Genomic DNA, 144,179 nt, shown 5'->3' on the forward strand with positions numbered 1-144,179 from the left:
TTATAAATACTACAGAAGGCCAATGAGGTAAATAAAAAAGAAAAGGTATTTTTAATGCTGTCAATGAGACACCAGTTGTCCCTACTAGCCTGAGGTTTTTAAACGGTGTAAAGGGCCATTTAATGCATTCTAAGCCTTGCTACCACATCTTAGCCCTAGACCTTCTGCTTCAGCTCTCCTGCACTGATCTAAAAGTCACCAAGGCCCATGACTTCTAGGAGGACGGTGGAAGGCCATCTATGGGAGGTACTGATGTCTGTATTTGTCACAAAAAAAAAAATCAAGATTTTGTCTGGCTTTGGGTATGCCCAACTATCAAGGGGTTATCCTAACTAACCAATTGCAAATTCAATGGTGTTTCCCCTTTACCTATCCTAAACCACATAACTCAGCTGCTCTTTAAGTCTTTCAACCACTGGTCAGGTAAAGTTCACAAAGGCAAGTTTATATCCATCACTGTATCCCCAGCACACGGCATAATTCTGTACTTGGAACCTAGTGGGTACTGACATGCAGCATGATTGAATAAATGAAATGGTCTTTTAATGCAATGTTTTTAAATGGCCTCGATACAATGTATTTAAAGTTTATTAAATTTACACATAATTTCTGTAAAATGAGCATTCCTATTAGAGGTAACTTCAGTGTTGGCATAATTTAAAACTTCGACATAACATTTATTACGACATAAACACAATATATCTTAAAATTCTACTTTTTTTAAAAATAATTTCATTTATTACATGAAGCTGTTAGGAATATATAATCTTATTTCTTGAGGTTTTCTTTTCTAATTTATGCTTCTGCCTAACTTAAAAATAAAAGTTATAGAGGGGAAAGATTATTGGAACATTAATGGAAATATGTTATACTTAATAGTATTTAGAGAACATTTTACAAGTGATAAATAAGTAACATAGTTAGGAATATATTCTACTATACTGGATGATTAAAACGCTGGAACAAGTTCAAGTAGCACATTAGGAAAAAAACAAACTCTCCATATGTCACTTACTAATAATGTCAATAAATTGCCAGAAATAGATATGTGTCTAACTGATATAAATGAAATAATAAGATATAATGAAAAGTCTATTTGTAGATTATCTAAATTCCTTCATTTTCATTGTCTTTTTTTGTCATTTCATGATTTTCAAAAGCAAAACAATGGGATACAAACGTAATTCAAATTAGTAAGATTTGCTTTTATTAACATTTCTAAAACCTGGTACAGGAAAAGGTTAAAACTATAGATGAAAATTAAGTTTTTAAAAATCCACTTAATTACTATTCCAAATTTAGTATGTATAATAGAGTATAAGACTCACTGTTAACATAGTCATTATACTCCCATGTAAATTAAAAATATGCCTTATTTCTGTAATATTCGATTCCATTTTAGTTAAAACATTACAAGTAAGGAATAACAAAGTAAAAAAATTTTTTAGAGAAGGTCATGAAAAATGATAAACAGAAAAAGACTTCTAAAATTTATGAATATGAACTTTGAGGATCAAATAGGTCATAAAAACTCAAAATATAATCTGATATTAAAGAGAAATAAAAACAAAGACATAAATCAATGTGAGTTGTAGAAACAGCCTTACAAAACAGGTGTATATTGTTAAATACATTAAATAATATAAGCAGTAATATTTTCCTTATTAAGAATAGAGAGTTTGGTGAAATTACAGGCATATTTATACAGAGGCACAATAAAGATTATAGAATAATTATAAACTTCTGAGATAATTAAGACTCAAGATGATGTCAATCAAATAAGTACATTAACTATATAAACATATTAAATGAAAACACTGAGATAAAGTGGCAGTATAGACACAAACATAAGTAAGCATTTAAGTGACATATTTCTGATAATCTTCCCTTTAAAATTTGAAAAACTGTTATTGTTTAAGCAATAAATGTAGAAATGTGTAAACCAATTAACTCATTTTATCAGAGAACTGTTAATGTCCCAAAACATGACTGGATGTATGTACGTATGTGTGTGTATATATATGTTTAAAAGTTTAAATATTAAGTTATGTATAAAAGTTTAAAATATGAAGCTTCCTAAAACTACAGTTTCCATGTGTAGTTTTCAAATTATAAAAGCTTATAATACCCAAAAGAGAGTTTTATACCTGTTATGCAAAAGCCACTGTTCTTTATGGTTTGAGGGGAGAAAACTTTTTAATAAATAGCACAGTATAAAACAGTTTTACTGTGGAGGTTTTTTGGACATACCGCATATTATGATTTAATCATTTGTCATCACAGTGCACATTTTAAACAGTGACCCCCATGAATGAATACACTGCATATCCATGTCCCACTGGTGATATTTTTTATTACACTATCAACTAGAAATAGGCAGTATGTGGTAGAAGCTGGGCTCAAATATATTCGCCTAGTAAATTATCAAAATAACAAATGAGTTTGGCTAAAAAGGTTTTTTCCCTGTTTCTCTGCTAACTTCAAAGGAATTTCACAGGTAATCAATAATTTTGTTTGTATAATGACTCTTCTACCAATAGGAAAGCACATTGTAAAGCTTTGTTTGAAAGGTCCCTCAGTTAACAAAAGAGTTTTCAATTTGTTTAAATTACCCTAAATGATTCAGAAGAAGAATATAGCTGCCATTTTTATCTTTTGCCAGGGGTTAAATTTTGAATTTGTAGTCAGATAATAGTTTTGAAGAGTTCCAGGCAAGTAGTTATGTAAAGCACAAATTTAGCCAAAAAAACAGTTTCCAATCCTATAAGAACCCAGTTGCTCTTATTGGTATATTAAAATTCACAGTTTGATTTCCTTGCAAAAGACTATGGGAGAGCATACCCTTTCCTGTATAACCCAAGATCAAAGTGAAACTAGACCATTAATGAATAAAAACAACAAAAAGTTTTAATTTTTTTAAGTAATCTGAATCCCTAATTAGGTATGAACTCCTTTCCTTACGTTTATCTTTTTTATTTTGAATATGTTAGAAAAATAATTTAAAATGTCTTTATACAATCATGCCATTAATAAGTTTACTTAATTATTGACTTTAGGTTTTTAGCTCAATTAATATTCAATAAGTGTAAACAGTAACAATTTATAAAAAAGCAAGAGTTCCATTTCTCCTGAAACTGCTAACTTTATATAAAATTGAAAATCCCAATGAAATGTAATCAAATGAAATAAGAAAAATGTATCTCTCAGAAGCTAATTATGCAATTTAATTTTAAAGCTTTGAAAGTTTATGAGGTGATGTCACAAATTTCATCCCATTTATTCTTCCCTAATCTTTACTTTTTAGAAACTACAGAGGGAGGGAAGGAGGAGGGGAAGACAATAAAAAGTGGCTTAAATCAAATACAGCAGAAGAATTCCTTATAGCCTCACTTTTCTTTTTTAAGAATGCAAAACAAAGACACCATTCACTGCTCCCGTAGTGGGGATGCTTACTATGCATATCTCTATCACAGCTAAGCAAGAGCCCAACAGACAGGAGGCGCCATCATTTTCCACAACAAAATAAAATAAAGCTTACCTTTGTATGTGGTTCCTGTCTCTTACCAGGCAAAAACTGGAAATCTGGGGAATCATCTCCATAACTTTCTTGGTTGGCTCAGAAATATTGCTTTTAAAATCTGATTGGGTCTCTTTTTGCTGCAATAGCTCCTGTTTGGCATACTCTTTGAGCCTTTTGTAAAGGGTGCGTAGGCCCTGCGCTGTTCGAGGAGGGCGGTCTCCTCCCATTGCATTATAGCTAACTGCTATGATATCCCAACATCTGTTCTTTTCCACTATTACTGAATGTTTATTAGTGTGTTCTTCGAGAATTTTAACATATGGTTTCACAAGCTTTAGCAAATCAAGCTTTTCAGATAAGGTAAAATTGGAAGATCTAGCCTTTCCTACCATTGTTCTTTTCAAATTAAGTAGGCAGTTTCTGAAACCACCATGCAGCCTTCAGCTCTGCTCAGCTCCTTTCACAAACAGAAAAAGATCAGGCTTAACTAGGCTAGCCTCATTTAGGCCCACGCCTACAGGGGAGGGTTTATTAAAATTCCTCCAGCTTAAGCTGACGCAGGTTCAGGAAATCTGCTTAAGCCAAGCCTGACCTACATAAAGCTTCTCACTGAAGAAGACAGGAAGGCACAGGCAAACACACTTGTGTATAAAGAGAACAGCTCGAGAGAGGATTTAATACACAAAAGTCTAGAGATAAGCACGGAACACAGCTAAAAATTAGCTAATTTAGTGAGAATGCCTAATTTCCACAAATGTATGCCTAGCTGACAGACTGAAACTGCACTGCAGTATCACTTTAATAAAAACAAAAGAGGAACTGTTTTGTGCTATTTGTTTACAAATCCAGAAGACAGAAAAATGAAAAACTAAAAATATGAATGGTGAATGCAGATTTCTAACAGAGTCCCTAATCACTGTTTCTGAGCTGCTGTTCTCTCTTACAAAATCTGCATAATGCTGGTCCTGCTGTCAATCAGGAATTGCATATCCTCTAGCTAGTTAGGTTACACCCAGACTCAGACTCCACAGTAAAGCTAAGCTTCTCCTTCATTTTGCAGTCTACAGGAGCCACTGCATATTTTTTCACTTACTTAAGAAGAAATTTTTGTTGAACACTAAATCAAGGAAGCAGATAAAAATTATGTTTTTAAAGCAATGGATTATTCTAGCTGTAACATATGTGAATATGCTAGTCTGCTTTATCCTGTGTAAAAAAACACCATTCACAGTGAGAACAGCATAATCACGCCTTAACACTGCACACAACAAAACCGCATTTGCTATCACAGAGAAAAATTTTTATTTACCTATATTCACACAACTTGGACTATGCAAGGAAACAGTAGTCTAGCCATTTGCAAGGCCACCAATTTGCATGCTCAGAATATATTTTCTAATCCCTATCTAAAAACATGATAAATAACAATGTAAGCAAAATAAGCGTATTTTCTCCTAACATACAAGTTTCTCCAGATAGGAGGATGAATTAGAACATACTTGAACACAGTTCCATTCAATCAGGCAATTACTGTACACCCTTTAAAAATGCTCCCAAGCACCATGCTAGGCCCAAGGAAAACAAAAGTGAATCTAGATACAGCCTCTATCCAGGGAACTGTAGTTCCACAGAAATGCCATGAATTTTCAATTACTTTATTTTTCATTCTTTCAAGAGAAGAGAAGCAAATTAAATTTATAGTTCTCACTATGAGCCAGATAATGTGGTAGAAGATTTAAATGTGTTACCTGTCAGGAAAAAATGTGAAAGATGGTGGGTGTTCTAGGGCATGCTCGATGTTGTCTGGCATACCCTCCTGGGTAATCTGATTCTTTAGTAGTCCTAGCCTTTCATTGTCTTTGAGCAGTTTTATTGTTCAGTTAACTGTAGAAAATAGTAATGCAAACAATTCTTGTCCACAGAGATGCAAACTGAATAGTGACCCACTCCAACAACCTGACCACAGGTACTCAAAGGAAAGCAAGAACATAGTGTATATACTGTTTTTAGATAATATTTTGTTATTTGGGGAAGAAATAGAGGTATTGTGTTAAGAAATGAAATACTAATAAAAATATGAAAAACCATTCAATCTCACTATCAAGGAAATGTACACTAAAAATAATTTTCATCCATTAAGATTGGCAAAGTTCTTACAGATTGAAAATGTCAGGAGTAGATGAGGGTGCAGGTCAAAGAGTCCTCTTCTGTTCTGTTGATGGGAGAGTAAAATGGCATTCTGGATGGTGAGCTGAGAGTATCTATTAATATTTTAAATGTGTAAAACCTAAAATTTCAGTAACTTTACTTCTCAGAATGTACCTTAGAAAAATACTCAAATACACACAAGGAGCAACAGAACATCCTTTGTAGTTGCATAGTATTGGAAGCAATCTAAGAGCACATCAATCAGCAACAAGTTAAAATCACTAGAGTACATCCACATTATGGTCCACCCTGGGCAATATTAAAATGAGAGGCAGATTTCTATGTACTGACATGGAACAAGCTCCAAAATATATGGTAAGTAATAAGAGCAAATAAAACAAAAATACATACAATATAATTCCATTATGCTTACCAAAAACACCCAAAGCTAAATATTTCTGTAGGAAAAAATATGTGTAGATACAGAATGTAGGTACACACATATGTAGCAAAAGCCACTCCAAAAACGTCTAGAATTCCACTGTACAATACAGTAGCCATGAGCCACATGTGGTTATCGAGCATTTTAAATATGGTTAATGGGACTGAGGAACTGAATTTTAAATTTCATTGAATTTTAATTTAAATTTAAGATTTTTAAACTGAAGCAGCATATTTTTCCATTAAACACAACTTTAGTGTTTTGGTAGGGTTACATTTTACTTAATCCTTTCATCACATATGATACTATTGTTTCTAACATTACTGACAAGAACTCTCTCCTTGACCAAACTTTAGTGAAGTTCCTCCAAGCCCTCTTCTCAACCAGGTCTTGGCCTTGGAGGCCTACCAGGCCCAAATATGGCAAGAATCCTGCTTGACTAGTCTGTGGAGAATCCCCTACCCTTGATACCTAACCGAGTTCCTTTCAGTAATTTTTCACCCACTGACTCCCTTACCCTGCCCCTTGGCCATAAATCTCTGTTGTACTGGGAGCTGAATTCAACCTCTCTCCCCTAGTCCTGAGTAAAGTCTTCCTGCCTGTTCAAATTGTCCAGTGCTAGTTTTCTTTGACCTTACACAGAATCACATCCCAGTGCAGTCGATCCTAACAAACTGATTCCATTTGAATGATTTTTTTTCTATGTACCTATGTAACATTTAATGATTTGTTTGAATATTCTATGCAGACACACAAACCACAGTGTTATCCTGTGTAAACTGCAATTGATTATTAATCTGAAATACTTATTACTGTTTTCATTGTTACAATTAAATTATTTTTCTAGCTAAAACAATAAGAATGGACAAATTTTTTAATATAAAAAAGTATACTTATGCAGAATCAAGTGGAGATGCAGAAGTTAGTATTACTCTTATTGGAACAGTAAAGAAAAAAAAAGAGACTTGAATAAGGCATATTGAAAATTTCACGATGAACACCAAATGCAATTTGCTACAGCAGAACAATAGCAATAAGCTGTTTACTGCATAAAAAAATTTTTAAGATAATAAACTAGATAATATTAAGAGACATTGTCCACAAACACATAGTAAATATAACAAGAAGTTTCCTCTCAACAAACAAGAATTGATGAAGTTTAGTCACCCCAAATCAGAATTAAATATCCAGAAATATTTTTAAATAATATGTAACAGGTCTGAACTGGTAACTTCGGCCAGCTATAAAATGGCTTGGTTTCTTGCACAAAAAAAGAAAATCATATTTAGATAAAGAGATAGTAAAAAAAAGTATATTATTTCAGTTACGGAAATTTTGTTAGAAAATAATAGAAAACAGATTCTACAAGATATATTTTAAAAATGAAAGATCTTCAACTAAGCAACCAATAATTGCCTATAGAATACAGGGCCTAACATATCAAACATCAACTGATTCAATATTTTAAAAACCACAAGTACTTTTCTTTAGATGTAAATAAGTTGTACAGTTTAAGAGAAACTGCCCTATTAATACTTAGATCACATTTTATCTCAAAGAATTTCCAAATTTATAAAAAAAATGCTGTCAATTCATGACCAAATATATATACGAACTCATGGCATAGATATTTTTGAATCTTCTGTATTTGCCAAAGAAGAATTTCAGCTAGACACAGGAAAAAAGTAGTTCTACCACAATAGATGGTGCTCTGCTAGGTTAGGTAAAAAATCTGGATTTACTGAAATTTTAAAACAAGAAATGAATGTTTCATTTATTACTTTGTTCCACATACATTATGAAAATATTGTGCTCAACTTTGTGAAGCAGACTCTATGAAGTGTCATGAATATAGTTATTAAAACAACTTGGAATATGTATGCAAAAGCCATGAATCACTGCCAGTTTATGGAACTGATAAAAGAAATAGAACACAATTCATTTAATGATTTTTTGTTTTTGTTCTTTGCCAGTGCTCATTGGTTGAGTCATGGAGAGTTTTTTAAAGTATTATATTGTTAACTCCAATTCAAGATTTTTTTTCCCCTCTTTTTTTTCCCCCTCCCCAAAGCCCCAGTACATAGTTGCATATTCTAGTTGTAGGTCCTTCCAGTTCTTCTATGTGAGCCACCACCACAGCATGACCTCTACAGATGAATGGTGTGGCTCCAAGCCCAGGAACCAAACTAGGAGCCCCAAAAGAGAGCACGCCAAACTTTAACCCCTAGGCCATCAGGGCTAGCTCAAGATTTTTTTTTTAATCAAAAGGAATGCTTAACAAGCATTCAATAATCAAAGATTAAAAAAAGGGCAATGTGATTTATGTTTTCTCATCAATATCACACTATACATGAAACAGATAAATTTGAAGCTCCAAGGAAAAGCTAAGCATATTTGTGACCTGGTTAGATAGGTAAGGCAATATATGTTTAAATTATATGTAATTATATGTAAAAATTTTCATAATAATACAAATCAATGTGACATTATACATTTGTCTAACATGAATCAATAGACAGAGAATTTTAATTATAATTAAGAATGTTGGGGCTGGCCCTGTGCTCGAGTGGTCAGTGGCCCAGGGTTTCACCAGTTCGGTTCCTGGGTGCGGACACGGCACCACTTGACAGGCCACATTGAGGCGGTGTCCCACATGCCACAACTAGAAGGACCTACAACTGGAATATACAACTGTGTATCAGAGGGACTGGGGAGAAAACGCAGGAAAAAAAAAAGGAAGATTGGCAACAGTTGTTAGTTCAGGTGCCAATCTTTAAGAAAAAACAAAAAGAACGTAATATAAATTGCATACAAAAAATACAAGAAAAATTTGATAAATACTGTTGATACTGATATATTTAAAGCTGCTTTTTAATTTATACAATACTCTTTTCAATTCAATGTTAATGCCAAAGTGACACAGAGTTAGTAAATTTACTTAACTTGGACAGACATATTTCTGAAACTCATATGCTTTTTCTTCCAAGTCAAATCAGTTCTTCTAAAAAAAATGAATTCGTTTTGTTGATGTAGATACCAATATAAACAGAAATTTTTTAAAACTCAATTCAGCTAGTGAAGAACTTTTAAGTATGGTTAGGATTTGGGTACGCAAATCTATTTTTTCAACTATGAAATCTAAATACTGACCAAGAAATTACAATAAACATTCAGCATCTAAATTGAGATGTGCTGTAAATGTAAAACATACCAGCTTTCAAAGACTTAGTATGAACAATAATAATTAATAACTTTTATATTAATTACATATTGAGATGATACACATATTAAGTAAACTGTAGTATAAAAAATAATTTCACCTGCTTCTTTTTACTTTTTAAATGTGGCTACTAGAAAATGTTTAAATCTATATATGTTATTATATATATATGTTATATTTCTATTGGACAGCTCTGGTTTAGGAGGCTAGGCACCAAATGAATGACAGTAGCTATTACTGGAAGGAAACTAAGATTAAGGGGAACAGTTAGGAACTTTTAATTTAACTATATTATTAGAAAGTTTATAAAAATATATTCATGTATTACGTATACAATCAAAATTAAATTATAAATAATTCTTACAAACTAAGAAAATGCAATACAAAAATGGATGTAGAACACAAATAGAATTTAAAGAATAAAATATAAACATCCAGTATAAATAGAGCTCAACTCACAGGAAATCAGGGAGACGGAAATTAAAAGATCATAGGAGTTTTTACCCATTCAATTGGCAAAAGTCAAGAAGTTTAATAGCATGTGTTAATGAAAGTGGAGAAATAAATCCTCTCATACACTAACGATGGCAGAGTCATTTAGGAAGGCAATCTGGCAGACTATATTAAAACGTAATGTAAACACAATATGATCTGACAACTGAGAAATATTTGCATATGTTCATAAGACCACACACACAAGGATGTGCACTGCAGGATTGTTTTCAACAAAAACCCTAAATAAACCATGACATATTCATACCATGGTATACTCTGCAGCAATTAAAAGAATGAGAATATCTGCATATTCTAAAATGAAAACAAAAATCTCCAAAACATACTAGTGAGAACTGCAAAGAACTCTCAACACAGAACAACTCCATCCAATTCCCTGCACTGAGAGACCTGACCAACCCTAGCATGGCTTCCAGCACCCTAAAGGCCCCATCCCTGGGACAATGTGGCCTCCTTTTGAGTTCTATTCTCAAAAAGCTTAGGGCTGTCAAAATAATTTACTGTTTTTTTCTAGCCAACACCTGACCATAGGCCCCTGACCTCCCTTTGTTAGAGCACTTACTAAAAAGGCTTTCAATTGTGAGTCCTTTCTCTGTCTCTTTGAGATGTTTGTGTATCTCCTACACTCAGGAGTGTCTTTCTCAAGGACCTGAAAGTCATTCCTTTAAAATGTAATCAAGAAGGAGAGGACCTCTGTCTCACAGTCTCAGGGGAAAGGTAGGATCCTAACTTTGGTAACTACTAGCTAGCAGACACTGCTGCCCTAATGCAGACCAACGTACTGTAATTTTTCATTTCCCTAACTACTTGAACCTCTACTCCCTGTCCCTCCCAACTCCATCATTATCCCTTTAAAAGGCCCAGTCACCTCTGCACAAATCAGAAGAGAGCTCAGCTCTTTCCCTACCATTAATAGTTACTGAATAAAATCTGTTTTCACTGTTTTAACTAATGTGTGGCTTTATGAAAAAATCAAGTTGTAGGTGGATATATACTATATGGTACCATTTATTTGAAGCACAACACTCATATCAATAATACCTATTTCCTACAGGTACAATTTATAAGAGTTTAGCTTTATCTGTAGTATTTTTAATATTTTTATGGGGAGAATATAATTAGGTACATTAATCTTAATGCATGCATCAAGTATTTTGAAAAAAATGTACTGATGTCTACAACTTTAAAACTCATTTTGAAAAAGAAAGATAGACTGCTAGATGAATAGATATATAATAAAGCACATATAGTAAAATTGTAATGGCAGAATCTAGGTGGTGGGTATATATTTGGGTGTTCAATGTAAAATTCTTTCAACTTTTATGTTTAAAAATTATAACTATACCAAAAATTATCCTTAAAAATAAATATAGCAGTTAACATAATTTAACTCTTTAGCCATTAAAAATATGAGAAGTTTGAACAAAGCTAAATTTCTAAAATAGAATTTAGATAATTAGACCTATTAAATTGAATAGTAAGGAACAAGTGTGGAGTAGGGGTGATTTTTTTCCATAAACATTTTTTAGGCAAAAAGAGCACTGTGACTACTGAAATTATTTCTCTATTTTAAGAGATAGTCTAAAAAAAGAACAGGATAAAGATTATACACCTTATGAATCTTTGTCTTCGCCCAGGTTCTCTGGCCAACAGAGCCTGAAGCAACGATCAGAATGTTGGTACTTTACTTGGGAGTTGGATACACAGGGCATCGGGGCAAAAAAAAAAAGTAAACTGACGCAAGGAACTATGTACAGCAAAGTGCTGATTACACTTTCCAGTAAGCTATGAAAAGATACAGTAGGTCACTGAGCAAATGCATCCACTTGGTACTCTCCTTATATCTCCTGGAAGACGACAAAAAGAAACCATACCTCAGAGTAGTCCACGGAAGAAAAAGAGGAACTTATCTGGCGGGTTCCCTCCAGTCCCCCGTTTCCCACTTGTCAAAGTTCACCCCACTAGCAGTAAACTCCACTGCTCTTCCAGACTGTGTCATCCAGCCTCCACAGATGCACAGGGTGCTCCCCACAAGCCCTGTGGTGCAGTGTTTCATCCAAGACTGGAAGTGGCAGGAGGAGCCAGACCCTCCCAGAGTATGGTCTGTCAGCCTGGCTGGATAGTGGCCACCAAGGAATAGGGCCCTACTGCTCAGGTTAAGCAACAGGTTGGCCTCCGACAGCAGCAGGGCAGTCTAGGAGGCAGACAGTATCAAGAGAATCTGAGCAGGCACATAAGATTATGTTCAATATAAAATAAGGCAACATGTAAGGAAAACTTAAAAAAAAAAAATCTGCCACATAAAAAGGTAAGGGTGAAAACTAGGGTGAATCCAAATCCTAAGAATCATTCTCAGTCATAGCATTTATAGCTCATACTTCATCACTGTGCTTTGGTGATGATATCCTGTGATATTAAGCACTCAAGACAATCAAAATCTATGTTTCAGGAATCTTGAAAACCCTTACAGAACTGAAGGAGTCTGAATACGAAAAATTCAGTACTCCACCTATGTTTCTCCTCTACTTTCACGCTACTGTCACATTCACAACACTTGTGATACCAGATGTTTGGGTTCTCCCCACACCAAGCAATTCTCCTACACCAGCTGGGTGTCCTACGATTTAACTCAATTCTAACACTATCTACCTGAAGATAGCATCAGATCCCACAGGTTAAGGACTCAGTCCCACAAGACTGCCCCTCCAACTTCAAATGCCAAAGGCAAGTCCAAGCTGTCACCTGTGCTTCTGATCAGTCGACTATAAATCAGAGGTTCCCACAACCCTCCTGGAGTTCAATTAACTTGCTACAGCAACTTACCGAACTCAGGAAGACAGTTTACTTCCTGTTTACCAGTTTATTATAGAAGGATATGATAAAGAGACAGATGAACATTCAGATGGAAGAGATGCATGGGACAAGGTACATGTGAAGGGGTGCATGGCTTCCATGCCCTCTCTGGGTGCTATCACTCTCCCAGCATCTCCACATGTTCACCAACCTGGAAGTTCTCCCAACCCCCGTACTTGGGGGATTTTTATGGAGGCTTCATCACATGGGCATATTCAATCATTAGCTCCATTTCCAGCCCCTCTTCTCTCTCTGGAGAATGGGGATGAGGCTGAAAATTCCAAGCTTCTAATCATGGCTTGATCCTTCGGGTCACTAGCCCCCTTCCAGGAACCCACCAAGAGTCACCTCATTAGAACAAAAAACACCCTATCATCCAGGAACTTCCAAAGGATTTAGGAACTCTGGGTCAGGGTCTGGAGTCAAAAACCAAATATTAAAACAAAACATGCTCCTAGTACCCTTATCACTGAGGAAATTACAAGGGTTTTAGAAGCTCTGTGCCAGGAACTTGGGGCAAAGAACAATATAGATATTTTTTATTATCTCACAGAGTCATATTATAAAATTTACTGCAGCCATGCTACATAAATCACAGACCTAATCTATAAAATCTAAATTTACGTACATCTTCATAGAATAGCTCCCAGCCATCTATTAAGAACTCAGTTTGGCCAAGTCTTATCCTTGGGGTAAAAATATTTTGAGCTAAAGGAGCCTCTGCTCCAGAAGCTGGTTGGCAGGAACCTAGCCTTCAGTTAAATTTTGTACACTAACAATGTTGCTAAGCTACTCATATTTATTTTAGCCATTTTTTCACTTAATCATTTTTCAGTAGAGTTAAATTATGGATAGTGAGGATGTCTCACAAACATCCATTTCACCCCTCTCCCATTGTGTAGTAGCCAGGAAATTTGGGTGAGATAGCTCCCACTTTCAAGAAAGAAGATGTACCTTATTTGTATGCTCATGATTCTCAGAAACCAATAAGAAACAAATAAGCCTTCTTCTTCACCGTGGTCCTCTAGGTCTAAGGTTAGGAATCCCCCTGGTCACAGGAAAGTGACCCAATTTCAGCATGAAGTTAAGAAATCTTATTTAATGATTATGAGTAGGGACCATCTGCGTGTCATAAGACAGATGAGAAAAAAGAAGAATGTGGCCCCAGTAGTTGCTGGGATCTATCATTTAACATGAGGGGAGCCAGTCTAAGAATGAAATCAATCCTGTGGATGACAAATGGGAAACAGAGAAAGAAACTGGGCTCACAATGACATCCTTTAAATCATGAGACCAGTCAATCCCGAAGCCAGGAATTTCCAGTTACACACGCCAGTAAAATTCAATTGTATAAGCCAGTATTTTTACCAATACTTAAGCCAAAAGCATACTAACTGAAATTTTAAAGAGTTATTGTTTTTCTTTCTTACCAATGTGCTTATCCTATTTGCCTATTTTATCTTAAATCACCACTTCTCCACATTTATTTTTAAGTGAGGATTCAAATAAGAGGCAAGATATGAGCACAGTTCATTCCCCAAAAAGTAGAAGCTGAACACCATTATTATTTCAATTAGTCTACACTGGCCACCCCAAAAGCATAAAGCAGATTCCCAGATGAAAGCTCTGCTCAATCAGGAATATTCCATCTGCACCCACTCCAGGTAACTGAGGAAGTCTTGGACCAAGTTACATGCTAGAGAATGAAGAAATTTCCCCCAAAGGACAGCTTAGGGAATACATCTCACAAAGTTTATACAGCAGTAGTTTTTTAGCCTTGGGGGAGGGATGGCAGGAGTTACAGGACTTTTGGAGAAACTCAATAAAGCTCCTCCTATTTTAATTGTCTCCTATTCACTCAGTTGTGAGGACAAGATTCCTGCTTTAGGGTTATGGGGATGGCCAAACACACGACACCTGACACTACATAGGTACGATCAACAGCAGTCACATATACTCACAGCCCAGGCAACAAGGACACCACATTATGCAAGGCCACAAGCAGGTTGCCCTCTGGAATGAACTGAACCACCAGGGGCTGTGGGGGGCAGGCTCCATAGCATCAAGAGAGTAGAATGCACCCTGGCTCCTGCGGGAGGAGGTGACTGGCTTGTTTAAATAATTCTGAGGCTGGCATGGAACTGAAACCTGCTACTCAGGAATAAGCAGAAACTGCACCTGATCCATTTAATAAGGATTGTTTAGCTAGGGGATCTTATCCTCAGGAGCAGAGTGGGGAGGGGAATTTGCAATTAGGACATTCAAGGCCCTCTTGATTTTACCGGATGTCGAGGCAGCACATAATACTGACCCTTAACTTTAGGTCTTACGCCACACCCTCACCTAGACACACACACACACAAACACATACACACACACACACAGAACACTTTAGAATCCATACTAATTAAGAACCACTGCTCAAAATGTATCATCCGATTGTTGCCTTTTCCCATGAGTGCCCCATCTTAGAAAAGAAGCTAGCAATGCTCTATTGTCAGGAGAAGACTTTGGCGACTCAGTCTCCTAGAGACGGTCCTGGTACCACCTAAGTCGTTTCAAACATGCTTTAAGATGATTTGGAGGGGTACACATGGGAGGGTCCATTTTCAAACGACCAGGATTTTTTACAGCCTGATTCCAGGATAAAGTTGAGCAAATTTATTCACTTTTGTCCAAGGCAAGAATTCAAAAGAATAGTCCCAGTGTGTAGGTTGCCTCAAAAATCCTTCTTTATCCTGAAAACTAAATTCAAATTATTTAGGAGAGAATTATCTTCACTTGTGTTTTTTAAAAAGGTAGGGATACACCTACCATGTTTTCCCTCTTTAGCAGACTTGGCTCTGACATTGCCCAATAATCTGGACTGAGAAACAACTCTACACAGAGCCAAAATTAAGACACGTACTTATCTCTCACCCAAATCTTCATAAAGAGCCTTAAAGGACAAAGGATGGCCTCCTGAATTCTTAATATACTTTTCTCTGGGAAAAAAGGATATAATGGATCTGAGTATTCAGTGTCTGATTCCTCACAGTTATATATGAAATTAAGAGTCAGTATAAGAGAAAAAATGTTCACCAACCAACTGATCACAAATTTTTTAAAAAAGTTCCCATTCAAATATCCTTTAAGGCTTAACTATAATATCAAAATCTCTTTGAAGACCACATGACAATATAATGAAAATCAACTGCAAAATGAAATTGCAAATTCTGCAGAAAGCTAACATGATAGACGCTTAGAAAGACATTGGTTCAAATATCAAAGGATTTTAGGTCCTAGGGAAAAGTTGAAAAAAATCAAAAATATTTTGCAAAAATAATCCTTTTTATGATGGTGCTAAGAAAGTCAATAAAGTCATACACAAACAAAAGAAGTTCTATCCAGCATCATACCTTTTGTGAGAAAAATCTATATTTTGTTCAAGTAACTATTTTTAATGAGGATATAAAATCTCAAACGCCTTTTTTCACAACAACATTTACTATTAATTTGGTTCCTTTTTGGTAGACCAGTTACAAATGAAATTAATAAATAAGTAAATATATTTAGGATAATGGTAACCAATATTTTCACAATCAAAGAAGGGGCTGCAACCATGGAAAGAGTAAAGACTGGAGTGAATCCTGTGGCAATGAGTCAGAACTGGAATATTAGTAAGAAATCATGGTTTTTAATATATAGAGATTAGATGTAAGTGTATATATAAATACTTCCTAGCATCTATCACTGAAAGGGCTAAAAGCAATAACACTGCAATATCAACTAGCATACCTAGTGCCTAGGTCTTGGTTTTTAAATAGCCTTCTCCATTAAAAAGGAATCGGGGGGCTGGCCCAGTGGGTAGTGGTTAAGTTCATGTGCTCCAATTCAGTGGCCCAGGGTTCACAGATTCAGATCCTGGGTGCGGACCTCCACAGAGTTCATCAAGCCATGCTGAGACAGCATCCCACACACAAAAATAGAGCAAGATTGGCATAGATGTGCTAAAGTAAGTAGCAACTGTCTGATACACCCCACAAAAGGCAGATCCAGGAGGAAGTCAGAGGGAGGGCATCTATTTGGCCCAAAATAAATATACTAATAAAGGTGTACAACCTCACTGTGTGACCCTAGGACCATGTGTGTGTCCACCCACGAGTTTTGCTCTCTTTGCTCAGTCCTTTTGCAACTTGGAATCAGTCCCCACAGTCAGTGCAAGCGTCTTTGGGCAGAGGGACGATGAGAGCTCTCCTGTCTCCCAGGCACTGCCTTTTCCTTTCATCAAGACGTAGTGTGTGGGCTTGGGTCCAAAGGTGACCCGAGACTTTCTAGCTGCGTGATCTTGGGCAAGCTCCTGTCACCTCTGAGCCTCGGCCTCCTCCCACATAGGGAAGAAGGAGTTACTGTACCCACCTCAGAGGGACATTGTCCAGATAAAATGAGTTAGTAATGAAAAGCATTAAAGCCACACCTAGGCTATAACAAGCTACAATAAACATCAACTATTTAATACAATTCTGTTAAAAATGTTATTTTTGACAATGAACAAAGTTTTAAAGGAGCATTATCCTCTCAGAGGAGACTTCTCTGCCCCTACTTGAATCCCCCTGTTACCACACACAGCTTCATAGCTTCCTCTATTCCATGGCGGAGACTATCTAATTAACAAGTGGCAAGATAGCATAGTGGCTAAAAGCACAGATCTTTGGCGGCTGGCCTGGTGGCACAATGGTTAAGTTCATGCACTCTGCTTCTGCAGCCTGGGGTTTGTAGGTTTGGGTCCCAGGTGCAGATCTATACACTGCTCCTCAAGCCATGCTGTGGTAGTGTCCCACACACAAAACAGAGGAAGATTGGCACAGATATTAGCTTAGTGACAATCTTCCTCACCAAAACAAAAAACAAAAAAAAAAGGGATCAGGGCCCTTGGCTAATTTCAAGAGCTGGGGTAAGGAAGATCTTTTTGTGCCAGAAAGTACAAAAGTGCTCAAAAATTGATGGGGCTTGTCAAAAGGACACAGGAGCCTTCCATGGTCTAATCTGAGGCAATCTGAGCATAACAATAAATGACAATAACAGATTATTACCCATTAAATAAAATAGAAACTTATGGATCTGTAAAAATTAATTAACAAATAAATATGGAGAAGGAAAAGCTCTGGCTTACGGCAGAGTGCCAACAAATAAATACAGATGGAATTAGAAAACCACCATTTGGCAACTATCACAGAAATCACATTTAGGCAAGAATCAATGAAAGCTAAAACTACTGAGTGAAAGTTTGATTAAATACAAGATATTCACATAGTTTCAAAGTATCTCCCCATAGATACTTATTAAGTACAAAGGCAAAAATAAAAATTTTATAGTGAAGAAACCCAGCAGACACAAATTTATTCAAATAATCAAACTTACTATCACCAATAACAGGATACATTAACATCATATGCCTCCTGATGATACACTAGGAATTATTTCTGTGATATTCCTGCCAAAAATGTATAGCCTGAATCTACTCATGAGGAAACATGAGACAAACTCAAATTGAGGAACATTTTATAAATGATTGGCCAGAACTCTTTAGTTTAAAAATTCTTAATATTAAAATTCTGCACAAAACAGAAACAAAGACTAAGAAATTATTGCAGATTAAAGGGGACTTAAGGAACATGAAAACTAAATACAAGAGGTAATCCTAGACTAGCAGGAAAAAAATGTTAATTTATTCATTTTTGAAATTTATTTTTGCCATAAAGGACATCATTGGGACAAGTGGAGAAAGTTGAATGGGATCTGTGGATCAGAAGGTAGTACTGTAACAATGAACTTCCTGATTTTGATGGTTGTACTTTTGTACTTTATTACACAGAAGTCTGCCCCTATTTAAGAAATACATACTGAAGAACTCAGAGTGATGGGAAATCGTGTCAGCACCTTATTCTCAACTGGTTCAGAAAAATCACACACATACACAAATGTGGTAAAATTTATGAAAGTTCTTTGTATTACTCTAAAACTCTTCTGTAAATTTGAAATAATCTCAAAATATAACATTAAAAAGTTTAACTTAGGGGCTGGCCCAGTGGCGCAGCAGTTAAGTGACCGTGTTCCACTTTGGTGGCCCAGGATTTCCTGGTTCAGATCCCGGGTGCAGAAATGGCACTACTTGACAAGCCATGTTGTGGTAGGCATCCCACATATAAAGTAGAGGAAGATGAGCGGGGATGTTAGTTCAGGGCCAGTCTTCCTCAGCAAAAAGAGGAGGACTGGCAGCAGATGTTGGCTCAGGGCTAATCTTCCTCAAAAAAAAAAAAAATTTAACTTAAAAAGCAGAACAAAATACCATTTTTAATATCAAAAAGTATAAGTATACACTTATATACAGATTGAGCATCACAATAAATGATACATACATTGTTCATATATTGCTGGTGGGAGTATAAACTTTTACTAACCTCTGCAGAGGGCAATTCATCATCATCCATTAAACTGATAAATGCACATACCTTAAGACCAGCACCCTACTCCAACGTATTTATCCTATGGATATATTCTCACATGTGTTTATAACATATAGATATTCACTGTAGCTTTGTTTGTAATAACAAAAAATGTCAAGTCACCTAAATATCCATTAATAAGGCACTAGATAAGTACATCTGGCATAGTAATACAATGGAATATTACGTAACTTTAAAAAAGAATGAGACAGTTTTAAATGTACTGACAAAAAGATTTCAAAGATATATTGTTACAGTAAAAATACAATGCCTGTATAGAACAGTGCAGGTAGTGAACAATCATTTGCAGGGGAAAAATATATACACACTAATATGGTTCCAAATGTATAGCTATCTCAAAAATATCCAAAAAACTGGAAGGAAATTAGATGGCTAGGGATCAAGGAAGGGACATCTTTTACTATATTTTTCATGCCTTTTGAATTTTTTACCATGTGCGTGATATATATTTTTCTTTTTTTAAGTCACAAGGGACTAAGTATTGTCAGATTCTATTCATATGAAATATCCAAAATAGGTAAATCTATAGAAACAGAAAGCAGATTAGTGGTTACCAGAGGCTGGGAAGAGAGTGGGGAGTGGGGAGTTGACTGCTTAATTGGTCCAGGGTTTCCTTTCAGTGTGATGAAAACGTTCTAGAACTAGATTGTGGTGATGGTTGCACAACATTGCAAATGTGTTAAATGACACTGAATTGCATACTTTAAAATGGTGAATTTTATGTTATGTATATTTTATCGCAACAAACAAATCAAGCATATTTAAAAATCAAATATAAATTAAAACCAATAAAATTTAAAAATCACATTAATTTAATATGATAGCGATATTTTACTGAAACTAAACTGCTAATCACAATACAAATATGGTACCAACAGATGTGGTACCATATTCAGCAAGTCTTTTCTCCAATAGAGCATAGGACGGCTCAATTCTTTCACTATCTTATTTGAATAGACGAAACTTTCATTTGGTAGGAGCAAACCACTTACACATTCTGTCCACCTGTTCTCATCTGCAGACATGAAATCTTGCAATAACACTCAACTATAAGGCCATCCAAAAGATCCAGCATATGCTTACATACTTTTATTCCTATCATTTAAAAGAAAACACAAAATTCTAAGCTTCTCTGGAAATTTATAAACCCCTGACAATATGTCAAATCATCCCAGGGACCTCAGACCCATTAGAAAACACTTATCTCTCCACCAGAGAGAGATTTTATCACTCCCTTTTTTATATCCTTTATCTTCCTCTTTTTACTACCTCTTTCCGCTCAGCCTACAACATACTACCTTAAAAACAACAGTAACAATAAAAACCTCTCTGGTCCCCTGCTGTCCCTCAAGATATTACTCCTTCCATACACAACCAAACTTCCTTATTTAAATAATTTATTTACTTACATTCACTGCCTCCATTTGCCTGTTTCCACTCATCACACACCCATTACAATTTGACTTTTGTTCCAAACACTTTCAGAAACTGTTCTCTCAAATATTACCATATCTACAAACTGTAATGTTCCAGGAGCTTCTTGACTATGTGACTTTTCTAAAGCATTTCAAAGCCAAAGGACTTAGCCAAGGGAACAACTACAAGTTTCTCAAGATCCCTGCATTCAGTCATAACATGTTTTTTAATTCACACTATTTGATCTAAAACCTGAACAAAGGGAAGTTCCTGCCTTTTACGTCACAGTTTTGTGAAGGAAAGTCAAGTGAATAGACAAAATATAACACAAGATAATGTGGTTGAACAGCTTGAGGTAGAATTAATGGTTTCATCTTATACTTCATCAGAATGAGAAGGAATCACAAACAATGAATGAATTTCTTTCTCTTTTCCTAAGGAATGTAAGTATAGCTCCAAATATCAGAAGGTCTGGGGCTGCCTATATTAATTTCCAAAGACTGCTGTAACAAAGTACCACAAACTAGGTGGATTAAGATAACAATTGATTCTCTTACCACCTGGAGACCAGAAGTTCAAACTCAAGGAGTCGGCAGGGCCATTCTCTCTCTGAAGGCTCTAAGGAGAATCCTTCCTTGCCTCTTTCTAGCTTCTGGTGGTTACTAGCAATCTTTGGTGCTCCTTGGCTTGCAAGTGTATTACTCCAATCTCTGCCTCCATTATCACAAGGCCTTTTTCTCCTCATAATGACGCCAGCCATTGGATTTAGGATCACCCTAATCCAGTATGAGCTCAACAGACTTGAAGAGACTTGAAGTGCCAGTGAAGTTCAGCAGAGTGAAAACATCAGGGCTCTTTCAGTTGAGAAAGAAATCAAACTTAAACTAGCTTAAGCAAAAATGGTATTACTGATGAATTGGATATTAAATATTATGAACTACTGTTAATCTTGTTTGGTGTAATAATAATGTTGTGGTTATACAGGAGAAAACATTTATTTTATGAAATACATGTTGAAGCATTTAAAGGTGAAGTGGCATGATATCAGCCACTTATTTTCAAATGGTCCAGAAAAAAAAGTGCACACACAAGCATACACACACACACACACACACACACACTGAGAGAAAGAGCGAACAAATGAGGAAAAATGTTAACAACTATTGAATTTAGGATGATAATCAGATTATTCTTTCAATTTCCCTAAATGTAGGAAATTTTTCAAAATAAAAGGGTGATGGAGGAAAATGAGGACATGCAGGCTTGGACCTCACTTCAAGGTAGATTAGATCTAGGATTGAAAGGATGTCAAAAGGTGAGTGTATACTACATAGGTCTTTCATCTTCATACTTTTCTATATACAACATCACTCTCCAGCAATCACCACAGAAAACAAAATGATTTTCATCATGCTCTTTTCCCCAGTTAACCTCTTTCTCTGAATGAGAGAAAGGAGGGTATCAGGAGGTTGGCACAGGTTCCCCAGTCCAGTGAACATACTAAATCAGAGAAAGGACTAAGGGATTAACGGTTGAGTAAATTAACTCTCTCTTCAATTTATCTTAACTCTTAACTCCTTCTCATATTTAGCATGGAAAATAATGAGAAACTACAGTAGAACACAAATAAAGCCGTGAGTCAGCAACACGTAGGGTATTGTATTCTAGAGTCCAAATATTCTCTGAAGAGATTAGCTACTATGATAGAAAAGAAATAGGCATATGTGGATCATTATCTGCTTGACAGGCTTGACAGTAGAGAAGAAAGCCTGGGAAAATAGGACATTCACCTAACAATGATGGAAGGAAGAAAAGGGTAAGGGAGGGAAGTAAGGAGGAAGAAAATAAGGAGAGAGCAAATCATTGAAACAGGACAGCAGCTAACCTCCACACCCAGAGCTGTCTCTAGGGACTGCCTAAACTGACACCAGCTCCAAAAGTCCTCCTCAACTTGGTCCTGACACTCATTATGGCTTTGGAAAAGTTATGAGTAGCATATAGGTGGCACTGAGGATCCTGGCCAGTTGGGAAAACACAGAATTCCTTTCTGCTCCAACAAGAAATAAACCCACTCATAGGTAAAATTTACTAACCATCATAAAGCTCAAGAATGTCCTTCCAAAATCTCAAGCACTCCAGGCCCTCTGTTGACTTGCACTGGTATCTCAAGGATGGTAGCTACTGTTCAACAGACCAGCAGATGGGGCCCTTTCCCTGAGTCTGTTTACCCAACCAAAAATGAACGAAATGTAATATGGAAAAACGTACTCTTAATGTCGCCTTTCACAAGGCCAAAGAAACATCTGTGAACAATCCTAATTATTTTTTAATTACCTGAAAAATACTGATCTCTTACAGATATAAAAAGAACCACAATCACTATTTTAACTCAATTCAGTAACGGGGGAGGGAGTATTTGTTAAATGCTTGGTTTTCCTGCAATTATATACCTTCATAATAATTCAAATCTGACTGATTTAAAGTTATTCCATGGACTATAATGAATTAGAAATTTTACTCATTTCAAGTTCACTTCTCCAATTTTAGTACTGTCAACGTCGTTTTTTTTCAGTGAGGAAGATTTACCCTGAGCTAACATCTGTGCCAATCTTCCTCTGTTTTGCCTGTGGGACGCCTCCACAGCACAGCTGACGAGTGGGGTAGGTCTGCGCCTGGGATCCAAACCTGCAAACCCAGGCCACCAAAGAGGAGCATGTGGAATTTTAACCATTCAGCTATGGGGCTGGTACCAGAATTTTTTTTTTTTTTTAAATCAAATCTTTAAACACAATTTATTTTGGTACTTGAGGAAAAGATCATATTTGACCAGTAGGTTACAATGAACAGTCTTAGACATAAACCTATAACAAAGCACAAGATTTGAATTACATGGTTATTAATCCAATCATTAAAGATAAATTATAACAACAAAAAATCTGAATTGTCAACAGTCTAGTGGTATTATATCAACAATTTTCAAATATAACAAATTCATTCTTGTAAATAATCAATTTAAATGATACTATAATAAGACTGGTCAAGTGTAAACCTGATGAATAAAAAATACAGTTTTACCTGTATGATGTGGGTCTAATGTTGCCATTGCACATGCCTCAAAACAATATTTTCCCCTGTAATTATCCCCGTGGTTAATTTCTCTAGCACTTTCTTCAGTAGGCAGAAGATTTAAACTGCATTTTCTGGGATCATTTTGTGACTGCAGAAAAGTCTTACTTGTAGCAACCTAAAAGAACAAAATATCAATTTTATGCAGAAATCTAATGTCCCATATTTTTATATGATAGATTCCTAATTTAAAATTTGAGCTACCAGTTTCTTTAAATCTAAATAGGGAATAGATATTTTAAAATAAATTAAAATCCAATTTTTATTGTTTTTTAAACTAGTTTTAATAATGTTATAAAAGCTGAAAGACATAACAGAATGAAAATTATGCTTATAATTATAGTGTATTTTAAACAACATAGAAGAGTTTTTAAACAAATCACAACATGCCATTCTCATAGTTAATTGTTATTTTTCTTGCTAAATTTCTCAGTATTAAAACCACTACTTAAATATTGTTAATTTTTTAGGTGTGATACTGGTACTATCACTGAGTTGTTTTTTTAAAGAGCCCCTATATTTCAGAGACAAACACTAAAATATGTACAAATGAAAAGATATTTCTGGGATTTGTACCAAAATCATGAGTAGGGAGGACCTGGGGAGAGAGTTGGAGAATATAAGGAAGTCCCATATACCTTTTACCCAGATTCACCATTTGCTCACATTTTGCTCCATTTACTTCCTCTTTCTTCCTCCATCCCTCTCTCTCAGTGTGTGCGGGTGTCTGTGTACACATTTGAGAGTAAACTGGAGACACTGTGCTCCTTTTCCTCTGAATACTTCAAAGTATGTTTCCAAAGAGCAAAGACATTCTCTTCCACAATCACAGAAAGATTACCACCGTCAAGAATTTAACATTGGTATAATACTATCAACTAATCCACAGTCCATATTCAGATGTGGTTACTTATCCCAATAATGTTATTTGTATTGTTTTTTCCCTGAGCCAGGATTTAATCCCAGAGCAAACATTACATTTAGTCAGCATGTTTCTTTAGTCTCCCTTAATCTAGAACAGTCCCTGAACCTTTATTCATCCTCTGTGACTTTGATACTTTTGAAGAATACAGACCAATTCTTTTGTAGAATGTCCCTCAATTTGGATTGTCTGATGCTTCCACATAATTAGTTTCAGGCTATGCATTTTGGACAGGAATATCATTATAGTTCATGAGGTCAGGAAGCACATAACATGGATCTGTCCCAGTATTGAAGGTATTCACTTGAGGTAATGTCTGCTAGCTCTCCTTGCAAAGTTAGTATTTACCCCTTTGTAAATTTTTAAATTACGTTGTGAGGAGATACTTGTCTATTCAGATATCCTATTTCCTGATCAAACATTCACCTGCTAGTCTTAGCATCCATCTAACACCATCATTACTTTTGTTTTTATGATTTAGTATTCCACTTTAAGGAAAAGCTTACTCTTCTTCCCAGGTATCTATTTACTTATATCAGTATGGATTCAGATTTGTGTATTAGTCAATGGGTTATTATCCAATACTATATTTGTTTTGATGCTTAATTTGTTTCAGATTTTGTATTTATCAGACCAATCAAATACAAAACCCTTGAAGTCATCAAAAATTATTTTCTTTTCTTTTTTTTTTTTTGAGGAAGATTAGCCCTAAGCTAACATCCGTGCCCATCTTCCTCTATTTTATATGTGGGATACCTGCCGCAGCATGGCTTGACAAGTGGTGCATAGGTCCATGCCCAGAATCCAAACCAGTGAACCCCAGGCCACTGAAGCAGAACGCAAGAACTTAACCACTGCACCACAAGGCCAGCCCCACCAAAGAATATTTTCTTTTTCTTTTTCCTTCCTCTTCTCCCCAAAGACCCCCAGCATGTACTTGTATATTTTAGTTGTAGGTTCTTCTAGTTCTGCCATGTGGGACATCACCTCAACATGGCTTGATTAGCAGTACTAAGTCTGTGCCCAGGATCCAAACCAGTGAAACCCTGGGCCGCCAAAGCAGAGCATTTGAACTTGGTTAAGTAACCAAGGTTAAACAGCTGGGATTTGACCTCAGGCAGTCTGGTTCCAGAAGCCTTGCTCTTAATCACTTCACTGTACTACCTCTGTTCAGGTAATGCTTTCAGGAGGAAGCAGGGTTCCTCACTCCCACCCCACATTCCTCAGCCATGGGGGTGGTCCACCAAACAACATTTTCTTAGTATGGATTAATTCAATCTAAATGAGAAATAATTTAAGAATAAAAGTTTAAGAATAGAATGAACAAAGGAAGGGGAAGGTAGAGTTGACTGCTAGGTTTAACACTTTTAGGCTTTCTCATGCTGCCTTGTTTGAAAATAGCTATATAATTTGAAAAATGCCTACCTCACTAGTTTTAAAAAATAAAGTAACTGTTTAGTTTCCTGATATAATTGTAAAAAGAAAAGAATAAATCAGTGTTTGGGGTTTGGAAGTAGTCCTCAGAAACTACATCAGAAAATAAACCTTAAGACAAGGGTGTCAAGACAATTCACCTGGGGAAAGAACAGTCTTTTCAACAAATGGTCTTGGAACAACTAGATATCCACATGCAAAAGGATGAAATTGGACTCCTACTTCACACCATAAATGAATAGTAACTGTAAATGGGTCATAGGCTGAAATGTAAGAACTAAAACTATAAAACTCTTAGAATAAAATACAGGAGTAATCTTCACGACCTCCTTAGATATAAAACCAAAATCACATAGTAGCAACACCAAAAAAAATTAGATAAATTGGACTTCATCAAAATTAAAAACTTTTGTGCTACAAATGATACTATCAAGAAAGTGAAGGCCAGATACTTTTGGAGTGACGTCAAGATCATGGAAGAGTGAGCGTCCCCAGTAATCTCTCCCCTCCAAAATACAACAAAAAGGTAATTCATACTCCAACAGAGGACACTAAACACAACACCAAAAACATCTGACACACAGCCATATGACAGAGGGTGGAGAGGCTGGAGCCCCCCTTGGAGGAGGTGGAACGGGGTAAGAGCAAACTTCGCTCCCTCTCCTAAAGACTGTGATCTGGGACTGCAGAACACCTCTGAGAGGGGAGGAATGGGGGAGGGGAAGTTAATTTGTAAGAACATCACGGATCACCAGTTGGCCCTTGCAGCCTAGAGGGAAGCCCTCTACTGGGGCGAAGGGTCTCACGGAGGGTGACCTTATCAAGCCAACACCCCAGGAGAGCAGACAGCGAGAGCAGAGAGAGAAAACCCTGAGAGCATGCAGGAGAAAGCATTTTTTCTCCAATTTTTTCTCCAAGAAACCAATTTTACTGATTGGTTTAGTCAAAGGAAATAAGAGGCCAACAGAAAAGGGACTATCTTATCCAAACGATTTTGAATACAAACCTCATGGCAACCACTAAACAAAACAGCAGAACAGAGACACAAATAATGAGAAAACGGAGAGTGATATCAGCATCATGGTGGAGTGAACTTACCCAGGACTCTCCCCTCCAACATACAATAAAAAGGGACATCCATACTCAAACAGAAGACATCCTAACAACACAAAAACCTCAGAGAGACATGCAGCCACATGACAGAGGGCGGAGAGGCTGGAGACGCCCTCGGAGGAGCTGGAACGGGGTAAGAGAGAACTTCGCTCCCTCTCCTAAAGACTACAATCACTGCAGTGGGAGGATCTGTGAGGGAAGGGCAGGGGAGGGGTCGCTCATTCACAGGATCACCCCGGACTCCCACAGGCCCTTGCAAGCTAGACAAAAGCCCTCTAATGGGGTAAAAGCTTTCCTGGGGGTGACCTCATGGAGACCAGACAGCAAGAGCTGATCAAGAAATCCCGGAGTGCACACAGGAGAAAGCACCCCTCCCCACCACCTGCTCAGATCAACTCCAGCCCCTAGGATCTCAGCTGAAGGTGGAGGGCTCAGGATATGCAGTTCTCGAGCCCCACCCAATCGTGATAGGCTGTAACTGCAACCAAATAATATCAGAATGAGAAAGAGACGACCTTCCAACATCCCACACTACATCAAATCTCCAGACCAAAGGGAAAATGACAAGCACCCAGAACTCAGTCCTGAGGACACAGAAATATCTAAGTTAAATGACAATGAATTCAAAATAGCCATCATCAAAAAACTCAACAAGGTAAAAGAGAATGTAGAGAAACAATTCAACAAGTTCAGGAGTTACTTCAAGAAAGAGATTGAAACTATAAAGAAGAATCAATCGGAAATATCAGAGATGAAAGATACACTGGAAAAGATAAAACAAAATACGGATCTTCTCAATGCTCGAGTGGACATCATAGAGGAGCAAATCAGCATAATCGAAGATACACATGATGAAATGCTCCAGACAGAGGAGGAGAGAGAATTAAGACTAAAAAGAAATGAACAAAGTCTCCAAGAACTATCTGACTCAATGAAGAAATGCAACACAAGAATTATAGGTATTCAAGAAGGTGAAGAGAAGGAGAATGGAGCAGAAAGCAGGTTCAAAGAAATAATAGCTGAGAACGTCCCAAATCTAGAGAAAGAGAAGGAAATATGTGTGGAAGAAGCTTGCAGATCTCCTAGATCTGTCAATGTAAAAAGACCTACTGCAAGACATATAGTAGTAAAACTGGCAAAAATGAATGACAAAAAAAGGAGACTCAGGACAGAAAGGCAGAAGAAAATAACCTACAAAGGAACCCCACTCAGGCTTTCAGCGGATTTCTCTGCAGAAACCTTACAAGCTAGGAGAATGGAACAACATAGCCAAAACTTTAAGACAAGAATCTTCAGCCAAGAATACTCTATCGAGCAAAAATATCCTTCAGATATGAGGGAGAAATTAAATCTATTCCAGACACACAAAAGCTAAGGGACTTCATAACCACGAAACCCCCACAACTACAAGAAATACTCAAGAAGGCCCTCATACCTGAAAAAAAAAAAGGAGAAACGGGTGACAAAACACACAGTAAGGAGATAAATAGGTAGACAGAATCAGACTAGGATAGCAAATATTCAACTATAGCATTAGGCTAAAGGGAAGTAAAACAACAAAATCAAAGACAATCTTGTCACTTTATCCACAAAGTCACAACACAAGTTGGAATAAGATATGAGAAAAATAATTTAGGAGGGGAGGAGGAAAGGGACTGAATCTGTTTAGACGAAGGAAATAAGAGGCCATGAAAAAAACGGACTATCTTATACACAAGATTCTGAATACAAACTTCAGGATAACCACTAAACAAAAAACCAGAACAGAGACACAAAAAACGAATAAAGAAAAAACAAAGAAACACATCATAAAAAACTATATAATTCAATGGGTAGACCAAAATACACAGGACGAGAAACAAAGGAGATGCAGGAAAACCAGAAAGCGAGTGACAGAATGACAGCATTAAGCCCTCATACATCAGTAATCACCCTAAACGTAAATGGACTGAATTCTCCAATAAAAAGACACAAAGTGGCGAGATGGATTAAAGAACAAGACCCAACAATTTGCTGCCTCCAGGAAACACATCTCAGCTCCAAAGACAAACAAATGCTCAGAATGAAGGAGTGGAAGACGATAATCCAAGCTAATGGCAAACAAAAGAAAGCAGGCATCACAATACTTATATCAGACAAAGCAGACTTCAAGATAAGACAGGTAAAGAGAGACAAAGAGGGGCAGTATATAATGATCAAAGGGACACTCCATCAAGAAGAAATAATGCTTATAAATATCTATGCACCCAACACAGGAGCACCAAAGTTCATAAAGCAACTATTAACAAACCCAAAAGAAGATATTAAAAATAAAACAATAATACTGGTGGACCTCAACATCCCACTCACATCAATGGATAGATTATCCAGACAGAAAATCAATACGGAAACAGTGGAATTAAATGAAAAGCTAAACCAGTTGGACTTAATAGACATATATAGAACACTCCATCCAAAAACAGCAGAATACACGTTCTTCTCAAATGCACATAGAACATTCTCAGGATAGATCATATGTCAGGAAACAAGGCAAGCCTCAATAAATTTAAAAAATTGAAATAATACCAAGCATCTTTTCCAATCATAATGCTATTAAGCTAGAAACTACAAGAAAAAAGCTGAGAAAGGGACAAAGATGTGGAGATTAAACAACATGCTATTGAACAAGCAATAGATCATTGAAGAAATTAAAGGAGAAATCAAAAAATATCTGGAGACAAATGACATTCTTCACGGAAATAGAACAAAGAATCCTAAATACCATGCCTTCTCAGACAAGGGAAACAAAAGAAAAAGTAAACAAGTGGGAATTCATCAGACTAGAGCACTTCTGCAAGGCAAAGGAAACAAGGATCAAAACAAAAAGACAACCCACCAATTGGGAGAAAATATTTGCAAATCATATATCCGATAAGGGGTTAATCTCCATAACGTATAAAGAGCTCACACAGCTGAACAACAAAAAAACAAACAGCCCAATCAAAAAGTGGGCAGAGGAGATGAACAGACATTTTTCCAAAGAAGATATACAGATGGCCAATAAACACATGAAAAGATGTTCAACATCACTAATCATCAGGGAAATGCAAATCAAAGCTACAGTAAGATACCACCTTAAGACTGTTAAAATGGTCTAAGACTAAAAATGCCTTAAGACTAAAATGGCATAACACTAAGAATAAACATAACAAATGTTGAAGAGGGTGTGGAGGGATGGGAACCCTCACACACTGCTGGTGGGAGTGCAAACTGGTGCAGCCACTTTGGAAAACAGTATGGAATTTCCACAAAAATTTAAAAATAGAAACACCATATGATTCAGCTATCCCACTACTGGGTATCTAACCAAACAACTTGAAATCAACAATCCAAAGTAATATATTATACCCCTATGTTCATTGCAGAACTACTCACAATAGCCAAGACATGGAAACAATCCAAGTGCCCATTAACTGATGATTAGATAAAGAAGATGTGATAATATACATATAATGGAATACTACTCAGCCAGAAAAAAAGACAAAATCACCCCATTTGCAATAACATGGATGGACCTGGAGGGAATTATGCTAAGGAAAATAAGCCAGACTGAGAAAGACAAACACCAGATGATTTTACTCATATGTGGAATATAAACAAGCACATGGACAAAGAAAACAGTTCACTGGTTACCAGGGGATGCAGGTAGGGAGGTGGGCAGAGGGGGTGAAGGGGAGCACCTATGTGGTGACAGACAAGAAATAATATACAAATGAAATTTCACAATGACGTAAAGTATTATGACCTCAAATTAAAAAAACAAAAAAAAGGAAGTGAAGACAAGCCAACAGAATGGGAGAAAATATATCCAAATCACACATCTGATATGAGACCTATATCTAGAATATATAAAGAACTCTTACAATTCTACAATAAAAAGCAAATAACCCAATTTAAAAAAGGACAAAGGATCTGAATAGACACTCCTCCAAAGAAGATATACAAATGGGCAATAAGCATGTATAAAGATGCTCAACAACATTAGCCACCGTGGAAATGCAAATCAAAATCCCAAATGAAATACTACTTCACCCACTAGTATGGTTATACTCAAAAAGATAGTAATAAGTGTTGGCAAGGATGTGGAGGATTGAAACCGTTATACATTGATGGTGGGAATGAAAATGGTGCAGCCACTTTGGAAAAGCACTGGCTTTTTAAAAACCATTAAAAAGTTAAAAATGAAGTTATCATATGATCCAGCAATTCCACTCCTAGGAATGCACCCAAGAGAAATGAAAATATATGTCCACACAAAATTTTGTACACAAATGTTCCTGAGCATTATTCATAATACCTGATAAATTAAAAAGTGGAAACAACCCAAACACCAATCAACTGATGAACAGATAAATAAAATATGGTCTATTAATAGAACGGAACATTATTTGGTGTGGTAGGCAGAACAATGCCTCCCAAAGATGTCCAGGCTCTAATCCCCAGAACTTGTGAATATGTTATCTTATATAGCAAAAGGGACTCTGCAGATGTGATTAAGGTTAAGGACCTTGAGATGGAGAGAGTGTCCTGGATTATCCAGGCAGGCCCAAGTAATCAAGTGAGTTCCGGTTTCAGAGAACCAGAGAGATGGCAACATGAGGACTCAAGTTGCCATTGCTGGTTCTGAAAATGGAAGGGGGCCATAAGCAAAGGAATCAGGTGGTGTGCAGAACCTAGAAAAGGCAAAGGAAACAGATTATTTCCTAAAACTCCAGAAATGAATGCAACCCTGCCAATACCTTGATCTTAGCCCAGTGAGACCTGTGTTAGACTTGTGACCTACAGAATTATAAGATAATACATTTTGTCTTGTTTTAAGCCACTAAATTTGTGGTAATCTGTCACAGCAGCAACAGAAAACTAATAAATTTGGCAATAAAAAGGAAAGAATTACTGATACATGCTACAACATAGATGAGCCTTGAAAACACTATGATAACTGAAAAAAGGCCAGTCACAAAAGGACACATGTTATATGATTCTATTTATATGAAATGTGCATTACAGGCAAATCTATGGAAACAGAAAGTAGATCAGTAGTTGCCAAGCACTGGGAGATATGAAGAAAAATGGGGAATGAGTACTGATGTGTATAAGGTTTCTTTTTAGAGTGATGAAAATGTTCTAAAAGTGATTTTCGTGATCATTGCACCATTTATACAGTCATGCATCACTTAAGGATAGGGATACAGTCTAAGAAATGCCGCATTAGGCGATTTTGTTGTTAGGAGAACATCACAGAGTGTAGTTACACAAACCTAGATGGTACAGCCTAGTACACACCTAGGCTACATGGTACTAACCTTCCTGGAGCATCTTGTCTATGCAGTGCATTGTTCACTGAAACATCGACACACAACACATGACTGTACTAAAGACCACTGAATTGTAGCAGGTAGATTGCATGGTGCGTAAACTGTGTTTAAATAAGCCACTTTTAAAAAAAAGAAACTTTACTTAAAATGAGAAACTGTTTTCTCCTTACACTGCAGCCAGAATTCCAAAGAAATGTAGGGTAAAACAAACACACACAGAGCAAAAAAAGGAGAGTCAAAAATTAATAGATACTTTTGGGGCTGTCCCCATGGCCAAGTGGTTAAGTTTATGCACTCCGCTTCAGTGCCCGGGGTTCGCTGGCTCAGATCCTGGGTGTGGACCTATGCAACACTCATCAAGCCACGCCATAGCAGCATCCCACACAGAAGAACTAGAATGACTTATAACTAGGACATACAACTATGTACTGGGGCTTTGGGGAGGAAAAATCAAAACATGAGGAAGATTGGCAACAGATGTTAGCTCAGGGCCAATAGTCCTCAGGAAAAAAAATTAGTAGACATTTTCAACAACAAAAAGATAAACAACCAATTAAAAACTTGAAAGGACTTGAATAGATATTTCTCCAAAGATATACAAATGGCCAATAAGCACACGAAAAGATGCTCAGCATCACTAGTAATTAGGGAAATGCAAATTAAAACCACATTGAAATACCACTTCACACCAACTAGGATGGCTACAATCAAAATCAACAAGAAGAAAAAAAACAGCACAAAACAAGTGTTGCTGAGGATGTGGAGAAATTAGAACCCTCAGATGTTGCTGGTGCGAATGCAAAATGGTGCAGCAGCTGTAGAAAGCAGTTTGGTAGTTCCTCAGAAAACTAAACAGAGAATTACCACATGACTTAGCAATTCCCCTCCTAGGTATATACCCAAGAAAACTGAAAACAGGGACTCAAAAAGAAACCTGTATGCCCAATGTTCAGAGCAGCATTATTCACAATAGCCAAAAAGTGAAAATAACCCAAGTATCCATCAATAAACAAATGGATAAACAAAATAAGGAATATACATACAATTGAATGTTACTCAATCATACAAAGCAATGAAGTTCTTATACATGCTGCAACATGGATGACCCTTAGAAACATGACACCAAATGAACTAAGTCAGATACAAAAGGGCAAATATTGGATCCGGCCCAGTGGCACAGCAGTTAAGTTTGCACGTTCCGCTTCAGCGCTCCAGGGTTTGCCAGCTCAAATCCCAGGCGTCAACCTACGCAGTGCTTATCAAGCCATGCTGTGGCAGGCATCCCACATATAAAGTAGAGGAAGATGGGCACAGATGTTAAGCTCAGGGCCAGTCTTCCTCAGCAAAAAGAGGAGGATTGGCAGCGGATGTTAGATCAGGGCTAATCCTCCTCAAAAAAACAAAGGGCAAACATTTTATAATTCCACTTATATGAGGTACCTAGAGTAGTCAAATTCATGGAGGTAGAAAGTAGAATAAAGATTAACAGGAGGTGGGTGGAGGGGTGATAGGAAGTTATTACTTTATGGTTACAGAGTTTCTGTTTGGGGTAGTGACACAGGTTTGAAAACAGATAGTGGGGACTGTTGCAAAACAGTATAAACATAATTAATACTACTTACTTGCACAGTTAAAAATGGCAAAATGGCAAATTTTATACTATATATATTTTACCACAATAAAAAAAGAGAAAAAAGATTAGTAGACTTTAATCTCTGTAACATAAATGGATCAGAGAATTGTAGAGTAGCAGAAATGTCGATTGTCCATTTCATATACTTTCTATATACCTTTCTATACCTTCTATACATCTACGACAAAATAGTCTTTTCTCTTAATGGTAAAAGGACATATATTAAGACTGCCTCAAGCATTTACTTTTTGTAAGTAAAAATGAAAGGAAACGTCCAGAAGAGTGATATAAATAATTATTTATATGTTTTCTCTTTAAATTGCCTTACCTAAAGTTTTCACTTATTTATGTGGCCATCTTTAACAAAAACACTGATCAGAATTTTTTTTCTACTGTTACCAAAAGTTTATTTTATAGACGCAACTGTATGTGATTCCTTAAAAAAAACAATTAGTCATTATTTCCAAGGTTTTTGGAAAACTTTGTCAGAGACACTGAAAATTCCCATAGGCAGTAAGTATTGTTAACTCTTTAAATGGTAACTCTTTAAATGGTTTCTCTATATTATACTTCCTTTACTTTTTTACCTCCAATAATTTTATATCTGGATTCAGCTTTGTAATCTCTTCATTCAGACTTGGATTACTTCTTGCCGGTGGTATAAATTTTGGTTTTTTGAAGGGATTCCCTTGCAACTGGCTTGGTGCTGCAGATCGTCTCATATTCAGCAGTACTAACCTGAAAAAAAAACCCAGAACAAAAAGCATCCATAAGTCTGATTAGAATTAACTCCAAATATGAAAATAGCTCATCACAACCACCATGATAGCTTTGAAAACAAGAGAATAAGCCTATAAAAAGCCTTAGAAAACAAATTCAATAGCCAGTAAAATTTTATTTTCCATCACAGAGGGCTTTTGAAAAGAATTTAAGATTTAAATTGGATAGTGCAAACTTGACATATATTACATCAATTTTGATAACACTATAGATTACATAATGATGATATAGTCTGTAACACAATTTAGATAGTAGTTTCAAAATCAAAGGAAACATAATTATTCATACACATATATCAAGTATGTTGCTTTTTTCCTATTCCACTAATCCATAAACTGCATGAGGGTAGCAATCACACTTGTTTTCTTCACCACTCTATAAGCAGCATCAACCACAATGCCAGATACATTACAATCACTAACAAGTATTTTTGAATGAAATCCTGGCAATTCAAGGACACATTTACAATTCAATTTGTTTTTACTATCCTATTTCCTTTTAAAACAGTGGAATTTTTAAATATGCAAATCAAGAGACTAGAATGAGGTTTCCTAACTTTTGCTCAATATTATTTCCACCAGGGCTGTACTGGGGAGACAGATGGAAGACAAGAACATTACATACATACATCATGCTTCTGTAATGGACAGCAGCAAGCAATTCAATTCAAAGCATTTTCGGGCCAGCCCAGTAGCACAGCAGTTAAGTGCGCTCATTCAGCTTCAGTGGCCCGGGGTTCGCCAGTTTGGATCCCGGGTGCGGACATGGCACCGCTTGGCAAGCCATGCTGTGGTAGGTGTCCCACATATAAAGCAGAGGAAGACGGGCACGGATGTTAGCTCAGGGCCAGTCTTCCTCAGAAAAAAGAGGAGGATTGGCAGCAGTTAGCTCAAGGCTAATCTTCCTCAAAAAAAAAAAAAAGCACACATTTTCACAAAACAGTATACAACATAAGCTATCACCAAGGATGTGCATAGCTACCAAAATGATTTATTTAACCCAGAAATTCTACTTCTGGGAATTTACACTAAGGAATTATCAAAAATATACTCAAAGAATTATGTACAAGGATAATCACGCCAGTATTAATTATAGCAGGGAAAAAAAGGAAATTTAAATTTCCATAACAAGGTACTAGATAAATAAATTGTTATACCCACAGAATAGAATACACTTTCTTCACATAACACTAAAACTGAGTTACTGCTGCAGTTTCCCAAGCAAGCTGTGTTCTCTTTTCCTCTAGGCCTTTGAACAAACTTTCCCCTATACAGTGTTGGAAATGTCTTTTCCCATTTTTCTCTGCCTGATTAATTCTAATTTATTCTTGAGGACTCTTAACTATGAGCCCTTTTCATCTTCTCCCCACAGACTGGATTAGAGGCCCTTCCTATGTGTGCACTTTTCACACTGTAATGAAATTGCCTGTTATTTCCCCCAAGTATAAACTGCTGGATCAGGTATGAAGTCTTATATTCCACTCAAAACCATATTGCCAATAACAAACACAAAGAAGGCATTCAGTATTTGTTATATGTATGATTCTACAGCCATTAATGAAAAAAAAATCACATTTTAAAAGAATGTTTAACCACATGATTAATGTTTTTGATATATCAAATGAAAAATGGCTATAAAAAGCAATTAAGGTTGCAGGATACAATGTTAATATACAAAAGTCAATCACTTTCCTATATACCCAACAATGAACAAGCGGAATTTGAAGTTAAAAACACAATACCATTTACATTAGCACCCAAAAATACTGAAATACTTAGGCATAAATCTAATAAAATACGTACAAGTTCTATATGAAGAAAACTACAAAACTCTGCTGAACGAAATAGAAGAACTAAATAAATGGACAGCTATTCCATGTTCATGGATACAAAGACTCAACATTCTCAAGATGTTAGTTCTTCTCACTTCACCTATAGATTCAATGCAATCCCAACCAAAATCCCCACAAGTTATTTTGTGATTACTGACAAATTAATGCTGAAGTTTAAAGAGAGACAAATGACCCAGAATAGCCAACAAAATATGGAAAGGAAAGAACAAGTTTAGAAGACTGACACTACCTGACTTCAACACTTACTATAAAGCTACAATAATCAAGACAGTGGGGTATTGGTGAAATAATAGACAAATAGATCAACAGAACAGAATAAAGAGCCCAGAAATAGACCCACATCGATATAGTCAACTGATCTTTCACCAAGGAGCAAAGGCAATACAATGGAGCAAAGACAGTTTTTTCAACAAATAGTGATGGGACAACTCAACATCCACACGCAAAAAAATGAATCTAGGCACAGACCTCACACTCTTCACAAATATTAACTCAAAATGGGTCACAGAACTAAAGATGAAACACAAAACTATAAAACTGCTAAAAGATAACATAGGAGAAAACCTAGATGACCTTGGGTATGGTGATGACTTTTTAGCTGCAACACCAAAGGCATAATCTATGAAAGAAATAACTGATAAGCTGAACTTCATTAAAATTAAAAACTGCTGCTGTGTAAAAAGGCAACGTCAAGCGAATGAAAAGAGAAGCCACAGACTGGGAGAAAATATTTGCAAAAGACACATTTGATAAAGGACTGTTATGCAAAATATACAAAGAACTCTTAAAACTCAACACGAAAATAACCCAATTAAAAAGTTGGCCAAAGATCTTAATAAACATCTCACCAAAGAAGATATTCAAATAGCAAATAAGCATATGAAAAGATACTCCAAAAGATAATATGTTATCAAGAAAATGCAAATTAAAACAACAGTGAGATACCACTACACACCTAATAAGAATGGCCAAAATGTGGAAGACTGACACCACCAAATGCTGGTGAAGATGTGGAGCAACAGGAACTCTCAATCACTGCTGGTGGGAATGCAAAATGGTACAGGCACTTTGGAAGACAGTTTGATGTTTTCCTACAAAACTAAACACACTCTTAAAATACAATAACTCCTTTCAACACGAAGTTGAAAACTAACGTCCACACAAAAAACTGCATACGGATGTTTATAGCAACTTCATTCGTAATTGCCAAAACTTAGAAGCAACCAAGATGTCCTTCAGTAGGTGAATGGATAAATAAACTGTGGTGCATCCAGACAATGGAATATTATTCAGCACTAAAAAGAAACAAGTTGTCAAGGCATGAAAAGACATGGAAGAACCTTAAATGTGTATTACTAAGTGAAGGAAGCCAATCCAAAAAGGGTACATTCTTTATAATTAAAACTATATGACATCCTGGAAAAGGCAAAACCATGGAGACAGTAAAAAGATCAGTGGTTGCCAGGGATTTGGGAGGTGGGGGGATGAAAATGAGAGCACAGAGGATTTTTCAGGCAGTGAAAATATTCTATGATACCATAAGGAGGGATACATGTCATTATACTTTTATCCAAACTTATAGAGTGTACAACTCCAAGAATGAACCCTAATGTAAACCAGGGACTTTGGGTGATTATGTGTGTCAATGCAGGTTCATTAACTGTAACAAATGTACCCCTCTGGTGAAGAATGTTATAATGAAGGAGCATATGCATGTGTGAGGGCAGGGAATACATGGGAAATCTCTACCTTCCCTTCAATTTTGCTGTGAACCTAAACTGCTCTAAAAAAAATAAAGTTTTAATTTAAAAAATGGCTACAAACCATGTTTAGCATCATTTCAATTTTATAAAAGAAAAAAAATACAGAAAATAGTATGTGTGTATGATAAAAGACTAGAAAACAAAGGGGCATGACAAACTTTTGGGAGTGAGAGAAAAATCTGTATCAGATTATAACGTGGTTACAAATTTGTCAAAATTCATCAAAGTATACACACTGAACTATACACCATAAATTATAAGTCTATAAAGATTTTGAAAAGACTACAAAACACAGGCTACAACTTTAACACTGATTATGTCTAGATATTAGAATTACCAGTAATTTTTACTTTCTTCTGAGTTCTTTTCTATATACTTCCAATTTTCTACAAGGAAAATGTTACCTCTGTAACAGGGAAAGTGCCACTAACTAGATTTTTTAATTACTATAGTTCATCAAATCTAGGATGCCATCAATTGTAAGATGTGCTATTATTTTATGCACCAAGAAAGAAAAGAGTGCATCAACCAAATTGTGACACGCCATCATTGATGGCTAGACATTTTCCAATTTCAGCAGTTAAAATGATGAAATACATGAGTAACTGATAAACAGCAAACCTGTATAAAGTTTGAGGGATTAGCAGTGGAGGACATTCTCTACTGTTTCTTATTCAAGGGCAAAACAGATCTCTATTAGCACAATCTTAGAGCAAATTATTAAACAGATGTTTTGTGACTATCTGTTTACTTTAGAGGCATATTTATCACTACCAGTAGTCAATACGGATTCTGTTCAAACAAGTCATGCCAAAGTAACCTCATTAACCTCATTTCCATTTTACAATAGGTTAGTAGAATATTACATGTCTCTAGATATGTAATTGTCACAAATTTGAAATTGACACAAGCTAACTGCAACAAGATGATTTGAAAGCAAGTGTTAGGCCCTGCCTTTAGACTCAGTTACTTATTCATCAAATAAAACAGAACAATGGGAAGTTCAGATGAAAATCTCAAGGCTTTTAGATGACCATAGCTCAACTGAAATAACAATGAGCCTACTTAAAGTAATAAATTCTAGATATGACCTCCACATCATGAAATGTAATAGGATCTATTCTCTGCATTTAGTCAGATCCCACTATAATACTGTGAAAAGTCTGACTGACACATTTTTAAAAGGAACACTAGAAAAACATAGTTGCTAGAAATTTGGAGCAAGTTATTTAAACTCTCTAGATACTAATTTCCTCATTTGTAATATAAAAAGATAGACTAGATGATAAAATTTCTTTCAACACTAAATTCTAAGACTCACCAGTTTAAACCCTTCTACACTTAATATATGATTTCTAATTTTCCAACCCTCCTATTTATCTTGTAAACGAATAAAGAAAATAATAACGAATTTGAGAATGTAGACATGTGAGAAGCAGTAGAGTGGTAGTTAAAAAAACAAACACTGGGGGCTGGCCCCGTGGCCGAGTGGTTAAGTTCGCGCGCTCCGCTGCAGGCGGCCCAGTGTTTCATTGGTTCGAATCCTGGGCGCGGACATGGCACTGCTCATCAGACCACGCTGAGGCAGCGTCCCACATGCCACAACTAGAAGGACCCACAACGAAATATACAACTATGTACCGGGGGGCTTTGGGGAGAAAAAGGAGAAAAATAAAATCTTAAAAAAAAAATAAAAATAAATAAAAAATAAAAATAAAATAAAAAAAAAAAAAACACTGGAGGGGCCCAGGGTAGCAAAGTGGTTAAGTTTGGCACAATCCACTTAGGAGAGCCGGTTCACAGTGCAGATCCCAGGATGGGACCTATGTCACTCATCAGCCATGCTGTGGCAGCGACCCACATACAAAATACAGGAAGACTGGCAACACATGCTACCTCAGGGTGAATCTGCCTCAGGAAAAAAAAAAAAAAATTCACCATAAAAAAAGAGACTGGAGCCAGTCCAAGTCAACTAGTTCCACCACTGACATAGGAAGGCATCCATCAAGCCAATAATTTGTTCATGCATTTCAAAGTAAACTGCAGACATCAGTACATTTCCCCCTAAATACTTCAGCATCCTTTTTACTTCTTAAATTAGTGCTATTTGACCCCTTTTCCTAGGCCCCAGAAATAATGTCCATTTGGCAGCCCTGCCATGTTGCCACAACTTCTGCAATGAGACTAACACCTTCCTGCTTCTGTCCTCCCAAGTAAAATGGCAAGTCCAGGCTGACAGCTGCAACACATCAGAAGGCCTAAATTATCTGGCAATATAGTGTAAAAATTAAGAACACACCTTTGGAGGCAAATGCCTGAATATAAATCTGGACTGACGCTTCCTAGCATGTGATCTTGCACAGTTTAATTAACCTCTTTGTGTGTCCGTTTCCTCATCTATACAAGGGGGTACAATAATCATAATTACTCATAGGATTCTTGGGAGAATTAAACGAAATACTTAAAGCACTTGGAACAAAGCTTGACACATAGTAAGCACTCATTATTATCTATACTACTACTATCTACAATTATTATTGGATGTTTAATACATGAGGTCCTACGAGAGTAGAGAAGGTCCCGTGAGGGATGAGTGAAGGATGTAGCTCGACAAAGGGAATGAGGGCCCAAATCTATGGATTCATTTGGGCTTTTAAGGAGGGATGGGGTGCAACCATCAAACCTCTAGGAGGCAAGAATGTAAATAAAACAATCTAAAACCTGTAAGATCTTCCTGCTGTTAGCCTTCTAACTACGTTAGGCAGTAGTTATTTCACTTCGTGGTTTAAGCTGCTCCTTTAACTTTGTGGCCCCGCTAAACTAGCCTACAAAAATCCTCCATTAATTAATTAGTACCGTGCAGGAGAACGTAGATTGATCCTGGAGGAAACAAACCCAAGGGCCACAAGAGCAGAGCGGGAAGACCCCAGAGATAGCGCAGAGGCACCACTGCCCGGAGTCGCCTCTGCCGGGGCCTCCCCAGCACACAAACGCACCCCCACACCCCGCCCTCGACCACCAGCCACCACAGGGCCAGCAGCGAGGGCGTCCCTCACACTTCAGATCGCACTCCGGGACCCGCAGGAGGTGACCACGGCGGCTCCGCCGCCTTCCTTCCCTCCTCCCTCGGAGGCCTGCTCCGGCGCCCCTCCCCGCTTTGTCTTGCACGAGCCTGCAGGCTGTCGCAGCTTCACAAGCCTTCCCCTCTAGTGACGCACCAGCGAGGACCCGACAGAAGCCGTGGGTCCAGCCAAGAAGAACCGGGTTAGACTGCCCTCCGCTCACCGCCGGAGGAACTCAAGGCTCCCGCCGCCTTGGCGCAGCCAATCGCGGACAAGACCCCCGCTCGTGCGCACTACTTCTCCGACGCAGTGCCCGGTCCAGCCCGACTCTGATTGGACAACCTTACCGCATCATTGCGCATGACCCTTTGCGTTTCTCTTTTAGAGCTTCTAAATTTGGCTCCGGTTTATGGTTCAATTCCAAAGATATGCATTTGATTCCTATAGTCAGATATGGCGTAGACGCTGAGGCTACAGACCTCATTTTAAGACAGATGACCCATACTTCTTAAAACTGAGAACATCTACATGAATATGGTCATGCAATTTGATGGTTTGCGTAGCAGTATTTGCTTTGAAAAATAGTATGCAAATATAATGGATTTTACCACAAAGCTCTTAAATTATGCTTCATTTTAGGAATGAAGTGACTTCAGCAACTTTGTTAAAATAATATATCCCTTTAAAGTTCCTGGCCCAAATAGGCAAACTGACGTTTTAAAAGTGGTCCAACACTTTAATATGGTGACAAGATAGAAATACATAGGTCCTGGGCCTTTTAATATAAAAGTATCTCCAAATCAGGCCACCATCTGTAGTAACTAGAAAAATATTCCACTTTGAACAAAGCGCTTAAAAATGTGTGAAAATAATTATTTTCATCATCTAGCCTACTTTTCAAAAGCAGGTAACTCTAAAAGTATGTAAAGAATTAGGAAGTATTAAATTTTACCAAATTGTGACTATAATTTTTTTATATAGCAAATTGTTATAATTTTTTGGACTTTATTTTGGCAAAATTAGTGTTTCAAATGAACATGTTATTAGTTACATACCATATAAGTTTATGTGTTCATGTTTTTAAAGTTAGGGCTAATTTTCTACAATAAGGATAAAGACAAACAGCAAAATTATGACTGATAAGTATAATCAAAAAGAAATACAGTCCTAGATAGAACACAGCAAATAAAATACTTTTCTTTGAAACAGTAAATTTAAAAAGAGTTTTATTTTACAGGAATTGTCTGTGAGGGGGGAGAAATCAACCTTACTTTTTATTCTTTCTAATAAAAATTATCATCATGAAATATTTATTTTACTGCACTTGATTACTTTATGATATCAAATAAAGATGGCCTAGAAAGATACATCATTTTAGCCAGAAAGAATACAACTATTTCTCAATAGTAACATAGCTTATTACATAAATAAATGATTTGTAATTTTCTGCTTTTCAATTACAAAGTCTACCAGTGAGGTGAAATATCTTCATTCGATCTGCAACTACTGAGAGCTGATTATGCGCCAGTCACAGTAGTTGCTGGGGATATAGTAGTGGATAAAACAGACAAAAATCCCTTCTTTATGGAACTTACATTCTAATGGGGAAACAACCAATAAAGAAGTAAATAACTAAACTATATAGTGTTAGCGAGTAAAAAGTGCTAAAGAGAAGAGTAAAGCAGAGACTGAGGGTATTGAAATTTTAGATAGGGTAGCCAGGGAAGGCCTCCCTAAGCAAAAGTCCTGAGGCAATAATGTACTTAGGGCCAGTTGCAAAAGTGAGGAGGTGGTGGCTCAAGCAGAGTGAGTTCAGAAAGTAGTAGATGAGGTCAAAGAGATAACAAGGACAGGGGAAATCATGTAGAAGTTTGTGAACCATTGTAAGAACTACAGCTTTTGTTCTGAAATGAGAGGCCATTGAAGGTTTTTGAGCTGAGTTAGGAGGCCATTACCACAATTCAGGCAAGAGACAATGGTGGCTTGGCCCAGGGTGGCTACAGCAGGGGTGATAACACTTGGAGTCTAGATGTGCTTTGAAGATAGAAGCCAGATCATAGGTAAAGTGTGAGCAAAACAGAGTAGGTAAGAATGACTCTAAGGCTTTTGGCCTGAGAACCTGGAAGCACAGGAGTTGCCATTTATTGAGAAAAGAAGATAGCAGAGGAGTAATTATCACGGAGGGAATATCAAGAGCTCAATTTGGGTATGTCAAATTTGAGGTGCTTACTAGACATCTGGTGGAGAGGTTAAGATGTAAATCCGGGGCAACACAGAAGAGGTCTAGTTTGGAAATTTAGAGGAATCAGTGTGTAGAGATGCTGCTTAAAACCATGACACTGAATGAGAACAAGAGAGTGAATGGAGTTTTAAAAAAATCTTCATCCAATTTTGTGGATGCATATATCTTTGGAAACAAATATTTTGGTAAACTTTTGATCATTTCCTTTCCTTTTTTAATCATTAAGTAAATACTAAAGTGTTATTACCACTAAATACTTTTTGTAAGGATATTATACTGTGTCCTCAGGTTCAGTTAACATTAGAACTATTGGAGGCAAAAGTTTCCACAACTCTTAATTATGAATTAACAACATTAACTGGTTATTGGTTATTGGTAATGTTAATTTATTAACCAACACCAACATCAGAGCTGAACATTTCTCCTGGGGGGAGTGGAGAGGAGAAAAAGAATTTGGATACCTCCTTTTAGTGTGATTACCCTAATTCTTTTCTCAGTTGTGTTTATTCCACTTGTCTCTTAGCTGCTACACTTCATCAATTCTGGACTAATTTTTGGTCAGAAAGATTGGCTCTGAGTTAACATCTGTGCCAATCTTCCTCTACTTTATGTGGGATGCCGCCACAGCATGGCTCGATGAGCGGTGCTAGGTCTGCGCCCAAGATCCAAACCTGCAAACCCCAGGCTGGCCAAGCAGAGAACATGAACTTAACCAGTCTGTCACTGGGCCAGCCCCCTGGACTTTTTACCTGAACTCTACAATAAATATCTGTAATGATATGTCTTTTCTGATCCATACCCTCCTCCAAACTACACACATTCTGAATTCTATTAATATTTCAGAATATATGAGAAAACAGAGACCCACTGATGATTTAATTTGTTCATATCATACAGCAAGTAGAATGGGAAAGCCAGGATTAGTACTTAGCTTTTTTCATTTATAATTTTTCTGGCTTTACATTGAAATGAATTTTGGAGATGAAATTATTGAACAACTTTTTAAAGCTTCACATGCTTATGGAGCAGCTTTGGATGATATTTGTTTCACATGTCTTTGGCTTACAGATGAATTCTGATTCCTTATTTAACTTAAAGGAAACAATGATTCCAGAGGACCCTAAGTTGTTCTAGCAGGACCAGGTGAAATGTTGGGTCAGAGTAGGTAGCAATGTTACTGTTCCAGGATTACCAGAATATCAAAAAGCATGATTCCTAGAGTAAACAGTTTAAAGCAGCTGCAGCCCTAAGGGGGTCCATTAGGCCTGCTTTAGTTCAAAGCTTTACCAAAATACTCCCAAAGCCTGTCTTTAGCAAATGAAGAGACCTTCACTGGTGTATAATATACAGTTTGTCAACTCAAATCACTTGTTATGATTTACTAATTTGAAAAAATTTTCAGTAAGAATTTTCATTTGGCTGTTTTAGTTTTGCCCTTTGTTTTAAAATCAAAGCCATGCAACTCAGCATTATTCTTTTTCCAAATTAATACCACAAAACTTTATTCTATTTAAAACCCAAGAATATATAATATGCTAAATATACTAACCAGAATAGGGTCATTAAAAAATTACACTTCAAGGGGCTGGCCCCATGGCCGAGTGGTTAAGTTCGCACGCTCCGCTACAGGCGGCCCAGTGTTTTGTTGGTTCGAATCCTGGCGCGGACATGGCACTGCTCATCAAACCACGCTGAGGCAGCGTCCCACATGCCACAACTAGAAGGACCCACAACGAGGAGTATACAACTATGTACCAGGGGGCTTTGGGGAGAAAAAAGAAAAATTAAAACCTTTAAAAAAAAAATTACTCTTCAAGGATACTTAGGCTGCATGAAACAATGCAGCATACTTAAGAAGTTCTTAGATTTGAAAGAGGGAGACGGAAGAACTTAGAACACAAAAATCAGAAACAGAATTTCCAAAGCAGTCTGTAATTGAAAGTATGGAAGCACAAAAAAACCTAACTAGATCTGCAGATACAGTCTAGGGCCACAAACGCAAAGGCAATCTTTACATGTAAACTGTTGGGAAGGGGATGGCTTTGGTACACATAGCTTTTAGCAATCTCTCCTCTGTTCTCCACCAAACTGAAAAAATACTCATCACATATACTTTCTCACTTCTCAATCATGCAATAAGTAGCATTATGGATTCTACTTACCTTCCCCCAAATTTGCACTCCAATAAAATTGCCATCACAAAAGTTATAAAGTTTTCCTAATTACCAAAGGTAGTCATCTTTTCATCTTCACCTTTTGCAATCCATTTGGAGCATATGGCTCTACTTACCACCCCAAAGTCTCTTGAGCTGCTTCAATTCCCTGAGAAATATCTTTTCTATTTGATCCCGCCGTTTCCATTACCACTGTGTTAGCTAAAGATATTACTTTTCATTTGGGCCACCGGATCAAACCCTGGCTGATTATCAGAATCTCCTGAGAAGATTTGTAGAAATAGATTTGTAGGCCCCGGGACCTGCATTTTTAATGACCTCTCCAGATGATTCCTAAATTTGAAAACCATTGATATACATCAGTGGTTCTCAAACTTTCGGGTGCATCAAACGTTAGCAGAATAATTTCCAGGGCTTCTTAAGACACACATTGCTGGGCTCCCACCTCCTGATTCTTAGGTCTGGGGTGGTGCTTGAGAATATGCATTTCTAACAAATTCCCAGGTGATGCTGAGCTGCTGGTCTGAAGACCACTCTTTGAGAACCACTGATTTAGATATTTGCTTCACTGCTCTTCCTGCCTCAGGTTCTTCCCTCTCTAATCCATCCTCCCGGCTGCACAAGAGGAGTTCTCTTTCTAAAGCATAGGTGTGATTGTGAGTTAATTTATGGAAAACATCTTTCACAGTGACTGGCCAAAAGTAGATGCTCTTAAAAGTGTACTGAATTTGAAAATACCATTCATATTAACAACAAAAAAACTTAGTTTCTCCCTATGGCTTAGCTCAGCAAATAAGACCTTCATAATTTTCATAATTTAGCCCCAATGTCCAAGTACAGTTTCCCTTCATTTCTTCTCCCCTCGCTCCTGCATCCTACACTGGCCAAAGTAGACTATTCACCATTCTCTGCATATTCACACCATCTACCATTTTATATTTTAAAATATAAATATTGTATTTTAAAATTATTACCACATGCCCCAAGTATCCTGGGAATTCTTAGGAACTGGACTGTCTTCACTTACAATCTATGTTCACAAGACATTATATAATACTGTCCTCAAACTAAAAATCTCCTTAAAAACATATCAAAATTGTCTGGTAGACTACATTGGTATAATTCTATTTTCATAACTTCCACATTATTTCTTAAGCAGGCACTAATTTCTACATCAGAAATAATTTAGCAAGTATGTCATATTTAGTATACTTTATTCCAGGCAGTAGAGGCTCTTATTTAAAACAATATTGCTCTACACATAAAAAAAATTCAAATACATACTTTATTTAATCTCCAAAACCTAGTGAGGTAGGCAGAACAGATAGATTTAAGATCAGAGATTAAAGTTGATTAAAGTTGCACAGCTAATGAGTGATAGAGATCGTTCTCAAACCCAGGCCTTTCAGCTCCACAGAACTTCTCTATAGCCTTCAGGTCCTATGACAAATTTACTTGGTAAATTTTACTGTCTCAGATGGACACAAGTTTTTATAGAAACCCAGTTCCAATATCTAAAATAGATATCTTCAGACTGGAACTCTCTGGCTGCATTTCGCCCTGTATATGTGTTTTGTTTGGCTTATATGTTTTTAATTAATCATCACATTTAAAATTGGTTTAATTTCCAGATTTTTGGCTTCTCTTTAAAGGAATCAAAAGCACATCCATTTGGATGGCTAAGCTTTAAAAAACAAACAGGAAATAACAAGTGTTGGTGAGGATGTGGAGAATTGTGAACCCTCGTTGGCAAAAATGTAAAATGGTACAGGCATCATGGAAAATAGTATGGTAATTCCCAGAAAAATTAAAAAGAGAATTATGATATGATCCAGCAATCCTACTTCTGTGTACATGCCTGAAAGAACTGAAAATAGGGTCTTGAGCAGACATCTGTTCACCCATGTTCACAGCAGCATTCTTCATAACAGCCAAAAAGTGGAAGCAACTCAAGTGTGCATCAACAGATGAATGAACAAAATGTGGTAGAGACATACAATGGAATATTATTCAGCCTTATAAGCAAGGAAATTTTGAGACATGCTACAAGATGGATGAACCTTGAGGACACGATGTTAAATGAAATAAGCCAGTGACAAAAAGACAACACTTAAATGAGTTATGCAGTCAAATTCAGAGACAGAAAGCAGAGCCTCTGGTGGTGGCCGGGGGCTGGAGGAAGAGAGACTCGGGGAGTAGTTTAATGGGTACAGAGTTTCAGATTTGCAAGATGAAAAACTTCTGGAGATGGAAGTACAATCTAAATATTATTAACACTACTGAACTGTATACTAAAAACTGGTTAAGATGACAAATTTTGTTTTTTACCACAAATAAAAATTATAAAATTAAAAACATTAAAGAAAATTCTTTGTAAGAAGTCAGTAGATGAATCAGCATTGGACCCATCAGTCATCCAAGGTATCAATCAGCTGAAGTTGAAGAGTAGTTTCCTTTAACACTGCAGGCACTCTCCAGGGCCACCAATTCCAAACTCTCCCATGTTTCTCCCAGGTACTAAGGTCAAAGCGTCAACTGCAGACTCTTCTCCAGTTTTCAGTGTCTATTCTTCATCTGCCTCTCTTCTCTCATTTCTGTTACTTTCCAGGCCACTGCTAGTACTTGAGTTTGCATCCTTTTCTCTAGCTCATGGATTTACAGGACCCTTGTATTATCTTGCTCATTACTTCCTAATCTGTTCTACGAATTTAAAAATAAAATCACATAAATAATTTTTTCAGCCAGCTCTGGTGGTCTAGTGGTTAAGATTTGGCACCCTCACCACAGCAGCCCAGATTCGTTTCCAGTACAACCACAATACTGTCTGTCAGTTGTTATACTGTGGCAGCTGTGTGCTGCTGTCACGCTGAAAGCTATGCCACCGGTTATTTCAAATACCGGCAGGGTCACCCATGGTGGACGGGTCTCAGTGGAGCTTCCAGACTAAGACAGACTCAGAAGAAGGACCTGGTCATCCACTTCTGAAAAAATTAGCCATGAAAACCCTATGAATAGCAGCAGAGCATTGTTTGATACAGCGCCAGAAGGTGAGAGGATGGCACAAAAAGAGCAGGCAGGGTTCTGCTCTGCTGTACACAGGGTCACTAGGAGTCAGAATCAACTCACGGCACTAACAACAAAAATAATTTTTTCACCTTGTCTATATATAAAAACAATTCCAAAGATGTTATTTATGGACACACAATTGTAATGTCAATGTCAAGTGTTTTTTTATTTAGCTATTTTAAAAACATAGTTACTTAAAAAACTCCACAGTAAGATCACTTTGAAATGTACTGGTTGGATTATTCAAGGACGCTGAGGTGTTCTATTTATTCACTTACCCATTAACTTTACCTTTTAAAAAACTTGTTTACATGATTGTTTCCTCTATTAGACTGTGAGTTTCTTAAGGAAAGAAAATATATCTTACTCATCCTTATATTCCCCAGGCTGTACTACGGTATATGGAACACAGCAGATGCTCACGTGACATACTCTCATTCCTACATTCTCAATCTGCAGGTTTTTGCAATTACTTTTACACAAAGCAATACAACTAACCTGCTAGTGCTTGACACACACTGATTACTACCAGAAGCGTTGTTTTTAAATGAAGCATAACAGTACTTCAGAGCATTTTTTTCTTATTCTTACCAAAAAAACACAAATCATTCTTCAACTCCTTGTGTTATAAAGTTTTGTCTCAAAAGTATTCTGCATTTTTCATTAATTTCTAAATACCACTGAAAACCTTCCCTGGAATGTCTTATGTAAGACAAAGTAGTTTTGTAAATAATACATATACCTATTCTACCAAAGTACACACAAAATTCACACTTATTTTTGAAGGTATGTGGTCTTACATACAGATCTAAATATATATAATAGCAACCATCCCCCCGTATCTATCTGGCTCACTTCTGAAATGACTAAAACAGTGTTAGCTCTTTGGAACTCCACTTCCATATAATAAATTCACTCAAATGACAAATTAATTCTGATCTTTAATACCATTCAACCTTAAAAGTAGCTTCTTACCTCTCCAAGATGGGAAGAAGAGGTAAAGAATTAGAAGCTAGCCAACCTGGTTTTAAATCTTGTTTCCATCACTTTTGAGTCAAGCCCCTCAGCTTTCTCCATCTGTAAAATCAAGATACCACCTTTGCTGGATAGTTAGAAAGACTGAGTGATATATGGATAAAAGGGATAACCAACATGTTGGATTCCTTCTCTGCTCATTTATCCAAGCCTCTTAGTTACTCAGGACATTTTTAATTGGGCTGATATTAATCTGTATCTACATTAATAATTTATTACCTTGGCTGGCCTGAATTACTGGGTATTAACCTAAACCTAAAAGACAAACAGCAGAAACAGTTCTCTGATATTTCTCAGGGATCACATTTAACTTAGAGCTAAAAAACAAATTAAGAAATTACGTATCTATATACAGCCATACGTTCTTAGTATTTAAAAAATGTAGTTACTTAAGCAACAACTATTTTTACAAGTATGATATGAGAATTGTGTTAGACATTTGAATTCTATCTAATGTAAAAAATGCATCTTTAGAGAGGGTGAGCTCATTAGGTTTCAGGATTGACAGGTTTAGGTTATCTTGGGTTTTTTGAGGCCATTACTTATTAAAAGATTTCCATTACCTTTCACTTAAACATCAGAATCTTTAGAGCTGAGCTTTTCCCTAAGGTGTTTTCCTAACAAACTTCTTATTCTCACAAACAGTTCAGCAAAACAGAGTGATAAAGGGATGGAATGAGACTCATACACTCTTTTGTTGTTTAATTGAACTCTATATTTTAGGGCTCAGTGTGTTAAGACACCTCTTGGGAAAAATATGGCTATTTTCTCAAAGTTATATGCTTTATTTCTGTATAGAGTCTAGATTTTATTAGATGTTTCTGATTCTTAAAATAACAGTATTGGAATAGGCCTCATTTTAGACTTTTAAATAATTGCATAATATAATAGCCTAAGTTGATATAAAGCTAAAACGCAAAGTATATACATATTTCTAACGTGAAGCAGAAGAGTGTCGTGTTTCTTTTGGTGCAAGCAAAGGTTCCCCAAACTGTGCATCAGGGTACCCAAGGAAATGAACATGGGCACCACAGGATATTTTAAATTTTTGAGGGAAACACATCTGTTGGACACAACACAAACTACTAGCTCGAGGTAGTTTACGTTTTCAATATTAGATAGTACGATGCTTCTTTCCATGACAGTGTATCTTGCAAAACTGGATTTCCAGTGGTTGTAATAAAAAGTACTATGCAAAAAGCATAGTGGAACAGGAAATGATACTGGCAGTGTTCAAGCTGATTCCAAGGTTTTGAAACCATGCAGTGTCCACAGTTACTAGTGCTTATGACATAAATTCTTATTTGTTTGGACCTAACTGCTTAACAAATGGAAGTATTAGGCATTTCTTTTGGTCTAGGTGTGCTGTGAAAAATTACTGAAACACTATAGGACACCATGAGCTGAGAAAGTATTGGGAACATCTGTGGTACAGGCAAGAAATACACTAAAACCTAAAACATTTTATTGTTCATTTTCTACCTAAGAAATTTTGTAAATAGTCATATAAGAAGGGGAAAAAATATATACAAACATACATACAAAGTTTGGATTTTTATTGAAATCTTGAGTCAGGTATCAAACAAAATCTGCTTTCTTCAGATAAAAATATTCTCTCAGATGTCTCCAGATAACTGCTAAGTCTAAATTGGTCCTTCAATGTCTTATTTTATTTTTATTGTCCTCAAGAAATATTCATATACACTTAGGATGTTCCCAAAAGAATGTTTATCGTGTAAAGGACCGTACATGACGACCTCTACCACTGCCTCCACTAACAAACTTTCCTCTTGAGCCTCCACTGCCACTATTTGCACTTGCCCAGGAAGGCCCAAGTCCCCCACGACCTCTGGAAGCACGGTCACGAGGACTTGGTCGGTAGCCTATAAAAGAAAGAATATAGTTTTTAGTTGCAACATCCTTTCCTTTCTCATTATATAAATACTAATCTATAACAGAGCTCACATCAAGACAGGAATTACAGTAGTCCCCCCTTATCTTCAAGGGATACATTCCAAGACCTCCAGTGGATGCTTGAAACTGTAGACAGTACCAAACCCTATATATATAATGCTTTTTTCCTATACATACGTATCTATGATAAAGTTTAATTTATAAATTAGACACAATAGGAGATTAACAATAATAACTTCTCTCTGGCATCTCTGAATTGCCAACATCACTACTCTTACACTTTGGGGTCATTATTAAGTAAAATAATGGTTACTTGAACACAAGCACTGCAATACTATGACAGTCGATCTGATAATTAACCAAGACATCTAGTAAGTGACTAATGGGCAGTAGCATATAGAGCGTGGATACACTGGACAAAGGGATGATTCACATCCCAAGTGAGATGGAATGGGACGACAAGATTGCATCATGCTACTGAGAACAGCACAGCAATTTAAAACCTATGCATTGTTTATTTCTGAATTTTCCATTTAATATTTCTGGACTGTGGTTGACTGCAGGTAACTGAAATCACAGACAGCAAAACCACGAGTAAGGGGGAGCTATTGTATTCTTTGCTCCTTTAAAATCCATGCAAAAATTCTGTGAATGTGCTGACAACCACTAAATTATCCACTTTAAACAGGCAAATTGTATGATATGTGAAAATTATATTTCAAATAAAGTGGTTACAAGAAAATGTGCATTTGAAACCAAAAGCTACTTTCAACCAGAATTCTGGCCTGGACATAATAATGTTTTAGGAAAAAAAAGATTATATGCTTACATATACAAGACAATACTGTAAACAAAAATAGAATATACTCCGTGAGGATATGTTATTAAAATACTTTGGTCAAAAAGGTACCTTAAGGATTGGCTTTCATTATTGAAATATGAAAAAAACATATGACCATGAAACTGCTCAGATTATACACATAGTTTAGGATCTAAAATTTTGACCAGTTCTGGGGCCAGCCTGTGGCCAAGTGGTTAAGTTCGCACACTCCACTTCCACAGCCCAGGGTTTCGCCAGTTCGAATCCTGGGCGTAGACATGGCATCACTCATCAGGCCATGCTGAGGCGGCATCCCACACGCCACAACTAGAAGGACCCACAACTAATAATACACAACTATGTACCGGGGCCTTTGGGGAGAAAAAGGAAAAATAAAATCTTAAAAAAAAAATTAAAATAAATAAATAAATAAATAAAATAAAATTTTGACCATTTCTATAGAAGATGTACATTGGGCACTCATTCACAGATATAACATTAAATTGCCTCTAGAATTATAAGTCTACATTCTAAAATATTCTCTCCCAGAATGAGACTATACCATATTCAATAATTTGAAAAGGAGGATTTGCCTCCCTCTCTCAGCAGTGTCAAGTAGAAGGATGTATACCTGTAGAACTAAGCGGTCGTAATGGTGGAAGAGGGCCCCTATTAAAATTGCTCTGGCCTCCGCGACTTTCATTGTAAGTTCCTCGAGGAGTATTCTGAGCACTCCAACTGGAGCCTCTTGTTCCCTCCCGACGACTGTAGTTTCCTAAACACAGGCAATACAATCAAAAATCTAGTTTCATCACAACTTCAACTAGATTAAGGAAGATTTGGCAGGTTTTCCTTAATCTTCAAAAGTAACGGAAGAGAAAGTATGAAATCCTATAAACGAAATATACTATGGAGTGGCAGAAGCATACGTGGTTAGGACTAGATTTTCTGGAACCAGACTGCCAGGGTTCAAATACTGGTTCTGCCACTTACATTATGTGTTCTGGTCAGCTGATGGAGTTTTCTCTTCTGTAAAGTGGGGGTACTAACAGAACCTACCTGATGGGGTTGATGTGAGAGTACTATATGTGAAGTGCTTATAATAGTTCCTAATACAGTTACATAAGTGTTTGTTACTAATGTAAACTCTTATTCTCTTTCATTCCCACCCTTCTAACTCAGTAGCAGGAAAACATGTCATCAATCCCCTAGTGAAGTATAATTTCTATATGTACACTCAGAGTTTCTAAAACTTTGAGACAATTTAAAACAGATTAAATATAACATTAGGAAGCAAGTAGATAAAAGAATCAATGGTGAACTACACAGAACAATCCTAAGGAAAGTGTTGATAAGCCCAGTTGTGAAAATAATGTATGGATATTATTCAGAAAAGATAAACACAATTTGCAACGTAAAAAGGAAAAAAATAAGGCAAGACTTCTAAACTCATCACGAAATGTGCAATTAATCAAAGATTAACGTGAAACAAGATGTTTTCTATCCAATAAAGTACTCCACAAATAGTACTTTTGGTCTAGAGGCAGCTTAACTGCAGTAACAGAAAAATACTTATCTGAATCATTTCCATCTAAATCACTTCTATTCAATATTCTAATATTCTAACCCATTAGAAAACATACATTAAGTAGTCACCTTTTGAAGCAGGTGGTGTGAAAAATCTGTTCTGACTGTGAAAGGCACCCCGTCCTCCTCTATTGCCTGAAAATCCACCACGAGAAGAAATCTTCTGGGATACTTTGAGTGGCCGTTTTGGTGGGGGTATTCCATCTTGAGGGACCACTTCTTTACTTTCAGCTGCAACAAAGTCATCCACATGCATAGATGGTGGTCTGCTTGTGTTCTGTTTTCTCTGACGAAAAATATCATGGGGTCGTATACCTTGTCCAAATCCTCCCCTGCCCCTTCCTCTTGGTGGTGGCACAACATGAGCTCGTTTGGCAGGTTCAATGTATTCAGATTTTCCACTATTAAAACAAAGATATTCCATGAAAACTTTTTATTTTTTTCATATTTCCAATGAAAACCTAAGTCAATCCTTGCAATAATGAAAACTACATTTAAATTATTTCTTATTCCAATTGTGTTAACTTTGCAAATACCTCTATTACTTTCCAGGGAACTACAACAAAAGCAGCTAAGAATGGTTCTCACATTTACTGGTATGACTAACAATTATTTAAAATAATCTAGTTCACCTCTTGTTTAAGTCTTCCAAACTCTCATAAAGTAGAACAAAATAACAAATGTACGGGGTATGTCTTGGCCAAATTACTATCTTTTAAACAAATTCCAAACAATATTCATGATTGAATTATGTCAATTTCCTTTTAATAGTCATGTCTCTATCTTAAATTACATTAAAATAAATAAGCTTACATGACCACAATCAAGATCTTCAGTAGAATAAATTTTACCTTGAAGTTATAAAGGTCTCATGCTTGTGTTTCCCAAGTTTGAATCCTTTAGTAGTCTTGGTTCTCCCTGGAGATGATGGTTCTGACAAAAAGGAGCGCTCTAATTCTGAATGCAAGTCAAAGTCACTACAGCATTTTTCAGACAGCTCAATTAAGTCAACCTTTACCTGCAGTCATGAAAATGAAACAAAATGAAAAATACACCTTAAATATAACTATTAATGTAACATTTAATTACAGAAATTCTTATTTCGTATAAATTATATCTGTCATATAAATTATAGATCTGCCTCTTTCTCTCATCTTTTAAAAAAACAACATCATTAGTAGTCAAAAAAAAGTCTTAGGAATTCAGCTGCTTGTGGGATGAAGGATGGTATTCCTCCTCAAAGAAGAGGTGTTAATCTGGGAGACCTCTGCTGCCTGACAAGGGATTTCTGAATATAAATTAACAACGTAGTATCTCCAGAACTTTTCCAAAAGAATCTGAAAATAACATACTCTGCAAGCCCTTGTATAGTCAACATGACTATTATAAAAGGATTTTGTGCCACAGATCTCAAAGTTCTATGCATTTAATGAAGTTCTGACCTAAGGTTACTTTCAAAGAAATGAAAATTACATTTACTTATTAGCTTTTATTCAAATTTATCAAACCTAAAAGACCTAAAATTTCCCTAAACCACGTAAGGTCAAGATCCTCACTGCAATTCAAGATAAAGTTATTAAAAAAGAACAACTTCTAACACAAATATTTTAGACCTGTGATGCCAAATATGGTAGGCCACTAACCACACATGCCTATTTAAAATTAAGTCAAAATAAAATTCAGCTCATTAGTGACACTAGCAACATTTCATTGCTCAAAAGTCACATGAGGTTAGCAGGGCAAAGAATATTTCCATCACTGCATAATGTTCTATTGGATAGCGCGGCTCTGAAGAGACTGAACAATTTACACTAAAAAAGAAATGAATTCTCTTGTTTTTTATTTTCTTCTTCTTCTTCTTCTCCCCAAAGTCCCCTAGTACATAGTTGCATATTCTAGTTGTAGGTCCTTCTGTTTGTGCTATGTGGGATGCCACATGAGCATGGTCTGACGAGTGGTGCCATGTCCATGCCCAGGATCAGAGCCAGTGAAACCCTGGGCCGCAGAAGCAGAGCATGCACATTTAACCACTAGGCCACAGGGCCAGCAGAAATGAATTCTTTAATGCAATTTTAATTGAATGTTATGTGATACTTTAAAGAAAGACAAGGAGCCCTCAATACGCTAAATACACCTTAAAGGTGAAGTAAATCATTCTTTTCCTTTTATTGCACATGGTGAAAACTAGCATTTTTTGGTCCAGCGAATATCCAAATACATATTTATTTCTTTGATCAAGGAAAAAAACCAATATATGGTACAATAAGATGTGGCTAAAATCATCCTCCCTAATACATCTCTGAGAAGCATAAAACAGACTGCGCTGAATTTTAAATCTTTAACTGCACTCTTACCTACTCAGCATTATGTTTAAGAATGTCAATTCCCATTCACACTACATTATTTTAATAAATATATTCCTTACAGTTCCCCAAATTAAGAGCAGATACCATAACACCATTCCTCTCCTTAAACCCAAATACAAGAATGAATTGTAATTTTATGCAATACTTTATTCTATACGCTATAAACATAAGAAAACAGAGTGCTTCAGAGTACTTATACAAAAAATGTAATTTTCCCCTGAAGTCTCATTCTCAAATATACAGCTCACTAACTAGAAAGAAGCAAAACAGGTACCATAAAGAACTGAGAGACCTGGACACCATTAAGTGGGTGACTGAAATAAAAATAATGAAGTACTGATCCCCAAGAGAATTTTAACAGTCATATAACATGTAACCTATTTTAGTGCTGACAACACACAAAGAAACAAAAAAATCAACAATGTTTCTCTAAATATTTAGTAATAAAATTACTTATACCAAATCCAGATCTGTATCAATCTCTTCAGCCTGAAATGGAGTGAACCACATAGATTTCAACTGATCATCCATGACATCAGCTAGCACATATGCAGTCCTAGAACAGGAAAAGTATTTGGTAAAAAGCAGAATTCCAAAATCAAATGTTTTAGCCTATCTTCTAATTAAAATCCGTGGAAGGTACAATTAAAAATGTTACCCTCTAAAGTATTAGTAAAATCAGCACTTAAAAAGACTCCTTCAAAAAAGCTATTTAAGAATTAAGTATCCCTAAAAACCAATAACAGAAACTTTTAATAAAATAAAACAGAGCCCCGGTTTTATTTCCAAAAAGTCAAGTTTACTACATTGTGCCAATGTGTACAGAAACTGTCCATATTTAATTTTTCTAAATTTAGAGAATAATTCCATCACATTGAAGAGTCAGTATGCTCCAAAAGTATACTGCTCCAAAGATCAAGAGGCATATATCCTTTAGACCAGGGATCAGTAAACTATGGCCCCCACTCTACTGGCCTGTTTTCATTCAGCCTATTAGATAGGAATGGTTTGTATATTTTAAAAGTTTTTTTAAAAACCAAAGAAACAACAAAAAGTTACAGAAGAATATGCAACAGAGGTTGAATGTGGCCTGCAAAGCCTAGAATTTTTACTATCTGGCCTTTTACAGAAAAATAGTTTGTTGGCTCTCTAGACCCCAGCCATTAAATATACAATATCTACTCAACCACAAAAGATTGCTTATTTTACCTATTATTAAACAGATTCTGGAGAGATTCTGGAGCTGACAGTACTGGTTCTACATCCTGGTCACCAAGAGGTAAAGGATCACCTGATGACTCCAGCATTTGCTTAAGTCCAACTACATTGTCCAACAAAGAATCTAGATTGTCATCATCTTTCGAATGTTCCTAGACACAAACAAAAGCAGAACAAGAAGCTGCAGGTAAAATCTGAACATTTATGCCCATAATCTACTGACCATTTAGTAGAAAAGGCTGTATTATTTCATTTATTAAGAAATTTGGAGCACCATCAAGAAATTACCAACTTAACGTTAAACATATTAAAATAAAACAACACCAAAAATACTTGTCATTTTATTTCTAAAGAATGGTAGCAGGGGGCCCCCTGCATCCAAACAATAGACACTTGAAAAATTACTGCCTTCATTTACTCCTTAAGATTCATAACAGTATGGAGGACTTCATCCAAATTATTAATTCAAAGAGTTATTTCAAACAGTATAAATACCCAAATGAGGGTTCACTATTTAAAAAGGTCACCACAAAAAATGTGTACTAGCCAAAATTGAGAAGAAAATATGTCTTGGAAATGAGCTGTTTCTGTTTTTGTTTTTCTTTTTTTACCAAAACAAGCTTCTCTAGTTCAAGGAACAAATTTTCTGGACTTTCTTCTTTGCTTTGTAGAAGCTGTTTTAACTCTGCAGCATTAATACTCATCGTCCGTGATGGATGAGCTCCCTCTACTTCCATGAGACCACTATCATCTCCACAACAGCCCTGTAAATGTCACACACAAGTTAAATTTAAGAGCAGAGACATTTGCAAAGATGCTTCCAAACTTATTCAGATATTTAAGCCATTTGCTGCAATCTTCCTCTCAATGTTTTGGTTTTATATCAGTACAAATGGCTAGTTTTAAGTCAGCTCAAAGATGAAATAAGTTTTCTTTGCGTAATACTCACAAATTAAATAGATAAATACAAGTATTCAATTCACTGGCACCAAGATTTCTCAACAAAAATATGTAATGGCAAATACACTGGCACTTGCAGAACACGCAATATACTGATTGATACTCAAGAGTTAATAAAATGCCTGCTATAACAAAGAACTGCTAGAATCTGAATTTACCTTTCTGGAGAAAAGGCAAACAACTAAAGAAAACAGTAACTATCATATTTAAGACTATATTCTGTCATGTAGAAAAATTAATATTTTCTGCTTTAAAAAGTATGCCACATAATAAAATGAATTTTGGAGAGATAATTATTCAACACTAGAAAATTCATCCAGTAAAACAAATGTTGGCTCATGACAATAAATCCATCCATGTTGTCACATATGAAAAAACACTGAAGTAGTTTCAGATCTACAGAACACAGCCCTGTTTTAGATGGCTCAAAATGAAAAAGGTTCCTCAGGAGACTATACTCACCAATCCAGATGTAGGACTTAGTATCTTTAAGTAGACATTAACAATTAAAATTTTGTTTGGAGTTCCTATTATTTGCCCCATAACTAGACACATTTCAATGAAAATTATAGATTCTTAATAGATTCCTGCTCAGACTGATACTGTGCCTGAAGCATGCTTGTTCCTTTCAAAAACCACTAGACTGAGGAAGTCACTTATATTACGTTAAGGAAGAGGGCATACAGTTTTAATGAGAAATTCAATAAACCATTATGTCTACAAGGGGTTTATTTGCTCTGAGATGAGGGTGAAGGGTAGGTTGATGATGAAACATCTAGCGTATGTTTCATCAAAGAAAAAAATTAAGGTAAATGAGTTAAAAATAATCAGAATGCACTGACAGAAACAGCCTGTGAAGAATTCTCTTTAAAGGAACTCTCCTCTAAATGATGATAAAATAAACAAATCAATGGACTAAACATATTTTATAGAAATAAGTATATTAACCAGATTACAAATTATCAAGGCATCTATCTGGCTTCTTTCCTCACTCCTACTTCCTCATACCACTTTCACTGAGAGAAGGGAAGTTTAGTATAGCTGAATCAGAAAGTATTACAATGACTATTATTTTTAAAGGTCAGAGAAAACACACCAAAGTAATCAGTTAAAAAACAAGAGATGAGGATAACTTATGTCCACGCAAAAACCTGCACATGATGTTTATAGCAGCTTTGTTCATAACTGCCAAAACTTAGAAGGAACCAGGATGCTCTTCACTAAATGAATGGATAAATAAAATGTAGTACTGTCCAGACACTGGAATATTATTCAGCACTAAAAAGAAATGAGCTATCAAGCCATGAAAAGATATGGAAGACTTACTCTATACTATATGATTCCAATTACATAACAGTCTAGAAAAGGCAAAACTATGGAGACAGTGAAAAGATCAGTTGTTGCAGAGGTTGGGGGAAAGGATAATAGGTGAAACACAGCAGTTTTCAGGGTACTAAAACTATTCTGTGGAACACTATAATGGTGGATACATTCGTCAAAATGCACAGAATGTTCAATACCAAGAGTGAATCGTATTGTAAACCATGGACTTTGATATGAATTATGATAATAATGTGTCAATGTAAATTCATCAATTGTAACCAACATACCAATCTGGTGCAGGTTGGTAGGTCAATAGTGGGAGAGATTGTGTGATAGTAGGGGAGGCTGCGCATGGTGTGGGAGGCAAGGGATATCTGGGAACTTTCTGTACCTTCCACACAATTCTGCAGTCAACTTAAAACTGCTCTAAAAAAATAAAATCTATTTAAAAAAGAAGATTGTTGGGGAGAATGATAAAAAACTATATAAACTAATTAAAATATATGGAATGATACAAAATTTTCATCTCTCTATATTATCTTTCTTTTCATTATTATAAACAGAAATAGTTTTGAACAAAATTAAATGCCTTTTAAATCCTAATCCAGTTACTTGTTACTAAAAGCAGTCTTAGAAAATCTAGGGTCAAATTTAGCAAATTTGAAGGTTTTCTACATACATACGACTGTGAACAGTAAGAACAAATTTTTAGGGGCCAGCCCCGTGGCCGAGTGGATAAGTTCACGTGCTCCGCTCCGGCAGCCCAGGGTTTCGCCAGTTCGGATCCTGGGCGCAGACATGGCCCCTCTCACAAGGCCATGTTGAGGCGGCATCCCACATGCCACAACTAGAAGGACACACAACTAAAATATAGAACTATGTACTGGGGGGATTTGGGGAGAAAAAGCAGAAAAAAAAGAAAAGAAAAAGAATTCTTAAGAAGATTCTTTAAACTATAATCTACAAAGTTATTTCAAGAAAATAAAAATTCTACCAAATTTATGATAACATTTTAAATCTCCTTCTTCATTTGTAAAACACTTCAGCTATTAAATTATACAAGACACTGTACAAATACTCTAAGAAAATCTAGTAAGACATGGTCTCTGACCTGAGTGACCTAATATTCAGAAAGTGGGGTGGGAATAGCCATATATAATAAATGATCTACAAAAAGAAATCCAACAACATGCTGCAATGTGTACAGAAAGAAAAGTAATCTCAAAAGGCTTCACAATTTAGGATGCATTAAAACAGACACTATGAACAAATTATAGTTTGATCAAAAAAAAGTGAGAGACACAGACACCAACAAACTAAGAGAAGCATGGCCAAGGAGAGATGGATAAGTAGATGAGATTTATGAATGATGGCATAGTATAAAATGCTTTCTAAGAGAGAAGCGGTTGCAAAGATAGCCTTTTGGCCATACAGTGAATGATCTTGAACACCATGCTAAAAAGTTTGGAACTTATTTTACAGTTACCAAAAGTTATTTTAGGGTGCAGGCACACGATCTGATGTCCACTTCCAGAAGGTATGAACTCACATAGAACTATTCAGAAGGTATCACAGAAGTAAATGTTTGGAAGGACACTGGAAAGAAAGCTGATCTAAATCTAATACTATGTAAGAAAATATCAATAAAAACATAAGAATTATAAAAAAAGAAACTAAATATAAATTCTAGAGTGGAAAAGTACAACTGAAATGAAAACTTCACTAGAGGGACTCAACAACAGATTTGAGCTGGCAAAAGAAAGAATCAGTGACCTTGAAGACAGGTCAACTGACAATATTCATTTTAAGGAACAGAAAGAAAAAAGAATGAAGAACCATGTACACAGCCTCAGATACCTGTGAGGTACTATGAGGAGCACCAACATATGCATAATAAGAGACCCAGAAAGAGACAAAGAGTAAGAAAGGATATCTGAAGAAATAATGGCTGAAAACTTTCCAAATCTAATGAAAAACATTAATCTAGACTTCTAAGAGAATCAACAAACTCCAAGTAGAATAAACTCAGAGACAGCCACACTTAGACACACCATGATCAAACTGTTAAGTGTCAAAGACAAAGAAAGAATCTTGAAAGCAGCAAGAGAGAAGTGACTCAACTAATAAAAACGGTCCTCAATAAGATTAAAAACTGATTTGTCATTAGAAACCATAAAAGCCAGAATGTAGTAGAAAGATATATTCAAAGGGCTGAAAGACAAACACTATCAACCAAGAATTCTACAACTGACAAAAGTAATCTTCAAAAATGAGGAAGAAATAAAGACAAGACCAGATTTTTTAAAGAAAAGGAGAAAGAGAAAATTTGTCACTAGCAGATCTTCTCTACAAAAAATACTGAAGGAAGTCTTTCAGGCTGACCTGAAAGGACAATAGACAATAACTTGAACCTTCATGAAAAAATAGTGTCAGTAAAGGTTATCTACCTAGGCAAAAGGCAGTATAAACATATTTTGCTTATAATTCTTTTCTTCTCTTATCTGAATTAAAAGACAATGGAGTAAAGCAATAATGATAAAACTGTGTGGATGGGCTCATAATGTATAAAAATGTAAGTCATGGGGCCGACCCTTTGGTGTAGTGGTTAAATTCGCACACTCCCCTTCAGTGACCCAAGTTTGCGGGTTCAGATCCCAGGTGCAGACCTACAGACTGCTCATGAAGCGACACTGAGGTGACATCCCACATACAAAATGGAAGAAGATTGGCATAGATGTTAGCCCAGGGACAATCTTCCTCAAGCAAAAAAAGGAAGATTGGCAACAGATGTTAGCTCAGGGCCAATCTTCCTCACACACACACACACAAAGTAAATGATATGACAACAGCACAAATGAAGGGGAAGGGAACAAAGCCATACTGTAGCAGTTTTTTGTATACTATTGAAATTCTGTTGGTATTAACCTGAACTAGATTTTTTTGAGATAATATTGATTTATAACATGATATGAATGCAAGTGTACATCATTATATTTTGACTTCTGTATAGATTACATTGTGTTAACCACCAAAAGTCTAGTCGCCATCTGTCCACCATACAAATGTGCCCCTTTACCCCTTTCGCCCTCCCCCCATCTCCTTTCCCCTCTGGCAACCACCAATCTGTTCTCTTGAACTAGACTGTATTAAATTAAGGTGTTAATTGCAGTACTCGGGGCAACCACTAAGAAAATAACTTTAAAAAAAGGTAAAAGAAACAAGGAAATCAAAATGGCACAATAGAAATGACCTGCTTAACACAAAAGACATAATGGAGATAAAGAGAAACAAAAAAGATATATAGAAAGTAAAGAGCAAAACAGCAGACACAAATCCTACCTATCAATAATAATTAAACACAGGTGGACTGAATATACCAATTAAAAGGGAGAAATTGGCAGAATGTAAAAAATAAAACAAAACGGGATCTAATCATACGCTATCTGCAAGAGAGACAGTTTAGACTAAAAGACACAAATAGGTTGAAAGTTAAAAGGTAGAAAAAATACACCATACAAACAGTAACCAAAACAGAGCTGGAGTGGCTATACAGGCATACTTCATTTTATTGTGCTTTGCTTTATTGTGCTATATAGATAATGCGTTTTTCACAAACTGAAGGTTTGTGACAACCTTGCCTCGAGCAAGTCTACCGGCACTGTCTTTCCAACAGCATTGGCTCACTTTGAGTCTCTGTGTCACATTTTGGTAATTCTCACAATACTAAATTTTTAACTATTATTAATATTTATTATGGTGATCTGTGATCACTGATTTTTGATGTTACTACTGTAATTATTTGAGCTGCCACAAACCGTGCCCATATAAGACAGTGAACTTGATAAATGTTGTATGGCTTCTGACTGCTCCACCGACTGACCATCCCTCCAGCTCTGTCCCTCTCCTTGGGCCCCCCTATTCCCTGAGACACAACAACATTGAAATTAGGCCAGTTAATAACCCTACAATGGCCTCTAAGTGTTCAATTAAAAGGAAGAGTCGTACTTCTCTCACTTTAAATCAAAAGGTGGAAATGATTAAGCTTAGCGAGGAAGGCACGTCAAAAGTTGAGACAGACCAAAAGCTAGGCCTCTTGTGCCAAGCAATTAGTCAAACGGTAAATGCAATGGAAAAGTATTTAAAGGATATTAAAAGTACTACTCCAGCGAACACACAAATGATAAGGAAGCAAAACAACTTTATTGCCAATGTAGAGAAAGTTTTAGTGGTCTGGATAGAGAATCAAACCAGCCAGAACATTCCCTTGGGCCAGAGGCTAATTCAGAGCAAGCAAGGCCCTAGCTCTCTTCAACTCCATGAAGGCTGAAAGAGGTGAGAAAGTTGCAGAAAAAAAGTTTGAAGCTAGCAGAGGTTGCTTCATGAGGTTTAAGGAAAAAAGGAATCTCCACAACACAAAAAAGTGCAAGGTGAAGCAGCAAGTGCTGATGTAGAAGCTGCAGCAAGTTATCCAGAAGAGGGTATTTATCCAAAGAACATGAAAACACTAATTCAAAAAGATATATGCACCCCTTTGTTCACTGCAGCATTATTCACAATAGCCAAGACTTGGAAGCAACCTAAGGCCCACCAACAGACAAATGGATAAAGAAATACTACTCAGCCATTAAAAAAGGAGCAATCTCGTCATTTGAGAGAACATGGATGGACCTTGAGGGTATTATGCTACGCAAAAAAAGTCAGAGAAAGAAAATTACTGTATGACTTCACTCATATGTGGAAGATAAACAAACACATAGATAAGGAGAACAGATTGGTGTTATCATAGGGGAAAGGCAGGGAGGTTTGGGGTAAAGGGTTACATGTGTATAGTGATGGATGGCAACTAGACTCTTGGTAGTGAACACCACGCAGTCTATACAGAAGTCAAAACACAATGATGCACACCTGAAATTTACATAATGTTATAAAACAATGTGACCTTAATTAAGAAATAAGTTATCTAGAAGATCTAGTTAAGGTAATTAATGAAGGTGGCTACACTAAACAACAAATTTTCAATGTAGACAAAACAGCCTTATATTGGAAGAAGATGCCCTCTAGGACTTTCATAGCTAGAGAGGAGAAGTCAATGCCTGGCTTCAAAGGACAGGCTGACTCTCTTATTAGGGGCTGGAGACATTAAGTTGAATCCAATGCTCATTACAAAAATCCTTAAGGTCCTTAAGGATTAGTCTAAATCTATTCTGCCTGTGCTCTATAAATTGAATAATAAAGCCTGGATGACAGCACATCTGTTTACAACACAGTTTACAGAATATTTTAAGCCCATTGTTGAGACCTACTGCTCAGGAAAAATGATTCCTTTCAAAATAGTACTGCTCATTGACAATGCACAGTCATTTCATGATTCATGGGAAGAGGTCAAACTATCAACATTAACAGGAGTTTGGAGGAAGTTTATTTCAACCCTCATGGATGACTTTGAGGGTTTCAAGACTTCATTGAAGGAAGTAACGGCAGATGTAGTGGAAACAGCAAGAGAACTAGAATTAGAAGGGAAGCCTGAAGATGTGACTGAATTGCTGCAATCTCATGATAAAATTTGAATGGATAAGGTGTTGCTTCTTATGAAAGAGCAAAGAAAGTGGTTTCTTGAGATAGAATTTAATCCTGGTGAAGATGCTGTGAAGACTGTTGAAATGACAATAAAGGATTTATAATATTACATAAACTTAGTTGTTAAAGCAGCAGCAGAATTTGAGAAGACTGACTCTGATTTTGAAAGAATTTCTACTGTAGGTAAAATGCTATCAAACAGCATCACATGCTACATAGAAATCGTTCACAAAAGGAAGAGTCAATTGATGTGGCAAACTTCATCGTTGTCTTATTTTAAGAAATTGCCACAGCCACTCCAACCTTCAGCAACCACCACCCTGATCAGTCAGTAGCCATCAACATCAAGGCAAGACCCTCCACCAGCAAAAAGATTATGACTCACTGAATGCTTAGATGATGGTTAGTATTTTTTAGCAATAAAGATTTTTGTTTTTGTTTTTGTTTTTACAGAGGAAGATTTGCCCTATGCTAACATCTGTTGTCAATCTTCCTTTTTTTGCTTGAGGAAGACTTGCCCTGAGCTAACATCTGTGCCAATCTTCCTCTATTTTGTATGTAGGTCACCACCATAACATGACTGCTGACAAGTGGTGTAGGTCTGAGCCCAGAAACGGAACCAAAGTGGAGCGCGCCGAACTTAACCACTAGGTCACAGGGCCAGCCGGTCCCTAAAGTATTTTTTAATTAGGGTACATACATTGTTTTTTTAGACATAATGCTATTGCAGACTTAATAGACTATAGTATAGTGTAAACATAACTGTTATATGGACTGGGAAACCAAAAAATTCATGTGACTCGCTTTATTGTGATAAATTTTATTGCAGTGAGCTGGAACCAAACCCGCAATATCTCTGAGTTGTGCCTGTACCCATAAGATAAAATAAACATTTAGATAAAAGTTACTACTAGAGACAAAGAAGGACATTTTATAATAATAAAAGCATCAATCCATCAGGAAGACTAACAATTATGAACATATACACACTTGACAATAGAGCCCCAAGATGCATGAATCAAAAACTGACAGACATAAAGGGAGAAACAGACAACTCAACAATAATAGCTGAATAATAAGCTTCAATAAATTTAAAAGGATTGAAATCACACAAAGTATGCTCTCTGACCACAGTGGAATGGAATAGAAATCAATTATAGAGGAAACTTGAGAAGTTCACAAGTAAGTGGAAATTAAACACTCCTAAATAACCAATGGGCCAAAAAAGAAATCACAAGGAAAATTAGAAAATACTTTGAGATGACAAAAACCAAAACCATGATATACAAACAGCAGAACACAGGGAAACTGATAGTTGAAAATGCCTACATTTAAAAAAAAGAAAAATCTCAAATCAATAACCTAACCTTCCACCTTAAGAAACTAAATCAAAAAGAGTAACCCCAAAGCAAGTAGAAGGAAGGAAATAATAGAGAAGAAATAAGTGAAATAGAGAATAGAAAAGTAATAGAAAAAAAAAATCAAACAGATCAAACTTTGGTTTTTTGAAAAGATCAACAAAACTGACAAACCTTTAGCTAGACTAACCCAAGGGGTGATAAAGAGGAAAGAGAAGACTCAAATTATTAAAATCAAGAATGAAAAAGAGGACATCATTAATAATCTTACAGACACAAAAAAGTTTATAAGAAAATATTATGAACAATTATGTGCCATCAAATTACTAATGTAAAAAGGAACAAATTCCTAAAAAGACACAAACTACTGAAAATGACTCAAGAAGATACAGAAAATCTGAATAGATTTATATCAAGTAAATCAACTGAATTAGCATCAAAAACACTTTTCACAAATAAAAGCCCAGGTCCAGAGGGTTCGCTAGTGAATCCAAATGCTCAAAAAATTAACAACAATCCTTCACAAACTCTCCCAAAAAGTAAAAGGGGAAAGAACAGTTCCCAGCTCACTCTATGAGGCCAGAGAAAGATGTCACAAGAAAAGAAGGTATAGACCAATATTCCTATGAATACAGACTCCAAAATTCCCAATAAAATAAAGCAAACTGAATCAGCAACATAAAAAACAGATTGTGTACCATGACCAAACCGGATTTATCGAAGGAATACAAGGTCAGTTCAACATGTGAAAATCAGTCAATTTAATACACTGTATCAATAAAATACAGAGAAAAATACATGTTCAACTCAATAGACACAGAAAAAGCATTTAACAAAATTCAACAGCCTTTCATGATAAAAAAAGATCCAACCAACCAGGAACAAAAGGCAATTTCTTCAAACTGCTAGACAGCATCTAAGAAAAACCACGGCTAATATTGTATTTAATATTGAAAGATTGAAAGCCTTCTCCCTAAGATCAGGAACAAGACAAAGATGTCCACTCTTGCCACTTCTATTCAATATGTACTGGAAGTTCTTGTGAGAGAAATTAGGCAAGAAAAAGAAATAAAGAGTGTCCAGGTTGAAAAGGAAGAAGTTAGACTATCTCTATTTGTAGATGACATGATCTTGTATATAGAAAATCCTAAGGAAACCACTAAAAAACTATTAGAACTAATAAACAAGATTTCAGCAAGGCTGCAGGACACGCTATCAATACACAAAAGTCAACTGCATTTCTAAACACTAGCAAAGAACAATTTGGAAATGAAATTAAGAAACAATTCCATTTACGACAGCATTTTAAAAAATTCCCAATTTAGAGGCATAAGCTTAATGACAACGGCATAAGACTTGTATACTGAAAACTACAAAATATTGGAGAAATAAATTAGAGATAACTTAAATAAATGGAAAACCATTCTATGTCCATGGATATGAAGACTTAATAGTATCAAGATGATAATACTCCTGAAACTGATCTACAGATTCAATACACTCCCTATCAAAATTCCAGCAGTCTTTTTAGCAGAAATTGACATGCAAACAGAAAAGTAAATTAATGGTTTCCAGGGGCTAGTGGAAAGTGGGGAATGGGGATTTTCTGTTAATGGGTACAGGGCTTCTTTTTGGAGTTATGAAAACATTCTGAAATTAGGTAGCAGTGATGGTTGCAAAATTCTATGAATATACTAAAAACCACTGAATTGACAGTTTAAAATTTAAGGGTGAATTTCATGGGTTGTGGATTCTATCTCAATAAAAATGTAATTAAAAAAAGAAGGTGCAAGAAGGGAAAACCTAAGATAATAGTGATGAAAATACAAAAGAAGGAATGAAGTACGAAAAGTTTTGTGAATGATACTAACAAGAATGAGCTGCTGCTGAAGATGATGAACAAAAGAGGGAAAGTCAGCTACTATTTCATGTTTTCCATCTTGAAGGTCAGGGAAGATCAATGGTATAAAAGCAGGGCACATAAAAGACGAATCAAGTTTATGGGGGAAGATAATGAATTTGATTTTGGATTTTCAGAGATACTATCCACTAGCTAAGGGCAAGAAGAAACGTAAAGACAGGAGAAGAAAAAGGAATCAGGAAGGACAGTAGAAGGGATAAGATCCAGGTCACAGAAATGAAATGACTCAGGGCTACAATTTCCTCTGATTATGGAAGGAAACAAGAGATCAGAAAGAATAGGGAATGAATCTAATGGAGAGTGAAAGGATTTAGAAATGAAACACAATGGCCTTGATCTTCTCAATAAAGGAGGTAAGAAAAGGCAATGCAGTGATGATGAATAAAAGCATTAATTAGCAATCCCAAGGGCCCAGCACTTCCTGGTTAACATGAATGAACACTGGTTAGTGGTTTTTGATTAGGAACTATTTAACTGATGACATGTATAAGAAAATCTGTCAAACTGATTTATTAACAACATGTCACTTAGGATCTGGTAAAACTAAATTAGTAGTCTTTGATCAAGTAAAATTTTACAACCTCTTTAGGGCAGCTACAGTCCTACTTGTTAAATATGCCAATCTTTCAGAATCAAAGCATCTGGTAAACTTATTTACTTTAATAAATTAGACATGACACAAAACAAAATATCTTGCCAATAAATCTGGCACAATAACTACAAACACAACATGCAGCCAAGAAGGGCTTACAGGAGTAAATATTCTCAACATAAATTACATGTATAAGAGAAACAGACTAAACAGTAAATTTAAATTTTTCTTATGAATTCATTCCATATTTTATTTTGGTAACACTGTACTAAACAGGTCCTCTACAACTCTTTCCAAACAGAAATCTTAAATATGAGCTGCATTTATTAAACCAGCGTTGACAGAATACTGACCCATAAAATGTTAAGAGCTATATGCACACACACATATGCATTTTGCAGGCAATACATTTGGACAAAGCTGGATCAGATTGCAGTAAATCAAGTTTCTATTTATCTTTTAGAGCTTTTAATATATTAATGAGCACAGTTAAGCTCCATCAGGGGAGACATTTCCAAACTTATTTGACCACAAACACTTTTTAAAGGCAGGCCTATTAATGGCTTCTGGAATTGTGTCCACAATATTTCCAGGAACCAAACCCGGGCAGCTGAAGCAGAGCACACCAAACTTAACCAGTGGGCCATGGGGCCAGCCCATAAACATCTATTTTTTTAATAAACAAAGAAATTGTATTTATAATGGGGTGAGGGCATAGAAAAAGCACTAAGTTCCAAGTTCCAAAAAGCATTGTGTATTCCAAGATACTTTTGAACCCAAGTGATTTTTTAACTCATGACAAAAGTTTGTAAATTTAAGAAACATCAAATACATATATATATAAAAATACACTTACCATTGCGTCAGAGTTAAGAATTTGTCTCATAAATTCCAAAAATGAAGATGCAAGTTCACCTGTGTCCTTACTGAATGTGCTGATCACTCGTTTCAATAAACTATGCAGAGCATTACTGTTTTTCCTTAAAGAACTGTAAATAAAGAAAATAGGAGATGTCTTAAAATTTGTGCATATAAATCAAACATGAGAAATGAACAATCTCAGTACAGACAGAAGAAAGTTTAATCTACCATTTAAAAAGATGTAAAAAGTACTTTGGTGTGTCTGTGTACACAAACTATATAACAAAGCAATATCTATAGGTGACATCTCTTTATAAAGCTTCAAGCTCTTAAAGAAAAAACTTCCCTCAAATAATGAAGGCATAAAACTTAGCAAACGAAACTTGCAGGTTCCCTATTTTTATACTCTTTATGACCTGAGGATTTCTCTAACATAAGGAGGTTATAGCTGTCTCAGAAGCCTGACCAGATAGCCTAACTTATATAATAACTACAATAAACGACTATCTTTTTGACACTGTAACCTGCCAGAAGAAAATCAAGGGTATAGAGGCAGGGGTTGGCAAACTTCTTATGTAAAGACCTTTATAGTAAATATTTTGGGCTTTACGGGCAATACAAAACTCAGTCTGTTTCTCTCTATACACAAAAACAATCTCAGTCACAACTACTCAACTGTTGGTGTAGTGGGAAAACAGCCACAGTCAGCACATAAACACTGGCTATGTTCCAATAAAACTTTATTTACAAAAACTGGTGGCAGGCTGGATGTGGTCTGCAGCCCATAGTTTGCCAACCCCTGATGGAGAGAAATTTCAGCATAACAATTATAATATATATCTAAAATCATGACAATAGTTCTGGTAAAATTATCGTATGCATTTACAGTTCTTAGTTGATCAAAAGAGAATTTCAAGGGCAAACTATTCTAACATTCAACTACGTCCTTTACAGTGTAACATAATTAGCCAAAATGAAAATAAGCATGACATTAACACTAAACATGTGCTGTTTGTATTTGAAAAATGTGTTTAGATTCTGAAACACCATCATACAAAATTTTGGTAAAGCAATACAAAAAAGAGAAAGATAAAACTCCTACTCTTGAGAACTTTATAAAATAAGGAAATAGACAAGGCACAACAAACAGGAATGAGATCAAATACAAAGACAATACGATTAATGGAAAAAGCATGGATTCAAAATTAGACTATACCAATTACTAGCCATTATATATAACCTTAAGCAACCGAGCCCTACTTCCATGGTCTATCAAAAACTGGGGTCCACCACACACATATTGGAATGTCTAAAATAAAAAAAAGAAACTAGCAATACCAAATTCTGGTATTTTGTTGCTCAACTTGTAGAGAGGTCGTCTATAAAATGTTAGCACACTGGAATTGGGGTGATGGAACTGCTCTTTACGGAACTGTGGTGATAAACACATTGTCAAAATCCATAGAACTGCACATCATAAAACACAAATTTTACTGAATGTAAATTAAAACAAATCAACCAAAATTTGGGGGTAAATAGAATGCAGACTGTGAGAAACGAATCTAATTGTACTACAAACAAATCATATAACCAAACCGAAGGAGATGGAGAATAAAGGAGTTGATCTAAGTAACTCTGGAAAACAAGTGTTTTGACTGGATACAGTAATACTAAAAACAAAAAAAACTATACACAAATACTGTATTCTAGTTGCTAAATTTATTTGTCAAGGAGTACGTGTTAGTAAATAGTTACAAACTACTACTTAATTTTGTACAATAGGGCTAATAAGAAAATATAGATAATGAGAGCTAGGTTTCATATTGTTGGAGAATGAGGTTACAAAGAAGCGGAAGGTTAGAACCAACCTTCTGATACTGGAGTGGAATCAAAGTATCAGTATGGACTCAATTTTAGAAATACATATATACAGATAAATAGATGCAAAAATAAATGTAGACGTGTTTATATGTGTAAGGACACAGAAAAATATTTCCTAGCTGTATCCAATGAGCGGAAAACCAAAATCAGTGACACAAGTTGAGCAACAAAATAAGTAACAAGAGTATTGGATTATTATACAAGAAAACAAAATAATGTCCATAAAGCCATACTGATATAAATACCTGAATAAATAAATAAATGAGGAAAAAGTGATAACTCTTCCTTACAGAAGGCTAACTAATAAATGAAAAAGGAATGAGAGAAATAGGAAATCACCATTAGAACACCAGAATAATAACTGCCACATGCCAAAATTCACTGAGAGATCCCAAAATTAGTGGACAAAAGTTTTAGGCAGAAATAGGATATCTGCATAATCTCAAAGGATGTTCTCTGAAATATTTTGTAATTAAAAATGGAAAATTACTACATTTGCAGTACAGAATTCTGGTAGACAGTACCTCAGTTAAGTGATCAAAGTTTATATCATTAGTATACCTATCAACATCATGTATTTCCTGATTTGATGCACTAAGAAAGGTACATTGCCTCTGTGGTATCCTTCTCAATAAAATATAATCTCAATCTAATTACGAGAAAACATCAGACAAACCTAAATTGAGGGATATTCTACAAAATAGCTGACAAGTACTCTCCAAAAATGTCAAAGTCATGAAAAATAAGGAAGGAGGAGACAGAATGAATACATTACAACTAAATGCAATCAATGTAGGATCCTATCTTAGCTCTTGGAACAGAAAAAGAAGATTAATGGAAAAACTGGTAAAACACAAATAAGTCCTGTATTTTAGTTAATGGTATGATGCCAAGGTTAATTTCTTAGTTTTGACATAACTACTCAATGGTTAAATAAGATGCTAACATAAGGGTAAGCTGGGTTAAGAGTATATCTGAACTCCGTATTATTATTTTTGCAATTCTTCTGAAACTCTAAAATTATCTCCAAAAAAAAATTATTTTAAGTGATACCTACCTCAGGCTTGTTGAGAGGACTACAGGAAAAAGTATATAATGATCTGTTTATTTAAAAAAGCCAGATCACGCAATATATCTCAGCTCAAAACTTTACAATGGCCCTTAATAAAGCACTAAGGCCCTTGATCATCTCGTCCCCACCTTATGCCACCTTTGCTTCTCTGACACTATGCCCCACCATTTTTCTCCTTGCTCACTCACTTCAAGGGTAGTCACTATGGCCTCATGGATGTTTCTCAGACATGTTAGGCTTGCTATTTGCAAGTGTTCTCCCCTAGGATGTAGCATGTTTCACTCCTCACCTCATTTGGTTCTTGGTCTTTGTTCATGGGTCACCTTCTTAGTAAGGGCTTTCTTTATCACTTTCCCATACTTCAAATGACAACTCCCACCCTCACTCTAGCATTCAGTCAAACTGCCCTATGTTATGTTTTTCTTTAACATACTACGCATTTTATTTATTTATTACCTATTGTCTATCTACCCCCAGTCATATGAAAGCACCAAGAAAGCAGGGATTTTTTTTTTTTACTGACTCCCCCAGGACCTAGAATAGTGTCTAGCCCAGAAAAGGCATTCAGTAAATATTTGTGGACTAAATGAATCCAGTATTCATTTTTATTCCTTCACAGTATCTACTATGTATTGCAGTATCTAGGTGCTGGGGGGAATATAGTCAAGAGACAGTCCCTATCCTCATGTAGCTTATATTCTAGTGAGGGAGACAACCAAATAAGCAATAAATCTATATAACGTAATGTCAAACAGTATAAATACAGTGAAAAATATAGTGGAGGATAAGGAATGGGGGACACAAAGGGTAGGTTATTTTAGACAGATATTTAGACAGGAAATATATTTATGCAAATACCTAAGCAAAGTGAGGGAAAAAAATCCTAGAAAGATCTAGGGGGCTAAAAAACCTGGAGGTAAGAATAAGCTTGACAGGATAGCAAAAAGTGAAGATAAAAGAGCTATGAGATAAGTCAAAGAGATAAGCAAGGGCCAGATTGTACATATAGAGCCTTACAGATCACTATAAAGAGTTTAGATTTTAGTTGCAGTGCAAGAGGAAGCCATTACAAGAATCTAAGCAAAACAATGACACATATCTGTTTTAAGCTTAAAAAGATCACTCTGGCTGCTAACAACAGATTTTAGGGGAACAACAGTATTAGCAAGGAGAATAGACTGGAGGCTACTGCAAAGAAATGACAGTGGACTGGACATGGGCTGTAGCTATGGAGGTGGAAAAAAAGGATAAGATTCAGGATACGTTTTGGAGGTATAATCCACAGGACTTACTGATGAACTGTATGTAGAGGGTGAGGAAAAAAGAAGAATCAAAAATCTTGGAGTTTTGGTAGTGTACCTGGGTGGATGGTAATACCATTTACTAGGATGAACAAGACAGAAACACTTTTGCAGCCAGAATATCAAGAGCTCTGCTTTAGATCTGTTCAGTTTGAGATGTCCATTAAATAACCAAGTAAAGCTGTTTACATAAATTACTTGGAGCTTAGCAGAAAGATCTGAGCTAAAGGGAGAAAGGGAATAGGTTAAGACTACTTAGGAAAAGATTACAGGTTAAAAAAAAAGAATGAGAAACATAAGTTTAGCAAAGCCAACAACATCACATATAATGCTATGGCAGAGATATGCAAAGGGTATTTGTGAGAGCACCTAACCCAGCTAGAAATGGAGAGATCAATGACAGCTTCTGGCTTTCTTGGAAGTATACTGAAAAAGGAGAGTTCTAAAGAATACAGAGCAAATACCCAGACAATAGGAAAAAGGACCTTCATGAAGTAAAATTTAACGACTTTGGTGAGAGAGCGGGGAGGGGAGAGAAGAAAGGTGGAAGGAGGAAAACTTGGATGTTCAGCAGGTGCCACCAACGGAGAGAGAAAATACAGGAAACGAGACAGGTTTATCAGGACAAGGAGATGGAGAGGGTAGGAGCCAGGACCAAACATAGAACCTGGGAACATAAGTTTTCAACCAATGTTGCAAGAATTAATGAGAGAGAAGCACAAATATGTTTCCTCCTTCTTTGTCTCTCATAATCCTATGTACTTCTACAAATTCCCAAATAAATCTATACAATAGCCAGCTACTTTCCCAGTGAAGAAAAAAATGAGGGCATGAACAGAGAGAGCCCAAGTTTATATCATTTCAAATTAATTTCATCTCAGCCATTCCTCTAGAGAATAAAAAGCACAGAATCAACACTTAGCTTTAAGGTCTATAACAATCACAGTATCGTCATCTTTGAAGGACTACAGGTGAATATATCAACAAAACAAATATCTTACAGAATGAATTAACATCCCTGCAACGATAAGATTTCCTTCTTAAATATATTGTAAGACGTCCATATTATTTGTCTATTTATTCGACTTATATTTTCAATCCTAAAGATTTAATTGCTAGCACACTTCACTGCTAACAAATCTTTTCCATAAACACAAGATTTCTCCACATGAAGGAAATCATACCTTTAACCTTCTACAATAGCTATGAATTAATTATTGTGGGAAGTGACAGAGTGAAAAATTAAATCCAAGAGTATATTAAATTAGATAAAGCATTACCTTTTTAAATGAAATAATCCATAATCATGCTCTGCAAGAAACATCATTGTTCTGACACATGTTAATAAACAGTTGTAACTGCTCTCAGAGTTAGCTAGCATAGCCAGTAGACAGTCACAGATTGAGGCCATCAATTCTTTGTTTGGTAGAGAATTAGAGAGCTGCTCCAGTTCAGAAATTGAACCTTCAGAAGAGTTTGGCAAAATAAGTGCAATGTCCTGTGAGGGAGGAGGGGAGTAGGAATAATTTTTTTTAATGATTATCATCACTTAGCATTTTTACTTCAGAAATACATAGCTATTAGTAATTAGAAATTATCTCATTAAACTATTACTGTTACCATCCCATCCCAAACACAGGTTCAAATACATTAAGAACAAAGGAATCATTTTGCCCTTTTATAAAAGTTAATGAAAGGAAACACACACAAAGAAATAAAGTCACATATTTTACTTTACAATATTTTTACTTTAAAAGAACATCTCTTTAAAAATTTTTCCTTCTGTGTTGCACCAAGTGTAGTTTCTATCTTCAAAAGGTTATGGTGAAGTGCTTTTGGTACTAAAATATTTTAAATCACTGTATTATTCATTCATTTGAATATTTTTTCATTTATTAAAAAAACCATTCAGAGAAATAAATTTTAATAAACATATCCATATTGGAATTTAAAATATCACAAAAAGGGATGGATGGATGGAGCAAATAAAAATTTAAGCACAGTCATCCAACTATGTATTTTCCTCTAGTTTTTACATACTTTTAAAATTGAAGTTTTTCAATGCTAAGCAAGTGTAGCTAACAATAACTAAAAGCTCTACTCTTTTTATAGAAGTGGATTTTATAGGAACATTTTTAGGTATGTCTCATCACCTTTAATCACTTCAACATACTGCAAACCAGTATTCAACTTGGCTTAAAACTATAAAACAAAGCTTGAATCAGAGGGTAGTATAACAAAGTGAGACCAAGAATGAGGTTTACGTGATAAGGGCAGCTGGGATGCTAGTGCTATTCAGTGTAGTCATACAACTCAATGTGGATAATATCACAAACACCAGTCAAATATCCTTTCTACTAGGTTCAAAATTATTTTCTACCAGGTCCCTTTTTGTGAAAACAAGTCACACCAAAATGTTCCCTCTTGACTTAAGTGTTAAATATAACCAAACTGGATTTTTGTTAAGCTAGAAAAAGATAATATTCCAATTTGGGATCCTATCAAAAATATTCTGCCTGAAAAAAATCACATCTCATGATTAGATAGCAGGAGCATTTTGACAAGCTAAAATGCTATTAGGCTTGGAAATCTCCAAAGATCCCAATCACAGTGGGCTTTAAAACTTAAAACAATTCTCATTAACTCATGGAACTATAAACTGGAAGTCAAAAATATAGACAGCAGGAAAAATACTACTACGTTTAGTCAACATCTACAAGCACAGTAGTATGAAACACACGAAAACTGTAGTAGCCTGTGATGCCTTCAAAGGTTTTCTTAACAAGAGAACATATTAATTCAACCAATCACAAACTATAAAATTCAAGAATGATTTGGTATATAACACAATTGGAACGAAAATGAACATACTAGACATAACCAACCCCAAAGAATACAGTGGTACATAAAGCAACCATCCAAGGACACAATCTGAAGAAAAAAGCTCTTCAGAGAAACCTGTGAAGTACAAACCCAAAGAAAGCATGAAGCACCAAACCATTTTATTCTTGGTTCACTAGTCAACTTTATCTCCCTAAACAACAGCAGGAGTAATAAAATAGGTGAGATCTCTTTGTTCACAGCAAAGATTTATATCAAGAGAAGCTTTTTAATAATATACACAAAGAATTTATAAAATAACTATAAATACCTGATCACAGAGAGACTGCAAAATGGATGTGATATATTCAACACACTGTTGGCGAATAACACTGTCTCCAGGAGACCGTACCAAAGCTAACAGATCCTGGAAAATCTCTGCATATCTTTCATCACCTTTAATAGTTCCATTAATTAGATGCAAAATAGCTAATTTACAAGCTTTGTGTGAAGCCAGAGCATCAAGAAGAGCAAGCAACCTGGTGGTTTGGCTAGTATACTGTTTTTCTTTATCTTCTGAAGTGCTGAAATAAAATCAATACATTTAGTAAACAAAGTTCTTGATTTTAAGGCATTATTTAACTAATATTTATTATTCAACACATATCAACTTATACAAATCTTGTATAAAACATTTCATTCCTTAGATATGACAATTTCTCTGAAATTTTACAATTAACTATAAAATTTTATAAATTCAGGTTTTCAACAATATATTATCTCAAATCACAGTACTTTATAGTTCACCTTTCAAACATCCAAATATCAAGACCTTCAAGGCATTTTGCATGTGAAATAATAAAATAAACTTTTCCAATTAAAAATAATCTACATATATTCATATTCATATATATGTATGTGTGTATATATATGTATGTGTGTATCTTTACATGTATACATATATTATCTGAGTATTCTAAACCCTGGTTTCCAAATTCTAAGTGAAAAAACGTATCTGTGTCAAAAATAACTTGAGGGAAAAAACTTTAATGCAAAATGAAAATACCTTTGCAAGTCTTCTACAATCAAATCCAACACAGTTCTCATAATCAGAAGTGCAGTTGGTGAGGCAAGGTCACACAATTGAACACAAATACGCCGTAACATATGTTGAATGGGCTGGCAGGTTGTGCCAGAGAAAGACCGAACTATTTCTTGGAGCAATTTTGCTTGAACATGAAGGTGCATGCTCCACAATTTTCGGGTGTTGAGTGCCACTGATATATCATGTGGCTCAATAACCTGTTAAAAAAGTATAATGTGTGTGTACGTAGATTTTTTTAAATATTTATTTATAGTCACAAAAACTGTTCAGGAAGAACTGTTATGAAAAGAACATCTTTACTACATGCTTAAAACATTAATGTCCTATTACACAATTAAACATTTACTTGAATTCAATGCATCTAAAAAAATCTTATTATTTTCAGGTTAGCAGTCAGTAGATCAGAGTCCATTGGCGAAGCAACCAGGTTAATGGCAAATTCTAACACATGATAAGGGGGAAAAATGATTTAAAAATAACAAACATACAAGTATACATAACAGTATATTAAACTCATGTTAACAAAAATTTATTTTAAAAATGCTATCCCCATATTTCCTCAATGACCAACTTGCTTCAGTTTTATCTCACCCCCATCCAGTTATTTTATGTCTTTTTGGGGGGAAGGGGATGAGGTTTTCTTTTTTTAACAAAATCACTGGCTTTTTTTAAAGTGTTACTGCAGTCATTTTATAAGATGCATGTTATACGGAAGTGATACCTGAGTTGTTTGCATGGGCAATGGTAGAGGCAGCAGCTCTGAAAGGAGTATGAGTCCAGAAAAAAATCCTTCAGGAACCTTCAAGATTGAAGAAAGAACTTCTTTTAACATTAAAGACCAAGTATTATTGGCCAGAGTCTCTTCCGAGATTGTGAGTTTTTCATTAACTCCTTGTGTAAAAGTCAATAAGATATCAATGATATCATTCTGAATTTTCTGTTCATCACTATCCAAACGGCCTGAGAGGGGGATAGAGCACAGGAGCATGTGTAAAGTAACAAGTGCTGAAGGAACACGCATGTCCTTAAACTCAAAGGATCCACCTCTCAGGAGTTCTGTTAACATAGTTTTAAGAAGAGTGAGTGTGCAGCGAGCCATTGAAATAGTAGTAACTCTGTGAAGGGTAGTCCCCATGTTGACATGGAGCCTCCAAGGCTGAGTCAGAATACTGTTCAATTTTTGCAGAACCCGAATAAAGGTGTCCATTCCTTCAGCAGAAAAAAGCTGAATAACAGCAAGATTCCATTTCAGGTCTTTCTGTTGACCTTTACACAGGATAAGAGGAAAGAAAAAAATAATTACTTATATATTAATAATCTTAATATTTTAAAATATTTTATTTAATAAATAATATTTACACTAGGCTTAAAGAATAGTAGGTTTCAAAGTACAGTAGCCACATTACCTTCAACGGGGGGTGGTGGGCATGCCACATTACAGAGAACTCGTAAGGCAGTGGTAAGGCCAACTCCTTCCGGGGTCATCAAATTGTCAATATTCTTTAAAAATAAAAATGAACAGAAAGTTTAATTTCTTGGTACCCATCAGATCAAGAGAAAATTCCAGAGAAAGCATTAGTTAAAAATAAGAACTTCAAGTTAAGTAGTTATATCATTTTAAGTTTCTTAAGTAAATTCACAACACGGATAAGGCTAATGAAGTTTTATAAAGGTTATTTGATCTTTGGCATATATTGTACCATAAATGGTATTATATAAATAAAATGGATAACTGTAAAGTACAAGTATATTCAAAGGTACCAACTAAAACAAAAGTAATATACAGAAATGTATGAGACTCTGTATTAAGAATTTAAAATAACTTTTTTTCATATACTCTTTCTATACATTCTCCCTCCCAAAAATGAAGCAATGACTAATTTTACAAAGCTCTGTGGGTACTAAATCTCTTTCAAAACTGAGGAAGCAACAGGGAATGTTTTAGGACTGGACAACATACATTTTAAAAAATGCAGATGCTACAAAAGCCTAGTTATGATGGCCAGTTGAGGCACGGTTAGAGGAAAAAGAAATACAGTTGCCTATGTCTTTAGCACCTGCCCAAGCTGTTTTCTGGCAAGAAATAGTTATGTTTAAGTTGCTTTGTTTTTCTAGATTCCACAGAACAGAATATAGATGGTTAAAAAAAACTCAGAAGAAACATTAAAAAATGTTACTAAAGCAGTCCCCCCTTATCTGCAGGGGATGTGTTCCAAGACCCCCAGTAGCTGCCTGAAACTACAGATAGTACTGAACTCTATATATACTGTTTTTTCCTACACATACATACATGTATACATTTAATTTATAAATTAGGCACAGTAAGAAATTAACAACAATAACTTCTCTTTGGCATATCCAAATTGCAAGCATCACTATTTTTGCACTTTGGGGATATTATTAAATAAAATAAGGGTTACCTGAACACAAGACTGCAATACCAATACTGCGATAGTCAATGTGATAACCGACACAGCTACTAAGTAACTAACAGGTGGGTAGTGTATACAGTGTGGATACGCTAGAGAAAGGGATGATTCATGTCCCAGGCAGCATAGACCAGGATGGCACAAGATTTCATCACGCTACTTAGAACAGTGCACAATTTAAAATTTATGAATTATTTCTGGAATTTTCCATTTAATACTTTCAGTGTACTTGACCATGGGTAACTGAAACCACAGAAAGCCAAACTTTGGATAAGGGGTGACTATTGTATTTCAGCTTCTAAAACTCAGAGGAGAAATTCCAAAATAAGAAAATTCCTTTCCCTCATGTTTCCCACCTTAGATTATCCTTTCCTCTAATTTCTTCCTTGCTGCGTTTCAATAATTCCACAAATTACATAGGCAGCAGGGAGCCACAGAGTGAAGTTCCAGTCTTAGATCAACTGTTTTTAGTATATCTTGGAATGAGGGTCACTTATAATAATCATAACTAATGGGATAAGGATTTGATAAAAGTCAACACTTTTCATTACAGCATGTAATTCAAATTTCTAGAACTAATTTCTTATTGATTTATTTTACTCAAGCCATCTGAACTGAACATCTTATATAGTCACCTGACCATGCCTAAGCACCCAGAATACATGATTATCTAAATTTACAGGACACTATTGTACTTCTGTTAAAATAAAACACTGACCATAATGAAAATCTTTAAGTGTCATTTGAGGTATAGAACAAGGAAGAGAAGAATATGATGGCACCATAGGAAGTAGAGTACTCTTAGAAGAGATGGAGTAAAAAGAAAAGGGCAAACAAATCAGTGAAGAAAAATCTAAAGTAGATAAGCCCAAACAGTACTTTGTTGCTGGGTCTAGCAACAGATTGGACAATATGCATAAATTACTTTAATAATATATATTTCAATTCCAAGACCAGGTGGTTTACACACACTCACACACACACACATAAATACACACATACATAGCTCATCTATTAAATGAAAGAGGAGGTAATTCAAGGTCCATTCTGCCCTCTAACCTAAAACTTTTTCTATATCTTTGAGTGCCTTTAGCCCTTCTTCCTATGCTACATATTGCATCAACTAAGACGCAAAGAAAAATTAAAAACTTTCAAAATTAACTAACAATGCAGTGATTTTAATGAACTTTTCATCTTGAATTACTTAAATTATATTATGAATTTTTCAACTGCATATTAAGAATTTTATGATATCAAACTTTTATTAATTATTTCAAATGCAGATTTGACCATGCCAAATTAACAAAAACAGAACTAGTCCCCATTACCTGGAATTGACTCCATCAATTTTCACCTAAAAATTTTGAGGGAAATTCTTTTTCACTGATTGAAGTTTAAGTGAAACAAGTTCTATTACCATAGCATTTAACTTTAAAACATTTTTGTAAACGTTATCAAAATGGTAGGTGATATTATTCCAATTTGAGAGAAAAAATAGGATTCAGATCCTAGTAGCGGAAAGCAGTAGAATACACAGGGTTGTGGGCATGTGTGCTCATGTATATACACAATCACACACCCATCTACATCCATTTACCAATCTGTACCCACAAAGTCTAGTAAATCTATCAAGTACATTTAACAATTACTGCATTATATACAAGTGATTTAATAAAATATTACTATACATCACCACACGGTTTCATAAAATCAAGGTACTTTTAAGTTTTACTTACCTGTTTAACATATTCAATTAGATTTGGGATGCCATTAATTTCAAATCTAAGGTTTTTCAGAGGTTCAAGCCACTTGCCAAGTTCTTAAAAACAAAAAGAGTAATTTATAATATAATATTTTAAAATAAAAGCCTTTTTATCAAGGAAGTAAAGGTATTCTTTTCCAAAGAAAAACACTATCAGATCCATACTGATTTCAATAATCTAAATTTCATAGAGGGATGAACTTGTGTCTAATTCTTTAAACAAGCCTTAAAATCAAATGTAAATGAAGCTTTACTTCACTGATTTAGAATAAATAAGAAGTAACCACTCTTAGTTAATTGGTTTCTGAAAACTCAAACATTTAAATGCTTAAACAGGACCATCTAGTTAAGTCGAATTTTTATTTTTTTTGAGGAAGATTAGCCCTGAGCTAACTACTGCCAGTCCTCCTCTTTTTTTTTCAGCTGAGGAAGCCAGGCCCTGAGCTAACATCCGTGCTCATCTTCCTCTATATGTGGGACACCTACCACAGCATGGCGTGCCAAGCAGTGCCATGTCCGCACCCAGGATCCGAACCAGTGAACCCCGGGCCACCAAGAAGCAGAACGCACGAACTTAACTGCTGTGCCACCGGGCCGACCCTAAGTTAAATTTTTATGCAACAATCAAACTTGAAACATTAAAAAAAATTTTTTTAAGTGACTGCTCATAGGGGCCCGACCCAGTGGCGTAGTGGCTTAGTTGGTGTGCTGTGCTTTGGCAGCCCGGGGTTCACAGGCTCAGATCCCGGGCGCAGACCTAGCACCACTCCTCAAGCCACACTGTGGCAGCATCCAACACAAAACAGAGGAAGACTGGCACAGGTGTTAGCTCAGCGACAATCTTGCTCAAGCAAAAAGAGGAGGATTGGCAAGAGATGTTAGCTCAGGGCCACTCTTGCTCACACACACAAAAAAAGTGACTGCTTATAAACTAATATAATAACATAGCATTTATTCACCTAACACTGCCACTGCCTCCCAAGCCCCCCCAAAAAATGCACAAAATGTATTAATTTCTAACAAGATCAAGCTTGTGGTGGGACATTTGCTGAGTGCCTTTTCCCTTAACATAAACTTTAAATTTTGTCAATTTCCTAATTTGCCTTTAGAAAATTACAAGTAAGCACTATCACTTCAAAATAATAACAGCAAACATGAATGAAATATACCACTCTCCACTCCTCCATAAGGATTACAACTGTGTACATGTGTAATTTTTCCTACACATTTTTAAATTAACTCTTTCAAATATAGAGAATACATAGCTCAAATGAAAGATATAAGGAATAATAATAAAACAAATATGAGTGTACCCATCACCCAGAATAAGTAGCAAAGTATTAATAATACCTTTGAAGATGCCGTGTGTCCTCCTTTTATAAAGACATACTTGAGGGATAAAAGTCTATTTCCAATAAGGAAAGTTGGGTTTACTACCCAACTTTTACTGGTGGTATCCCACACATAAAATTTAGGATTAAAAAGAAAACAAGCCACATGCTACTTACAATATTTACTCAATGTTATCACACTTTCTACTTGGTAAGTTCAGAAAGCCAGGAACCAAAATAAAATAATAAATTGTGATTAGATACCTTAAACTGTTCAAGACTGCCCACATAAGATGTGCCAAAAACTTCATTCAGTAGGCATTTATAAACTTTAGAAAATAATGTTCATATTCATTATTCTTCATTTTTGAGGACAGCAAAAATGTGTTAATGAACCACAAATGGATTTCTAAGTTATATTTAGGACAGTGTTGTACTTAAAAATACATATATAGAAAACACACATACATGCAAACAATACACAAAAATGAACTTCTGAGTTCATCTTTAAATTACTTCTTCCATTTTGATTAGGACTTCAACCAACCAACAACTTCCGTAACTTTTCCAGAAAAAAGTACTTTCAACAATTTCCTGAAAATCTTCTTAAGAACACCATATAAAACACCTTTATAAAAGGTACTTTCAAGAAGCTAAAAACAGAGTATTACTGGGTATATTATCCAAATATGATAAAGCACCAATTACAGATATTCAAAGGCTTTTTCCTTCACACATCACAAATGCTTAAAACAACTTCAGGTACCATACCTTGCAATTTAGCATTATTTTCATCTGCTTTACAAAGCTTCAAGAGAGACGCTGCATGCTGTTCGAGCATCTGCACGTCACTGGAAGACTGAACCACCACCAAAATAAGTATGCATGCATAATTATAAGCTACTGACTTCTTAGACTTGGAATCACTGAAACAAAATAAGGTTTTTAAGTTTTTGGTACAAAAACAATTTTTCAGGAACAATTTTAAACACTTTTTCTACTTGGTTTTAAAGAGACCAAGAAATTTTACAATGAAACGACTAACTTCCTGAAGACAAGAAATCAGATTATAGAGTTCACCTCCAATTCACCTGAAAATACTACTTAAAAGTGTACAAAAAGAAAAGTACATGCATCATGATGAAAAGTGAAATTCTATTATGAAATAAATCAGAACAGTGAATTATTAACACATATACTTCATTAGCAATGAAAGATTAGGAAGTATACTTCACTAGTCTCCTTTCAAATATTTGTCCACTCCGGATAAATAGGAACAAGTATGATGAATCAATCTACTGCCATCATCACTCTTTCACTACAGAACTATTAAAATACAGTCATAGAAGTCACTATTATTTGCCTTTTATAGGCCCCTAAAAGACCTGCCACTCAAGGATTCATATCAAGACCCCGCTGTGAGGCCAGTGACTTGCATGCCACTGCTTGGTGTGCCATGAACCAGGAAGAGCATGTTTCTCTTCTCATAAACTAAAACCCTCTGTGCTACCGGGCAGGCTCTTCAAAACTACTATCATTCTCAATTCCCCTCATCCAGTCAAAGCAATTCTGAAACCAGAGCACCATGAACAGTTTAGAAGACGAGGGGAGAAGGCAGCAAGGCAGTCTTCATTACTCTTAAGGTATATATTCCTGTGCCCTAGGATTCCCGTCAACACAAATTAGCAAGAGTATTACAGTTGCAATCTTTGTCAACACATGGGGCAAGTGGAAGAAGCGGGTAAAGGATCCATTTCATTTCTTTACAGACACATCTTCGAGATTTCTGTCACTCTTAATTCTTAATTAACAAGTTATGTGTTACGTCAAAAAATAATTATAGCTTTTACTTTCAAAGCAACACCTTCTTTTAAGACAGTAGCCCATTAGTGACGCATTTTCAAATACAATACAAAATTTAAGGAATAAATAGAAAATTACCCTAAGGCTTCTTTGGAATAGTACTCCATTAGAGTAATAAGACTTTGGAGATTTTTCTCAAGACTGAAAACATGGCCAACAGCTGATCTTCCCACAGGATTAAAAGTAATCAAATAAAGATTGTGAAGGGTTCCCAAGAGATCTGAATGGTCAGTTTCTTCACTGGCTGTACAACGTTGAAAATGGCTAAACAGTTCTGTAATACACTGCAATGTCTGTGTTGAGTCCTGTAGCCACAAGGCAAATGCATCATCAATAACACCATCAGTTTGGAGACCTTCCTCTTCATCTTGATCATAAAGGTGACACAGAGCTCGGATCAACAAATTTGTTGCTTCGTATTCTGACATAAAAAAAAGAAGACCCTTTTGTGACTGTGCAAGAAATTTTAAAACATCTTTTGTGGCTTGCAGCACACCAGGGTGGGCACTTGTTACTGGAATTGACAGAAGCAAAGTAACCAACTCCAAGAAGTGATGACTGTGAAGATACCTGTAGAAAATTAAGTGATATATGTCAAGTCAGTGCAAAACATTATTCATTTATTCAATACTCATTAGACAGGAGAGAGGTAAAAATTTTAATGGCCATAATCCTTATCCTCAGCAATATAATGCTTAGACTAAAAACATGTGAGTAGCAAGTCCTCTCTCCAGTGGACCAAATAAAAGTGAAAGTTCTGGGGCCGGCCCCGTGGCCTAGTGGTTAAGTTCGCGCGCTCCGCTGCAGGCGGCCCCTGTTTCATCAGTTCCAATCCTGGGCGCGGACATGGCACTGCTCATCAAACCACGCTGAGGTGGCGTCCCACATGTCACAACTAAAAGGACCCACAACTAAGAATATACAACTATGTACTGGGGGGCTTTGGAGAGAAAAAGGAAAAAAATAAAATCTTAAAAAAAAAAAAAGTGAAAGTTCTGGGAGGCTTTTTCCTAGCTAGCATTCAATGGACGTTGAAAAATAACTGTTGACAAGTTTTCTCTTTCCAGAGTCAACCCTGACTTTAAATTCTGGGCCTTCTTTCCAGGTCACTAATCAAATGCTCCTTTTTCACCATCGTCCTACTCTACTTATGGCATTATCAGTCTAAGAGTATCTAGGAAAAATACAGTACATATACTATAAAAATATATAGCACATTCAGATCTAGTACAGGTAGTATATCTAGAGAAAAACAATTTCAAGTTACAAAATTTTAGTATTTTAATAGCTAATACTAACATACATAGCACTCTTTTACCAAATCCAAGAACTGTTTTTTAGCACACATAGTGTTAGGTGGGAAGTCTGAATTTACCCAAAACCCCAAAATAGACACAATTACTACTAACTTCTTAATGCATCAGTTTCCTTACCTGTATGGATTTCCTTCTTTATATGTAGGCTCTGCCAGGTTTAAACTCTTTTCTAAAGTCAATTTGTTCAAAGTGAAACTTAACCAGATTTTAAAGAAAAAAGAGCCAAAAAACAGTATTTTTTCAAAAATTCAAAAATAAGGGAAAAATATCTCTTAACTATAAGAGATTAGCTTAATATAAATTTATTAATTTTGAGTTAGGAAAAATACTACAATTTTTTGAATGCTAAAAAAGAATAAAAATTATTTAAAATACTGACTCATTTCCTTCACATTTTTAGTCACTGCAAATGGTGACACAACAATTTCCATAAATACGTCAAAATATTACTAATAAGTAGATTAAAGACAGGAATTTATTTTTATCAAAAGCTAAAACTGTCCCCATTTTTTTTAAGACCTCAATTTTTTAGAGCAGTTTTAGGTTCACAGTAAAACTGAGAGGACGGTACAGCGATTTCCCATTACTTCCTGCCCCAACACGTGCACAGCCTCCCCCATTATCAACATCTCAAACTAGAGTGGTACATTTGTTACAACTGATAAACCTACATTGACAAATCATAATCACCCAGTCCATAGTTTACAGTAGGCATCACTCATGGTATTATACATTCTATGGGTTTGGACAAATAAATAATGACCTGTAACCATCATTATAGTATCATACAGAATATTTTCACTGTCCTAAAAATCCTGTGTGCTCCACCTATTTATTTATTCCGCCCTTGCCCTGAAACCCTGGGAATCAATGACCTTTTTACTGTCTCCATAGCTTTGCCTTTTCCAGAATGTCATATAGTTGGAATGAAAGTATAAAATCACCTCCTCAATCATATTACTGCTTAAACTGAGGCTTCTACTTCGTGATAAAAACACCCCAGTAACTTTTTACTACAAAGCCAAAGAGAACCATCAAAGAAGATAAAATTCCAGAATTACTATGCTCCAAGAGCATACTAAACTACCTTATGAGGCATTCAGAAAATAGTTAACATAGCAGGCCTCAAACTGCTTCCTCTTAGAAAGGCCTGCTTTCAAGGTTGGCCCCTTGACTGGCATCTGGGAACTTGGATTTTGGAAGAGTTTCTACCCCCAACTGATAAGAATGCTCACCATGCCTAAATTGTTCATGCAAACAATATGGTTTACGCTGAACACCTGCTTTCATTCTGGGAGTGTGGAATTCTGATATGTGCTAGGTACTGGGTGCCTACTTGGTTATCCCCCAATAATAAGCTTGGGTGCTGAGATTCTAACGAGCTTCCTCAGTAGAAAACATTTCACACACGATGTCACGATCCATTGCTGGGGGAAGTAAGCAGGTCCTGTGTGACTCCACTCGGAGAGGACTCTGGAAGCTTGTGACTGGTTTCCCCAAGCTTCACCACCATGTCCTCTTTATCTTTGCTGATGGTGGTTTGTATCCCTTTGCTGTAACAGATCACAGTTGAGTACAATGCTGAGTCCTGTGAGTCCTCCCAGCAAACGGATGATCTTGAGAGGCCCCAACAGGGGACATTAGAATCTTGCCATCACTTCAAACTAATCCTTCCAAAATGCAATTATTTCTCCTTCCAAAATTCACTCTCCCTCTTATTTTACCAATTTCTGTCAATAAAACCGCAGTTCCGATAATTACCCTAGCTAGAAACCTCCAAACATCTTTAGCTCCTTCTCTCTTCTACCTACTAGGTCCAGCTGCCAAGTCCTAGTAACTGCTCTTTCATAAACTCTCTCGATATTAGCACAATATTTGTCTTTCCATTCTCTCTAACTGCCACTTTATTAGACCAAGTACTTAACGTAACACCTAGTACCAAGAATCTTTAGACTGGCTTATCTACCTAGTAACTGTAATTTCTTTTCCAGTGCAATAATCTTGCACATATGATCTTAGAATACTACTTTGATTATATCAGATTTGCTACTCCAAAATATTCAAGATAGCCACATGCATTCTAGAAATAAAATAAAAATTCCTTAGTGCAGCATTCAAAGCCCCTTTTCCTAAAGTCTGATACCTAAACATACTTCCTCCAGTTATGGGGGAAAAACAGCACTTAATAAGCCGTTAATTACCAGTTTCCCCTCTGTGATTGTTTGAAAGTATTACCTCTTTCCTTTCACTCACCACCCTCAGTCATCCTCAGTGTATGACTTCATCTCCTACTTTATTTTTTTTTAAGATTTTTTTTTTCCTTTTTCTCCCAAAGCCCCTCGTTACACAGTTGTGTATTTTTAGTTGTGGGTCCTTCTAGTTGTGGCATGTGGGATGCCTCCTCAGCATGGCTTGATGAGCAGCGCCATGTCCATGCCCAGGATTCAAACTGGCGAAACCCTGGGCCACCAAAGCAGAGCGCGAGAACCCAACCACTCGGCCACGGGGGCCAGCTCCTCCTACTGTTTTAAAAATGAAGTGATCGGTGAGAAGTTCCTTTACTGTCTCTGCACTACAAATGTATCTATATTTGTACACTCATAAGGTTTCCTTACTCCTGCTTAAAGCGAAACCTCTACACTTGTACTCTTGACCTCATCTCCTATCAGACCTTGCTCTAGCAATTATCCTCTGTTACTCCTGTAAGAACTGAAACTAAGGTAAGATCTGATAGTTTCAATTAAAAACAGGAATGGATAGCTGGAGATTTTACAGTGGACAAGTACCCCATTTTCTGTTAATGCACTATGCCCCAAATTAAGGTAAAAATTAATCACAGAAATAAGGAATAAAATAATAAAAATGCCATTTTATTTACTATGTTAGCTAGAAAATTATTTACAGTCAAAACGCCAAAAACCAAGTCTCAAAAATTAAAACAAAATAAAGAAAATCTACTGTGGGTGCTGTTCCAGCAAACAGCAATGGCAAAATTGAATCAACAGAGAACTAGAGAGTTAGATGGCAGAAACAAGTGGTAATCGAACCTTAAAGAGATCTTCAACCAGGACTGTAAAATTAAAGTAAAATATAAGTTTAACTTACAATGTATTAGAATAATAAGGTACAAAAGGGTTCACACAGAAAAACTCTCTCCTTCCTATGCCAACCTCTTGTACCACCTTTCCAGAAGCAACTCAACAGTTTCCCATTTATTCTTGCTCACAGACAAGTTTACATAAGCATTGTTGTTGATTATTACTATCTTTAACTTAAGTTGCTATTACCACTTTAAGTACTAACAAAATAGAGTTCACCCACAGTAACATACTTCTCAGTTTCACTACGAGTATCTATTCTGAAATATCAAGTATCCTTACATAGATATGCCTTACCTACAAAGAGATAAAAAACTAAATCAACCAAATAAAATTTCCTCCAATGATTTGTGAAATATATTTTTCAAAACCAAAAATATCTTACCTAAAGAGGACAGGGTATGGATCATCCCTCTCTGGAGGTCCAGTAATACGTGCCATTGTTGGGAAAGACTTAACAGGAGGTTGAATCATTGTATGAGGTGCAGTTTCCATTAAATGAAATACTTCTTCTAGGAGGTTAATAAGTTTTTCTATTTCCCCTTCACTTATATTTGAGGATTCCAAAAGATCCATATCCATTGAAGCCTCTACCTCATTCTCATATTCTGGGTTCGTTCTCTCAAGTCCAGTATCTGTGTCATGATCCGGTTCGCTGTGGTTAGGAACAGATGAAGTCTTCTCTGCTAAATGATCACCAAGTCTTTTAATCTCCGACAAGATTTCATAGAAATGGCACTTCTGAAGGATGGCTGAGCCAGCAGTGACAACCCTCACAGTCTGATCTAAAAGGATGAGCTCCAGAAGTTTTTGATAACCACTTTTCTCATTTTGCCTACTTCTTAGAAAAGCTTCCATTCCTTCTGTCATACTAATAACACTGTCCAAAGCTTTAAAAGCATTTAACTTAAGGGAAGATGAGACATGATCAGCAAACAGGAGCTCAAATAACCCACTGATCACTCCTGCTTGTAGCAGTCCCATGACTCCTTGAGCCCCACATTCTGCCAGTGAGGACACTAATTTGGTCCCAGCTTTAAGCTGTCGGACATTTAAGGCAATGGGTTGGCGAAGGGCTACTTGTAAATTTAAAGCTTGCATAGTCCAGTCTACCAACTGGCTGAGGGAGTCTTGTTTTGTGTTTTTCAATTGCAAATAACTTAATCCTTTTATTATTAAACTTGGAATTTCTTCTAAAGCTGTTACCCATTTTGCACCTCTATCTTCCCGATACAAATCTAAGAGTTCAGTTAACTTCACTGAGGCTTCTATTGCTCCTGAATTTTCTTTATCTGGACCTTGATCCTTCATTCTACTGAGTTCAATTTCAAAAGTAGTCTTGTATGGACAGCTGAAGTATAAGAGTGGTACAAGCTCCCTATCATATGGATCGTATGTCATAGGAGGAACGGAAGCTAAGTCTTCAGCAGTGTATTCAACATCAAAGTTTGGATACTTAAATGTTTCACGTTCCAAGTCAGCAATTCCATCTTCATCACTGGAAATTTGTTCGTAACCATCATCCCCTGAAAATTAGTATGAATAACACTTAAGTATTACGTGATTGTTGTTTAATGCAAAAAACTCTGGTTAATCAAAAAATATTTTTAAAATTTCGTTTACAGTTCATTTAATAAGTATGGCAAATAATAAGAATTAATGATTTCCTCAACAAAATTAACTTATGCCCCAACATCTTATCAACAATTACCAACATTTTATAATTTCTAATAGAATAATTATGAAGAAACTTCACAAGCAAATTCTTCTGTTATATCTGTTCGGCTTTACAAGTAACTGTTGTAGATATCTTTTCCTCACAGAAACAAAATTAGAATTACCTCAAAGTGACAAAAATACTTCTCTCAGGAGGGAAGAAATTAAGTTGTCCCCCTTGAGAGAGTATTTTTAAGAAGGAAAAAAAAAGTTGATGAGCAAAGTTGACTACAATTAACTAAGAATTAATACTGTAATTAGAAAGCTAAACCAAGTATTTTCAGCAAAAACCAGGTTCTTCTTAGAAAATGAATTTTGTACTCCTGAATTTTTACTTCTCTGTATTTACCTGTCAGTTTCCTAGCTCTGTATTACATAATTTTATAGAAAATCTGTTTATTTAAAATGCTGAGCTTTGCCAAAACAAAGCTTTCTTATTATCATGATACATGTGCAATTTTTCCCCCTTTTCAAACAAAACAGAACTAGACAGAAAACTTGTTGATTTTACTTTTTAACACCCATGTCTGGCTGTGGTAAAACAGATGGGTAATAATAGCCTGTGAAAGAAAAGAAAATGTTTCCAGAGTATTTCTCTAGTACCAGCCCTCTTTTAACATTCTTTTGCTCAAAACAATTTAGTCTTAGCAATATACTCATATCTGAAAAGATAAAGGCCTATAGAGGCCTAACTCTGGATCAGCCAGATGTCTTCTATTAAAAATCAAATTAGCCAGCCTCATTCTCTCACTTTCTCTACAAAAACATCCCCTGATTAAGAAAACAGCCTGCCTAAAATCTAACTTCTATTTGCTAGTCAAACACAGTAAATCTATAAAGGATTATTTGGTAATGTGGGAAGGGAGGTAGCTAAAAAAGTAACACTCAACAACGTAATTATTTATATTTTGTAAAAGGGCCCCTGTGATACTGAAATGACCCTCACTCTTATGTAGAACGACCCTCACTCACACTATTTTAGAAGAAACCAAGACCCAGTATCTGTCAATTTGCACAAATGCTTTAACATTACATGCCATTTCTTAGACAAATTAAGAGTCAAATTAGCTTGAATAGCTCTCACTTTCTGCTTTGAATGAAAAAACGAAGCCTAACTAAAAGATTGCATCATGCTGTCACATGTCCCTGTATAACTGAGGTTTTTTTACCCCTGGATTTCTAAAAATAATGTAGCATTTTGCTAAAATAGCTAGGTGGTAGAAATCTTTAGGAATTCTACGCAGCTTACAACACCACTCCATACTCTGAAAAGAGCCCATCAAATTCCTAATCATCATGTATTTGCTGCATGAGCCTGCTTCCCTGGCCAAAGCTGATGATAGCAAGGGGCAACTGATAGGGTAGCAAGCCAAACAGAATCTCTCTCACAGGAAATGTGGAAATGGAATCAATATATAGCCAGATAGTTAGGTTGGTTGGTTAAAGAGAGGAGATTAAAGCTGTGGGATGAACAGAGAAACAAGTTAGTTGACAAAGAGAAATCAAGTAGAAACATAAGGCAAAGATGGAAATCCCAGGTATAGTCAGTCTTGAGACCCAGCTACCTTCTGACCCTTGGGTTTCTTGAAAGCCATTTATCTTTTCTATACACTCTTTTGCATTGCTCAAAGCTGTATCAAGTTAGTATCCAGTACTTAAAACCACAAAGTCCAAGCTAACATACTCACCTTCACCTTCTTCATCTTCCTCACCTTCTTCCTCTTCATCTTCCTCTTCCTCTTCAGGGATACTGTCTACTGTATGGCGATCATCCTCATCTTCATCCTCTTCGTCCTCTACATCCACATCATCTTCGTCATCTTCTCCTTCTTCTTGCTGTTCCTCTTCTACTTCTCCTTCATCAGAATATTGACCTTCCTGGGGAACAGAATTCCGATCAGGAGAAATGGGCTCAAAGTAATCTTCTCTATGAGGAGCATCCTCTTCCTTGTCACCAGACACTGAAAAATTAAGATTTAAGGCATGGATTATTTTAATGGTTTAAGTGACATGAGACAGAAGGATTGGACACTGCAACTACTTAATGACATTTTGGATGATTTAACTCATAAATACCCTAAAAAAAAAAGGGCAGAATAACTTGCTTTTAAAAAATATTAAGATTATATAGTGCACAGCCTTATACAGTGAGAATTAATAAAGTATATGAGGCCAGCCTGGTGGTGCAGTGGTTAAGTTCGCACGTTCCACTTCAGCGGCCCAGGGTTTGGATCCCAGGTGCAAACCTACATCCACTTGTCAAGCCAGGCTGTGGCAAGCGTCCCACATATAAAGTAGAGGAAGATGGGCACAGATGTTAGTTCAGGGCCAATCTTCCACAAAAAAAAAAAGTAAAATTATATGGGGCGAGCCCATTGGCACAGCAGTTAAGTGCGCATGTTCTGCTTTGGCCCCGGGGTTCACCGGTTCAGATCCCAGATGTGGACATGGCACTGCTTGACAAGCCATGCTGTGGTAGGCATCCTACATATAAAGTAGAGGAAGAAGGGCATGATATTAGCTCAGGGACAGCCTTCCTCAGCAAAAAGAGGAGGATTGGCAGCAGATGTTAGCTCAGGCCTAATCTTCCTCAAAAAAAAAAAAAACAAGTATACAATTTTACATTCTAATACCATAAACTAATCCTTTTCTTTTTAGCTATTAAGTAACTATACAGATTTTTATCTCTTCCAATCATACTGCTTATTTTTAACTGTACTCTTCTGTACATACCATTATTGCATAATAACACTTTATTTTCAAAGCAATGTCGGTACAGCTTTAAGTGAATTAACTGATTTTTTTTAAAAATTCACCTGCCAACAGAAAAACACAAGGTAAGACTGCACAGGATGAAAAGGGAAGGGGTATTCATCAAGATTTGATTACCAGCATCTAATTTTTTTCCTTTAATTAAAAAGCACTGTTAACATTAATCAAGGAGAGAGCAAAAACTAACACTGATTTTATCTACACCTGGCAAAGGCATGGGATCATCTTCATCATCATCAGGTGGAGGGGGACCTGGTGGAGTTCTTGGTCCCCTTGGCTGTGGTCTTGGAGGGCTTCCATTAAACTGATCTTCTTTCTCCCCATCAGCTAGAGTTTAATTAGAGACAGAAAAAGAACTTTCAAATTATTAAAGTATAATGAAATGAATGCAAGACAAAAATGCTATTCAGCATTTGAGTTTCTCATCTTCAGAATTTATGGATAAATTAACCGCCAATTAATTTATATTGGGAAAGTTAGAATTTCTGACTTTCCACATACCAAAACATAAGGTATATACTCTTAGGCATTATTCAGAGAAATGAAGACTTATTTTCCTACAAGAAGATATATAGGAATGCTCATAACAACTTGACTGCAATAGCCAAAAACTGGAAACTACCTAAATGCCTTTCAATGGTTGAATGGTTAGACAGACTATGATACGTTTAGACTATGTAATACTAGTCAGCAATAAAAAAGAACGAATTATTGGTACATGCAACAAAGTGGATGAACCTCAAAGAAATCATGCTGAATGAAAAAAGCCAATCTCAAAAAGACACTTATTGCATGATTCCAATTATGTAGCATTCATGAAATAATATAATTATAGAGATGGAGAACAGATTAGTGGTTGGCAAAGGTTAGGGATGGGTGGGATGGGTGTGGCTATAAAGATGTAACACCCAGGAATCTTATGATGGTACAATCAAGTATCTTGATTGTGGTTGTGCTTATGCAAAGCTAGACGTGACATAAAATTGCACAGCACTATACATACACACACACAAACACACACACACGGGTACATGTATAACTGGTGAAATCTAAACAAGCTCTACAGGCTGTACGAATGCCAATTTTCTTGTTTTCATACTGTACTATAATTGTAAAAGATGTTAATACTGAGGAAGGCTGGAGAATAGTGCACAGGACTTCCCTGTTCATTTCTTTGCAACCTCTTATAAATCTATAATTATTTCAAAATAAAAAGTTAAAAACATACATACACACACAAACACACGCAATGTATAAGGTTAAAAGTCAATTTTAAAACAAGTCAGTAAATTTAACAAAATTTTAGAGTAGCCAGGCACAGTGATAAAACTAAAGACACAAATACAAGTAAAGCATACTCTCTGCTCACAAGCAGCTCACAGTATGGTAAAAAAGACAAATAAGCACAGAGGAATGAAAGATTAAAAGAAAAAGAAAAGTGAAACATTAACTGTGCTTAGCAGGTTAAGATATAAGAAAAGTGATGAAAATACAGGGTGTGACCACCATCAGAGACAAGGACCTCACACTATATTACATCAGGATTAAGAGAAACAAAGGTCATTTTACGTGTGCTCATAAAATGCTAACAGTAAAGTAAATTACTTTTCCTAATGACTTCAACTGTAATTTCAAAATGTATTCCTGAAAATCCTTATTTCAACAGCTTACAGCAAGCAATACTGGAGTGAGGAGAAGAGACCCTGGGAAACATGAGTCCAGTTGCCTGCCTTATGGAAGGAAAGCCACTGCAGTTTATTGGAGTTCTTATTTTCTTGTCTCCAGTTAATGAGCAAAAAGTTCTCAAAAATGGGAAAAGTCTGCATAACTTATGATGTAGACATCTAAACAAATTTGAAATGCACTCCTGAAAAAACAGGCCATTAACATGAGTATTCCAATAATATATACCAAACTTATTACCTGTTCTTCAATTCTTTTAGAGAAAATTTTGATAGTAAACCATGAATACCACTAGACTACATTATTTACCTATTTCAAATGAAAAAAGTCCCTCAGCTCAATTAAAAAGCATTCCAGGAAAGTAGAGGAGGAAAATAACATGTAACCACTTTAACATAAGAAGAAATTCTTATAGGAAAGAATGGGAGACTGACACATATCTTGTCAAGTCTTAAGCAAGGTTCCAAAGATAGAAGAGCTCTTTGAATTACCTTTTGCTACTGTAATGAACCTAAGTGTCGTTGACAAACACAAATTTTAAATTCTCACCATGTTTTGGATTCCTTTTCAAACTTGGCTGTGGCTGGGGAGGTGGTGGAGGTGGAGGTGGTGGTGGTGGAGAGTCTCTGTCATGACTTATGACTCTATCTACTGATCCATATATTGCCAGTGTCAGACAGTTGTACCAGCCTCTTAGCACCAAACCATCAGTATTCACCTGATTTTCGGGGAAAAAAATAGCTTTCAAATTAACACTTTAATATGCCAGAAGTAAATGATATCAAATTACTTGTGGTTCAACTAAAGTCTTTAAAAGTATTCTGAAAATGCAAAGGTCAAGACTGGTGGGAATTCACTCTGAGGTACAGCTTTCATACGGCCCTTCAGAGTTACCATACCTAAACCTGGCTCAAACTTTATCTCCTCAATCCTATACTTTATGTCAATCCTGTTCAAAAAGCATAACTAGATTCCCAACCAAGAGAAGAGAAATGAGAACAAAATTAAATGGGAGTTACTGCCAATTAATAAATTAAACCCCAATAATTACAAGAGTCATGGAGGTACATAAAAGCATAAACTGTGTCCAGGCTCAAGGATTATAAAGTTCATAAAATTGCACAGCATTCTTTTTACATGCCAAACTCATACACACAGGTATATTTTATGTATCCATGGTACTTAAAAAGTAAGGGTAACAAGAAGCCATAAACAAATTGTTTTTGCAAAGAAACTCTCCTAAAAAGCTCAAAGACTTTATCAATGCCATTAACTTTCAATATTTCCCTATAAAATAAAAATAACTATGTTTTACAGAACTTATCTACATTAATTGTCATATCTCCACAATAACTATGAGAGGTAGTCAGAGCAAATATTATCAACAAATAAGAAAATCAGAGTGTCAGCAGATGAACCTGGACTAGAAACCAAAGCCCCTGACTTCTGAGTTCTCTTTCCACTCTACCAAGTTGGTAAAGATGAAGTAATAAGTAAGTGGCAATGGGGCCCCTTCTAGAGGCACAATAAGGAAGAAAGAAATTACCATTCTCCTTGATAACTCTAGCAAACTCTAGTAAAGGGAAACTGGGGACCAGAAGAAAGACTCAAAGACTATACCCAGGGATTGACAGACTCTAAACAGAAATCACACGGAAGATAAAGAGAGAAGGAAGATAATTTTTAGTCTAAACAGGATGCAGAGGATTAAATACTCATCTCTTCCCCCCAAAAAACAGCAGGCTGAGTAGTCCCATATCAGATTACAATTATTTTTGCATTTCAGATGTGCTAGATGCTTCTAGAATGGCGTTTGGTATATCAAGAAAAAAGGCATACTTTTGATATGAAAAGAAGAAATATGAAACACATATTTTTAAAGAAACTTTAAGGCTCAGTGGTGTCTAATAACAATTTACCTTCCTGTCACCTTCTGAACTTGCCCACATAAATGAAAGAAGGAAAAGCACAGATGCTGGCCTCTCCCTGACTCACGTATAAAAATTAGGGGAAGAAAGAACTTTATAAGTAGAGAATGACATTACAATGTCTTTATTCCATTTTAAAACAGTTTCTGGATATAAGAGGAATCAGATAAGCAAAGACGATAATCTGCTGCACTAGAACCAAATAAGCTGACATTCTGCATCACTGGTTTATTTGGATCAAAAACTGGATGGAGGTGAAAACAAACAGTAGTAACAAGTTGAAAACTGACATCCGCAATTACCTTTGAGTTGGGTCTAAAGATGATGGAAGTATTCTCATCATATTCCAGGCTGCCAAAAGAGTAGGAATAATTAATAGGCTCAAACACCGAACATAACAGTTCATGAAGAAGTCTTTCTAAATTCATATATTTTAATAAAATCAAATACTAAATTTTTGTTTTGACTTAATAAACCACAAAGTTCGGGTTTAATTTACTCCCCCAAAAAACGTTATCAAGAAAAAATATATAACAAACCCCCCAGAGATTCTGACTTAATTGGTTTGGGGTGAGTGTAGGTATCAGTATTTTTTTAAAACCACCCCAGGTAATTCTAATATACAGCCAAAGTAGAGAACCATTGCATCAGTCTTCCAAAAATGTATACTGGGACTAAAATTAAAGAAAAGCACCTATTTTTATCAAGTAAGTACTGATATAAGAAAAACATTCTACGTTAATATTAAAAACTAGCTGCTTCAGATTACCTTGGTTCCCTTCATTTAAAAAAAAAGGAATTATCAATACAATTTAATAACAAATGAATGAAGGATGAATAAAATAACAAGTCTAAAACACCGTTACTTCCTGACAGGGACAGAAATTTTTCCATTATTGCGCAGCCTTTAAACTTTTTTAATATATAAATGAGATCTATGTAAATCCTTACTGATCGATTATTTTGCAGATGTCAAAACAGCTAGATTTAATAATACCTAGCAGGTACTAAACAATCCCAAAAAGGGGGTATCTATTAACACAATACTCATTTTACAAAAGGTGATTAAGAAATTTTAAATTATGCAGTAGTGTGATATAAAAGATACAGACAAAATATTAGCTCGCAATGTGTTTATAGTTTTTTTAAAGAATCAAAAAGCAATCTTTTCTAAATTAGAAGGTTATTATAAAATCATGTGCTATGTATAAGAAATGCATATACCAATAAAAAGTAAATAAAAGATGATTAATGTTTCATACACTGAAAATTTTATTTTGTAAATAAACTTAACTTCTTAGGAGCTTGACATTTCTTTAATATTGCCAACCGATAAAATTAAACCCTAAGTTCTTGGGTCTACCACTTTATATATCCTTTTCTTCTATCTAAAGAATAAAAAGGTTTTGCTCACTAACTCATGAGTTTCTGGTGGCATTACCCAGTAGGTACATACCTTCCCAACCTATCGAAAACTGGGGCACTTGGTTTGCTTACATTGTTAAAGAATAAGTCTAATTGAAATGTGTGCGGAGATGTCTCCCTGTGAATGAAACAAAGTTGAAACGTCAGTCTTTGCAATAATCAGTTCCTAAATTAAAACAAAAAACAAAGTAAGTACAAATTTAAGAGCAATTCTAGAACTGAGATATAATATTCCTAAGATTTAAATAACAAAAATATACAGTTAATTGTAATATTTTCTGTAATTTTATTCACATCCAATTCTCAAGTAGCATACTATTCACTTTGAGTATTACTGAAAATAAAATTTTAATCATCAAGCATCTTTCATTTGCTACTTGGACCATTCTAAAACAAGTAAATATTTAAATTTTTTAATATATTTTAAAAGCAAATGCTAATTAATTCTAATATTTAATTTTATAATTCTTTATATCATTATTCCCTTTCAAAAAGAATCAGGAGTTAACTAACTTCAAGCTGTATATTATAATTACAATTTGATTTCAATTTAATCCACATTAATACAAAACCGTAATAAAAATTTTGGCATCAAAGCCCTAAATTGTGACTTAAAGCCTAAACTGAAATTTGCATAACAGCAGCAATTTACATAAAATATTTACTTTTTTTTGTAGATTTACATAGTTAAGATTAAAGCATATTTAATTTGCATAAGAATGAAATCTTGCTACACTTGATACATATCAAGTGTACACATGGCTGAAACTCCTTAGGCTCAACCAAAACCTTGATATTAAACACTGCATGCTTTGTAGTTTATTTACAAAAAATCCAAATGGTAAAAAGTGTAATGCCCAGAGTACTACCAAAGAGGTTCCCTCATGCACTTGTGGTAGAAGTACAAATAAGTGCAATCACTCTGAAAGGCAATATGACAATAAAATTCAGGAGACTGAGAAAATGTTCACACTATTTGGTCCAGAAATAGATTTTTCTAGGAAGTGTTTCTATGGAAACACTGATAGGCAAACAAAGATTTTCCTTCAAGAGCATGTTCATTATACTCTGACTTGTAATTTGAAAACTGAAAACCATCTATCTAATGGTCCCCACATAAAGAACTAGCCAAATAAATTACTATACAGTCATTTGTTAGATCATGCAGCCATCAGAAATCACATTTTCAAATAAAACTGAATGATGTGAAAGTACTCCTGAGATAATGTTAAATAAAATGAAGGAATAAACAGAATATACACAGTGGGGTCAGAGCAGCATCATACATTTATCTTACACAAATTCAACTATATGTGCTCAACAACTCTAGTCTCTCCCTCCTATCTTTCCTCTTCAAACTAGACCCTGGCCTCCAATAACTCAAGGAAAGGAAAAAGGGCTGAAATGCAAATTCTTTACTTTTGAGACATCAAAGATGCACGCCCTGGTCATTGAAAAGGGATTTAAAGAATCAATGGTAATTTGACTACACCAGTGTTTCATCTTAAAACTTGTTGACTCTAAAACCTAACCTCACATAACATACCACATTTACATATATACAAGTACACACATATACATTAAAAAACAGTGCATCAAATGTTAAGATTCTCTCAGGATGGAGGGAGTACAGGGATTTTAATTTTACCCGTAAAGTTCTGAATTTTATAATGAGATAAAACATTATTGTAAAGTATGCTGCACAAATATCATTTGATGACTAATATTACTTTCAACCTTGAGATTTCAGGCTTCCTGACATCTTACATTTGTACTACTGAATTAATACTTTATTTTACTGTTCTGTAACATATTGTGTATGAAGTTGTTTATGACAATTTCATATTTGGAACTATTAAAACATGAACAGCCATTCACCCCCAGCTAAGAAAAAGGAGAGAGATAAGAAGAGGGAAAATGAAACAAAACTCTTACCCACTGCAGCTAATGGCAGAGATCCATTCTGCCTGCTCTGGTAGCCACCCAACAAAATGGCTACTAAGATCCCTGCTTCCTGCTATTCACACCCTTGTGTAGCGCCCACACTGTACCAGTAGAATACGTAACCAAAACATACTAAAAATGATAGTATATCACTTCTGATATTAAGTTATAAAACACACTGATTGTGGCTTCCTTGTTGAGGGCATGCTCTCTCACTCTTGGATCACTCACTCTAGAGGAATCCATGTTGTGACATAAGCAGCCCCATAAAGAGAATCTCCTGGCAAGGAACTAAAGTCTCCTGCCAACAGCCAAGGGAGCAAGCTACTAAGCAAATTCTCCAGCCCCAGGCAAATCTTGAGACTGGAGTCTGGGATTATATTTTAAATGTTTACTGTTTTAGGCTGCTAAATTTGCTATAATTTATTATGCAGCAAAAGATAATAGACCCTTGTTGACCAAAAGCAGTACAATTAGAGAAGACTGCTGGATACACTATCATTACTCCATCTTTCCCATTCTACACGCTTTTTATAGGAACAGCAGGAAGAAATTATAGGAAAACATGAGTTTTTATTTTCTTAAACACGGAAAAAAAAGATACAAAGTCAATTATAGTGATCTCTCATTACAAACATTAATTAAACACTTACTGTTTTGTTTTGTATTTGTTTTACCTTTGAATGACCTGAAAACATTTGAAGATTTTCTACTTACTTCTACAAGTAACCAATTACTTTTCACAATTATGAAGAAATGAGCCCTTAACTTTGACTCTGTACCATAACACCATTAAGTAGCTGGTTTAACTCTTTCATGTAATAGAAACTGAGTTATCACAGCATGCACATAATGAAATGTGGTATTAATAAGAGAAGATTAATACCTAGGCTGTAAGCTAAAAACTCACATAGATATATTTATTATATATACTCATGTTTCCACAACCAAAATTTAGCTTATATCTCCAATTCATGTAATTAAAATCAAAAGAAGAAGATGATTACTCATTTTACAACATAGATCAAATTCCTCTGTTTTATGTCAGTTGTTAAAGTTATCAACAACTCTACATCAGGGACCATGTCTTACATTTTGTTTATTTCCCACAGAGCCTAAGAAAGAGAAAGCATCAAATAACTACTTGCTACATACAATTAATGGCTAATGTGAAGCTATGAATTTATAAAAAGACACATGGGGCCAGCCCAGTGGCGCAGCGGTTAAGTGCGCAGGTTCCGCTTTGGCGGCCCGGGGTTTGCTGGCTCAGATCCCGGGTGCGGACATGGCACCGCTTGGCAAAAGCCATGCTGTGGAAGGTATCCCACATATAAAATAGAGGAAGATGGTCACAGATGTTAACTCAGGGCCAGGCTTCCTCTGCAAAAAGAGGAGGATTGGCAGTAGCTAGCTCAGGGCTAATCTTCCTCAAAAAAAAAAAAAAAAAAAAGACACATGTATCAGGCTAAGAAGATCATCAAGTCATGAAAACTGATACTATAAAATAATAAAAATGTACTAACATTAAAAGATATATTTCTGAATATTCAGACTAATTCTTATTTTCAAGGAAAAAGGTTAAAAGTACTTCATCTACTACATTGTGCCACCATAGAATATTTTGGAAAATATAAACCTATTTCCACCAACTTTTAAAAAAAAGCAATGAAGAAAGAAAAATTTAATTTAGTACTTAGATCAAGTAATTACTATTTTCAAGTTTATAATGAAATATGGATTATACAGAAAACCTAGAGTCAGTTACAAGTACAACGTAACCATAAGTGAATAAAATTTTAGGTTTTTTTAATTTACAAAATATTATCTTAAAATTTTGCCTTTAAGAATATATTTCGAGGACAATCTTCAGTCAAAAATTCTTTTAAAAAGAAAGTTGACTTACCCATATGCTCTATTGTCAGGCAGGCTGCTATGGGCTCTGACTCCTGGGGGTATGACTCGGACTTCATTGATATAAACCACACATGGAAAACGAACCACATCTATATGAGAACTTTGCTTTTAAAAAAAGGGAGGGAGAATACAACGGATTATAAGAGAATACTACGAAAAACTATATGCCAACAAAATGGATAACCTAGAGGAAATGTGTAAATTCTTAGACTCTTACAACCTCCCAAAGCGGAATCAAGAAGAAATGGAGAATGTGAATAGACCAATAACAAGTGAACAGATTGAAACAGGAATCAAAAGCATCCCAAAGAATAAAAGCCCAGGACCAGATGGCTTCCCTGGGGAATTCTACCAAACTTTCAGAGAGGACTTAATACCTATCCTCCTCAAGCTATTCCAAAAAATTAGGGAAGATGGAATGCTTCCTAACACATTCTATGAGGTCAACATCACTCTGATACCAAAGCCTGACAAGAACACAAAAAAGGAAAACTACAGGCCAATATCGCTGATGAACACAGATGCAAAAATCCTCAAAAAAAATTGGCAACCCAAATACAGCAAAGTATCAAAAAGATCATACATCATGATCAAGTGGGATTTACACCAGGAAGACAGGGATGGTTCAACATCCAAAAATCAATGTGATACACCACATTAACAAAATGAGGAATAAAAACCCCATGATCATCTCAAAAGATGCAGAGAAAGCATCTGACAAGATCCAACAGCCATTTAGGATAAAAACTCTTAACAAAATGGGAACAGAAGGAAATTACCTCAACATAATAAAAAAAGGCGATTTACGACAAACCCCCAGCCAACATCATAGTCAATGGGGAAAAACTGAGCGCCATCCTCCTGGGAACAGGACCAAGATAAGGATGCCCACTATCACCACTCTTATTCAACATAGTACTGGAGGTTTTGGCCAGAGCAATTAGGCAAGAGAAAGGAATAAAAGGAATCCAAATAGGGAGTGAAGATGAGAAACTCTCGCTGTTTGCAGACGACACAATCTCATATATAGAAAACCCTAAAAAATCCATCGGAAAACTATTAGAAATAATTAACAATCACAGTAAAGTAGGCGGGGTACAAGATCAACTTACAAAAATCAGTTGCATTTCTGTACTCTAATAACAAACTTACGGAAAGAGAACTCAAGAATACAATTCCATTTACAATCGCAACAAAAAGAATAAAGTAGCTAAGGAGGTGAAGGACTTACACAATGAAAACTGTAAGACATTACTGAAAGAAACAGATAACGACATAAAGAGATGGAAAGAGATTCCATGCACATGGATTGGAAGAATAAACATAGTTAAAATGTCCATACTACCCAAAGCAATCTACAGATTCAATGCAATCCCAATCAGAAGCCCAATAACATTCTTCACAGAAATAGAACAAAGAATCCTAAAATTCATATGGGGCAACCAAAGACCCCAAATTGTTAAAGCAATCCTGAGAAAAAAGAACAAAGCTGGAGGCATCACAATCCCTGACTTCAAAATGCACTACAAAGCCACAGTGATCAAAACAGCATGCTACTGGTACAAAAACAGGCACACAGATCAATGGAACAGAACTGAAAGCCCAGAAATAAAACTGCACATATATGGACAGCTAATCTTCAACAAAGGTGCCAAGAATGTACAATGGGGAAAAGATAAGTCTCCTCAATAAATGGTGTTGGGAAAACTGGACAGCCACATGCAAAAGAATGAAAGTAGACCATTATCTCACGCCATACACAAAAATAAACTCAAAATGGATCAAAGACTTAAAGATAAGTCCTGAAATCATAAAACTCCTGGAAGATGATATAGGTAGTACACTCGTTGACATCGAACTTAAAAGGATCTTTTCGAATACCATGTCTTCTCAGACAAGAGAAACAAAAGAAAAAATAAACAAGTGGGAATTCATCAGACTAAAGCGCTTCTGCAAGGCAAAGGAAACAAGGATCAAAAGAAAAAGACAACCAACCAATTGGGAGAAAATATTTGCAAATCATATATCTGATAACGGGTTAATCTCCACAATATATAAGGAATTCACACAACTGGACAACAAAAAGACAAACAACCCGATCAAAAGATGGGCAGAAGAGATGAACAGACATTTTTTCAAAGAAAATATACAGATGGCAAATAAACACATGAAAAGATGTTCAATATCACTAATCATCAGGGAAACGCAAATCAAAACTACATTAAGATAACACCTTACACCTGTTAAAATGGCTATAATCACTAAGACCAAAAATAACCCATGTTGGAGAGGGTGTGGAGAGAAAGGAATCCTCATACACTGCTGGTGGGAATGCAAACTGGTGCAGCCACTTTGGAAAACAGTATGGAGATTCCTCAAAAAACTAAAAATAGAACTACCATATGACCCAGCTATCCCACTACTGGATATCTACCCAAACAACTTGAAATCAACAATCCAAAATAATATATTGTATCCCTATGTTCATTAAAGAACTACTCACAATAGCCAAGACATGGAAATAATCCAAGTGCCCATCGACTGAGGATTAGATAAAGAAGATGTGGTGTATATATGTATATATATATATATATATATATATACATATATACACACAATGGAATACTACTCAGCCAGAAAAAAAGACAAAATCACCCCATTGGCAACAACATGGATGGACATGAAGGGAATTATGCTTAGTGAAAGAAGCTAAGCTGAGAAAGACAAACACCAGATGATTTCACTCATACGTGGAATATAAACAAGCACATGGACAAAGAAAACAGTTCACTGGTTACCAGAGGATGGGTTGGGGGTGGACACAGGGGCTGAAGGGGAGTACCTATGTGGTGACAGACAAGAAATAATATACAACTGAAATTTCACAATGATGTAAACTATTACGAACTCAAAAAAACAAAGCTTAAATTAAAAAAATAAAAAAAGGGAGAGGGACATAGTGCAATCAAAACACATTTTCTAGTCAAAATTTAGTCACCTTCAATTTGTTTCATTCAAAATGTCACAAATAATCTTAAACTTCACTTCACTAAAACCGTGCCATTATTTACAACGCTTTGTAAAAATGTTTAAAAAAATGTTACTTTTTTAAACAGCTGATGATAAAATATAGCTAGTTATATCTCTCCATTTGTATAATAACATTTTCTACAGCATATTTGCCTCCCTGCTGATGTTTTGCTTAGGTCAATACAGACCTACAGTCCCTTACTGGAAACCTCTGGAGCCATATGTCTTTCAGAATCCTGACTTTTTAGATTTTTGGAAAGGTAATATGATATAAATACTGTATACTAACTTAACACCCCCAGTGGCTTCTGGAGCAGTACCTTGTAATCAAAACATTAATACTTCTGCAACCACATGTAGAAACATGCACACTAAATAAATATTATAATCAGTATTTTGTCAATTCAGATCAGATTGCATGACCAAACGAATTCAGGGCAGATTTTTCTGCCATTTTTTAATTTCTGAATTATAGATAAGGGATTGCAGATCTGTATGTAAATTAGCTTAATTTACTAAACTTACATGCCAACTAATATAAAGAGATCAAGGGAGACCATTTAGGTACTTTAAAAAAGAAAAAATGCACAAACTAGGAGTTCACCACAATAAAAGAAATGGATAGTATAAATTTAGCATACACTTGTTTTCAGGTATCATTTGACATAGGATCAGAAAAACATAGCTCTTGTGATCAATAATTTAAAAAGAAAACTTTCACACTGCTTTTGGGCTATTCTACATCAACTTTTCCTAGCAGTTCAGCCAACCAACACTACCTAGTGGCCAAAGTACATAATGACAAGAATGGTTCGCATTACTTGCATCTAGAAAGACTTGAGGCTTGAGTCTCTTAAAGCTGCAAAGAATATCAAGCACATCAACAGACCAAAACACTGTTCAACTTTGTCTTTCCAAAAATGTGACAGAGGATTACAGAAGAACCTGGGTCCCTGACATTGTGGAGCTGTCATATTAGCTGTAGAATACTTAAAACCAAATTATTGAGAGAGGAAACCCAATTTTATCTAATCCACTGTTATTTCGACTGTTGTGACATCAGCTGAACTTGTATCTTAACTATTACAAACATACTGTAAGTATTCAACAAATTCTACAGTAGATTTACGTGAAAGAAATAAGCACTTTGCCTCAAACTTCAGTGCTGTTTCCTTCCTGTAAGGAACTTCTCTACTTAAAAAGTCTACGATATAGAAATCCCTTTGCTTCCATGGCTATAAATTCTCATTAATGTTTACAAAGGAAGCTTACAACAAAAGTTTATCAATTCTATTCTCCTCCACCATGCTCTGTACTAATTAACAAATGATAGTAGTAGTAGTTAAGGTATAGTTACTGTGGACATGAACTTAAGATTTTACAAACAGGCTTTCAAAATCTATTTTATTTCTAAGCAGAAGAGTTTCCATATTAGTTGCTACCACTTTTACCCAATATTTATTTATTAAATGTCTATAATGTTCCACAGTATGCTAGGTCCTCAAGATACAAAGACAAGAAGACATAATCTCTGCCGTTAAGGAACAATCTATTGTGGTGTACAAATACATAAATTGCTATGATACAGACTCACACAGGAAACTGAAAATTCAGACGGGTACTCACCTAACTCAGATTATGAGCAAACATTTGTGGGGGGAAAAGGGGAGTGTCAAGGAAGGTTTCCCAAAAGAAGTAGCACCTGAGCTAAGCAAGTCTTCAAGGAAAATAAGAATCAGTGGGAAAGAAGGAGGAAGAGCTTTCTAGGCAAAGGGAGAAGCATGCACAAAATGAATACAAACAAGAACTTGGAAGGTTCAAGAAACTGTAAGAATAGCTCATCATAGCTAGAGAGCAAAACGGGGGAGAGAGGTAGGACTGAGTAGCTAAACTCAATCAACAGAATAACAAGAAATAAGATTTGCATCCACTGCCAGAAGTCAAATCCAAATCTGTATCTCCATGTAGGACCTCTCACCTGAGCCCCAGACCACCTATATCCAACTGCCAACTAGACATCTTCACCTGGATGTTCCTCTGGCACCACAAACTCGACAAGTCCAAAACGGAACTCTCTTCTATCAGTGACAGCACCACCATCCACACAATAGCCAAGACACAAACCACTTTCACGGTTGGCTTCTTTCTCATTCTCTCTCACCTACATCATTCATTCACAAAAACATCAAGTCCTATTGATTAAACCTCAAATTGCTCTCATATTTGTGTATTTCCCTCCATTCCTGCTGTCACTCTAGTTCTAGACACTATGCACTGTAATCTAGATTACAGCTATAGAAGCCTAACTGGTTCTGTGCTTCTTTCTTGCCTCCCTCCAACCCATTCTCCTATTGCAGAGTGGTCTTTCTAGAATGTAAATGTATCACTCTCCTGCTCTTTACCATCCTCAGGCCAAATTCCTTGGTCCTACAAATAAGAATGGCCTCTATCACTCCAAATTTATAGCCCCAAAATACCACATTCTTTCTCATCTTCATGCCCTTACTCATGCTATTATCTCTGCTTAGAACCCTCCCACACTCCTCTGTCCCAATTCCTTTCAGATGTCAACTTTCTCTTGCAAGTTGAGCCAGACCAAGTCTAGATAGGTGCCTCTCCTTTGTGTATCCAAAACATCTTATCAAACTAAATTATAATTACTTCTTTTATCTCTCCCATTAGAGAGGTGTTTCAAGAAGACAAGAACCAAGTTTCAGTTTACTGTTACATTCATAGTGCCTGGCATATTCATTTAATGAATGTAAGACTTTTAATAGGTACTTAATAAGAGTTGACTGAATTGTGTTTTCAGAGTTTAAAAAAATATCACAATGACGTAGGGGCTTAAAATGTCTAGAGGAATACACAAACCTAGGAAGACGGGCTGACAATGGGAAATCATGGAAGGTTTATGATTAGGGCGCTAACAAGAATGTGAAAAACAGACTGGTCAGATTCCAGAACTCTGAGCCACATTTATCTTCAGAGGGAGTCCTTGTGTGTTTAAACGTCACAGTACAGCTGTCTCCCCGATCCTTACTCTTCTATCCCTGCAACTATCTTCTCTTCTCTTTTTACCCTCTCCTAAGGGTAAACTAAGGCTATCTCATCTACTCCTACCACTTCTATTAACACTTCTATTCAGATGAGTTCCGAATTAGTTTCTTAAAAAAACCTCTAAAATGAAATAGGACTTTCTAGCATTAATCACTCTCTTAAGACTGTATTTTAGCCCAGCAATTCCACTATTGAAAGTAATAAAGAAACAATTAAAGATGTATAAAATAATATAACTTCAAGAATATCACATCACAGTGGGCTGACCCCATGGCCAACTGGTTAAGTTTGCGTGCTCCAGTTCAGGAGACCAGGGTTCTGCCAGTTCATATCCTGCAAATGGACACAGCACCACCCATCAAGCCATGCTGAGGTGGCATCCCACACTGCACAATGAGAAGCACCTACAACTAGAATATACAACCATGTACTGGGGGTCTTTGGGGAGAAGAAGAAGAAAAAAAGGATCAGCCTTAAAAAAAAAAGGGAATATCACATCACAATATAAAGACAGGAGCCTAAATGTATGAGAACTTAAAATATAATAAGATTACCACTTAAAGAAATATTATGCGGCCAATAAAAACGATATTATGCAGAATATCTAGGGAAGGAAACAAGATGGCTTGGCGATAGAGATGAGAGACCTACTTTTTACTGTATACCCTTTTGTACCTTTTGAATTTGTACCTCATAGATGCATTACCTAGCCAAAAAAAGAGACGATGTTTACAAATGAAGCTTACAAGTGTTATACAGGTGTATTCTTTTTTTTTTTTTTTGTGGAAGATTAGCCCTCAGCTAACTACTGCCAATCCTCCTCATTTTGCTGAGGAAGACTGGCCATGAGCTAACAGCCATGCCCATCTTCCTCTACTTTATACATAGGACACCTGCCATAGCATGGCTTTTGCCAAGCAGTGCCATGTCCGGACCCAGGATCCAAACCAGTGAACCTTGGGCTGCCGAGAAGCGGAACATGTGAACTTAACCACTGTGCCACCAGGCCAGCCCCTATACAGGTGTATTCTCGAAGATGCACAACACATTGCTAGACAAGAAAAGAAGTCACAAATCAGAAACAAAAATGATCTCAGCTTTTTAACCACAAACTCACAACACAACTTGGAAAAAGATACAACAAAAATAACTTAGAAGAGGAAGAGGAAACAGATGGAATTAGTACAGTCTAAGTATATAAGAGGCTATCAGAAAATGACCTATCTCAACTATGAGATTTTTTATATGAACCTAAGGATAACCACTAAGCAAATAATTACAAGAGAGACATTTACAATAAACAAGGAGAAAAATAAGAATACCAACAGAGTAAACTATATAATCAAATTGGTAGTCCAAAATACATGGGACAAGAAACAAAGGAAATGCAGGAGAACCAGGAAACATGGAATAAGATGGCAGTATTAAGCCCTCATATATCAATAATCACTCTAAATGTAAATGGATGGAATTCTCCACTCAAAACACAGAGCGGCAGGATGGGTTAAAGAACAAGACCCTAAAATATGCTGCCCCAGGAAAACATCTCTACTCCAGAGACAAACAAAGGCTCAGAGTGAAGGGATGGAAGACAATACTCCAAGCTAATGGCAAACAAAAGAAAGCAGGTGTTGCCATACTTATACCAGACAAAGTAGACTTCAAGATAAAACTTGTAAGGAGAGACACAGAGGGGCAGTATATAGTGATGAAAGGGACTCTGTACCAGGAAGACACAACACTTATAAACATGTATGCACACAACACAGGAGCACCAAAGTACATAAGGCAACTATTAACAAACCCAAAAGAAGATTATCAATGACAACATAGTAATAGTAGGGGACTCAATACCCTTCTTACATCAATGGATAGATCACCCAGGCAAAAAGTCAACAAGGAGATAGTGGACTTAAATGAAAAACTAGACCAGATGAACTTAATAGACATATAGAGAGAACTCCATCCAAAAACAGCAGAATATATATTCTTCTCAAGTGCACACAGAACACTCTCAAGGACAGACCATATACTGGGAAACAAGGCAAACCTCAATAAACTTAAGAAGATTGAAATCATATCTACCATCTTTTCCAAGCATAATGCCATGGAACTAGAAATCAACTACAAGAAAAAAACTGGAAAAGGAACAAAAACGTGCAGACTAAACAACATGCCACTGAACAACCAATGGGTCGTCGAAGAAATAAAGGGAGAAATCAAAAAATAGGTGGAGACAAATGAGAATGAAAATGCACCATACCAACTCTTAAGCAATGCAGCATAAGTAGTCCTAAGAGGGAAATTTATAGCAATACAAGCCCACACTAACAAGAAAAAGCTCAAATAAACAATCTCAAATTACACCTAACTGAATTAGAAAAAGAAGAACAAAGCCCAAACTCAGCAGAAGGAGGGAAATAATAAAAATCAGAGCAGAAATAAATGAAATTGAAACAAAAAGGACTGTAAAAAGGATCAATGAAACAAGAAGCTGGTTCTTTGAGAGGATAAATAAAACTGGCAAACCCTTAGCCAGACTCACTAAGAAAAAAAGAGAGAAGGCTCAAATAAATAAAACTGGAAATGAAAGAGGAGAAATTACAACAAATACCACAGAAATACAAAAGATTATACGAGAATACTATGGAAAACTATATGCCAACAAACTGGACAATCTAGAAGAAATGGATAATTTCTCAGACTCTTACAACCTCCCAAAATTGAATCAAGAAGAAATAGAGAATCTGAATAGACGAATCACAAGTAAAGAGATTGAAACACTAACCAAAAACCTCCCCAAAAATAAAAGTCCAGGAACAGATGGCTTCTTGGGAGAATTCTACCAAACGTTCAAAGACAATTTATTACCTGTTCTTCTCAAACTATTCCAAAAAATTGAGGAAGAGGGAAATATTCCTAACACATTCTATGAGGCCAAAATCACCCTGATCCCAAAACCAGACAATGCAATAAGGAAAATTACAGGCCAATATCGCTGATGGACATGGATGCAAAAATCCTCAACAAAATACTGGAAACCAAATATAGCAATACATTAAAAAGATCATACACCATGATGAAGTGGGATTCATACCAAGAACATAGGGATGGTTCAACATCCACAAATCAGTCAATGTGATACACCATATTAACAAAAAGAGGGACAAAAACCACATGATCATCTCCATAGATGCAGAGAAAGCATCTGACAAGATCCAACATCCATTCATGATAAAAACTCTCAATAAAATGGGTATAGAAGGAAAATACCTCAATATAATAAAGGCCATACATGACAAACCCACTGCCAACATCATACTCAATGGGGAAAAACTGAAAGTCATCCCACTGAGAACAGGGACAATGGTGCCCACTATTACCTCGCTTATTCAACATAGTCCTAGAGGTTTTGGCCAGAGCAATTAGGCAGGAAAAAGAAATAAAAGGAATCCAAATAGGTACTGAAGAAGGGAAACTCTCACTCTGTGCAGACGACATGATTTTCTATATAGAAAACCCTAAAGAATCCATCAGAAAATGATTAGAAATAATCGACAACTACAGCAACATTGAAGGATACAAAGTCAACATACAAAAATCAGTGGCATTTCCATATTTTAATAACAAACTAACAGAACAAGAACTCAACAATACAACCCCATTTACAACTGCAACGAAAAGAATAAAATATCTAGGAATAAATTTAACCAAGGAAGTGAAAGACCTATACAAGGAAAACTACATGACATTACTGAAAGAAATTGATAATGACATAAAGAAATGGAAAGATATTCCATGTACATGGAATGGAAAATTAAACATAGTTAAAATGGGCATACTACCTAAAGCAATCTACAGATTCAATGCAATCCCAATCAGAATCCCAATGACATTATTCACAGAAATAGAACAAAGAATCTTAAAATTCATACGGGGCAACAAAAGACCCAGAATAACCAAAGTAATCCTGAGAAACAAGAACAAAGCTCACCAGCAATCCCTGACTTCCTAACATATTATAAAGCAATAGTAATCAAAACATCACGGTACTGGTACAAAAACAGGCACACAGATCAATGGACGAGAACTGAAAACCCAGAAATAAAACCACACATATACTGACAACTAATCTTCAACAAAGGAGCCAAGAACATAAAACAGAGAAAGGAAAGCCTCTTCAATAAATGGTGCTGGGAAAACTGGACAGCCACATGCAAAAGAATGAAAGTAGATTATTGTCCTTCTTCATATACAAAAATAGACTCAAAATTGGTCAAAGACTTGAAGGTAAGACCGGAAACCATAAAACTTCTGGAAGAAAATATAGGCAGTACACTCTTTGGCATCAGGCTTAAAAGGATCTTTACAAATATGATGTACACTCAGACAAGGGAAACAAAAGAAAAAATAAACAAGTGGGACTTCATCAGACTACAGAGCTTCTGGAAGGCAAAGGAAACCAAGATCAAAATGAAAAAACAATCCACCAATTGGGAGAAAATATGTGCAAATCATATATCTGATAAGGGGTTAATCTCCATAAAATATAAAGAGCTCACATAACTGAACTACAAAAAAATAAACAACCAAATCAAAAAGTGGGCAGAGGAGATGAACAGACATTTTCCCAAAGAAGATATACAGATGGCCAATAGGTACATGAAAAGATGCTCAACATCACTAATCATCAGGGAGACATAAATCAAAACTAGACTTACATATCATCTTATGCCCGTTAAAATGTCTATAATCACCAAGACAAAAAGTAATAAATGTTGGAGAAGTTGTGGAGAAAAGGGAACCCTCATCCACTGCTGGTAGGAATGCAACTGGTGGAGCTACTTTGGAAAACAGAATGGAGATTTCTCAAAAAACTTAAAAGAGAATTATCATATGACCCAGCTATCCCACTACTGGGTATTTATCCAAAGACCTTGAAATCAACAATACAAAGAGACTTATGCACCCCTATGTTCATTGCAGCATTATTCATAATAGCCAAGACATGGAAGCAACCTAAGTGCTCAATGACTAATGACTGGATAAAGATGTGGTATATATATATACAATGGAATACTACTCAGCCATAAACAAGACATAAGTGTTCCATTTGCAACCACATGGATGGTCTTTGAGGGCATCATGTTAAGCAAAATAAGCCAGACAGAGAAAGACAAACACTGTGTGATTTCACTCATATGTGGGAAAAAAACAGACTTACAGACAAAGAGAACAATTTAGTGGTTACCAGGGGGAAGATGGGGGAGAGTGGCACAAGGGGTGCAGGGGCACATTTATATGGTATTTGACAAATATTAATGTACAACTGCAATTTCACAGTGTTATAAACTATTTAGACCACAATAAAAAAATTTCTTTTAAAAAGAAACCACAAAACAGTATTACAGTATTGGTCCAGTAATGTGAGTGGTGGGTGAATATATTTAAGCATACATATATATATATATATACACACACACACACACATATATATATGTGCGTGTGTGTGTGTGTGTGTGTGTGTTTACTAGAGGATTTGGGAAAAAATTAAAGAAAGCTGTCGATAGCTGGGACTAAGAAAGGTGAGACTATGAAAGCCTTTGCTTTTCTGTATTTTCTAATTTTTCTATAACGAAATTGAAATTTACTAAAATAACATAGTTACTTTATTTTTTAAAAAGAGGCATACAAACCACAAACACAATTTGTAATTCATTTAGCACCGCTCAAATCCCTTTAAGTAGTCCCCTTGTAAAAACAGAAGAAATGTCTGTCTTCCCCACCAGATTACAAATTCCTCTGAAAGCAAGGGCAATGGGTTTTGTTTTTTCTGTTTTATTTATATTGCCCCTCCTAGAGCTGTCCCACACCATATATGGTATTTTCCATCCACGGTTGGTTGGTTGAATCCACAGATGTGGAACCTGTGGATACTGAGGGTCGACTACAGAGACTTGAGTATCCTGGGATTTTGGTATCCTCAGGAGTCCTGCAACCAATCCCCCACGGATACCGAAGGCTGACTGTACTCCTTCTCCCTCACACCATCAGTTGCTATCCTGTCAATTCTATATCCAAAATTTATCTTGTACCTATCCTCTCCTACTTAGTCCCACAGGGACACAGCATGGCATGAACTTAGAGCCAGAAAATGTGTGAAACGTGTGTTGATGTGTCTTAATCCAGCTATGCCACTTTAGGAAAGTCATCTAACCTCTCATGCTCAGTTTTCTTATCTATAAAATGGGAATAACTATCTTTCAAAATTGATGGAAGGATTAGAGATAATGTATTTACATTACCAAAGCACTGTCTTGCACAAAATAAGCATTCAATAAATGCTAACAATGTTTACTGCCCATGTGCTAACTCAAGCTTTCATTATGTCTCATCTTTTCTCCTTGATTTGCCACCTAATGTTTCCGAACCATTTTAGGTGTTACTGTTCAATTAATCCACCTAATGTATTGTACTAATCATATAATTTGCTTGCTGAAAAACCTACCCATTTCCTATAAAATAAAGTCCATATTCCTTTACTTAGCATTCAAGGAACTCCATGATCTTGCTTCAAACTGCCCTTCAGGTGCCACTTCACACTGCTCCTTTTGGCATAGCCTACAGAGGACTGCTACTCCAGAAGAATGCCCTCCTTTCCTATCTACGACTGTGGGACATATCCTATTCCAGCAAAGACCAAGCTCATATGCCAACTGCCTTGATAAAGTCTTCTCTGATACTCTCAAATGAAGAGTGGTCTCTCCCTCCTCTGAAATCACATAGTCTTGACTTGTACCACCAAAGGGAGCTAAATAAAGATTGACTGAAGTCGTATTAAGTCAGGCACTGATGGGCATTTTGGAAACAAAGGCGACAAACCCCAAGGAATTCCCGCTCTCTTTCTTTATGTACTCATCACACTCTAACTTGAATTATAATTTTGTGGACCTAATCTACAACATTTAGTTATAAATTTCATGAGAACAAACATCTCAATATTCCATATTTGCCACAAACCTCTACACCTCTTTCGAGACAGTTTAAATAGGATCTCTACTAAGCCTTCCCCAGTCACTGCCAGAAGAAGATTTTTACTACTAGTTCTATCCTCTGGATGTCCTCAATGTTTGTCTAAGAATAAGGGAAGAAATACTAAATTCTTGAAGACATAAGTGAATGAATGCCAATTTTTCTAAACTAGAAATATGCTTTTTTATTTCATTTTTAACTGTCCTTTATTTCTGTACAAATGATAGATTTGCTCTTATCCAACTACGGCCTCCACTGTGAGTTTCCTAAAGCCTAGCTGGAATTACAGTCAGAGAAGTATGGTCATTGAACAAACAGAGCTAACTGACCCACGTGAAATGAGAGACCACAAATTAATTCACCTTTAGTAAGATATGCTAAAGTTTCCAAACTTTCCATTTTTACAGACCTACAAACCATTCGTTAAAATAATTATAAGACCAAGGTTTTCAACTTTTTATTTTGCCAAGTAAAGCATTAAGATACAACCACTACTCACTACCATCACTATCGCAGAAGAAAGAATAGTACTCTAGACTGATTAAGCTTACATTTAAAGAGAAATGTGAGTTCTGGGGGTTTTTTAATTTCTCTGTGGACTTCGTTAATGTTCATCTGTGGTCAGCTTTCGAGAACCTTTAGTTAACTAGCTATATTCAGTAGACACATCGCAGAGCCAGTCGTAAGTTCAGGGGCGCTCCCAACACCCCACCCTCGCCCCTCAAAACGACAATACAATTGTGCTTCACAGCTTGACTACAATCCTCTCAATTCTCCCCTCTTCCCAACAAGTATTCTGCACGCAAAGGACGTTCCGTGTAAGCATTTCATGCTGTTAACGTGTGAAATCTTTCCAAGAGAGTAGTATTAAAGTTTCACGACAAACTGAAGAACGCCGCAAGCCTAAACCGAATGAGTGTCACATCTGGGCCACAGAACTCCCATTAGAAAAGGGACCTAGGAGAAGGGACTTAAGAACATGAAGCCTCCGCGACCTGCTCGGCCACCTGCACCACTGTCAAACACAAGCTGTCCAAGACCCCTCCCAAACACCACCTGAGGTCAACCTGAGAACCATGATCCTTTTCAAGGCCCAAAGCTAACAGGAACAAACGAAAAAGAGCAAAGCAAGCAGAGCAGCCAAGTCGACCAAACACCGGGAGCCTAACACCCAGCAGGGCAGTGAGGAGCCACCCCTGCCCTCCCTCAGCCCCGCTGCCCACACCCAAGCTGGGGGAGGGGGGTGTGTAAGGGAGGAATCAAAGTGCCAATAGACAGGAGAAAAGGTCGAGGCACGCCTAACGATTTTTTGTAAAGGTCCCCAAAGTCCAGAGGCAGGGTCAGAACCAAGTCGCGAAGCCTTACCTCAGCGCTCGGGTGTTTAAAAGTATCTAAAAATAGCAGCTCCATGGCCGAGTCCACCGCCATGTTTGCCGCGGGCGGAGGACAGGGGGAGGACTTCCGGAGCAGCCCTCAAACCCCGGCGACAGCGGCTCAGGAGAGGGAGAGACGGCCGTACTTCCGGTTGGCAGAGCGCTAGCACCGTAAGCCTCGGCCTATCCTGACGCGTCGTGCTGCCCAATGTCGCCGGCCCCGCCTTCTCCAGCGCGGCGGAGGGCGCCCTCGGAGCACCGAGAGTGGCGAAGGAAGCAGAGGAGGGGACTACGGAGTCTCCAGTGGTCCAAACCCTGTCGTTCTACCGCGTTATAGAGCCACGACGGCCTCAGGGTGGCAAAGTGCGGAGCAGGTTTTGGAGAAGGTGGAGTAGGGGTGGGGAGCGCTGCCAGCTCGATACCCGGCCCAGTGAACCCGCCGGCAAGCAACGTTTCGAGGGCTGGCGGGAAAGATGTAATGAGCGAGATTGAAAAATAAGATTTTTTATAAAAAAAATAAGAGAAGAAACTGTTGTCTCAAAACGAATAGATTTTTTTTGTTTTCTCATCTGCAAAATATGAATTGTGCGTAATAAAACCTAACCCACAGCCTTTGTGAGGATTTATTGAAATAAAATTCAAGAAATTGTATAACGTGAAATGCCATGAACAATAAAAATGTAGAGTGAAAACTCTCTCTCTGTCTCCCTGTTGATAAGCATTGGAGCAATTGGAACTATTTGGTAGTCTTAATTGGCACAAGTGCTTGGGAGAGCAATTAGGAATTATCTAGTAAAATTATGTATGCCTACCCCCTTTCTAGGAAAATTCTTGTACACGTGCCCAGAGAAATACCTACAGCTAGAGTAATGTTCATGGCAATGCTTTATAGTTGCAAAAAAGCTGTAAACTTGTCATTAACAAGAAGTAATAAGTTGGGGCCGGCTCCGTGGCCGAATGGTTAAGTTCTCGGGCTCCACTCCGGTAGCCCAGGGTTTCACCCATTCACATCCTGGGCGCGACACGGCACCGCTCATCAAGCCATGCTGAGGCCGTATCCCACATGCCACAATTAGAAGGACCCACGACTAAAAATATGCAACTGTGTCGGGGGAGGGGGATGGCTTTGGGGAGAAAAAGGAGAAATGAAATCTTAAAAAAAAATAAGTAAACTGTGGTATATTTATGCAATGTAACGGTAGATAGCAGGTAGAAAGAATGAACTAGTGCTGTATCTACTAATGTGGATCACCTATAAAACGGTTAAGCAAACAGGTTGAAGAATATCTATTGTAAAATAGCATTTAGATAGTTCAAGACATGTAAAATATAACTTTTAGGGGCATGTATGTTATAAAATTATAAAGAAATGCATTGGAGTGAAAAACACTAAAGCTTAAATACGGTGGTGAACCAGAGGGAGATGCAATGCAGAAGTGTCAGGGGCTTCCAATGCTTTGGTAACGTCTTATTCTTTAGGTTGGTGGTGGTTTCACAGGTGTGCCTTACGTTATTGCTTGTACCTTTCGGTATGTCTGAAATATTTAATAATAAATTAATTTTTAAATTTTTAAAGTAAATCTCCCATTCACCCCCTTCCTTAGCCCTCCAGTTTCCCCTATTAGCTAAATTTTTCTATTTTCTGATTTTTCAGTTTCTGCTTTTGAATTTACTAATTCCTTCTTTCTGCTTTCTTTAGGCTCATATGCTGTTGTTTTCCAAATTTCTATAGCGATGCTTAAGTTATTTATATTCATATTTCTTATTATTATATATATTTATGTCTACCAATTTTTCCCTAAGTTCTGCTTTAACTGTAACTAATATACAATATAGTGTTTTTATTATTGGTGTTTTTTTTTTTTCCTTAAAGATTGGCCCCTGAGCTAACATCTGTTGCCAATCTTCTTTGTTTTTTTTCCTTCTTCTCCCCAAAGCCCCCCAGTACATAGTTGTATATTCTGGCTGTAAGTGCCTCTGGTTGTATATTATTGGTGTTTTTTATGCAGTCTGATTTTCTTAGTTTTGATTTTCTTTGTGACCTAAGAGTAGTGTGAGGTAGCCTTTTTTTTTTTTAATGATAAACTATTTTTTAGAGCAGTTTTAATTTTATGGGAAATTGAGCAAATAGTACAGGGAGTTCCCATAGAACCCCTTTTTCCACTGTTCAGGGGTTCTCCTATTATGAATATTTTGCATTAAAGTGGTACGTTTGTTACAATTGATAAATCAGTAGTGATACACTGTTATTAACTAAAGCCTTAGTTTACATTGTTTCACTCTTTGTGTTGTACATATATACTATATGTATCTTTGAATTGATAGACTATCTCTGAAAGAATTGTGAAGGAACTGGTAATAGTGGTTGCCTCCGGGGAGGGAAGCATGATGGCTAAGGTACAGAAGTAAAGAGAATCTATTTCCATGTACATATATTACTGTACCTATTAAAAAATAAAATTTTCAAAGATGAATAAGAATTGAGTAGAGAAAAAGATTGAGGAGTAGAGAAAACTTGTGTAAACAACTCTTTCAAGAACTTTTGTTGCCTAGAAGAAAGAAATGAAGTGGTTGTTAAATGGGGGGATGTGGAGTCAACAAAGAGCGTTTTTAAAATGGGTGATCACAGAGCATGGAGACTGATGGGAATGAAGTAATGGAGAGAGAAACACTGATGATGAAGACAGAGAGGGGATATCTCCAGCAGCAAAGTATTGAGTAGGTCAGAGGGGTGGTACTTGGTGGCCAGGTAGAAAGTGACCTTGCTAGGAAAAACACCTGCTCCGTGGTAACCAGGCATGAGGAGTCCATGGGTACACATGCAGATGGGTGTAATGATTTAGTAATGTGGAAATGAGGGAATTCCTTTTTACAGTTTTTATTCTCAATGAGATCTTCAGCTATGATTGAGAGGGGAGAAAGGAGTCCCAAGAAGAGAGAAAGTATGAACTAGACTCATGGGAGAGCCTCAAATCCTTGGTTGGCTATCTATCACCTCTCTTTGTACGTAGGGCTTCAAATTCACTTCTTGCTCACTCTTTCACCTTGTCCCTATCACACCCTATTTCACCACGCCCTATCCCTCCCTTAAGAGATATTTCACATCTCTCTGCCCTTGCTTACATGGTTTCCTCTGCTTTGAGTATGACCCCCTAGATAAGGCTTTCAAAAATCTACACACAGTTACAATAGCATGCAAAAGAATAAAATACCTTAGTAATAAATTTAACCATGGAGGTAAAAGGCTTATACACTGAAAACTACAAAATGTTGCTGAAAAAATTAAAGACAAATAAATGGGAAAACATTCCACGTTCATGTATTGGAGGACTTAATATTGTTAAGATGACAATATTACCCAAAACAATGTACAAATCCAATGCAATCCCTATCAAAATTCTAACAGTCCTTCTTTTTTTTCCAGAAATGGAAAATCTGATCCTCAAATTCATATGGAATTGCAAGGGGCCCCAAATAGCCAAAACTATCTTGAAAAACAAGAACAAGTTTAGAGGACACATACTTCCTTCTTTCAAAACTTACTACAAAACTACAGTAATCAAAACTGTGGTAATGGTATAAGGGTAAACATATAGACCAATGCAATAGAAATAAGAGTCCAGAAATAAATCTTTACGTATTGGTGAATTGATTCTCAACAAGGGTGTCAAGGTCATTCAATGGGAAAGAAGAATCTCTTCAATAAATGGTGCTGGGATAACTGGATATCTACTTGCAGAAGAATGAAGTTGGATCCTTGCCCCATACCATATACAAAAATGAACTCAAAATGGATTGAGGAACTAAATATGAGAGCTAAAACCGTGAAACTCTTAGAAGAAAACATGAGTAGATCTTCATTACCTGGGATGTGGATTCTTAGATATGACACAAAAAACATGAGCAATAAAAGAATAAAATTGGACTTCATCAAAATTAAAAACTTTTGTGCATCAAATGACACTATCAAGACAGTGAGAAGACAATCTACTCAAATTCTCAAATATTTTCAAATTGTATATTTGATAAGGATCTACTTTCCAGATTATATGAAGAAGTCTTACAACTCAACAGCAAAAAGACAAACTACCCAATTAAAAAAATGAGCAAACGGGGCCAGTCTGGTGGTATAGGAGTTAAGTTCACACTCTGGGCTTCAGCAACTCTGGGTTCGTAGGTTCAGATCCTGGGCACAGAACTACACACGACTCATCAAGCCATGCTGTAGCGGCATCCCACGTACAAAATAGAGGAAGATTGGCACAGCTGTTAGTTCAGAGCCAATCTTCCTCACCAAAAGATTTTAAAAAACAAAATAAAAAATGGGCAAAGGACTTGAATAGACATTTCTCCAAAGAAGGTGTATAGATGGCCAATATGCCATGAAAAGATGCTCAACATCTTTGGTCATTGGGAAAAGGCAAATCAAAACCATAGTGAGATACTTCACATCCATTAGAACAGCTATAATTTTTTTTTAAATAACAAGAGTTGGTGAGGATGAAGAGAATTTGGAATCCTTGTACATTGTTAGTGGGAATGCAAACTGGCGCAGCCACTGTGGAAAGCAGTTTGGCAGTTCCTCAAAAAGTTAAACATAGGGGCTGGCCCCGTGGCCAAGTGGTTAAGTTTGCGCTATCCGCTTCGGTGGCCCAGGGTTTCACCCGTTCAGATCCTGGGCGCGGACATGGCACCACTCATCAGGCCATGTTGAGGCGGTGTCCCACATGCCACAACTAGAAGGACTCACAACTAAATAAAATATACAACTATATACTTGGGGATTTGGGGAGAAAAAGCAGGAAAAAAATTAGCAACATTCTTAGCTCAGGCGCCAATCTTAAAAAAAAAAAGTTAAATGTAGAATTACCATATGATCCAGCAATTCCATTGCTAAGTGTATACAAAAAGAATTGAATACAGGTACTCAAATACTTGTATATACATGTTCATAGCAGCACTATTCACAGTGGCCAAAAAGTGGAAACAACCCACACATCCATCAATGAATAAATGGATAAACAAAATGTGGCATATGCGTACTTCCTGCTCACCATCAGCTCCCCCTACCCCTCAGATTTGGTATTCTCTCATTTGTACTTCAGAATATATTCTACAGATTAATTTCCTATGCCCAACCAGTTTATTGCCCTTCTTTCTTTATAGGTCAGTGTCCCCCTTCTAGCCTGTAAGCTTCCTCCAACATAGTGATTATATCCTGTTCACCAACATGTCCCCAGTACCTGGCACACACTAAGCACTCAAAAATGTTTATTAAATTAATTGATTTATTTTTTTTGCTATTTCAAATTGCATATAGAATTATATATTATGCATATTTTGTATATCAAGTGCTTAGATTGCACTATTCTTATTCCTTCATTTTCGTTTGTCATGCTCATCAGGTTATCAACTCACCCAGAACAGTGCTCTGTAAACAGCCCATAGCAGCTATTGCTCTTTTACCAGCAACAGTGTCTTTCCTTCTTTGATTTCTACCACCCTGCAGTGAAAAGAGCTATTTAAAAAAAAAAAAGCAAAACTTTCCTCTAATGTGAAAAGCAATTTATGCAAATCTGAATGCTTACCAGGAGCAGCTTGACAAAAAGGTGGAGATAGTGGAAGAGAGCTAAGCAGCACACAACTCAATGTTGCATTTATTTGGTGACAGATGAGTTCCTTTCCAAGGTGACTGACATGCACACAAGTAACAGAGCAGGAGGAGGGTCTGAGTGAACCGCCAAGCATTTCAACCTCTCTGGAGACCGAGTACATCAAGAACAACTGGTTTGGGGGTCTGGCAAACTGCCAATTCAAGACATCCATCCACCGGCAAAAACACAAAGGGCTGTCATTTTCCTCCCTCTCTGAGCACACTGATTAAAAGTAACAGCTGCCACCCTTTCTCCATGAGACTTGATTATGATAATTCCCTACAGCCGAGGGCTTGCTGTGAAACTTCCATATCATTCTTCAAAATGTAGTCTGAAACCAAGAACGACAAATGTTGGAGAGGTTGTGGAGAAAGAGGAACCCTCATACACTGTTGGTGGGAATGCAAACTGGTACAGCCACTATGGAAAACAGTATGGAGATTTCTCAAAAAGTTAAAAATAGAAATACCCTATGACCCAGCCATCCCATTACTGGGTATCTATCCTAAGAACCTGATATCAGATATCTCAAGAGTCTGTTGCACCCCTATGTTCATCGCAGCATTATTTACAATAGCCAAGACGTGGAACCAGCCTACATGCCCAGAAACCGATGATTGGATAAAGAAGATGTGGTATATATACACAATGGAATACTACTCAGCCATAAAAAAAGACGAAATTGGCCCATTCACAACAACGTGGATGGACCTCGAGGGCATTATGTTAAGCGAAATAAGTCAGTCAGAGAAAGACGAACTCTATATGACTCCACTCATAGGTGGAAATTAGTATATTGAGAAGGAGATCTGATCGGTGGTTACCAGGGAAAAGGGGGGGTGGGGGGAGGTTACGGAGGGGGAAGTGGTGTACCCACAACATGACTAACAAAAATGTACAACTGAAATCTCACAAGGTTGTAATCTATCATAACATTAATAAAAAAAAAAAATCTTTCACTACAGCAAAAAAAAAAAAAAAAATGTAGTCTGGAGGTTATCTAAAAGCTATCTAAAGATTTGAGAAACATGGAGTGTAAACTATTACCTACACAAAGTATCTCGACAAAAGCATACCCATTAGTGCCAGTTGTTCTGAAAGGTTTAATGGCTCCAGCTGTTTTCCAACTTTTTTCTAGCCTCATAAAGGCATAACACTCTGGGATTCTATTTTCAAGATAGGCAAACAGCCAAAACTTTGTGGCTCAGCTCCACCCTGGGGTACAGAGCCAGCACTATGTAGACCATAAGCCTTACGTATGGTACTTTTGTTTGTGTGTGTAATTGCTCTACTGTATTCAGCAGATCCAAAATCTCTCAAAGCATGTTCCTTCAAGAAGCTCCATGGAAAATGTTTCTGTGATCAAAAATAATTTGGGAAATCCTGTATTCCCTGACCCCCTCTTAGAGCTTTACCGTGCATATTATAAGCTCTGAGAAGTATGTAGAAAGAAACTTCTCTAACTTTTTAGAGCTTAACTACTAGCAATTCTAGCTTAATCTAAACGTTCTGTTAAGAACTTTAGGTTTTTTTCAGAGGAAGTTGTTCCACATGTGGCTGTAGATTTGGTGTGTTTGTGGGAGGGGGTGAGATCAGCATCTTGTCACATCGCCATCTTGAACTGGAACCTTAACAACTTTATTTCTATACCCTTAAGAACTTAGTGACAACCTTATGGATTATTTTTTCTTTTAGCACTTTTAAATGAAAGCATAAGTACAAAGGCTAGGTGGATCTGAAGATGGCTGGTGGAATGAATTGAATTCACTAAAAACCTGCTTTTATATAACAACTTTCTTTATGTTAATTGATGAGCAAATATTAATTACTTTCCTCTCTCTTTCTCTCCCTCTCTCTCTCTCTCTCCATCCACTCTCATATTAGAGATTCTGCTGCTCTCTAAATCTCCCTCAGATTGTGCAATGACCATAATCTGGTCTCCCAGTTCCAGCTAATTTGACCAAGGATAGTCACCTGGCACAAACAAGGTGGGTTGTGGGGCATTATCAATTGGCAGCAACCTCTGACATATGTGCAATCCAGAGAAGCCATTACCACCCCAGGGCTGAGGGAGCACAAGGAGAGAGACCACAGGAAATCATCAGAGCTGTCGACATAAACGTAAAGCCAGTGGACTACAAATTACTTGTTTACCATCCATGAAAAGATAAGTACAGAAATTGAGAGTGAATGTTTAGAAACTTCTATAGTAAATTAACAGACGGTTGTTGAATCAAATAATATAAAACCTTGGGATTATACTTTGTCTTTAGGTTTTTTTAATTTCACTTTTCTAGTATTTCATTTTTGTTATTTTTTTAAGTGTTGATGATGGATGGATGATGGATAAAGTGATGGAGTGGTAATAAAAAGATCATTCACCACTGATAGTTTGAGAAACTGGTCTGGAGGATCTCAACCTCGATAAAACTTCAGCTCCGCATGGAGAGAGCTAGGAAAAATGTATACCTCAGTCTCTCCTCCCACACTCCGATCTCTCCATTTCTCCCTCGGGACAAACCAATTAGGAGCCAGAGGGCAGAGAAGTCCGGGTGATGCAGTGTACAGCCAACCAGGGCATGGAGCTGGGCAGAGAAGGGCAGAAAAAGGATCTGGAGGGGAAAACAGAGAATAAACTGTACTCTGGGCTATGACACTCATTAGCTGTGTGATCTCAGGGGAGTTATTTAATCTCAGTGATCCTCATTTGCCCTCACCACGTAAAGTGGGGATCTCTAGACCACTAGCCAGTCATTCCACCACTCTCCATTCACTTGCTTAATCCAGACACCTGGCAGTCATTTTTTATTCTCTTCATTCCTGTCCCATCCAATTAGCCCTGAACGTCTCACCTCCATAATGACATTCAGTGTGGCCCCTCTTCTCCATCCCCACGGCCCTCTCTGAGCTGAGTTCCTCCGCCTTTATCCACTCTACTGCAATGGCCTTCTGACTGGTCTTGCTCTACTCCAACCCGTCCTCCAGGGTGACAAATATGGATTTGACCAACACATTCCCTAACTTAAGTACAGAATTTGAGAGTGAGCATTTAGAAACTACTTAACTGTTTAGAATCCTTGCGTGTTTTGTTTCATTTTGATTTTGGTCTTCATATTGAAAATACTTTCTTATGCTTCCATGCTTCTAATCATGCTCTTTTCCTCTGTTTGAAATGCTGTTGTCCTTTCTTTGCCAGTTAACTCTCTATTCACCTTTCAGAACTTGGGGGAATTTCCCTGACCACCACACCCAATACAAGCATGGAGCTGTTATATGTTCTTACTGTATACTTTACTACATCACTTATTCCTTGTAATTAAAATTCCTTTTAACAACTGTAAACCCCTTGAAAGAAGGAACTACACCATTTTCATGGTTGTATTTCTTTGCCTAAGAGTACCTGGACAGAATAAGTGATCTCTTTATATATTTGTTGAATAAGTGAATAAATGAGAATTGGGATGGTTGGTTGAGTCTTCATGGAAATGAAATTTGAACTAAATCATTTCCAAAGGATAGATAAAAATGAGATGGTCAGAGAGGAGGGGAGAGGATTCCTGGTTGATATAACAATTTGAGCCAAGGCAGAAAAACCAGTATGATCAGTGAGTAAATGAGTTTGAATGTAGAAGCTAAAGATAAGATGGGAAAGGTCAATTGAGGTCCTACAGAGGAGAGCCTTGAATTCCGCATTGGAATTTGTCTTGTAAGCTAGGAGTGAACTGGGGAACTGAGGTTGAGTGTTGACCTTTTTGAAAGGAGAATAAAATTATAGTGAAGATGTGTCAGGAAGATTACTCTTCCTATGGTGTTTACAATTAATTGAAATAAAGGGAGACTAGAAGCAAAGAGGTCATTAAGAAGGCTATTAAAATAATTCATTTGAGGGGGTTAATAGTCTGGATTTGGATTGTTTTCAGTGGGTATGGAAAGGAAAAGAATGAGAAGAGACGTTAAAAAGAAAGAAGTTATAAAAATTTGTTAAAATAATGGTCTCTAATGACTAGTGTAAGTGCATGGAACTCAATGTTTACTGATTTTTTGACACTAAAATTCTGGTTGGTACCAATGACAGAAATAAAAAGGGGATAAGATTATAAGGCAATAAATGTATCTGTTTTGATAAATTTTATTCTTGTTATTATTTAAACTTAAAAAGCCTGGTTGAAAGTTGAAATCCCAGGCAAAGGTTTTTCATTTGGAACTCCAAGGCCAAGTTATGATATCTACTGCCACCTGCTGGCAGAGGGAGAGTGACTATAGTCTCAATTATGAGACCTACAAACTTAAGTTATGATTAAGGTTACACAGTCACTTAAATATCAAGCATGGGTGTTATCTGAATAGTAATAGAGATTTCTATTCTTTATTATTTACTCTGCCTTATGACTACCAGACCAAGGGGCCCTATGGCCTTGCCACTAGCTGATCAAGCTTGATGACTTATCCCATCTTAATTCCACTGTTAGTGAGTGGTTGACGGATTCCCTGAGGTTAACAATTTCCTCACTACAGCAACACTTTGCTAACTGCTTTTACAAGGATGTCATAAAGAAGAATGGAGGAAAAAACATGTTGAAAAGTAAGGGTACTTTTCTTTTGTTTGTACCAGGCAGCTGGTTTCTTCTAGAAATTGATTTCTTTTTAATTTTGATTCAATACTATAAATTTTTTATTTTTGCCATGTTGTAGTAACATTTTAAAATGTAGTAGAGCGATCCTACATTTAAATGAATATTTATATGTTAATATCGGTAATACTAGATCTATACACATATCCTTAAAATATTCATGCCCTTTACCCAATACTTTTCATTTTGGAAATTTATCCTAAGGAAGCAATCACAAAGTGATGAAACAGCTTTATTTACAAAACATGTATCAGACCATTTGTAATAACATGAAATTGGAAATAATGTAAATATCCAATAAAATAGTAATTGTAAACAATGCTATAAACATAAGATGAAATATTTTACAGACATCAAAATGATATTCATGAATAACTTAGAATTACATGGGGAAGTGTATTTTATTTGTTTGGAAAAATACATATATGGTATGATTGCAGCTATATAAAACTAAATAAAATTTTATTGATCCATGCATATAAAAAAGCCTAGAAAAAACTATACCAAGGGTCATGGTTGTTTGACCATGGATATCATTTTATTTTTTTAAATATACTCCATAGTGAATTACTAAAATCCCATATGGCACCTAACAAATATTATGATTAAATAAGTATTCATTCCTTTCTTCTAACCACTACTGTGCAGGGGGTAGGGGGTGTAGAGAGACATTGTGTGTATTCCTTTATTTTTTTATTCTTCCTAATTTATGGAATATTTTTACCTTTTCCCTAATTGATATTTCCAAATGAGACCATGTACATTTGAATCTGTGTCAGAATATTATCCATAAGTACTTGAAAAAGTAACTAAGTGTAGTCGGCTGGCTGTTTCAGGCAGGACTCATGGTGAGGGTGCAGCATCTTAGCATGATCCTGTTCTGTCTAGGTCCTCGATCTAGAACTAGGAGATGAGCTGCAGCCTCGGAGGGTTAGCAACTCTGCTTAACTGGTTCCCTCACAAGTGATCAGAATAGAGACATTTTAATCACTCTCACAAATAGCCAATTATAAACTAGATTTTGATGTTTTAATTTTCATTGAAACATCGGAACACATATATTAACTCATCATTGTAGACCCAATGGAATCAGAGTTGTGAAGGTGATGAATGAACTCAGGAAACTCCAAAGCTCAGTATAATCAATCTCTGAAAGCCCTTTTCTTCTACTGGGATATATCTCATAAGAGGGATGATAACTGTGGTAGAAACAGATGGCTGCATCTTCTTCAATGCTGAGAACACTGATTTGTTTAGGATACACGCTCCTCATTTTCCTCCCTGAAACCACACTGTTTCAGGAAAGCCGGCCTCAGCTCCAGCCTGAGGGAGTGAGTCTTGTTTGGCCTAATTTCCTTTCATGGCTATTACATTGCCTTGACAATGACTGGTTTAGGGAGAAGCATATGATTCCACTTAGGCCAGTGAGACATGTGGGGAAGTTGGCTGAGTAGGCTTCCAGAAAAGATTTCTTGGCTCTTAAAGCTAAAACTATAAAACTCTTAGAAGAAAACATAGAGGAAAAGCCTCATGATATTGGATTTGGCAGTGATTTCTTTGATAAAACACCAAAGCACAGGCAAGAAAAGAAAAAATAGATAAATTTGACTACATCAAAATTAAAACTTCTGTGCATCAACATACCTGATAAAGGGTTAACATCTTGAACATATAAAGAACTCCTACAATTCAACAATAAAAAACACGATTTAAAAATGGGCAGGGGCCAGCCCCGTGGCCAAGTGGTTAAGTTTGCCCCCTCCGCTTTGCCACCCCAGGGTTTCACCGGTTCAGATCCTGAGCGCGGACATGCACTGCTCATCAGGCCATGCTGAGGCAGTGTCCCACATGCCACAACTAGAAGGATCCACAACTAAAAATATGCAACTATGTATCAGGGGGCTTTGGGGAGAAAAAGAAAAAAATTAAATCTTTAAAAAAATAATAAAATAAAATAAAAAATGGGCAAAGAACTTGATTAGACATTTCTCCAAAGAAGATATGGCCAATAAGCATATGAAAAGATGCTCAACATTGCTAATCATTAGGGAAATGCAAGTTACAACGACAATGAAATACCACCTCATACTCATTAGGATGGCTAGTGTTGAAAGAAAGAAAGGAAGGAAGGGAGGAAGGAAGGGAGGAAGGAAGGGGAAGAACAAGTGTTAGCAAGGATGTACACCTCGTGCACTGTCAGTGGGAATGAAAATGGTAAGGTACTATTTTGCAAACCACCAGTTTGGTGGTTCCTGAAAACATTAAATATAGAATTACTATATGATCTAGCAATTCCACTTCCAAAAGAATTAAAAACAGGGACTCAAACATATATTTGTACACTCATGTCCATAGCAGCATTGTTCACAATAGCCAAAGGATGGAAGCAACTTTCCATTGACAGATGAGTAAATAAATAAAATGTGGTATATTCATACAGTAGAATATTATTCAGCCTTAAAAAGAAAGGAAATTCTGACACATGCTACAACATGAATGAATGTTGAGGACATATATATTAAGTGAAATAAGACAGTCACAAAAGGACAAATATTGTATGATTCCATTCATATGAGGAAACTAGAATAGTCATATTCACAGAGATAGAAAGTAGAATGGTGGTTGCCAGGGACAGTGAGGAGGGAGAAGAGGAGGGTCATTGTTTAAAGGATAGAGAGTTTCAGTTTTGCAAGAATGAAAAGAGTTCTGGAGATGATGGTAGTGATGGCTACACAAAATGTGAGTGTACTTAATATCACTCAACTATACACTTAAAAATGGATAGGATAGCAAATTTTATGTTGTATGTATTTTACCATAATTTATAAAAAGAAAGAGAGACCCAAAGATGAAATAGTTCCTTTTCTAACTCCAGTTGTTAATGTGGAATGATGCCTGGTGCTTCTGGAGCTTCAGTAGCCATCTTGCAACCATGAGGATAACTGCCCTGCTCTGAGGGTAGCAAAGTAGAAAAGTAGAAAGAACTGGGGCTCTTGGTGACATAGTTAAGTCTCTGAATTGGTGAACTTTGGTACAGCTATACTTCCAGATTTCTTCTTGTATAAGATACTACATTATCCTTTTTATTTAAATCCATCTGAGTTGTTTTCTGTTATTTGCAACTGAAACGTCTTAACACAAATAATAACATTGTTGTTCATTAGCTAGCACACCATGTTCCCCAGGCAGGGCTAGAGTCACAATAACCAATTCTTTTTCTCTAACTTTCCTTTACTAAACCCTTCATGAAGTACTAGAAACTGTTTTTTTTTTTTTTGAGGAAGACTAACCCTGAGCTAACATCTACCAATCCTCCTCTTTTTGCAGAGGAAGACTGGCCCTGAGCTAACATCCGTGCCCATCTTCCTTGATTTTATATGTGGGACACCTGCCACAGCATGGCTTGCCATGCAGTGCCATGTCTGCACCTGGGATTCGAACTGGCAAACCCCGGGCCACCAAAGCGGAACGTGTGCACTTAACCGCTGCACCACCAGGCCGGCCCCAAAGTACTAGAAACTTATATTACTGCAATATCACCTCATGACCCATTACAGTTTTCAGGATTTCTAGCTTTAAGATGATAGGATTGCAGATCAATAGTTTTTCCTTCCCGTGGCTATTCCCTGAGGATATCTGCAAGAGAAAGTACCTCTCTGTTACTATATGTATGCAATTCCCTTTTATATGTTATGATTATTGTGCTTTGTTATATTAAGACAGTATTACACTGTAAGAATGAAGCTACATTCTTGTGGGTCTCCCAGGAATGGTGAGGTCATTTCTGATGTCAAATACTGATGGAAGGAGTATGTTTTTCAGGCAGAAGCTTAAAACAAAAAGGGTAGTCCAAGATAAATAGTTAAGGTTGTTTTGCTGAATGCAGTGTCAAATGCCTAGAAACCAAAGGACATTATCGAGAAAGTGAAAAGGCAACCTACAGAATGGGAGAAAATATTTGTAAATCATATATCTGATAAGGGTCTACTATCCAGAATATGTAAAGAACTTTTACAGCTCAACAAGAAAAAGACAAACAGTTCAATTCAAATGTGAGTAAAACACTTCATACACATTTCTCCAAAGAAGATAGCAAATGGTAACAAACACATGAGAAGATGCTCAACGTCATTGGTTATTAGGGCCATGTAAATTAAAACCACAAAATAATACCACTTCATACTCATTATTATGCTATAACAAAAAAAAATAGCAAGTGTTGGTGAGGATGTAGAGAAATTAGAACCCCCAAACATTGCGGGTCAGAACGTAAAATGGTGCATCCGCTGTGGAAAACAGTCTGCTTGTTTCTCAAAAAGTTAAGCACAGAGTTACCATATGACCCAGAAATGCTACACCTAGGTATATACCCAAAAAAATGAAAACAGAGACTCAAGTACTTTTTTTTTTTGAGGAAGATTAGCCCTGAGCTAACATCTGCTGCCAATCCTCCTCTTTTTGCTGAGGAAGACCGGCCCTGAGCTACATCCATGCCCATCTTCCTCTACTTTACATGTAGGACGCCTACCACAGCGTGGCTTGCCAAGTGGTGCCATGTCCACACCCAGGATCCGAACAGGCGAACCCCGGGCCACCAAAGCAGAACGTACGCACTTAACCACTGTGCCACTGGACCGGCCCCTCACATACTTATATACACATGATCATAGCAGCACTATTCACAATAGCTCAAAAGTGAAAACAACCCAAATGTCCATCAGCTGATGAATTGATAAACAAATTGTGGTATATACATACAAGGGAATATTAGTCATAAACAGGAATGAAGTACTAATATATGCTACAACATGAACGAAGCTTGAAAACATGATGCTAAGTGAAAGAAGCCAAACACAAGAGACCACATATTCTATGATTCCATTTATATTAAATATCCAGAATAGGTAAATCCATAGAGTTAGAAAGCAGATTGGTAGCTTCCAGGGAACAAGGGGAGTAGGGGAAGTGGAATGACTGCTTAATGGGTTCATGGTTTTTTGAGGGGTGATGAAAATGTTTTGGGGGTGAGGAAAATGTGGTGCGTTGTAAATGTACTAAAAGCCACTGAATTGTTCACTTTAAAATGATTAATTTTATGTAATGTGAATTTTACCTCAAAAAAATTAAATAAAATCAAGATGCCTAGGTAGCTACTTCTGGGTGTTGAATGAAGTTGGCTTCTTCCATGGAGAGAAAAGGGAGCAGCCAGCAGGCGAGGGACCTAGGCAGGCTACTTTAGGTCAACTCTTTGGAGTAGAGTGAAAATATTTCAAAAGGGCAGGCAGAACGAGAACAGATTGGCTGTGCTAAACGTGGAAACTTCTTTGTAAAACAGACTGTTTATAATGCTTCCAATTTCTATATTTATTTCCCAAAGTTTGGGGTAAAATTATTTGGAAAATTGAAACTTTCTTAGACTATGAGCTTCTTGAAAGTCAAGAACTGTCAAATCTTTGAACCCTTTTTCCCTGGTACATAGTGGGTTCCATAAATGCTGATTTGATTAAATTTAAGCAGGAGGTTTGATTACACTTGTGCAGGAGCATAAAAATGAGAACAACACGCTTTTGGGACATCACTGTCTTAGCAACAGTAAACAATTGCAGATCCCAAGGAAAAATGAAACTCTGAAACTTAACTGGAGGGAGGAGAGAAGAGAGGAGTAAATCTTTTTATGGTTAAATCAATGTTTATTTTCTTCAAAGAGTTCGAAGTCCCTTATAGTATATGTCTTACTATAGTCAGCAAATTCTATCAGTAAGTAGGAATTTTGTCAGAAATAGTAGAAAGCCAAACTCAACTGGCTTAACAATAAAGGGAATTTATTGGGTTGTACATGTAAATGTCCAGAGGTTGAGCTGACTCCAAGATTAACCCTGAGTACCAGTTTCTCACTATTTGTACACTTTGCCTTCTTTGTTATTGCCTGCCTCATGAAGTTGGCTCTCTTTGAATTTCCAGGGTGATAGCCTAAAGTTCCTGGGACAGCTTGCTTTCTCACTCACATCCAGCAGGAAGAAGCCAGCGCAGTTCTCCTATCAGAATTTCCAGGAAAAATTCTGTTTGGATTGGCTCTGATACCTGCCCACCTCTGAATCAATCACTGTAGCCTGTTGGGTGGACCACTCTGAATGGCTGAGCTTAGGTCTTATGTTTCATCCCTGGATGCAGGAGTGGAATCAGCCTCCCTAGAACCTTGGGATCCCAAAATGGAAACTGACAGAGAAGAGGAGAATGTTGCTTGGAAAGGCAACTAACAAAAGTCCACTGCATAAACTATCTCAAAAATCACATTGGAAAATCCATCCTACTCTTGTAGTCTAAAGCCCAAACTCAATTATGCTTAATATTAGTCCTATGGGATGCTCCTCAAAGAAAACGTCCTATGATCAAATAAATTTGGCAAGTAGTACACAATGTAACCTGCTCTAGGAGGTTCCAATTGTACATCAGTATAGTGAAGGCTTTGAGAAATTCTTCAGCATAGGCCAATGAACTTTGTTTAGTCAACTGTTTCACAAACTTCTTTGATTGTAGAAAACTCTTTCTGAGTAACACTTATTAAAAGCCATGGAACCTATTTTGGAAAACCCTATGTCAATGCAAACATCAGATGTCTTCAGATGTGGCTTTGTCTTTGGTGGCTGAAAATGCCTTGAACTTAGTGGCCAAGTCAACAATTGCAGAGCCAGGAGTGACTTACCAACTGTAAGATTTAATGCTGTTTTACAATTTTTTAGCAATATGAGATTATTATTTTATAATTTCACAAGCCTTTTGTCTGCCAAAGATTGCCATGCCAAATCTTTTTGTATCTTGTTTTGATACTGTGGTTAGAAAGAAATGAGTCAACATTAAAATAGTTGTCTCTGGGAAAGGCCAACTCTTAAGGGCACTGTCACAGTATAAATTTTAGACTGTAAAAAAGAAGAGCTCTAAAATCACAGGAGAATGACACCCAGACTTTCCAATATTCCCAGAAAATGTTCCCTATTAAAAATTGTCCTTACTCCACCCCCATCTCTGTTTCACAAAATGAAGAGGGCTCATGCATGTCTTTATAAAAAATCTTGTGGAAATATCCACTTTTTGTTATGCTTAATCTGCCATTACCATTTTGCAAACTTCCTGTCAAAATGTGTCACTGATTTAGAGGGGATTGGAGAAAAAAATCCAAAAGTGAGTAATGTAAAAGAAATGTGAAAACTGTGATTCTCCATCAAAAAGCAGAAGAAATGTGGGCACAGATGAAATTCCCTTTGAATATCCAGTGAAGGGGTTGAATGGTGTCAAATTTCCAGCGTGACAGTGATTAATAACATAATCTGCTATGGGGCCTCATAGGTTCTTTATTCTCTTCCTGCCTTCACCCCCTAGCTCTCTCTTAGTTCTCCCCATCTTGATAGCTTGGTCTTCAGTTATATATTCATATAAAAGGCCCAATATCACACTAAACTCTGGTTTCAGAGACTTTTCAAAACATCACAACAGATCAATCAACAGTTCCCAGCAAGGTATATGGTCTTTTATAGGAACGACAGCTGCAGATTTGTTTATTTCCTGCACTAGGCATTGCATACTTGATAGACCATCTGGCTTTACTTTTTTTATTGCATTGATAATTAAAATAATCCTTCAAAATCTATAGTCTTATCCACATCCCTGTGGTCCAGGAAAAGCAAAGCGGGGTGTGATATTTGCGGAATGAATTACGATCATGTTAAGCAGATTTTCCAGCTTATTTTATTAAGCAGCATATATAGTCTTGCTATATTTTAGATGATGTATTTGTGGAATTGCTGTCTAGAACTAAAATATGCACTATAATACTCACTAGAAATGTGGTTCTAAAGCCAAGACATGGAGATTTCGTTGGAATGTGGAAGAGGAAAAATAAATTCAGCTCAATCAGTAAATCTTATCTGAGCACATTCTATGTACCAGAAATTATGCTAGGCACTGAGGATACAAAGATGAATAAGACATACTACCTGGGCTTACCTAGTCCAATCCCTCCTCATCTTTTCTCCAGACTGTTGCATTAATCTCTTGATTAGATTCCCTTCATCCAGTTTTGCCCCTCTTTAAGCCATCTGCCACACTGCAGCATAGCAGCACATCTAACATGTAATCCAACCTGCAGAAAGTCCAAATTCTTTAGCATCATAACTAAGACCATCAAGACACTGCCTCCCTCTCTTTGTCTCCAATCACTCTTTACCTTGAGATTTATGTTCTAATTAATTCTGACTCCTTGAGATTTCTGCACATGTGCCATATTAATTGACAACTCTGAGCCTTTGCTCCAGGTTCGAACCTCTGCCAGGCTTGCCTTTCTCAGCATCTTCTTCCAGCTCAATTTTCTTCTTTCTTTAAAGTTCAGCTCATTTCCTCCATGAAGTCTTTCCTGAATGTACTAGGTAATCTAAGTTCTCCCATATGTCTGGGCATCTCTCTAACATTGTACCCAGCATGTTATATTAAAATCACAAGTGTATATGTCTTCCTTCTCAGCATTGGCTCCTTAAGGGCAGACCGTGCCCTGTTCATCATTGTACGCCCAGCATCCAGCACAGTCCCTGGCCCATAGTTCACCCTTAACTATTGTTTATTGAATAAAATGGAACCACATTGATAATCTTTAAGACACTTTCTCCTTCTTTAAATCTCACATTTGTTAAATGAAATTAAAATTTGTTAGTAACTTTTTATAGTAGTTAACATATTGTGTTAACTAGAGAGGTAGGACTTCTCTACCAAGTCCTAGAGAATAATTTTTAGATACTGGTGCATTAACATACCATTCACTGTGGTTTTCTTCTAAGTCAGATATCCTATTCTTAACAAAAATAATTAAAGTTGGAGATAGTTTTCTTACCAAACATAAATGTAAACCTGTACGAAAATCTCTTCAGTCTCAGCGCAAACCCTGAGATCCATAATGGTGCAAATTACAGCTCTTTTCTTTCTACAAAATAATGATTAATCCAGCAGTATTGTCATTTTCCAAATGAGGACAATCCAGATTTAGCCCCCACAGTCTGTTCACGGATGACAATCATCTTGAAAGGAGACTTTAGTGGACAAATGTGATTTATCTGCCCTATATGCCTTCCTCTGGGAATCACCCATTCCCCACTGCATGTGGTCCAGATGGTAGTGGAATCATTGAACCCCATCTCCTAAAGGATGCCTTCAGATTAACCTATCAACATGGCAACAGTGATTGCTTTAGAGGTGAGTCCACAACTCAAGCTGGGAGAACCAGAGCCCTTCCCATCACTGCTGCATCTTGCCTATGAGGCAGAGAAGCTGGGAGCACATGAAACTAAGGTGGTCATGGCTATCAAATTGAGTTACTATCACTTGTAACCAAAAGAGTTTTAATACAACCTAGAGTATTATTTAAAGTAGACTATTTCCATTAATGATACAGTCAGCAAAACAACTTTCATCAACATTTTATAACTGTAAACACAACGAATCGTCTAACTTTCTAACCACAATGATACCCTAAAACATTTTATAACTGTAAACAAAACAACTTTCTATAACATTTTACAACTATAAACACAACCAATTTTCTACACTTTGTAAACAACCCTCTGCAACATTTCATAACTGTAAACAAAACAATTTTTACAATATTTTGTAACTGTAATCACAAGTTTAACATGACAGGAAAGAGATGCCACCTATTTGATATTTTGAACACATGTAAAGGTTTCAAAAATACTGGCTTATTTATCAGTTAATGAACAGTTTCAGATACTAAAATTGTAATTACTTAATGCATTTAGTGTTTTCTAACACATAATCTCTCGGCATATAGCTCAATCATTATTATGTAACAAGTATAAGTTTATGTAATTACTATAATTTACTCTGGAATTTAAAAAATCCCACCACTTATCAAAAAAAAAAACAAACCACATGGGACTGGCCCCGTGGCCGAGTGGTTAAGTTCGCGCACTCCACTGCAGTGGGCCCAGTGTTTCGTTGGTTCGAATCCTGGGCGCGGACATGGCACTGCTCATCAAACCACGCTGAGGCAGCATCCCACGTGCCACAACTAGAAGGACCCACAACTAAGAATATACAACTATGTACTGGGGGGCTTTGGGGAGAAAAAGGAGAAAAATAAAATCTTCAAAAAAAAATTTAAAAAAAAATTTAAAAAAATAAAAAAAACCACAGGGGCTGGCCCTGTGGCTGAGTGGTTAAGCTCGTGCGCTCCCCTTTGGCAGCTCAGGGTTTTGCTGATTTGGATCCTGGGCATGGACATGGCACCGCTTGTCAAGCCATGCTGAGGCGGCATCCGACATGCCACAATTAGAAGGACCTACAATTTAAAAAAATATACCACTGTGTACCGGGGGGCTTTGGGGAGTTAAAGGAAAAATAAATCTTAAAAAAAAGGAAAAAACAACACAGAAAATCCAAAGAAAGATTAAAACCAAAAATTTTAAAGATGAATTTTTTAGTGACTGATTAAATTACACAATTGGCTGGAAGTAAATCTGTATCTTTCAAAATATATATTAAGCATGAATATTCTGATTTTTTTTCCTTTGAATCATTATTAAAGTCAGAACATGACTTCGTTTTAGTTAAATTATTACTTGCATTTTATTCTGATATGGCTGTATCCTCATTAGAACAAATGGGCTATTTAGGCCAGAAAGGGTCACAGAATATTGAGTCTCAATACAAATGGTCTAAATATTGAGAAGGGCATTAAGACTGAAATTTTTATCTTACCAATGCATAAAATCCACAAAAGATAAGTTTGTCCCTGAAATATTGAGTACCACTCTATACCTTTTTATAGTATATATTTTATATTACATATTATATATGTTTTATATTTCACTAGACTGTGATCTTGTTAAGAAAAGAAATTTTTGTATTCCTTTCCGAGAGTTAGTACAGTTAGGTAATCAGTTGGTGCTTAGTTAACATTCATTAAATGAACAATGAGCTTTAAGGATATACACATACTCACACACACACACACACACACACACACACGAAAATGAACACTGACCAGAGTCTCTCAGGGATAATGAGAGACCTAGCTTCCTCAGATTTTGGGATGCTACTGATATATTAAGAATTGAAGAAACGGGAGTGACGTCAGCAACTTGGTGGCGTGAGCTCACCAGGGACTCTCTCCCCTCCAAATTACAAGCAAAAAGAGCAACTTCCTTCCAACCAAAAAAAAATCCTAATAACAGAAATTGTCAGAGACCCACAGGAGCCAAGCGAGGGAGGGCGGAGAGGCTGAAGCTGCCCTTGGAGGAGCTGGAACATGGTAAGAGAGAACTTCACTCCCTCCCCTAGAGACTGGGATTGCTGCCGTGGATGAGGGAAGGAGTGGGGGAGGGGCCGCGAGTCTGCGGGATCGTCCAGGACTCCCACAGACTCGTGCAGCGGAAACCCTCTAACAAGGGAAAGCTTTCGTGTGGGGGAACCCCATCAAGCCAGGGCCCCAGGAGACCAGAGAGCAAGAGCTGATCTGAATCCAGGTTGGCGCACAAGAGAAAGTGCCCCTCCTCCCCCAACCCAGGCTGCATGCTGCCATCAGGGCTGAAGGTGAAGGGCTCAGAATGCGCAGCTCTCAACCCCCGTCTAGTGGCGACAGGCTGTAACTGCAACCGAATAATAGCATCATGCACAAAAACTGCTCCTCTACCATCCAGTAATTTATAAAAGCTCCAGTCCACAAGGAAAACAATAAAAACACAGAAGTATGTCCTGAGGACTTGGAAATAGGTAAACTAAGTGAAAATGAGTTAAAAATAGCTATCATCAAAATACTCAATGAAGTAAAGGGAAATATAGAGAAACAAGTCAATGGAGTTACTTCACAAAAGAGATTGAAACTATAAAGAATAATCAATCAGAAACTCTAGAGATGAAAAATACAATGGATCAGATAAAACAGAATACAGATTCCCTGAATGCCCATGTAGACACCATAGAGGAGCAAAATAGCATAATCGAAGATACACAGGCTGAATGGCTCCAGACAGAGGAAGAAAGAGAACTAAGAACTAAAAAACTGAAGAAAATCTTCGAGAAATAGCTGACTCAATGAGAAAATGCAACTTAAGAATAATTGGAATTCCTCAGGACGTGGAAAAGGAAAATGGATCAGAAAGTGTGCTCAGCGAAATAATAGAAGAGAACTTCCCAAATCTAGGGATTGAGAGAGAAATGTGTGTGGAGAAAGCTTTCAGATCTCCTAGATTTGTCAATGTAAAAAGACCTACTGCAAGGCATATAGTAGTAAAAATGGCAAAAATGAATGACAAAGAGCGAATACTCAGGGCAGCAAGGCAGAAGAAAATAACCTACAAAGGAACCCCTATCAGACTTTCAGCAGATTTCACTACAGAAACCTTACAAGCTAGGAGAGATTGGAGTGACATATTCAAAACTTTAAAGGATAAAAATCTTCAGCCAAGAATATTCTATCCAGAAAAAATATCCTTCAGATATGAGGGAGAAATTAAATCTTTTCCAGACAAACAAAAGCCAGGGGACTTCATAGCCACAAGATTTCTACTACAAGAAATCCTCAAGAAGGCTCTCATACCTGAAAAAAGAAAAAAAGAGAGAAAGGGGTCACAAAACACAGAGTAGGGAGACAAATAGATGATAGAATCAGAATAGGATAGCAAATATTGGACTATAGCATTAGGATAAAGGGAAGTAAATCACCAAAGCAAAGACAATCTTGTCACTCTAACCACAAATTCGCAACACAAGTTGGAATAAGAGATGAAAATAATAAGTTAGGATGGGAGGAGGAAAGGGACTGAAACAGTCTAGGCTAAGGAAGTAAGAGACCACCAGAAAATGGACTATGTTATACACGAGATTCTGAATACAAACTTCAGGGTAGCCACTAAACTAAACAACAGAACAGAGACACAAAACATAAATAAGGAAAAATCTAAGAAACCCAGCATAAGAAATTGCAGAAGTCAATGGTAGGCTAAAACACACAGGATGGGAAACAAAGGAAACGCAGGAAAACCAGAAAATGAGCAACAGAATGACAGCATTAAGCCCTCATGCATCAATACTCACCCTCAATGTAAATGGATTGAACTCTCCAATAAAAAGACACAGAGTGGCAAAATGGATTAAAGAACAAGATCCAACAATCTGTTGCCTCCAGGAAACACACCTCAGCTCCAAGGACAAACACAGGCTCAGAGTGAAGGGGTGGAAGACAATACTCCAAGCTAATAGCAAACAAAAGAAAGCAGGTGTCACAATACTTATATCAGACAAAACAGACTTCAAGATAAGGCAGGTAAAGAGAGACATAGAGGGCCGATATATAATGATCAAAGGGACACTTCATCAAGAAGAAATAACGCTTATAAATATCGATGCACCTAACACAGGAGCACCAAAGTTCATAAAGCAACTATTAACAAACCTAAAAGAAGATATCAATAATGACACAATATAGTAGGGGACCTCACCACCCCACTCACATCAATGGACAGATCATCCAGACAGAAAATCAACAAAGAAACAGTGGAGCCAAACGAAAAGCTAAAACAGTTGGGCTTAATAAACATATAGAGAACACTCCATCCAAAAACAGCAGAATACACATTCTTCTCAAGCGCCCATGGAACATTCTCAAGGATAGACGATATGTTGGGAAACAAGGCAAGCCTCTACAAATTTTAAAAAATTGAAATAATAACAAGCATCTTCTCCAATCATAATGCTGTAAAGCTAGAAATTAATTACAAGAAAAAAGCTGAGAAAGGCACAAGGATGTGGCGACTAAACAATATGCTATTGAACAAGCAATGGATCATTGAAGAAATTAAAGAAGAAATCGAAAGATACCTGGAGACAAATGAAAATGATAACATGTCATACCAACTCATATGGGATACAGCAAAAGCTGTATTAAGAGGAAAATTCATCACAATACAGGCACATCCTAACAAACAAGAAAAATCCCAAATAAGCAATCTTAAACTACACCCAACTGAATTAGAGAAAGAAGAACAAACAAAGCCCAAAGTCAGCAAGAGGAGAGAAATAATAAAAATCAGAACAGAATAAATGCTATTGAAACAAAAAAGGCAGTAGAAAGGATAAATGAAACAAAGAGCTGGTTCTTTGAGAAGATAAATATTATTGACAAACCCCTAGCCAGACTTACAAAGAAAAAAAGAGGGAAAGCTCAAATAAACAAAATCAGAAATGAAAGAGGAGAAATAACAACAGACTCTGCAGAAATACAATGGATTAGAAGAGAATACTACGAAAAACTATATGCCAGCAAAATGGATAACATAGAGGAAATGGATAAATTCTTGGACTCCTACAATCTCCCAAAGCTTAATCAAGAAGAAGCAGACAATTTGAACAGACCAATCACAAGGAAAGAGATTGAAACAGCAATCAAAAGCATCCCAAAGAGTAAAACCCCAGGACCAGATGGCTTTCCTGGGGAATTCTACCAAACTTTCAGGGAGGATTCAATACCTATCCTTTTCAAGCTATTCCAAAAAATTAGGTATGGAACACTTTCTAACACATTCTACGAGGCCAACATCACACTGATACCAAAGCCTGACAAGGACAGCATGAAAAAGGAGAACTACAGGCCAATATTGCTGATGAACATAGACGCAAAAATTCTCAACAAAATTTTGGCAACCCAAATTCAGCAATTCATCAAAAGGATCATACATCATGATCAAGTGGGATTCATACCAGGGACACAGGAATGGTTCAAAGTCCACAAATCAATCAACATGATACACCACATCAACAAACTGAGGAATAAAAACCATATGATCATCTCCATAGATTCAGAGAAAGCATTTGACAAGATCCAACAGCATTTATGATAAAAACTCTGAACAAAATGGGAATAGAAGGGAACTACCTCAACATAATAAAGGCCATATATGACAAACCCACAGCCAACATCATAGCCAATGGGCAAAAACTGAACGCCATCCCCCTGAAAACAGGAACAAGACAAGGATGCCCTCTATCACCACTCTTATTTAACATAGTACTGGAGGTTTTGGCCAGAGCAATTAGGCAAGAAAAAGGAATAAAAGGAATCCAAATAGGGAGAGAAGTGAAACTCTTGCTGTTTGCAGATGACATGATCTTATATATAGAAAACCCCAAAGAATCCATTGGAAAACTTTTAGAAGTAATCAACAACTACAGCAAAGTTGCAGGGTATAAAATCAACTTACATAAATCATTAGCATTTCTATACTCAAATAACGAACTAACAGACAAAGAACTCAAGAACACAATACCATTCACAATCCCAACAAAAAGAATAAAATACCTCGGGGTGAATT

The 144,179-nt window shown here is 36.4% G+C and overlaps 2 protein-coding genes across 9 annotated transcripts in view; both read right to left on the reverse strand.

The window, feature by feature from the left end:
• Nucleotides 1-41,950, reverse strand: part of RAD54B (RAD54 homolog B) — a 127,303-nt gene extending 85,353 nt beyond the window's left edge. For 2 of the 5 annotated variants that reach the window (XM_070630667.1, XM_070630668.1), the window contains exons 1-3: nucleotides 41,814-41,950; nucleotides 34,788-34,938; nucleotides 23,694-23,862 (exon numbers count right to left, since the gene is read on the reverse strand). In XM_070630667.1, the coding sequence (XP_070486768.1) occupies nucleotides 23,694-23,862; nucleotides 34,788-34,922 (304 nt within the window). In that variant the 5' untranslated portion in view covers nucleotides 34,923-34,938; nucleotides 41,814-41,950. Of the gene's footprint in view, nucleotides 1-3,538; nucleotides 4,110-23,693; nucleotides 23,863-34,787; nucleotides 34,939-41,813 lie in introns of those variants that run through there. The other 3 variants (XM_070630664.1, XM_070630665.1, XM_070630669.1) reach the window with 2 other exon arrangements.
• A 9,759-nt stretch (nucleotides 41,951-51,709) lies between these two features.
• On the reverse strand, nucleotides 51,710-118,848 carry VIRMA (vir like m6A methyltransferase associated). 4 transcript variants are annotated; one of them, XM_008541308.2, is made up of 24 exons: nucleotides 118,516-118,848; nucleotides 104,021-104,136; nucleotides 100,205-100,291; nucleotides 99,051-99,099; nucleotides 97,370-97,538; nucleotides 95,342-95,464; nucleotides 94,054-94,326; nucleotides 91,035-92,175; nucleotides 86,314-86,805; nucleotides 85,144-85,298; nucleotides 83,016-83,098; nucleotides 80,257-80,350; nucleotides 79,572-80,116; nucleotides 78,812-79,047; nucleotides 78,077-78,329; nucleotides 76,206-76,423; nucleotides 70,667-70,799; nucleotides 58,691-58,843; nucleotides 58,071-58,231; nucleotides 57,321-57,417; nucleotides 55,347-55,513; nucleotides 54,565-54,896; nucleotides 53,540-53,683; nucleotides 51,710-52,057 (listed from the first exon to the last, which is right to left on the reverse strand). In XM_008541308.2, exons 1-24 carry the CDS (start codon nucleotides 118,576-118,578, stop codon nucleotides 51,903-51,905), a joined length of 5,439 nt encoding a protein of 1,812 aa, XP_008539530.1. In that variant the 5' UTR covers nucleotides 118,579-118,848; the 3' UTR covers nucleotides 51,710-51,902. The 4 variants fall into 4 exon arrangements, with proteins under 4 accessions (XP_008539530.1, XP_008539533.1, XP_008539531.1 ...); XM_008541311.2 differs by having other exon boundaries at nucleotides 100,246-100,291; nucleotides 118,516-118,745; XM_008541309.2 differs by lacking the exon at nucleotides 58,691-58,843 and having other exon boundaries at nucleotides 118,516-118,833.
• Between the last annotated feature and the right edge of the window lie 25,331 nt (nucleotides 118,849-144,179).

The sequence above is a fragment of the Equus przewalskii genome, chromosome 8, assembly GCF_037783145.1.
Source record: "Equus przewalskii isolate Varuska chromosome 8, EquPr2, whole genome shotgun sequence".
NCBI classification, from domain to species: domain Eukaryota; kingdom Metazoa; phylum Chordata; class Mammalia; order Perissodactyla; family Equidae; genus Equus; species Equus przewalskii.

What these genes read in the sequence shown, in the direction of transcription:
- VIRMA (XM_008541308.2), bottom strand. Translation starts at nt 118,578, where the DNA reads ATGGCGGTGGACTCGGCCATGGAGCTGCTATTTTTAGATACTTTTAAA. An exon ending in TTCTTAACTCTGACGCAATG is followed by an intron (nt 58,844 to 70,666) that starts GTAAGTGTATTT and finishes TGACATTTACAG; the next exon opens with GGCTGTTGTGGAGATGATAG. An exon ending in CACACCACCTGCTTCAAAAG is followed by an intron (nt 53,684 to 54,564) that starts GTGACTACTTAA and finishes GCCTGTGTTTAG; the next exon opens with GAAACTACAGTCGTCGGGAG.